The 141,034-nt window shown below is 43.6% G+C and overlaps 10 protein-coding genes, 1 long non-coding RNA gene and 1 pseudogene across 15 annotated transcripts; 4 read left to right on the forward strand and 8 right to left on the reverse strand.

Moving 5' to 3' along the window:
• Nucleotides 1-14,775: 14,775 nt before the first annotated feature.
• On the reverse strand, nt 14,776-25,712 carry cradd (CASP2 and RIPK1 domain containing adaptor with death domain). 2 transcript variants are annotated; one of them, XR_006007938.1, is made up of 3 exons: nt 25,301-25,712; nt 18,628-21,879; nt 14,776-18,483 (listed from the first exon to the last, which is right to left on the reverse strand). XR_006007938.1 is itself a non-coding variant. In XM_041964405.1 (2 exons), the coding sequence occupies exons 1-2, from the start codon at nt 25,596-25,598 to the stop codon at nt 21,584-21,586; spliced, it is 594 nt and encodes a 197-aa protein (XP_041820339.1). In that variant the 5' UTR covers nt 25,599-25,712; the 3' UTR covers nt 14,776-21,583. The 2 variants fall into 2 exon arrangements, 1 of the variants encoding a protein (XP_041820339.1); XM_041964405.1 differs by having other exon boundaries at nt 14,776-21,879.
• A 1,055-nt stretch (nt 25,713-26,767) lies between these two features.
• socs2 (suppressor of cytokine signaling 2) lies at nt 26,768-32,933 on the reverse strand. 2 transcript variants are annotated; one of them, XM_041964354.1, is made up of 4 exons: nt 32,549-32,933; nt 30,524-31,216; nt 30,115-30,336; nt 26,768-29,704 (listed from the first exon to the last, which is right to left on the reverse strand). In XM_041964354.1, exons 3-4 carry the CDS (start codon nt 30,239-30,241, stop codon nt 29,229-29,231), a joined length of 603 nt encoding a protein of 200 aa, XP_041820288.1. In that variant the 5' UTR covers nt 30,242-30,336; nt 30,524-31,216; nt 32,549-32,933; the 3' UTR covers nt 26,768-29,228. The 2 variants fall into 2 exon arrangements, with proteins under 2 accessions (XP_041820288.1, XP_041820287.1); XM_041964353.1 differs by lacking the exon at nt 30,524-31,216.
• A 1,286-nt stretch (nt 32,934-34,219) lies between these two features.
• On the forward strand, nt 34,220-41,110 carry ncaph2 (non-SMC condensin II complex, subunit H2). Its single transcript, XM_041963852.1, has 21 exons — nt 34,220-34,317; nt 35,455-35,589; nt 35,699-35,800; nt 35,884-35,945; nt 36,102-36,183; nt 36,420-36,473; nt 36,609-36,688; nt 36,996-37,144; nt 37,737-37,867; nt 38,065-38,148; nt 38,272-38,335; nt 38,415-38,516; nt 38,601-38,645; nt 38,799-38,869; nt 38,973-39,087; nt 39,446-39,538; nt 40,011-40,060; nt 40,365-40,466; nt 40,574-40,723; nt 40,811-40,921; nt 41,004-41,110. The coding sequence occupies exons 2-21, from the start codon at nt 35,482-35,484 to the stop codon at nt 41,019-41,021; spliced, it is 1,773 nt and encodes a 590-aa protein (XP_041819786.1). The 5' UTR covers nt 34,220-34,317; nt 35,455-35,481; the 3' UTR covers nt 41,022-41,110.
• A 72-nt stretch (nt 41,111-41,182) lies between these two features.
• Nucleotides 41,183-44,340, reverse strand: LOC121625663 (protein SCO2 homolog, mitochondrial). Of its 2 annotated transcripts, XM_041963854.1 has the most exons (3): nt 44,243-44,340; nt 42,230-42,976; nt 41,183-41,408 (listed from the first exon to the last, which is right to left on the reverse strand). In XM_041963854.1, the coding sequence occupies exons 2-3, from the start codon at nt 42,962-42,964 to the stop codon at nt 41,376-41,378; spliced, it is 768 nt and encodes a 255-aa protein (XP_041819788.1). In that variant the 5' UTR covers nt 42,965-42,976; nt 44,243-44,340; the 3' UTR covers nt 41,183-41,375. The 2 variants fall into 2 exon arrangements, with proteins under 2 accessions (XP_041819788.1, XP_041819787.1); XM_041963853.1 differs by lacking the exon at nt 41,183-41,408 and having other exon boundaries at nt 41,470-42,976.
• A 4,835-nt stretch (nt 44,341-49,175) lies between these two features.
• On the forward strand, nt 49,176-50,450 carry LOC121626001. The gene is made up of 3 exons (XR_006007934.1): nt 49,176-49,244; nt 50,186-50,227; nt 50,393-50,450. It is a non-coding gene; the product is annotated as an uncharacterized LOC121626001 (long non-coding RNA).
• Nucleotides 50,451-53,807: 3,357 nt separating this feature from the next.
• On the forward strand, nt 53,808-62,712 carry irf5 (interferon regulatory factor 5). Its single transcript, XM_041963558.1, has 9 exons — nt 53,808-53,991; nt 54,804-55,029; nt 57,543-57,729; nt 58,517-58,545; nt 58,632-58,659; nt 59,080-59,403; nt 61,040-61,429; nt 61,501-61,619; nt 61,892-62,712. The coding sequence occupies exons 2-9, from the start codon at nt 54,856-54,858 to the stop codon at nt 62,093-62,095; spliced, it is 1,455 nt and encodes a 484-aa protein (XP_041819492.1). The 5' UTR covers nt 53,808-53,991; nt 54,804-54,855; the 3' UTR covers nt 62,096-62,712.
• Nucleotides 62,713-63,041: 329 nt separating this feature from the next.
• Nucleotides 63,042-66,781, reverse strand: LOC121626105 (annotated as a pseudogene).
• Nucleotides 66,782-67,743: 962 nt separating this feature from the next.
• On the reverse strand, nt 67,744-85,326 carry tnpo3 (transportin 3). The gene is made up of 23 exons (XM_041964134.1): nt 85,090-85,326; nt 82,346-82,546; nt 80,509-80,582; nt 80,046-80,202; nt 77,759-77,902; nt 77,457-77,632; nt 77,229-77,367; nt 76,865-77,011; nt 76,598-76,705; nt 75,277-75,368; nt 74,986-75,125; nt 74,219-74,410; nt 73,836-73,927; nt 73,666-73,742; nt 73,509-73,569; nt 72,991-73,131; nt 72,518-72,634; nt 72,341-72,435; nt 72,060-72,216; nt 70,487-70,654; nt 70,286-70,398; nt 68,916-69,001; nt 67,744-68,365 (listed from the first exon to the last, which is right to left on the reverse strand). Exons 1-22 carry the CDS (start codon nt 85,207-85,209, stop codon nt 68,941-68,943), a joined length of 2,772 nt encoding a protein of 923 aa, XP_041820068.1. The 5' UTR covers nt 85,210-85,326; the 3' UTR covers nt 67,744-68,365; nt 68,916-68,940.
• A 4,875-nt stretch (nt 85,327-90,201) lies between these two features.
• On the forward strand, nt 90,202-95,764 carry opn1sw1 (opsin 1 (cone pigments), short-wave-sensitive 1). The gene is made up of 5 exons (XM_041964224.1): nt 90,202-90,541; nt 90,787-90,955; nt 92,982-93,147; nt 93,227-93,466; nt 95,663-95,764. Exons 1-5 carry the CDS (start codon nt 90,202-90,204, stop codon nt 95,762-95,764), a joined length of 1,017 nt encoding a protein of 338 aa, XP_041820158.1.
• Nucleotides 95,765-96,093: 329 nt separating this feature from the next.
• Nucleotides 96,094-104,159, reverse strand: calua (calumenin a). 2 transcript variants are annotated; one of them, XM_041964223.1, is made up of 7 exons: nt 104,025-104,136; nt 103,010-103,228; nt 102,235-102,428; nt 97,694-97,860; nt 97,556-97,616; nt 96,909-97,105; nt 96,094-96,824 (listed from the first exon to the last, which is right to left on the reverse strand). In XM_041964223.1, the coding sequence occupies exons 2-7, from the start codon at nt 103,225-103,227 to the stop codon at nt 96,720-96,722; spliced, it is 942 nt and encodes a 313-aa protein (XP_041820157.1). In that variant the 5' UTR covers nt 103,228; nt 104,025-104,136; the 3' UTR covers nt 96,094-96,719. The 2 variants fall into 2 exon arrangements, with proteins under 2 accessions (XP_041820157.1, XP_041820156.1); XM_041964222.1 differs by having other exon boundaries at nt 96,095-96,824; nt 104,029-104,159.
• A 3,428-nt stretch (nt 104,160-107,587) lies between these two features.
• Nucleotides 107,588-124,077, reverse strand: LOC121626106 (cadherin-related family member 5). Its single transcript, XM_041964466.1, has 15 exons — nt 123,973-124,077; nt 120,614-120,713; nt 119,652-119,860; nt 119,505-119,561; nt 119,333-119,425; nt 118,055-118,141; nt 117,845-117,955; nt 116,380-116,541; nt 115,615-115,705; nt 114,626-114,732; nt 114,323-114,523; nt 113,008-113,130; nt 110,844-110,922; nt 110,319-110,515; nt 107,588-107,995 (listed from the first exon to the last, which is right to left on the reverse strand). Exons 2-15 carry the CDS (start codon nt 120,678-120,680, stop codon nt 107,588-107,590), a joined length of 1,992 nt encoding a protein of 663 aa, XP_041820400.1. The 5' UTR covers nt 120,681-120,713; nt 123,973-124,077.
• A 10,441-nt stretch (nt 124,078-134,518) lies between these two features.
• On the reverse strand, nt 134,519-139,940 carry drd4-rs (dopamine receptor D4 related sequence). The gene is made up of 4 exons (XM_041964000.1): nt 139,713-139,940; nt 139,488-139,600; nt 136,678-137,354; nt 134,519-134,721 (listed from the first exon to the last, which is right to left on the reverse strand). Exons 1-4 carry the CDS (start codon nt 139,938-139,940, stop codon nt 134,519-134,521), a joined length of 1,221 nt encoding a protein of 406 aa, XP_041819934.1.
• Nucleotides 139,941-141,034: the final 1,094 nt, after the last annotated feature.

Here is a 141,034-nt window from a genome sequence, read left to right on the forward strand (position 1 = left end):
AGCAGAAAATAAAGGTGTGCTTTTAATGTGAAACATCAGCAGGAAGTCATCGTGAGTGATTATTTGAATAACATGGATCGTCAGTGAATGTGTCGGCGTTGTGTTTTACTACTGTCACTGAACGCGTCACATCAAACATGGAGGAGATCCAGCTGTTCGCTCTGTTCAGCAGCTGGAAACACTCACGTTGAACTCTCAGGGCTGAGTCTAATTACTGGACGTCTGCAGGACGTCACTCTTGTTTTAGTCTCTCAGCAGAAAACAGATGAGAGCGGCTCCAGAAGTGTTAAAGCTACCCGTCTGTCCAAAAAACAAATCAAATATAACCCTCCACATGATTGATTTCATATTTTCTGGTCACCACAATCAATAAAGCTCCGGCCGTCGTGGCTCCACTACGTGAGCTCTTCCTGACCGACTCTTATCTGCCGCTGTGGGATCAGCTGATTTCCTGTTGCTGAGGCAGGAGAGTCTGATGGTATCAGCTGGTGTTTCATTAAATGTGACGGCGGGACGGTCGCCTCCTCGCCGAGCGCCGTCTGTCTGACAGGATGCAGGTGAAAACACGACCGCGGCTCCTGATAGGAACTGTAATAATGTGTTTGTCCCCGAGCTGACGGAGACACGGAGGACGAGGGGGACGAAGCTGCTGTGGACTCAGATAACTCCAGATTTCACATGATTAAAATAAACTGCTCGAACCTTTTTACAGAGAGATCCTTCACTTCCTGTCAGTCAGCCAATCAATGACTTACTGCTGACGATGAGTTAATGGCTGAATCTCTCATTAAGCAACGAGATTGATTTTAAAATCAAAGATTCTTCACACCAACAAAACAAACATATTACCAATTACACCAGATTTAATATCAGAAAGTCTCGACGTCGTTCTAGAGCTGATGTTTGGACGAATATATCGCCGGTTGTCGGGCTGACAGCGGCCGGTTTGGAAATGTTAACAGACAGACCATCTTATAATTACAAGAAAATGTCTTTAATTACAAAAAATGGATGATATTTCTTTTGTGTCTTCATGTTTTTTAACCCCAAATTATGAAATATTTACTCCGTAACTGGAAGAAAACTGTCATAATTACAGGAAAACTATTTTTTCTTTTAAAAATCTTTACATCCTAATTACACAAGCTCAATGTCGTAATTAAGACATAATTATGAAGAGGAACCTGAATTTTAGCATAAAGCCCATGAAGAGGCCTTCACACAGGTCTGAGGGTCTGAAGGGTCGCAGCTTAGCCTGTGCTAAGCTAGGCTAAACAGGTCTGGATGTAACAACTTCAGTACATATCCAACAGCAGTTTTAGACAAACAAACCAAACTAAGAGTTGAGATCAACTCTTCTTCTACAGATAATCCATCAACTGAGATTCTGACCCACTTTCCTAATCTGAGATAGTGAAACAGTAAACATGTGCTGCACTGAGGCATGCTGGGAGTTCACCACCAGCGTCGTCAGGGATTTGAAATATTTCTGCTTCATCTGTCTGAGCTGGAAACAGAAGCTACAACGACACGTCATAACACGGGAGGCAGGATGGTGACTCACGCCGGTCTTCACGACGCCCTGATCTCTGTCGCTCGCCTTCATTACTGTGCGCCGGTATTTGGAGGGAACAGGTCCTGAGACGTAAAGTGAGACCAGAAGAGGAGAGGATGAGGAGGAAAACCTCTTCCTTCCTGACTCACAAGAAACAGATAACTGATAAACTGGTTTTATTAGTGGAGATGACACTGCTCTCAACCTCCCATTTACAGATGTGAGGTCCCTCAAGGCTCCATTCTGGGTCCTGTTCTGCTCTTTACTAACATGCTTCCCTTTGGTCACTGAATTAGTAGAAATAACAAATTATTATATGAATTATTTTTGTTGGCTAAAATCAAATCAGAAACTATCTGATGTAAACCTATAATGATAGCTTAGCATATTAGCATGCTAACTTTTGGTAATTAGCAATTTGAATATTATCATTTCTGCAGGCGTTTGGTCATAAACTGAAGTATTGGACACATTAACACGCTGACCTGCCGATGGCGCTAGACGAAAAGTCTTACAGTTCATCCTGAACAAAATTTACTCAAAGGTTCAGTCGCCTCCTGAACCAGCAGCTCACTGCGGTTCAGGAAGCGTCGGATGAGTTCACCTGTGTAGCACCGTCACAGTAAAACCAGGATAAAAGCCAACTTGTGCTCAGAGAAGCGAAGAACAGAAATATAAACACTCAGTCGCCGTCATCCTCAGGGGGTCGGCTCAGACGGAGGAACAAAAAAAAATCCATACCAATTCATTCAATTCATCTGCTCTGCTGTCGCCATGGCAACAGAGATGAAAGGAGACACACATTTGGGGTAGGAGGAGATGCTCATTATGTCTGTCTGATTCCAGGATTACCATGGACACGGTGGAGAGCAGAGAGCCTCCGGCAGCAGACGCTGGATGCTAATGTTAGCCTGTTTATTCACAGGTTTATAGGAGCTGCTCTGATGCAGACACAAAGGACGACTTTCACTGGAAGACACTTACAGGACAGAATGTCCAGAGACGTTACAGCAAACCACAGACACACAATCCTACATACGGTAACTTTCTACTAAATATCACCATTACTTCATTTTTTAAGTTGACTTGAAACTACTCGAAACAGAAATTCATCCAAACGTCCTAAATTCTCTAATTTATTTATCTTAAACTTTTATTCTCTATTTTCAGCCATTTTATTGATTTTAATATCATTTCTATTCCTCGTGTCCATTCCTCTCACTGGTTTGCATCATCTTATGATCAGCCGGTTTGATTGATCTGAGTCCGATCGATCGATCACATGGCTGCTGAAGTCCATGAGATGTGGCTGAAAGCTTCACAAACAGAATGTTTGCTGCTGTTTCTCAGATCAAGAGAAAGTGAACGTTTCCCACAGCTGGATTCAGGTTTCTGCTGCTTCCTGCTTCTGCTCCGCCTCTTTCCATGTTGTTTGATTGTTAAACATTAAAAAATACACAATACAGACGAGACACATGAGGAAAACTCATCTCTATGAAACATTTACAGGAAATGATCTGACCTGATCTATTTCACAGCCGCTGTGTCGCTGTGCTAACGACATGAAACTTGTAGCCTCACTTTACTCAATAAGACATTTAAAACAATATGACTCGAGTTTTCTTTAGTCAAACATCTGCTTACTTCTTTCACCACTGGTGCTTCCATGGCAACGGATGACTGAATGTGTTGCTAGGAGACGCAGAGTAAACTGTGGCGACGTCTCTCTGTCAGTCCTCTGAATGTTGATGAAAGATGTTTGAGGTACGACCTCTGACACTTTCCTCTGTTGTCTTTGATAAGATAAAACTTTATTTATCCCCAGCCACATGACAGCAGCATGTGATAGCAGTGGCAAGTTTGTTGTACATGATGACCTCAGGTAAATCCCAACCTGAGCAGTTCCAATCAGCAACACACCTGAGAACACCTGTTAGTGTCTGTGAGAGATTTAACCAATAACAATCCATCATATTTAATATGTTGATCATAATCCTCTGATTCCAGAGCAACTGACATGTTCAACCATCAATCAATCAGGATGTGATCACCTGCTGATCCTCTCTGACAGAAACTCACCTGGAAACAGCACAAAGTCAATGTATTTACTGTCTGAGCTCATCAGCTTCAGTGGTTTCTGTAAATATCTGCTGATTCTGGATCTGATGCAGCAACATGTTTCAAACACGTTGAGACAGGAGCAACTAAAGACTGGGAAAGATGTGGAACGCTCCAAAAACACCTGTTTGGATCATTCCACAGGTAAACAGGCTGATTGGTAACAGGTGAGAGCATCATGATTGAAAGGCTCAGTGGTTCACAGCGAGGATGGAGCGAGGGTCAACACTTTGTCAGCACGTGATTGGATAAAGAGATTAACACCTGGACTCAGGAACACTTCAGGAAACTGATTGATCATTAATGATTGATTCTGGTCTATCAATGTTTTTTCTTTGTAACGAAGTAACAGTTCAGCAAATGTAGTGACAGAACTGCACTGCACAGACACACACACACACACACACACACACACACACACACACACACACAGAACACAAACACACACACACACACACACACGCACACAGAACACACACAGAACACAAACACAGACACACACACACACACACACACACACAGAACACAAACACAGACACACACACACACACAGAACACACACACACACACACACACACACAGACACACACACACACACAGAACACAAACACAGACACACACACACACACACACAGAACACAAACACACACACACACACACACACACACACACACACACACACACACACACAGTGTGAATGAATGCAGTATCTGACCCTCTGAATGAGTGCAGATGGGGTGTGTGTGTGTGTGTGTGTGTGTGTGTGTGGGGGGGGGGGGGGGGGGGGGGGGGGGGGGGGGCGTCGCCCTCAGGCAGCTGCCAACATTATCATGCAAACCTCCAGGTTTTTGTCTTCTTGTTTGAGGGGGGACGAGGGGCCTCGGAGAGAGAACGGACCTTTGACAGATCCAGCTCAGAGAGGACGGGGACACCCACAGACCATTAGACTATGAATGAGAGCGAGCGGCTTCACACTGACGGGGAGGGCCCGCAGAGCGGCTCCGTCTTTAAACGAGGTTTGGTGAGAAGACTTCGCTTCATTCCAACATGCGACGGATGATTGACAGCTCTGGATGCACCCCCTTCTGGAAACCTTCAGCTGTTACTAAACACATCACCAGAATCCAGTCTGACCCGAAGCGGTTCAACTGCAGGTCCACGGAGCAGCTTCTTCCAGGCTGGCTGTGTGCTGCTCAAACTGGGACCAGCGCTCGGGTTTCCTCCCACCTGCTATTCAAACAGAACACCAGTCCATTTAGTGTCTGTGAGCAGCTTTCCCAAAGAAGACTACAAATGAGCCTTTTCCAAAGGCTCTCAGTCCTGCACGGAGGGCTGAATCTGGGCCATCTGGACTGGAAGACGTTCCGCCTGTCGTCCAGTGGAGTGACTGGTGCGGAGCCGTCCTCTCAGTCCTGTCTTCAGCCGAAGACCAGCAGAGCAACACTGGAGCAAAACCTTCACCTTCTCAAAGACGTCTGGTGATTTCACTGACATTTGTTGTCGCCTTTTTACTCTGAATGAAAACTACATGAAGACTTTTCACTGCTCACACAGGTAGAACCACGACAATATACCCAACAAGCTAAAGCTAACAGGCTAATGCTAGCTCCTAAAAACATTGAATTTTTTTTATTTTATTTTATTTACTTTACTAATCCCAAACTGGGAAATTATTCTCTGCTTTTAAGCCATCACTGATTCACTGAAACACACACACATGCACCATGCAACATGCACACACAGGCTGCATTCAAGCGCCCGGGGATCACCTGGGATCCAGTCAGTAATCAGGTAGCAGCCTGACGTCACATCTATCAGGAGAGAGTTAGTCAGTTGCATCTTGATCACATGAATAAATGAGATTACAGTGAAGACATGAATGATGAAGGATGATCTGAAGCTCGGGGGTTTCGTTCTGATGAAGGATAAACCTCCTCTTCCTCCCGCAGCGAGCTTCACGTTCAGCAGCTCCGAGTTTCTACCCGTCGAACCTGAACGGAAGCTTTAAAACTACAGATCAGATGATTTAACGATCGCTGCTGACAACAACTGCAGTTTACAGATTATCACGGTCAGGGTTAATCTCCATATGTGAGAGAGCAGCAATAATCTGAGCCGAGAATCATCCGACGAGTTTAATCAGAGACGATGAAGACGAAGAGGAAACACACTGAGTGGATGATGCTGTCTGCTTCTCACACACACACACACACACACACACACACACACACAAGACAGACAAATGTTGTTTATGTGTGTGTGTGTGTGTGTGTGTGTGTGTGTGTGTGTGTGTGTGTGTCTTTCCAAAAGAGCCACAACGAGTTTAGCCTAGCTTAGCACGAACACTGAAAGCAGTGGGAAACTGCTAGCCAGTGTAGTCAGTTTGATGGTAGCAATGCTACGCTAGCTGACTGTCGCTAAATGATGTTGTTGTAGCTTCAAACAGTTAAACTAAATTCAAATTCAACTTTATTTATTTTTCATTTCAAATATTCAGAAAAGAGGAAACAGCTGAAATCGAGCGCCGCTTCTTCAGGATCAGACAAACATTACATATGAAGTTGTTTTGTATGTAGCTAACCAGTATGTGTGGTGTTTTTAGCCTAGCTTAGCACAAAGGTATGAAGCTGTGGCGCTGCGTGATCTTCAGTTTCAGTTTCATTTCTTTTGAAGTGTTTGTGTTTCTGTATTGAATACTTCAGTATTTCTGTGTGATTGCAGGTGAGTCCAACACAAATGTGTTCAAATATATTTTATTCAACTTTATGTTACAGTAAAAATCAGCTTGTCAGTGTTCACTGGTTTCTAATTATCATTCACTGTTATTGATCAACTGATTTATGGTTAAACTATAATAATAATAAGGCTCTAATATTCATCTCAGCATTAATCAAGCTGCCCCCCAACCAACTGAACCATGAAGCTCTGAGTTCACTGCTTCCGTCTGTGAAGGACAGGAAACAAGCCGATTCTACAGTTCTCCGTCTTTTCTGACAAAACATGCTCCTCTTCATCACCAACCCGAGCACAAACACAGCTTTAATGAATGAAAACAGGGAGGTCATTAAAGAAGAGGCGCCTCCGTCCCTCCACCCTCATTTGGCGTTTAATCAAAGTAAACTCAGAGAATGAGCGGCGGCTCCATCCTTTCAAAGAGAAAACAAAAAGTCTTCAGCCGCCTGCCAACCGACTCAATGAGGACGACAACAATGGCTGCTCAGCAAAACGAGGACGCGAGAGTCCAGCGGAGAAACGACTGGGGACAGACAGGAAGCTGTGAGCTAATCAATAACGCCTCCTCCAAACTGATCGACAGCATTACTGATGTTCAAACACCGTGATCACTGTGAAACGGATCCTCAGCTGGTCAGGATGACGACTTTTTACATGGGACCTGTTAGCTTTAGCCTCGGTCATTAGCTCTGAGTTAGCGCTGAAAAGACTCCATCATCAACAGCTACAGCGTATCAGTAATCAGACCCCACAGACCTCGTCAGCCTGGTCTGATGAAGTTCTGGTCTGGACTGCGTGTGAAGCCTGTTAGAGCTTCTGCTTTCAGGAAGAGGAGGAAGCCGGTGAAGCTTTGTTTCCTCGCCCGTCCTTCGTCCATGAAGTGGCTGCAGCTTTCCTTCCTGACCTGTTTGTGCTCATTATGCTGCCTGGCATCACACCGAGGACTGCAGGTCTCCAACCGGGCAGAACACCAGAGCTGGCGGCTCTGAATGAAACCAGAAACTCAAGTCTCAGTCTTTGTTTTCAGCAGCATTAATGGAGCTCAAACGTACCTGAAATAACTTCCATCAGGGGACACAAACTGCTGCCCGGTTCGAATGGTTGTTTCTAGAATATCCACGACAATAAGATGATGCACGACGACGTGTTCTGACATGAGAACTACGGCGATGAATGATCCTCACTGCTCAGAGGCTCCACTGATGAGCACGAAGAAGAAGAAGAAGAAGAAGAGCAGTGAAACAGTGACAAATGCAGTTTCATCCTGAACCCGGTGGACCACCATCAGACCTGGTGGGCAACAGCTTTAATTTGGAAATGTTAAGCTACACCAAATTCTAGAAACAACCAATCAATCCACAGTCTGACATTAACATCTCGACGCTAACGGTGAAAACCATCACATCAACTGGCGTTCGAACGGGAAGAAAACCGTCGTCTGGACTCTGGAGTCCGGCAGAAGTGTTTCATTTCCTAACAATGTGAAACAGGTTGTCTATGAACAGTCTGCACCACGACTGAGTCCTCGCTAAACCCTGAAGGTCTCATGTCTCCTGTTAGCTCAGGTTGAAGCAGCTCCAACCAGCCGCTGGATTCCCAGCGTTAATTATCTCATTGTCAGTGTTAAAGGTTCGATCCCCGGGTGGTGGATGTGGTTTCAGTGTCTCACATGGAGATGAGTCTAACCCTCCAGCAGCATTAATGAGCTCACATGGTGCTAATAAGATCATTAACTCAGTAATCGCCGTGAACAGCGGCAGCAGCATCACAGATATGTCAAATACCAAATTCAAAACCTGAACCTGAACCTGACCCCGATTACAAACGGTCACGTAGTAATCTTTTTAGTCCGCTAACTAATGCGACACTAAGGCCGCATCAGAAACCGCCCAATCAGTCAGGACAAGAGGTACGTACGATTCTGCAAAAACCTCCAGCCTGCAACAGACCAGTCGACCTCACAAACTGCGTCCCACAATGCAAAGCGCTGGAGCGTTACAGCGAGCAGCCGGGAAGCAGTTTTTTCACCACTGAAGCCACTTGTGACGTGTCGGAGGTGAGCTGCACACTGACTGACAGCTAACGTTAACACACAGAACATAGAAACACATTCAGAACAGAATAAAACTAAACGTCGTGTTACTACTGCACAGATAAACTGATGCACTTTATGGTGGAGAGTGAGGAAGAGGAGTCTCACAGCCTGAAGAAAGAAGCTCAAGCTGCACTATTAGAATTATCATCATCTGAATATGACGAGCAGATCCAGATATGATCCAATAATCCGCTTCAACGACGAAGAAGAGAAGCAGAATAAGACAGAGAGGAAACGTGAAACCATCAGATAAAAGTAAACAGAGCACAGAGAACGTGAGCAGCGAGTGACAGACGCTCAGAGAAATGATATTGATCATGTGTTAGTGGCTCAGCTGATGAAGGACAGCAGAACTTCCTGTGACTCATCACATGACCTGCACAAGGTGCAGCATTGGCTGGCGTGACCGCCACCACCTGAGGAGACGCCGTCATATCAGAACTTACACCCGACTGATCGATGAGATGCTTCGGTCGCAGTTCAAAGGTTAGAAAATGTAGAAACTGACGTGTTGTTTTCACAGAAGCTTTGATTGACTGATTGATTCGTGGAGGATGGTTTTGACTCTCGCGTTCGGCTCAAAACGTTTTGACTCTCGTGCAGATTCGACACCTGAGACCAAAACGATTCCTTCAAACGTCACTTTGAGAATTAGAAACAGGTCCGAACTGAAACTATCACATCAAAGAACAAAGGACATGTTCCAGCTGCTGGAGACGTGTTGATCTCTGGAATCACTGGAGATCATTAATGATCATTGTAGATCGTCGTTGATCATGTAGCTGCTGTTGAATTATTAGATTTGTGCCCTCATGGAGGGAGGGTGTTCCCGGGACTGATGGATTTGGTAGATTCATTAATAATGAACACAATGTTGTGTGGCTCATGATTTGTCATCTTCTTAATTGTCCCACGACCCCTCAAATCTATCCTTTAGCCCCTTGGTGGGTCCCGACCCTCACGTTGGGAACCACTACACTTTAATACGACCAGTCTGCTTTCACTCACATGTTTTATCTTCACACACATTTGTCTGTATTTGGTAGAAATACCACACTGTGAAAATACTCTGTTACAATTTAAAGTCTGTGAGTATAAAGAGGAAAAAACCATCATCAATAGACGATCAATCGCTTTCTGTCAATCCACGGGCAGACTGATCAGTTGTTCTTGTTGTGACTGTTAGGTCGTTTGATTTCTAACAAACATCAGATTTCTCTTCAAATGTTTGTGTGTGAAACACTGAATCTGTTCAGTAACTAGAGGTGTCAGATTAATGTAATGGAGTGAAAAGTAGAACATCTCCTCTGAGATGAGGTGCAGTGGAAGAAAACAAAGTATGGAAATATTCAAGAAAAGTAAATGTACCTCAAATTTGTAGTTAAGTACAGTACTTGAGTAAACGTACTCCGTTACATTCCAGAACTGAAGAAAAGGCTCAAAAACAGAATCAGGTGAAGCTGCAGAGCCTCGAACCTGGACTCAGGTAGGCTACGTCACACCTGTGCAGGTGAATTAAACTGAACATCAGCTGCTGTTCAGACAGCAGGTTTATTCTGCTGTGTGTGTGTGTGTGTGTGTGTGTGTGTGTGTGTGTGTGTGATCCTCAGTGATGCTGACAGACTTGCAGGGAATCACTGAGGCTGCAGCCGACTGACCCACTTTCTTCGGGGCCAACGAGCTGCTGCTGCCTCACAAACCGACCTGCGGTGCCACAACGCGTCCGTCTGCGCGCTGCGCCACCAGCTCATCCGTCCGCACACACTTACACACCATCAGCCATCTCTTATATAAGTCCTGCATTAACCTGGATCCATGTTCGCTGCCTGTTTCTCCAACACAAAGCCGCACAGGCGGCTCCTGCCGCTCCACAACACATCCAGACAGGCGGCAGCAGCCGCGCCAAACACCGAGCATATGACCGAAAAAAGGCCTCCTTACCTGGGTAAAGCAGTGCAGATACACCGCCAGAAGAAGCGGTGAAAGCATGGTGCCTCTCTGTCAAACAGTCTCACTACAGTCCGGGTTTTTCCTCTCAGTCTGCTGCGCATCCAAACAATGGCGATTTTTCTGCTGCATCGGAGCGCGATGCTCCCGCTCCGCGTCGGATTCAATCTGCGGTTACTTTCCGCTCCGCCGCTCTAACTGCACATCATTATCATCATCTTCTTCTTCACTGTCGTTACTATCATCATCTTCAGTACGGACCGCCGCTCGAACCGGACCCGCTGTGACTGAGGAGAAACAGGCCGGGCTCCGGCGTCCATGCCGCGGCCTGGAGACGAGCAGGAGGTCGGTGTCGGTCAGCGGTGATGAGGCTGCTGCTGCTGCGCGGCGTCGCCCCGCCCTGCGCTCCGGAGGCTGCACGGAGACACACACGGGTCCTCCCCCTCCTCCTCCTCCCCCTTCTTCCTCCCCCTCCCCCTTCCTCCTCATCTTCATCTTCAGTATTACAACATGCATTTGCTGGGAAGCATCAAGCGTTATTAAGACTAAAGACATCCAGTCATGAAAAGTAACTAAGTACGTTTACTCAAGTACTGTACTGAAGTCCAAATGTCAGGTAGTTTGGTCAAGTACTTCCATTCCCTGCTCCTCAGAGTGAAGTACTCTTTATTACATTTAACTTCAGTTACTTTAAAGATTCTGATCAGTACAAAATCAATCAACAAATAACTGATGATGATGATGATGATGATGATGATGATGATTCACCTGTGAAATATTTCAGCACCAGGTGTGACTGTATCACAGGTGAGTAGAGTTTGACCTGTGATACTTTCACACACGGTGACGGCGATGATGAAGGTCAATGATTCAACTGATTCCACTCAAACATCAAACTGTCTAAAATCACCTGTTTCAGGGCATCACCTGTTTCACTGGGTCACCTGCATCACCTGTTTCACTGGGTCACCTGTTTCACTGGGTCACCTGCATCACCTGTTTCACTGGGTCACCTGCTTCACTGGGTCACCTGCTTCACCTGCTTCACTGCATCATATTAAAGGATTCGCTAAAGGCAGCGGTGAAACATCTGGACGTGAAACTGTCTGACGTCTCTTATTTCTTTATTCTTGATTTGTTTGGAGTTCCTCTGTGATGTCAGACGTTTGTCACATGATGAAAACTTTATGCTGACATTTCACACGTCAACATGTGAATGAATGAAGTTCATTTACTACTCAAGTACTACACTGAAGTACACGTTTAAAACTGATTAAAGTGATAAACACATGAATGCATCAATAATTATAATCCAATGATGTAATTTATGTTATTCTGACAGAAACCATTCTTTACAATGACTACTTTTACTTTGAGTACTTGAAGTACATTTTCCTGATTATACTCACAAACTTTTACTTCAGTAACATTTTCAATGCAGGACTTTCACTTGTAACAGTGTGGTATCAGTACTTGTACTGCAGTAATCCGAGTACTTCCTCCAGTGCTGCAGTCATCACTGTTTTGTTTATTTGATGTGTTGATTGGTACATCACTGACTCTGGATGTGAAGTCATGCGGAAGCTGCTGATTGGTTGGGTGGTTGTTTGGGGCATTCATGACGTCATTCTGCCCCCTGCTGGCCGCCACGGTGACAGTGCAGCAGAGACGTCCTTTAATCACTTTAATCTATCTATCTATCTAATCTAACTTTTGTTAATTGTCTTGTGTGTGTTGTACAGATGATTTCATGTCCTCCTGAGTCCCGGATCAGGACTGAAGGTGTCCTGGCTTCGACAGACCTGGACGTCCCAGCCTGAAGGGCTGAGGCTGCAGGATCAGCTTTTATTAATGCTGCCATCACTCTGATCTGCTTCATTCTTACTGACGTTGTCTTTTTCTTGTTCTTCCATCAAATCTCTGTGTTCTCTCATTTTATTCACGTCATTTGTTTCAGTCTTGAAATGTTTTCGTCCTGATTCGATCAAATAAACACTTTGAACAGAAGATAGTTGAGTTTATTTTAATTAATGGATGAAACTACACAAGAAAAACACGTCAGATCAATGACAATAAATGGAAAAATACACAAACGAGGAAGAGACTGTTGAGCTAATCTGGTTCCAGGGACAGTAGGAACAAGAACGTTTTAAAAACTGCACTTGTACTCTTTACTCAAGTATACTTTTGAAGCAGTAATCTACTTGTTACTTTGCCATTAATACCCTCGTTATGACCGCTCTGGTCTAAAGCCAACTTCAGCGTTAACAGTAACATTTATATGTTTTATTATTCATTATTCTTGCACTGAGCTGCACTCCCTAAAAATACTCAAATGGAAAGTAACTTGTACTTTGAGTAATTTAGTAATCAGGTACTTCTTACTTGAGTAGGTTTCTGAAATGATTGCTTTGGTCAATTTTAAAGTCTCCAGGAAATGAATGTAAGTCAACGTGATGTCCTCTGAAGGGATGGAACACGAGTGTGTGTGTGTGTGTGTGTGTGTGTGTGTGTGTGTGCGTGTGCGTGTGGCTGATCAGGATCACATGATGTTGGAGTAAACACATTCATGTTTACCAGATGGACACGTGTGAGGTCATGTGGGTCAGACAATGATGTCAACAGCTGCCAGCAGGAAGTTCCTTATATGGAGTTTGCCTAATCATGCGTGTGTGTTTGTCTCTTTATCGATATTGAAGCAGCTGAGAGGACGGACACGTTGGACGTGCTCACGGCGTCGTTATGGTGGAATAACTCAGACACTGTGTGAACTCTGAGCGTCACCGACTGATGTTCAGTGTGCCTTCAATTACAGACGCTTCATTCAGCCCTCAGCGTTGTCTGCAGGTATTGCTGAGGGGGACATGTCCTCCCTCCATCCTCCAACCCACAGGGACTAAACACACACACATACACACACACACGCACGCACACACATACACACCATGTAACGTTGCAGCAGAGATTTTACCAGGAAGTTACAGAGATTCTGGGAAATGAGGCTCAGACGGGATCAGAAAAAAATGTGCAGAAGAAGAAGGCTGCAGGACGAATTCGCTGACATCCTGACTGTAGGAAACAGAGTGTCGGTTATTTCTGGATGTTTCCCAGTCAAAGGAGCAGTAAAGCAGCTGCACAGTTATCAACGTGTCTTTGTGATACTGTCTCTGGTTGTCTTTACATGGTCTTCCAGCTCTAAAACTCTAAACCGGACTCTGCAGCTTCTGACTGAGGCAGCAACCAAAGCAAAGCGTGCGTGTGTGTGTGTGTGTGTGTGTGTGTGTGTGTGTGTGTGTGTGTGTGTGTCCACAGCAGCTGAGCTTGCTACGCTAGCTGTCCATCTTATCTAAAACAGTGGAAATAAAGTAAAAACACGGTGAAACGTCCTGCCGCCTCGTCTCTGACTGCTGAAGTCTGATTTCTGACACAGAAGTTTGATAGAAGCGAATGGAACATAAATAATTCATTAAATGATCAATATTTCACTGAAAATCAAAGACTAGATCAGATCAAATCGATCTGGTGATTCTTTGATTCTTTGAAGGGGCCTGACCCCCCAGGAAGCCCCGCTGGACTGAACTAGCCATCTGTATATGACGCAGTTGAAAGCAGCTCCAGCAGTAAATGCTGCTCTAACATCGATGCTTCAGTATCATCAAACTAATGATGTCACAGAATCAGAGGTCAGTCACAGGAGACATTTTACTGCACAGACAGTACTTTTACTGCAGAAGCTGAGAATACTACAGTATTTTTTATTACTGATACTTTAACTACATGAAGCTGATACTGCTTCTGTAGTTTTACTTGGCTGTGGTACTGCACTGGTACTTTCAGTGAGTATTTCAGGTATTACTGCAGAGCGGAATGTGACAGATGTTAAATGAAAAGACGAAGATGAAGACGAAGATAAAGCTGAACCAGAGGAGGAAACACAAAGCCTCACACACCACACAGACCACACACAGCCTCACACAGCCTCACACACACCACACACAGCCTGACACACATCACACACACCACACACAGCCTCACACAGCCTCACACACCACACACACCACACACACACCACACACAGACCACACACAGCCTCACACACACCACACACAGACCACACACAGCCTGACACACCACACACAGCCTCACACACACCACACACAGACCACACACAGCCTGACACACCACACACAGCCTCACACACCACACACAGCCTGACACACATCACACACACCACACACAGCCTCACACAGCCTCACACACCACACACACCACACACACACCACACACACACCACACACAGACCACACACAGCCTGACACACCACACACAGCCTCACACACACCACACACAGCCTCACACACACCACACACAGACCACACACAGCCTGACACACCACACACAGCCTGACACACCACACACAGCCTCACAATGTACACTTGTGGAATAGAATGAGTGTGGTTGGTTGGAGCTTCGGTGAGTTTTATTTTGAAGTTCCTGTTGCAACGAAACGAGAGTCAATTGCAAAATGTATTATCCAATGCATTGGTAACCGGCGCGCGTGGATAATACATTTTGCAATTGACTCTCATTTCGTTGCGGCATACTGCTAACGACTGACTGTTCACTCAATATGGAAATGCGCGATGCGGCGTCGGACATAGCCACCAGGACTGATGCGCGAACTGCTAGTAGACCCGGTAGTGTGACTAGCAGTGTTGAAACTCAGACTCAAAAACGAGTGGTGAAACTGACGGCTAAAGTGCTTGCCGAAAAACTGGACAGGATGCAAAATGGCAGAAAGGCCAAACTGAATAAAGCAACTACTCTGAGAAATGTAATTCAAAATTTAATGTCAAAAGGTGAAAACACCAAGGTTCAAAATGCTCTTGACGATTTGATTGAAATGTGTGAAGAAGCAAAATGCATGCATGATTCTCTGTTGGTTTTGTTGCCATGTGATGAAAGAGAAAAACATGAAATATGGTTCAAAGCCAAAACGCTTTCAAATGATGAGTGTATTGCCAATGTGAGAATGTGGGTTTCTTCTGTTGAGGGTAATGCACATGAAAATGTTGTCGATGATGACGTAAATCCAGATGACAGTGTTTCAAATGTTGGTAGCAAGCATTCAAGCCAACGGACTGGTTGTAGTGGAAAATCAAGTACCACGTCCTCTGCTAGGATTAAAGCTGAGGCAGAGAGAGCTTCACTCATTGCCCGCATTGCAGCTTTAAAACCGAAACATGCTCTGGAAGAGGAGGAACAGCAGCTGAGAAGAAGGAAAGAGCAGCTGAAGTTGGAAACTGAGCTGGCTGCCTCTGCTGCTAAGTTGGCAGTACTACAGGCCTCTAGCTTGAAAGGCACATCTCAAGCACCTTCAAACGGCATGAATTCTTATGTGGAAAGGGAACAAAGGAAAGGGGATTTCAGTATCTTAAACCCAAAGGCAAAGGAATTCAAGCCTGAAACCTGTAATTCAACACAACAAAATGACATGACAAAAGTGTTATTACTGCATGATAACACAATGGATGTGTGTTCAAAGGGAACAGTTCAATTGTTAAAAAACACTTCAAATCCTCAACATATTCCCAATCAACAGCAACAGGAACACAATCTCCTGGGAATGTCACAGCCTTTGCAGGATCAACGTGCAACTGCTCACATTGAGGATGAGGAAGTAAAATCTGCATATCTCCAACCATTCAATCAAAATCCATCTGGAGACCTTCTTTCCATCATGCAGAGGCAAAATGAAATAACAGCAGCTCTGGTACAACAGCAGCGGTCACTGTCTCTACCACCAAGAGATATCCCCATATTTGATGGTGATCCTCTCCAATACAGATCCTTCATTAAGGCCTTTGAGCAAGGAGTGGAGGGAAAGGCAGGACAAACGGATTGTCTGTACTACTTGGAGCAGTTCACTAGAGGACAACCACGGGAACTGGTGCGTAGCTGTCAACATATGGCTCCTGAGCGTGGCTATGCAGTGGCAAAGGGTCTGCTAAAGGAACATTTTGGTAACCAGTACAAGACTGCAACTGCGTATATGGAAAGGGCATTGGCCTGGCAATCAATAAAATCGGAGGACGTGAAAACACTCCAGGCCTATTCCTTATTCTTACGCGGCTGCTGCAATGTAATGGAGGAACTGGAGTACATGCAGGAGCTGGACATGCCGGTAAACATGAGAGCCATCATTTTGAAGTTGCCATACAAAATGAGAGAACAATGGAGAACCAAAGCTCACGACATCATGGAAACAGCAGGCCGCAGAGCTAGCTTTAGTGATTTAGTCACATTTATTGAGCGTTGTGTCAGCATTCTTTCTGACCCTCTGTTTGGCGACATACAAGATCAATCAATTAGTGCCACTGGGAACAAAGCTCTCACCAGATTCAAGTCACAGCCCAGAAACAAGGTTAAAGGAAGTGTTGTTGCCACCACAGTAACCTCTACCACCACCATGGAACCACCTGAAGAAGTTAAAGAGCCAACGTTTCATCCAAAGATGCCTCTGCTGCTCTCGGAATCACTCATTGGAGGAGTGTAAGCAGTTTAAGGGAAAGAAGCACAAGGAAAAACTTCTCTTTTTGAGGGAAAAGGCAGTTTGCTTTGCTTGCTTTGCTTGCTTATGCGTTGGTCACATGAGCCGGGATTGTGAGAGCCGCTTGACATGTCAAGTTTGTGGTCAAACTCATCCCACTGCGCTTCACATCAAAAGGCAAACTGCAGCACTGGAACAGGAAAGAGAACCATCCAAACATTCTGGTTCACTCACAACATGTGGACATACAGGGGCCGGTAAGGACCGGTGTGTGTTGTCCATCCTTCCTGTAAAGGTCAAAGCATCAAAGGGAAATCACATCATAAGTACTTACGCCTTCTTGGATCCTGGCAGCTCAGGCACATTTTGCTCCGAACATCTAATGCAGAAGTTGAATGTTACAGGAAAACGAAACAAACTTCCTGCTGCGTACCATGGGACAAACAAAGGTGACTCCAGCCCACTCATTATTTGGTGTAGAGGTATCTGGTCTTGAAAGCAATGACTTCTATCTTCTTCCAGAAATTATCACACAGCAGAAGATGCCAGTCACTACCGATGACATGATTACATCTGAGGACCTGTGTAAGTGGCCATACTTATCCAAGGTGCACATCCCCAGCATAAAGGCAAACGTTGACCTGTTGATAGGAACCAACGCACCCAAACTTTTGGAACCATGGGAGGTCATTAATAGCCAAGGGAGTGGCCCATATGCTGTTAAAACTGTGCTAGGATGGGTGGTTAACGGACCGCTGGATGGAGGCAGCGATATGGACAAGGAGCCTCACTCAGCTACAGTGAACCGAGTGTCTGTGTGTAAACTGGAAGAAATGCTGGCAAACCAATACAATCAAGAGTTCAACGAAAGAAATTTCGAGGAAAAGCAAATGTCCTTGAAATCATGGAAAATTCAGCAGTTCTTAAGGAGGGAAAGTACTGTTTGAAGTTGCCCTTTAGGAAACGAGAGGTTTCTCTGCCCAACAACTTTGCAGTGGTCAACCAGAGGATTCAAGGATTGAAGAAGAGGTTCCGTCACGGCAATCGCTTCCATCGGAATATGCAAGGTATATGCACGAGCTTATTAGCGAGGGCTGTGCAGAGCGAGTACCTCAGCAACAACTGTGTCGTGACAGTGGGAAGGTGTGGGACATTCCTCACCATGGTGTAACCATTCCCCGACTCGAGCTGACAGCAGCCGTCCTCGCTGTCAGAGTGAACTCAATGGTGAAGGCAGAGTTGAACATCCAGTTGGAGGATTCAGTATTTTGGACTGACAGCACTTCAGTGCTGAAATATCTGAACAATGAGGACAGGCGCTTTCACACATTCGTGGCCAACAGAATCTCAACAATTAGGGAACTCTCTGAACCATCACAGGGGAGACATGTCAGTACTAAAAACAATCCAGCTGACGATGCATCGAGAGGAATGAAGGTCGCTGATTTCTTGAAAGGCAACAGGTGGCAGAAGGGTCCAGCTTTCCTTTGGATGGAAGAAGAGGATTGGCCTAAGACTGTGTTGGATGTCACATTGGATGCCACAGACAAAGAAGTCAGAAAGGAGGCAACAGCCAATGCCATCAGGTTGTGTGATGTTTCTAGTCCCACAGACCAGCTCATTACCTACTTTTCTGACTGGAGGAGGCTCAAAACAGCAGTTGCCTGGATCCTTAGGTTAAAGGCTATGTTGTTGGAACAAAGTCTCCGAAGGAAGCAGTCAGAAGCTTCTGTGGTGGAGCTTTCTGAGTCTGCAAAGGGAGAGAGACAGCAGATCACATCTCAGCCTAGGAGCAACATCTTGACACTGAATGAGCTTGTGAATGCAGAAATTGCTATCATTCGCTTTTGCCAGCACCAGAGGTTCAGCGAAGAGGTCTCTGCTCTGTCATCAAAAAGAGCAACTGTGAATCGACATCGAGTCCCATATACAGGTTGGACCCAGTTTTGGAGGATGGACTTTTGAGAGTCGGAGGAAGATTGAGCAGGGGATCAATGCCAGAGGAAACTAAGCATCCACTCATTATCTCCAAAGAGCAGCATGTTTCTATGCTCATTCTCAAACATGTACATCAAAGTCTGGGCCATGGAGGGCGAAGTCACACTCTGTCTGCTGTGAGAAGGAAATTTTGGATCACCAATGCCAATTCAGCAGTTAGGAAGATTGTTGCTGAATGCGGCTTTTGTAGACGCTATAATGGAAGAGCAGTGGAACAAAAGATGGCAGATCTTCCTGAGGCAAGAATCCTTCCTGATTTACCACCATTTACCAACACAGGAGTGGATTACTTCGGACCAGTCGAAGTGAAGAGAGGAAGATCAACCTGCAAACGCTACGGTGTTTTATTTACCTGTATGGCGAGCAGGGCTGTTCATCTAGAGGTGGCACCTTCTCTGGAAACAGATGCCTGCATAAATGCTTTGCGTCGGTTTATCAGTAGAAGAGGACAAGTGGAACATCTGAGATCAGACAATGGTACCAACTTCATTGGGGCAGAAAGAGAGCTGAAGGAGGCTCTTGCTAATCTGAACCAGGACAGGATACAAGGAGCTTTGTCGCAGAGTGGAATCCGCTGGAGTTTTAACCCACCAGCAGGCTCGCACCATGGGGGTGTATGGGAACGGATGATCCGCTTGGTGCGAAGAGTTCTCAGCTCGGTACTGCGGCAGCAAAGGCTGGATGATGATGGGTTGCACACGTTGTTTTGTGAAGTGGAGGCCATTTTGAACGATCGGCCAATTACCAAACTCTCGGAGGATCCTAATGACCTGGAACCACTCACACCTAACCATCTGCTTCTCCTGAAGGGCAAACCGTCTTTTCCACCTGGAGTATTTGGACCCGATGATCAATATGTGAGGAGGCGATGGCGGCAAGTGCAATACCTCTCAGATCTTTTCTGGAAGAGATGGGTACGGGAGTACCTACCCTTGCTTCAAGAAAGACAAAAATGGAACCAGAAGAGGAGAAGCTTGAGTGCTGGAGACATTGTCGTGATCATGGATCCTTCAGCTCCTCGTGGTTCCTGGCCGCTTGGCAGAGTTCTGGAGGTGTTTCCAGATAGGCAGGGTTTTGTGCGTTCTGTGAGATTACAGACGAAATCAAGTGTCATTGAACGACCAGTGACAAAACTTTGTTTGGTGTATGGAGTGTATAAAATGTTGGTGCTTACTGTGAAATTTGACTCCTTTTTGTATCACTTTAATGAATTGTTATGTCTGGTGGCCATCACAATTAGGGGCCGGTGTGTAGGAGCCAAATATGTGTGTTTTCTGTTATAATGTTTCTGTGTGTCATTCACTGATGTGAACATGGGGTGTCGCTGTAATGCCAGCCTATTTGGGCTTACCTATAAAGGTAGAAGGAAGTATGTTGACGTCAGGTGTTCAACCCGGAAGGGCAAACGGTTTTTGACCGCTGTGGCGCGGAGGGATTACGGCAAAGTTGTATGTTTGGTCTTGGATATCTGTCACGAGCGGTGCATCAAAGCAATAAAGTATTGTCATGTTGAAACAAGCGCTGCCTGTGGATTATTAAAGAAGCAACTCAATCGCGGTATCTCAAAGCGAAGCGCGTCGACCAGGTCACACCGGGGGAAGACGTCTCAGGAGTTAGCATTGGGCTAACCCCTTCAGTGACATTAAATTTATGGACAAACTGGACCTGAACGAGTTGACGCAATGAAAGCGCCACGCGTCATGGTAACTGAGGCTGAACAGGTGATTTCATCACTGCTGGAAATAATTTACTGTGTTTTAATGCGAGTGTGTTTCAATCAGCCTGCAAACTTTAACTGTCTGAAGATGTTTTTTAAAGAGGATTAAACTGATTATCGCTGTGCATTGTTTCAGTAAACAACACAATAACTGTATAACATCTTCCTGACATGATTCTGATTTTATTTTTTTAAACTCACATTCCTGCTTTTCTCTAACAGCAAAGAGTTCGAGATGAATCACAAACTGAGATTTAAACTATGAGACATACCAACAGTTCAGTTTCACAGTGTCTGCATCTCGTCAGACCACCTTAAAAGGCCGGAGCGCAGCAGATCCTCAGCAGGAAGTGGAGTCTGCAGGCTTCTGAGGAATTAATGAAGTGCACTGAGGGCGGCCATTGTTACTGTGTGTGTAACTGTGTGTGTGTGTGCTACCAGCATAACTGTGTGTTTTACTGTGTGTGACAGTGTGTAACTGTGTGTGAGTATGTATTTATGTTTCTATGTGTTAGCATGTGTTAATGGTGTATTTCTCTGTGTGTGTGTGTGTGTGTGTGTGTGTGTGTTCTGTCCTCTGACAGAAACTGTGTGTTTGAAGGAAAATGTCTCAGAGAGTTTCTGGTCGTGTTGGTGTCACCTGATGAACATCAGTCCAGTTTTCTCTCTTTCAGCTCTGGTTTTGGTCTCCTCCAGCTCTCTGGCTGCTAAATGTTCAGCAGCTGGTCTCTGACGAGTCCGTCTGCCGGTTGCTGCTCAGCAGTTCATGAACTGTAGCTTCATCAGAGCTTCTTCTCTGACAGTCAACCTGAACAGGTGAGTTGTCTTCGGCAGGTAAACGCCGGGCTGATGTCATTAAACTACACAAAGTCACATCAGGACGTCCTCCAGAACTGACGGATGGACATCAGCAGCCTCCAGACTCCGCATGATTCTCTCCACTGTGGCCGTCTTCCCTTCGCGTTGTCTCCACTGGACCAGACCGGCCAGGACCGCTCCGTGAGTACTGAGCCGGTGATCGGACCGACACCGAAACAGAGCCTCCGCGGACAGACCCAGATCCATCAGGACCGACTCCCATTCTGCACCCAGCCGAGACGCCAGCCGGGACAAGTCCCGATCTGAAGGAACCTTCTTTAGAACCGAGTCCGGAAGCCGCCGGACGTCTGCGGAGACACAAACATTTAAACTCAAAATTACATTTTATTCCTCAGAAATATCACTTTTCCCCTAAAATGCGGGACTTTAAGAAGACAGAGACAAAGACGAGGATGAAGACAAAGACGAAGAAGAGGGCAGGCTCTCTGACACCAATGAGGCGATGCCTTAAGTTTACAGACAGAAGGCAAAAAGTGCTCCAGTGAATGTAGCTGCTGATTTCTAATCCAATCAATCAATCAATCAATCGTTTATGTCTCTGATCACTCTTAATGATTGTAACCATTTGAGAAGAGGACAGACGTCTTGAGAAGGCTCAGTCTGTCGTCCTCTGCTGTCTCTTTAATTCTCGGTAGTCCTGAACGAGTGGGCGGCCGAACCGTTCGCTGTCCACTCATTGGACGACAGCGTCAACAACAACCCAGAAAAAATACTATCAGTTGGTCTTCGGTCAACACGTGTCGCAACCAGAGTCTTCACATCAGGTCACACTGACACAGGAAGTGCTGCGGTCGCCAATCATAACCTCCATGTTTGTCCAACAAAGTCTGTCCTGCTGCTGCTGCACTGGACAGACAGACAGAGAAAGAAAGACAGACAGAGAGAGAGAGAGACAGAGAGACAGAGAGAGAGGGAGAGAGAGACAGACAGAGAGAGCCAGAAAGACAGACAGACAGACAGACAGACAGACAGAGAAAGAAAGACAGAGAGAGAGAGAGAGAGAGAGAGAGAGACAGACAGAGACAGACAGGCAGGCAGACAGACAGACAGGCAGGCAGACAGACAGACAGACAGACAGACAGACAGGCAGGCAGACAGACAGACAGACAGACAGGCAGGCAGACAGACAGACAGACAGACAGACAGGACTCTGTGCGTCCATGTGGCTCGTTTCTGTTTTCAGTCGTTGTTATTTGAGACTTTTAAAGTCTGATTTATTGACTCAGGTTAGATTTGTTGTTTGAGACATTTAAAGATGTCGTGGTCAGTATACAGCACAGGAGGAAGTACTCAGACCCTTTACTGCAATAAAAGTACTAATACACACTGTGGAAGTACTTCACTACAGGTAGCAGTCCTGCTTCCACATTAACTTCCAGTCAGAGTGTTGTTGTATCAGTAAAATGTTCCTGTCAGTGTTTCTCATCATCTCTGATGTTTGTGGATTAATATTCCTGCTGTAGATGTTTCAGGTTGAGCTCATCTGAACTACTTTATATCCTGTTGGCTGGTTTAATCTGCAGCGATGCTTCATATTCTATAAGATCATCACATGTTTGTCCTGTGAGAACCTCGTATCTCACAAAAACAGCCTGTTTTCAGCTCTGTGACGAAGCATTTTCAGCTGATCCAAGAGGCTTTTTAAACAGTTTATTTAGCTGAAGAAGACATGAAGGAAAACTTCATCCTTCAGGGGAGATACGAGCTTTTCGCTGGACAGGAAGGAGTATTCACCTCTGAGGTGAAGTGGAGGAGAAGTATAAAGTAGCATAACATTTAACTTTACTCTTGTAAAGTACAAGTACGCGGACCTTGTACTGAGCGCAGTACTGGAGTGTGTTTAGTTACAGCAGTCGGCTCGTCTGAAAACTGAACCAGGTGCAGCTGGACGTTATTATCAGACATCAGCAGCTTCGACACACAGACGCTGCTGCTGCCAAGATTCCTGGAAAGCAGGAGGAGGAGGAGGAGGAGGCGGAGGAGCAGAAGGAGGAGCAGGAGGAGGCTGGCCCGGGCTAAACAGCAGCCCTCCTCCTCATCTGTCAGGACTTCTTTAAAGGCACGTCAGGCCTCCACAGCCTGCAGGTGTCAGAGGTGTGACACACCTGCGGGGAGTCATGTGACTGGTGCTGCCCGGCCATCAGGTCTGATGAACCCGAGCTTCCTGCAGCAGCTCTCGTCTTCCACTGAACAAACCGACAGTCTTCCTGTTTCCAGGACGTGTTTCCAGGCTGTGATTATTGATCTGGCCTGAAGGTGCTGACACATGTTTCCTGGAAGCTTCTGGAAACTGAAGCTGTTCTGAGAACAGTCAGGATGGTCCTGCAGCCTGGTTAATCTCAGCACTTTAATCTCAACGTGTGATTTAAATCCCAAATCATTCATTTCTGATCTGAACATCATTTCACTTCTGATATTTCTGTTCACTCAAACGTTTCACTTCAATCTTAAAATTTGGACATTTATCAAAAACATGAATCTGAAATGTTTCTTAAATTTCATCTTTTATCTCAGAATTATGTCAAAATGTAATCTCAGTTTTCATTAGAAACTGTGGACTGATGATGACTTTTGTTCTTCAAATCTGAAACTTTTAAACATTTTACCTGAAACTCCTGACAAAGATCTCAGGGTTCTTAACTTTTTTCATTTTTTTTTATGAGTGGACAAAAAAAACACGTAAAAAAACTACTTTGATAAAACTGTACTCTTCTTCTTCTCTGTACTCTTCTTCCTCTTCTTTTCGTTCTCCTTCCCCTCCTCATCCTTCTCCTTCCTCTTCTCTTCTCCTTCTTCTCTCTTGTCTGCTCAGTGATGCTCTGACATGTTGGAAACTTTCTCACCTTTGAAAAGGTGAATGTTAACACGTCAGGTGTCTCTGATGAAGGATGAAGAGTGTTCCTCGGGTCTGTCTGATGATACAAACTGAATAAATCTACAGCTGCTGAAAGTTTTTGTCTCATTCTTCGCCTGAAGGCGGGTTTGACTGACAGCTGCTGATGGCGGATCAGTCTGAACTCTGAACTGGATTCATTCTTCTTCTCTTTTCTTCCTGCAGGATAAAACAGGACGTTCTTTATTCCTCCTTTGGTAATTTTCCTGTTCTGTGGATTTATTGATAATAATTGTAGAACGTCAGCAGATGGATTCTGTAACTTTGACCACCGTCTCAGAGCCTGTTAGTTAGTGTTTGTGATCATTTCCAGCATCTTTCTGCTTTCTTCTTGCTACTTTTATCCTGTTTGACCATGAAAAGCACTTTGTAAGTGCTGCGTACACACATTTACTCTCATTAAATGACTCATTTTAATACCACGTTTTGTTTTGGAAGCCACAGCCTAAAATGATCAGATCGTCATTTCAGTCATTTGAGAACAAAAAGAACTTTCCAGCTTCTTTAACGTGTGATCTGATGTTTTCCTTTGTCGACTTCTGGACCAAACAAAACCCGCAGGCGTCTCTTCCATCTGGCCCCAGAAAAAAGCTGTGAAATTCAACTAAAATACAACTAAAGCGTATAAAACTTGGGTTTTGATAAGCTTTAAGATCTCCAGGTTATTTTAGTCCAGGTTTAAGTCGAGCAGTGGTCTAGACTTGTGGTCTACGTGGAGAAGGGGCAGTGAAGCGGCTCTTTTCATCCAGGCCCAGCACAGCGCTGTCTAAGCCGGATGAGGCGCAGCTGGACCAACAGCTGCTGTCTGGACTCACCTGTAGAGCTGAGTCCAGGTCGGGTCTGCAGCTCCAGCAGCAGTTTGTCTCGGACCCAGCTGAACTCCTCCAGAGACCGCAGAAACGAGTCGAAGGCCCGGGGCCCGCGGCTCGGCAGGATGTCCAGCAGCTTCAGACTCTTCTGTCTGTTCGTCGGCTGAGACTCGATGTCCTCCACCTGATTCTCCGTTAAAATGTTCTCCTGGTACAGAAACGGAACGATAGTATCACTGACCAACAGCTGCCCGGACAGCTCCAGCCTGTGTGTCCGCAGCAGAGCTTTGTGTTCCGGGTCCATGTCGAGGGTCTGATGGCCGCTACGCCTTCTGTAGATAATAAAAGTTATCTCAGAATCAACTAACTTGATAAATTATCATGAAAACTAGCTGCGTGTTGGCTACGGACCCGGACAACTACAGTTTGCTCAATGTTATTGTGTCCGACTGGAAACATACTAGCGGAACCAAGGTGTTGTCCGTGCTAACCACTCAGTTTTTCACGTCTAGACATATTTTCATTTTTTACAACCCTTTAGTAATTGATCAACCAATTAGTGAATTATTAATGAACCAGTCCTCAACTCGGCATACACATAAAGCAGTCTCAGGTTTAATGAAATCAAAACATTTCACACCGGCTCCCTCGTTTCAAAGGCGGTGGCCAGTAGCCAGCAACAGCGTAACGTTAAGCTAATGCTAAGGCATGAAAATAATGCTACATGGCCGCTCGCGTATATTGCACTTTCCGTGATGTCCGTGAGCTAATTCTAAAATTTAGGCTATTAAAGGGCTACTTATTTTATAAAACATATGCCGAATTCACCCGAGGACCCAAAAGTTGCTATTAAAGTAAACACGTATGTTGTCCGAGAGTTTATAGTTACGAATGAACAAATAATCCTGGAGTTTATTGATGGAGTTCGCCTCAACGGTTTCCATACGGCAGACAACGTCACGTATTAAAGGAAAAAACTTATGCTAAATTTATGAAATAATAACTACTATTCTACTCTACTTCACTGAATACATCAGGTAACAATATTTAACACTGCAAGTAAAAGAACTGAAGGTTTTGTACTTAAATTAGGACAGTAATGTTAGCTGGCAGTGAGATCCAATGTGAAATTATGGTTTTTATGAAATATACCTCTTCCTCGGTCAAATATATTCCACTATGATTTAGTGGAATTCCTGAAAATTTCACAGGGATTCATGTTGTTCAGTCTTCTTGGTGTTTGTATTTCAGATCAACTTTTGACAGGAGCTCCTGTTTTAGTCCTCCAATCCAAGATTTATCATTTCCAAGCTGAACTGTCCATATAAAAATTGTATAGTATAGCAAAATTTACGATGTCATGATTTTAACCTTCTTTAAAACTGTTTTGTATTACTGAAGGTGAAAAGAAGAAGTTTTCTAAAACCTTTGAAGTAAAACAGATGCTGCAGAACCAGATCACCATGATGAAGCACCATACAAAAACTTTATTCATTTCAAAACCAGAGCTGATGAACATCACAGCACAGCTTCCTGTCAGCAGACAGATCGACGGCAGGGCAGCACACGCTTTCAGCCTGTGCAGCTTCTTTACAAACAAAAGGTACCAGAAAACACAGTGTGACACAATCAATAAATATTTTTTCAATCAAAACAGGCAGCGAGCCGCAGGCTTCCCTCCCCAAAGGAAATCTGTCCCGCGGCTGTGATATGTACAAAGATCTGCAGGTCTGGTCCTGCTCATTGTGTTTTCTGTTCAGTAAAATGGGTTTTTCATTCAGAGAGTCTGTGTTTGATGTGTAGAGAACATGCACTTTATCAGCGGTAAATCGTAGCTGAAGAAGAAAAACGGTGAGACTTCCCTTCGATGATTAGCCTCCATACAAAGAGAGAAGCAGAGGAACATTACGACAGACGCCAACAGAAACAGCACGCAGAGTCCACACAGTCGCATCCCATTTACCTGAGTGACCCGCTGGTACATGAGCTCATCGTGCATTAAAGTGCTCCTTCACACTGATCCTTAAAAACCTGGAAGAGTGACGGCAGCATGGAGGTCCGGCTGAAAGCGGCCAGCGACAGGCTCGATGTTCAGAGTCACTGAGAGGAGCTGAGTGTGAGGAGAAGCAGGTCAAATGTGTGCTGTCAGAACAAGCTCGTGAACAGGTGACTCATCGGCCGCGTGTTCCTTTCAACTGACGATGAGTCTGTGATGAAGGTTCACGCTGTGGCTCCACATGTAGTTAGTTTCCACAGTGGACGACAGCACAGGGCAGCAGCTCAGAGACATGAGCCAAATGAAATATGAATTATAGAAACGGATCAAACTGACTTAAAGAGCCGACATTTTAAAAACGGCTCATCTTTTATATTTCAGCAGGTGTTAATAATGACCAATCAACGAGGAATCCTAAAAATGTAAGGTTATTGAATGGAGTCTGGTTAAATGGTCCAAAGAAGAGGATCAAACGTCTGCTTTCTGTGCTCGTTTGGAAAACAAAATCCAGAATTCAGGTGAACTCAAACGAAACGTAAATCTGAAAGAAGTTTCACACAGTGGTGGAGGTTAGGTTCGGCCGTTCAGACCTGATGACGTCAGTGATGCAGACCAGCTGAGTGACGGATGAGCTGCGAGTGAAAACAACGTGAAACGTGTTTGTTGTCGGGATCAGAACTGAGCGAGCGCCTCTGAACCTGAACCCGATGGACGCGGTCCAGAACCTGAACCCGATGGACGCGGTCCAGAACCTGAACCCGATGGACGCGGTCCAGAAGACGGACAACCTTTTATTCTAACTGCCGACTCTGCAGGTGAAACCTCATCTGGATTTATCTGGACGTGAGACGCCTGAATGTGGCCTTGTCGGACCTCGGAGCAGCTTTAACGGGGCCTGTGTGACACTTTGTTTTTCTGTGATTTGATTGGCTCAGCTCCAGAGTACTACATCCAGCAGGACAAAGTCTACCAGAAGTCCAGAGAGGTCAAACTCTGCCGATCAACAACACGGAGAACGAGTGTTTGTTTCTACGCAGCTCATCGATCGGGAAACCTCGTCCTGCTGCCTCACAAACGTTTGAACTGAGCTGAACTTTGATGGCGGCCGGCCGTCCAGCAGCCAATCAGAGGTCTCCGTCTCCTGTGTTTCAAGGCAGGACCCGCAGAGTGGAGTGACTGGAGGAAGAGTTGATTCTGGCTGCTTGACTTCTGTTTCCGTCAGTTTTTACTGAATTTTATTTCCAGGAGATTGTTCTGGAAATCAAAATGCTCAACAGTCGACAAAACTCTGATTCATTGATTCGCCGATCAATAAAAAAACAAATCAGCAGTTCGTTTTCTATGATGAGGAACATCTTTCTGGTCGGATTAAACAGTAAAAACCAGGACTCAGCGACGCTGGAAATCAGGTTTGACATTCAGTCTGTCAGAGTTCACGGAGCTGAGCTTAGATAACTCTGGTTTGGGTCTGAAGCAGCGCTGCAACGATGAGTCCATTAATTAATTAAAAATCATCGTGCAGCTGTTTGATCCGTGAAAGTTTCTCAGTTTTTATATGGTAACGAGTGTTTTTTGCTGTTTTCTGGTATTTTAGTGACTCGTGGTTAAAGGACGGTGAAACTCGCGTAACGACCTGAACATGAACTGATCACCTGACGTTATGTTCCCAACAGACTCTTTGAGACGAGCTCGCCGTCGCTTCACTGCAGCTGGCTAACGTGTACTTAAACTCACGTCATGGTACTGACGGGCCTGACTACACGCAGTACAAGTACTGACTGCCGTGTACTGCGTACCTGACAGAACGGTACCAAACAAAGCTCCTCCAGCCGTCACACTCGCTGATCATTGTGTCCCTTTGACTTGCCGCGTCCTCGGAGGAGCGAGGCATGATGGGAGGTCAGCGGTCAGGTATGAGTCCACAGTCCTGCTCTGTCTCTACACGTTGTAGCTGTAGTCCTTCAGGTAGTCTTTCAGTCTGTTGGGCAGCGGCAGATCCCGGACCCGCCGCGTCGTTCGGTTGATGGCGACGCGACAGAGGTGCTGCAGCGACGGCGTGGCGGTGTACACGGGTTTGGTGAGCAGCAGCTGCACCGTGCCATTGGGCGCCGCCGCCGAGGGCCGAGAGTTCGACGGCGCCTTGTCGCCGCTCCTGGACAGCTGGACGTAGTGCTCCACCAGGTGGACCACGCCGTCGAACTGCTTCAGCTTCGGCTTCACCAGGACCACCGAGTCCAGCTTGAATTTACCGTGTTTGTACTCGATTCGCAGGTTGGTGGGACCCGCCGACGTCATGGCGGAGATGGTGAACAGGTAATCCCTCTGAGAGCTGTCCCGGACCAGGAAGGTACCCTCTGAGGCGTCCTGGAGGATCTCTTTGGCCTCGTTAGCAGTCAGACTGCCCCAGTACCAGCCTGACACCACAGAGAGACAGGAAACAGTGAAACACAGAGACGCTGACAGAAAACACAAACCAACAGCGAGTCTGCGCTGCGTTAACGAGTCTGCCGCCGGTCATGAGTTAGACACGGATGAATCGGCTGACTTCAGATCAGTACAGTGCCAGTACAGGGCAGAGAGAGGAGCCAGCTTGATTTACATGCTGTAAAATGTGTGATCAGTATCTGGATCACTGAGGACAAACAGATCTGCTGTCAGTCCAGCTTTTCATAAAGAAATAGAACTAATAAATTCATGAATATCTATATATATATATATATATAAAACCGACACGTCTGGTTTGCATTCAGCTGAGAAGAAGCAGCAGTGATGAAGATCCTCAGCTGGAGGAAGCTTCAGGTGTGGGGGTCTGTGTGCGGCCCACCTGTGTTCCTCAGGTCTTTCATGGCTAAGGCGATGCGGCTCTCGTCCGACTCCGCTGCCCCGGCGTTGTTGTTGGCTCGTCGGTCGCTCTCGATGGTTTCTGCGGACTCGGAGGACTGGCAGGTCATTGGACAGATCCAACCTTCAGCCTGGTTTTAGGCCCACAGCTCAGACATGGACGAGGTCTGCGGCGGCCAGACGAGGGGGGGGGGTCTGTGCTGTCCTGGAAACAAGTCAAATCCATCAGAACGGTCAGACTGCTTCAAGACTGCAGCTGCATGAAACTCAAGATTATCAGTGTTAGCATTAGTGTTCATCATCATCATCATCATCATCATCATCATCATCATCATTTCACTGGAGGTCTTCTGCTGGTAAAGAAAACTCTGTTCATACATAAAAATACAAACCTCACAGGAGGATGTGAGACGTTTTACACAGACATCACTCAGCAGCACAGAAACACAGGACCAGGTCCAGGTTCAGACCGGCTCCAGTGCTGGACTCCAGACTCCAGACCACAGACCACACGAGCAGCGGAGACTCCAAATAAATCACATCAAGAAACATGAGACTCCGGCTGCCTGCCGAGAGCTCGTCAGGGCGTTTCCACCTCTGACCGGGTTCCGGACTGACGAAGGAAGTCTTCAGCTGAGATCAGTCAGGACAATATATCTGACAGCTGACAGGACCTCTTTCAAAAACAGGCTACAGGGGGCCAGGGGGCCTCGGGGAGCACGGGGTGCATCGAGAACCAGCCGTCAGGGAGTAAAGGAAGATCACAACAGGCCAGCAGAAATTTAGACCAGAACGAATCCCAATCAAAACCAGGTCTCAGTTCTGGGACAGCTTCTCTCCAAAGAGAGTCTAAAGAAAGGTTCTTACAGGAAGACGAGTCCTGTGGGTAAATCTAAACCCGGAGACAAACCACTGGTCCTGATTTGAGGGATGGGCAGCCCGTCGTCAGATAAAAATACAAGCAGAGAGACGTGGCCGAGAGGTCATGACAGCTTTTCACATCCTGGAATGAAGATGTAAAAATCCTCCCAGTTGTGAACAGCTTTCTTCCTCAGAGGCCGACGAGGAGGAGGAGGAGGAGGAGGCTGATGATTAAAGTTAAAAGACGAAGTGAACAACCTGTTACAACTGTCCAATATCACTTCATACAAGTTCTGATGTTAAAACAGTTTGAACTTTAGTCTTGTTAGTGGAAAAGAATCAGGTTTAATACAGTTTATTATTGACACGGATCATTTAGATTTAAATTATTGTAAGTGAAGACTGAGGGAAGAACACACATTCACATTAACTACAGAATGTAATGTGTGACCTCTCTGTTGTTTCTGTGTCAAACATACATTTATCAGTCTTTAAATACTGCAGGGTTCGTTAATTATGCAAAACTGAACAGTGGACAGTAATTTACAGAAATGAATCGTTTCCATTTGAGCAGATTTGTGCACCAGCCGACGAACCAGGTGACTTTAAACTGGTGAAATTATGAACAGAGTTTGGCTTCATGTGTCGGCTTCTTAAACAAATTTAAGACCAGGCGACACAAACAGCCCTAACATTAACTACTAAACCACGCAATGTTATATTAATAAGAACTAATGTTGTATTTAAGTTGAATTAAGGATAAACAGCAGGACAATAATAGAAATGACAGAATTTCACAGAATTTGAATAGAATTTGGTGTAACGCGCCAGTTTCTCCAGTTTGTATGTAGAGAATCCATCTATCTGAACATGAACACTGCTGGGTGAGGTCTTTCTTGTGGGCTGTAAACAACATTTGTGTTGTAATTTTAAGACATATTCAGACACCACCCGCGACGGAAAACGGCACGAATTTTGGATAGAATTTGGCGTAACGTTAAAAGGGACAGATTTCAGGTAAGTGTACAGGTGCTTGACACCATCATCATCATCATCAAACACAGTCTGTGTAGTAAATACTGTCTCTGTGTGCAGATTCAGACCTGTCAAGATCATTTATTTTCTAGCAGGTTTACGCAGCTGGAAATCGAAGCGATGTTAAATTGGTAAAAAATTGAACGGGATTTGGCGTGGTGTTAGATCTTTCTCCAGATCATTTATTTATCTTATATCTGTCCATCTGTATTTATACGGTTGGTTGAATTTGTTGTAGCCTGCTGAAGAGAGGACTGGACTGTAAAAAAATAAGATAGTACTATATTTTTTTCCCAGCGGGTTTAAGCAGCCGCCGGCCGCAGACGCGTCGTTAAATTGCTAAAATAATTAATTGAATTTGGCGCAGTGTGACAGCTTCTTCGTTCCCCGCTCGAACAAAGTGAAGAGCAGCGCGTTACACCGACTCAACTGTTTCCAACCAGCAGCTAAACTGAACGTCACGTGTCTAATAAACCACCAAATATTAATTAATGTTGATTTATAAAGTCAAGCTGCCGTACCTGACAGGCTCCGTGTCACAGCTAGCTGCTAGCTCACTTAGCTAGCTCAGAAGCAGCCGGGGCAGTCTATCCTCCGTGCCGAGCAGCCGTCATGTCAGCGGACAGTAACGGTCCGAGTCCTCCGCTCATGTCCTTCGATTCTCCGTAACGTTCACTCACAAATGGCGGGTGACTGACGGAGGTCCGAGACAAGCCTCCGCTCTGTCAGTCAAAGCCGCGGCGCTTCAAGACCCCAAACACAACAACACCGACCTACACCCGAGTCCCAGACAGCCAGGGAAGCACCGTGCGTGTCCTCAACATGATGTCCGTCCGTCCGTCACCGAGCCGCGGCCAGAGCGAGTCCACCGAGCCGCCTAATAACCGACATCAGCATCAACACAAAAGGAGCATTTCCAGGAACTTTCCAGGAACACGGTCACGTGGTGCAGAGAGCAGCGATTTAAGGTGGACCGACACACACACACACACACACACACACACACACGCACTCATACACACTCGCACGCACACACACGCACTCATACACACTCGCACGCACACACACACGCGCACACACACTGCCTTCAGGTGATCTCGGAGATATTTAAATTCCAGGTTGAATTCGCAGAGATGTTTTGAGACTTCAGCTGGTACACCTCAGAGGTTTCTCATGGACACACACACACACACACACACACACACACACACACACACACACACACACACACACACAGGGTTACAGATTACAAACAAGGCCATATTCAAAGGAAGAAGTGGGTCTCTAAAGGTTTTAATAAGCGTTCATTAACTTTAAAGTCAAACTACATATTTTTAGCAGGTTTAATTTAATCAGCAGTGGATTTTCTGCTGCTTTGAAGCTGGACAGCCTGAAACAAGACAGAAACCTGAAGGAAGGACACATATTCATATTAACTACAAAAGTTATTGCATTGTTATTGTCTTGTTCTGTTATCACAGTGACTTTCTTATCAATTGTTAATTCATATTCTTGTGTTATTATATAACATATATTAATTTCTCTTAAAGCACTTCACGGTTAGTTTCTTATTGGAAGCAGAGTTGAAGAGTAGACAGTAATAAACAGAAAAAAAATAGATTTTATTTCCATTGGATTTGTACACCAGCAGACAATCCAAGCAACCTTAAATTTATAGAACATGTAAATGCATGTAAAAATGTGACATAAAAACTATTCATAGGCCCAAACAATAAAAATGAGTTTTGATAAGTGATTGAAAATATGAAAATAATGAGTTGGTGATCCCATACTTCAGGATAATATGTAATGTCTTACTGAATTCTACTTATGCATTAATGTGGTCATCATTTTAATGTTACAGCTGGTAAAGGTGGAGCTCATTTTAATTATTAAATGGGTAGCTGAATCTAAAATACTATGCTGTAATTTGTTGATTGTATTATATTTTTCAGCAAATACATTTACTCAAGTAAAGCATTTGAATGCAGGACTTTTACTTGTAACGGAGTAATTCTACACTGTTACTGAAGTAAAGGTCTGAGTACATGTTCGCCTCTGGTATCGTGAGGAAACACGTCTAATATCCAGATCATTAACGCTATATGAAACCATAACGTTACACCCTCCGGTCCAGCAGGTGGCGCCTTCACGCTGGTTTGTAGTCCGCTATTAAGCGAAGAAGAAGAATCTGACGCTCGAAGAAGAAGTAGTTCGCGCGGGTTGTTTGACTGTTTGCTAGCTGCTACAAAACATTTAGCAGGAGCTCTGTAACTGCTCTTTCCGCACGGTGAGTTTTTTCTGTCTGTTATCATAAAGAAAATGATAGTCGGACTGTTTCCATTCGGCTGAATGAAGATAAAAGCTCCGTCTGTCAGCAGACCTACGTTAGTTAAGATATTTAATGAATCTGCTGTTTATGCCGAGCTGTTAATGTGTTCTACGTTGTTCCGTCGTTGTAACTTTAGATTTAAATGTTGTTAATGTCACAAAGTCACACATTTAGACACTTTAAAAGTCAGCTGTAGGTAGTTAACCAAAGTCTTAAATGATGTTCAGCCACCGAAGATGACTTAATGTTATTTTAAAAGGAGTTTGGTTTAACCTGCTCTTCGTGAAACATCACGTTACACCTCAGCGTTACTTTTACCTGCGGTTTAACGTCGAAGAAATGAAAGTCATCGACCCGAGAGATAATAGCAACAACTCTGGTTTACCCCGTTTTTAACAGCTTATTGATTGACAGTAATATTGTCTCTCATTTTTTTAACGTCACTTTAAACATTTGGTGAATTCTTATGTGTTCTAATTCCAGCTGTGAGAGTAACTAAGCTAAGTACTCAGGTTCAAGAGTCTTTATTGTCATTGCACATGTCAATGAAATTTTCGTTGCAACCCCCATGTTAGATGGTAAGAAAGATAAGACTAGAAAGAGTGAATAAAATTAAGATAACTACAATAAAATAAAATAAACCAACATGCAATAAAAAAAAATATTCAGGTACAGTACTGAGGTACTTGTACATCTCATGTACTTCCAGCTCTTGTCTGCACTCTGCTGCGTCCAGAGGGAGCATCGGTACATAATTACTGCTCATGTTTTAACGAGTAAATGAATTGAGGTCAGAGTTAATGATGGTGTTGTCCTGGATCAGTTTTGATAATCTGACCTCAAGTCTGTAAACAGGGAGGATAAAACACTACAAACACCTGTCGGAATAATGTGGTCCAGTGTAAAAACGGATCATTATAAACTCCATGAGGGTAGAATTCATAGCGGAGCTGTTTGGATTGTATAGGTGTACCTAATAAAGTGGGACAGGGGTCACTCTGCATAATGAGTACTTTGATACTCTAATTACATTTTGCAGATGTAACTTTTGCTGTAGTGTTGAGTGTTTTCACACTGTGATATTGTTTTTTTCAGCGCTGCAGCAGTGACAGCGAGACGGTCATGGAGTCCACCGAGAGCAGATTCGCTCACCTGCTGCAGCCAATCAGAGAGCTCACCAAGAACTGGGACATCGACGTGGCCTCAGAGTTAAATGACTATTTAGAGGAGGTGAGCTCAGAAAATCAGCTGTGTGAGGCAAAAAGCAGACTCAGACGTTCTGAATGAAAAGAGTTTCTCAGGATGTCTCGACCTGTTCTGTGCGTCTGTGCGTTTGCAGTTGGATGAGATGTGCATCACGTTCGATGGAGGAAACACCAGACTGAACTTCGCAGAAGCAGCTCTGTTGATCCAGGGCTCAACCTGCATCTACAGCAAGAAGGTACCAGAAAACACAGCTGAGATAAAGCCAGTGTAAACAGGACACAACAGCTCACACTGAAGGTCGCTTTCTGACTGTTTCAGGTCGAGCTCCTGCACAGCCTGGTTTACCAAACTCTGGAGTACATCAACAACAAAAATAAGAAGTAAGTTATGGAAGTAATAAAAGGAAGTCATGAAAACTAATTGATAAACGGAGCTGATAAAAATGTGCGTGTGATGAAAAATAGAGGTGTAAAAGATGTGAAGAAATGTTCGGCTTTTTAATAGACGTTCGGATGATGAAGGTTTGTTCCTGACAGGCAAAACAAGCAGCTGGCAGCATCTCAGCAGAACGGTGCAGACGGCGCGGCGAGCGACCATGACGCTGATGATGTTGCCGGGGTAAGAAACAGAAACTGGATGCTGACGTTGAACCACAAAGCTGCTTAGAACTCACCAGGATTTTTTACCTCTGTCATTTTATTGCACTTTTTAGAATTGATATGAGCTTAATGTGACGCGTTTGATGTGCTTGTGATGAATCCATCATGTTGATGTTAACACCTCTCAGCTGTCAGAGAGCATTCTGGGTAATGTAGGAACTCACTGATCTGACAGTCGACTGTTGTCTCCTTCAGTTCACTCCACTGGACCTCAACGTCTCAGAGGACTTAAAGCCCGGTTCCCACCAGGTGAGTGTACACCTGTCTAACTCTGACCACAGACAGGTTAGACCTGTCTAACCCTCTGACCACAGACAGGTTAGACTTGTCTAACTCTGACCACAGACAGGTGCTGTGTTGACCTGTGCTCTGTTTGATGTTCAGACTGCCCATGTGACTCCTCTTCCTCCTGAGTCTCTGATTCCTCCTGAAACCACAGAGAAGCTCAAACTTCCTCTCATCAGGTCAGTTTGGAGAGAAACAGCCACTCAGTTTTTATTCAGAGCAGATTTTGAAGAATGTTCTTGATGGATAAAATCTTTCTAAAGTTTGTAGAAGTTCTTAATGTCTAAACTTCTGGTTAAACTTTTGACAGTGGTGTCCCGTCTGCAGCTGATGGAATAAACAGACCGATCTGAAGCTTTGCTTCTGTTTACTTCCTCATGTGTCAGACAGATTTCTTTCTTTATCTGTTAAAGTGAAATGATCCTGTCTGTCAGCTCAATGTGCTTTTAATCTGATCTGTTCAGTCTTTAACTTTGTGTCTCTCAGTCTGAAAGGTGAAATCTTGTGCAGTCTGAAGGACTTCAGGATCAACATCTTCTGTCCGGGAGACGACGATCTGATCGTCCTCTCGCTCGGATCGGCTGCTTCCAGGCTTCAGCTGGACGAACGTCCTGCAGAGTCTCTGCAGCAGCGAGGTGCAGCACACCCCCACAAACATGCCATCATCTGTCACTCACACAGAAACTGAACACAACACTGCGAGGCTGTGAGGAGACTGACTTCTGATAGTCTGAGAAAAGACTTCATCCAAATAAAATATTCATATTTTTCCATTAATATTTTTTCCAGATGGAAAAATGATGATGAATTATAACAAAAGTTCTAAAAAAAACAAACTAAAAAACCCAAACTGTCATCAGGATACAGGTGTATCTGATTTTCATCATGATTCATTCCTTTTTTAGAGTTTGACACTTTTCTCATTTATTCCTGAAACATTCAGACGTTATTCTGGTCAGTTTCCTGAAGGGTCAGAGTTTATTTAACTGTGTTTGACTGTCAGACCTCGTCACTGAGCGAGTCTGACAGGTGAGAGTGTTCACCTGTGACCATCCTCATAAGTAAGAGGTCGTCACGTTTTAAAGGGTCGTTCCAGCCATAATGGTAATAAATGTGTGAAACTGCTGAACGGTCAGATTCAGGATCTGAATCCAGACTGATCCTGAACCGAATGAGGGTCCCGTCTGTGCTGGATCTCGTGTTTTTACGTGTTTTCTCTTCGTCCAGACGTTGGCGCTCCGCCTGACGCTGATGACGGAGATAACCGAGATGATGCTGCAGATAACTTCCTTCCTTTCGAGGACAACGACATGGAGCTGGACCAGGACCCGGAGCAGCACGTGGACAGACAGGCCTCGGTACTGCTGCTTTATTTAGATTCAGACTTTCCCTCCTGAAACGAGGCTTTTAGGTGGTTTGTTAGTTTGTTGCTGTCAGAAAGGATCTGAACTGTGATGTGTGTGCAGGCGAGCTGCCGTCAGGACTCTGGATGATAATCTCAGATCTGCAGATCCTGTTTGAACTGCTGTGTTCGGGTCTTTGTCTTCTCCGTCAGGCTCCGAGTGAAGGCAGGATGATCCGAGAGAGACGGCAAGTGGAAGACGAGGGACTGAGGAAGACGGAGGAGACGCCGCCTGCTGTATGTTCACTCATCTTCACCGGAGGAACGCCGCGCTCGTTATATCTGACTGTATCTTCAGATATTCTGAACACGTCTGTCTCCGTCTTACTGAGATGAGTTTGTTTTTAAATGTTGCTTCAGGTGAACGTGTGGGCGCTCCACGACCCGTACGCCGTACTCGGGGAGGAAAAACCCTTCAGACCAGGTGAGCTGCAGGACTCGCTCTGTCAGGTGTTCAGGACCGGCCCGCTGTCTCGTTGCTGATCGAGTCGTTTCCTCTTCAGGAAAATGCTATAAAGTTCCTGACGGTCTGGACGATGGCGGAAAGAGGAAAAGAAAACGTCCCGCTTCACTTCAGGACTTCAGGAGCTGGTTCAGAGGAGCCTGTAAGAGCTTCAGTGTGTCCTGTCTGCTCTGCAGGATCTGACAGGTTTCATATGAACATGTTTTAATTAGTTTGTTTGTTGCAGTTGATCCTCCGGAGCACAAGTTAAGAAATGGACCCTCATTCACAGGTAACGTCCACCTTTGAGCTGTCATCATGAACTCTACAGCTGAAACAAACAGACCAGACTGTGACTCATTCATGTTTTCTAATGAAATGACTGCAGGGATTTTAAAATCACTCTAAATGAAGCCACACGATGAAACAACTTTTTATTTTTCAGACCTGAACTACGTTTACCTGAACACGATGAAAGACAAACTGAAGACCAGGAAGAGGATCTACAGGAAGGCGGTGAGTGTGAGTGTGTGGTCGTCAGTGAGTGTGAGTGTGTGGTCGTGTTGATGATGATGTGACTGAGGGTGTGGTTAGTGACGCGTTATGTGATGTCACTCAGGGGGTGGTGGTCTCTGATGAGGAACTGAGGCGGACCTTCCTGCAGCCGGAGGAGGCGGGGCTTCAGCAGCAGGGGGAGGAGCCTGTGGACGGATTCAGACACGCTGACCTGCTGGGTAAAACGGCTCTACGACATTCTCACCTCTGTCGTCAAGCACTTTGTAAACCTCGCTTCAACTGCTTTCACTGCTAACAACTTACACGTCACATGACTCCTGGTTTCAGTTTCTACGCGTCGACTGACACCGACTCAGATTCAGCTGATACTTCTGTCAAACTCTTTATGCTTCACGTCAACACTTCAACTCTTTTCAGCACTTTTGCTTCGACTTCACACGAGTTCTGATTTCACACTTCAGATACCCTGAAAGGAACGGCCGTGGTTGAAGTGAGGGAAAGAGATGAGGGGACAGGAAGTGGATCTGAGCTCAGTTTGTTTGTTCTGGTGATTTAACGTTAAAATATCTTCAAAAGGTGGAGATGACGACCATTCTGACAACGAACAGGAAGCGTTTCCTGACGATGTTCCAGCGGAGATTATTGGAGGACCAGACTTCATATCACCAGGTAAAAAACTCACCTGCAGGTCTGAGTCTGTGATTTAAACTTCATTCAATGCATCCACGTGCACCTACTCTGTTCATAAACACATAAACAATGAGGTCTACACATATCAATAAGTGTTATACGCCATCAGTATCAATATGACTGATCCTTAGGGGGAACTTCAGGAGCTGCCCAGCAGTATGTGAAGGATCATATAGGAAATCAATAGATCAATTAAAACGCTGCAGCATTAAAGTGATGAACACACGAATGCATCAATAATTACAGTCCAGTAATATAACACGTTATTCTGAAAGGGGCCGTCATGAAGAGAAGAACCAGCTGAAGAGCTCAGAGGCAGTTTGTGATGTTAGGTGGAGCAGATGAGCTCAGGTGGAGGTGAGGAGGAGCTCAGGTGGAGCTCAGGTGGAGCTGTGTGACTGACTTCACTCCTGCTGTTAGGTTTCACAGAAGGTTTGTTTTGTGTGTGCAGAGACTCAGAGAGATGAGCTGTGTTATGAAGATCTGGTGAAACTGTGCGTGGTAAGTGATCAACGATCCTTTCATTCCCTCGTAACAACACGACGGACGATCCTGGAAACACCTGCAGCCTGATGAGGCAGGCGATCGTCCGTCAGTGCTTCACTGCTGTATGCTGTGCTAATGAGCTGATCAATGATCGCTGTGTTTCGGCTGTGACGTCCTGTGTGACGGGACGGTCAGTCGGTCACATGTCTGATACAACAGGTTCATGTCAAACAGGATCAGTTGGTTTGTTGGTTCGATGTGATTCATGTTTGAAGGGATCTGGTCATTGTCTGAACTGTGTGTCATGTGACTCGTTCAGGAGCAGATGGTGATGAGCAGTCGAGGCTACACTCAGGAAACGGCTCTGTCTCGCAGAGTGAAAGACTGGGAGGACAAGATCCGACCTGAGCTGGTCCTGCAGGTACGGCAGCAGGTTTCTGTCCCCCCCCTGTTGGTCTCCACCTGAGAGCACAGCAGCAGATGATCTGTGCTTCATCGCCTCAGTGTCTGTTGTTGTGGTGTGTTCAGGAGGAGCGTCCGGTCTTTGATATCCACGATTACGGCGACAGGATAATGGTGGCGCTGGGCGGCGTCGGCCACCGCAGGTCTTTCTCCTCCGTCGTCGCTGGTTTGGACAACTTTGAAGCCTGCAAGTATCTGCTGGCCTCGCTGCAGCTGGTAAATAACCCTGAAACACTCACCTGAAGCACACCTGCTGACGTGTTGACACCTTTCTAAACGGGTCTGTCCGTCTCTCTGCGTCAGGCGAACGACTACACGGTGGAGCTGGACAGCGTTGAGGGTCTGGAGGACAGCGTGGACACTGTGTCTCTGACTCTGCTCAGCACTCACAGAGCGACGGACAGATTTAAAACCGTGAGTTTGTGTTTCCAGTAAATGAAACGTCCGACAGCTTCTTGACCTCTGACCTGAACACACGCTGTTTTTCTCATTTCAGCCTTTAACTGAATCATGATCTGATGGAGACGATGATGAGAATCATGTCCCACAACGAGTTCTTCAAGATGAATATTTGTAATAAAAACTGACCATTTATTGAAAAACCAAAGAACTGGTTGATTTTCAGTGTGTGAAATCTGTCTGCCCCCCCACCCCCCAGCATCGTTAGCCTTGTTAGCCTCACTGTCGGCCATGTTTGTTGCTGTGATGTTTTCTCATATTCAGAAACTGTCCCACATGTCTGAGTCTGAAAAGACTCATTTCCTGCAGCTCAGAACAAAGAGGGGCCGCACAATTCTGCAACCAACACTGTGACATCACAGCCACGTCAGGCTGTGATTGGCTGGCCGTCGTCTTCAGGTGTGGGCGTTCAGAACAGCGGCAGGCGCTCCATGGGTCTTACCTGGGGAGATAAACCTGGTCAATGAAAAACTCATAAGAACCACCACCAGAGATTTAGTGTCGTTTATGTTTTATGTGTCATCGATCAGTGAGACTGAAACATCAGAGCAGGACAGTCCAACACTGAGACTCCAGACGTCTGCAGACTCATCAGCTGTAAAACATCAGAGAACATGATGTCCCCTCAGTCCTCAGGGGTTCACAGCAGGTCAACGTGACTGTTAGAGACAGTTTGTCTGAACCACACACACAATCACTGTCTAACAGAGACGTCCTCAGATTAATGAGGCACAGCCGGCCGGTCCAATCGATCAATTCTGCTGAACTGAATGGTTTTGAATTGTTGAACAAGGTTGTGACATCTCAGGCAGCAGCTACCAGACATTCTCATCATTGATTCATCTTCATCATTTTTTCAAATAATCGATGGTTTTGATGAGAAAATGTCAACGAATGTCCACGAGGACGTTGATTTGTCTGACCGGCAGCTGAAAACAGATCCAGAGTCCTGAGGTGTCCAACAGAAGCAGCTTAGAATGACTTCAGGATGACTCGATCACTGACCTCAGACATGAGCCGACACCAGAGAGCGATGAGATCCACGTGACGCTCACAGCAGGTCGAGTCTTTCGTCCTGGTGGCGGATCATCAAATGTTCACTTTAAACATTTCAGGACTGAAAGCTGAGCGCTTCAGCTTCAGTTTCAGTTTTCCGGCTCAGAGTTTGACATAGTTGTTGATGTGGTTCCTGACGCTCTGGGCGATCTGCTCCTGGTCCTTCATCCTGTTGTAATAATCCAGAAAAAGCCCGTCAGGACTCACCAGGTAGATCAGGATGGTGTGATCCACGATGTAGTCTCCGTCCTCGTCTTTGGGTCCGGGGCTGGCGTACACTCTGTAGTCCCGCCCCGCGTGTTTCACCTCCTCCGGTGTTCCGGTCAGTCCGATCAGACGGGGGTGGAAGTCTTTGACGTAGCGGGCCAGCGCCTGCGTGTCGTCCCTCTGCGGGTCCACGGTGATGAAGAGGGGCTGGACGGGCGGCAGCGAGGCGTCCCGGTCCAGAGCCGACACCACGGCGCTCAGCTTGTCCAGCTCGTCGGGACAGATGTCCGGACAGTGCGTGAAGCCGAAGTACAGCAGCACCCAGCTGCCCAGGAAGTCCTTCTTGGTCCTGCGCCGGCCCGTGTGGTCCAGCAGGCTGAAGTTGCCGTGACCCACCGCCACCTGCTGCAGCTGCTCCATGCGCTGCTGCCGCAACTTCTGCTGCTTCTCAAAGTGAATGTACCACCAGACACCCAGCAGACCGCCGCCGAACAGCAGGGTCACCGCCAGACGAGTCCTCAGCTTCAGTTTCGCAGACCCGGTGGACGAGTCCTGACCCTGAGACAGGAAGCGCCTCTGAGTCAGCTGAGGAAGACGACGACCGTGAAGAAGGCTGGCCTGGTGGCTGTCTGAGGTCGGCGCTGAGGAGGCAAACGTCCTCTGGACTGGAGGAAGACGTCTCAGGAGTCTTCCTCCTCCACGCAGATCACCCACAATGCACCTGACCCCCAACATCTTAACGTCCTCCTGCAGCACAAACAACACAGCAGGACACTCTGAGATGCTTCACTCAAATACTCCGTCACTAGAACTAGCAAAATATCTTTAAATGCCAAATATCATCAGTGTCAAAAGTAAAAGCTCTCAGTGCAGAATAATATCGTACAAAGTGATCATTTTGTATGTGAAACCTTTATTTAAAAAGTAATTGTAGCTGTCAGATAAATGTAGTGCAGTAAGAACTACAATATTTCCCTCTAAAATGCAGTACTTTAAAATTGTACTTAAGAACTGTACTTGAGTAAATGTACTTGTTACAGTTCATTCCACCACTGGCTTTCTTTTATTAAACTTTTTTCTTCACTTTCATTTATTACAAATTTCCTCATCAATTAAAGTCTGAGATGATGAACTGACGCCTTTTAACAAACTACTGATGGTTTGTTTAATTTCCTTCAAATATAAGAGTCATCATGAATAAAAACATTTTCTGTATGAATACATTTACTTCAGATACTCTGAGTGCATTTTGGTCATACTTCTACAGTTGATACGATCAGTCAGTTAACTGTCGGTCGAGGAAATACAAATGCTAACTTTAAAAAAAACTGTTGCACTTAACTGACAGACTAACTGAAAAGGAATTGTTTCCTTGTTAGGTGAGGCATACACGCACTTCGTTCTGTACGGAACTAAATTTGTCAACGCCTTTGTTGCAGTACTTCTTCCCGCCACCAGCAGCGCTGCAGTCAGGCGCCATATTGGATGATAAACTGGTTGTATTGAATTGAATTGAATTCACCTGCACTTCACAGAAATAAGTTGTGTGTTAATTAGTTTAAACTCGCCTGAAATTGACACGAATCATTCTGAACTGTTGCTCACAAGTTCACCTGCTCTCATGTAGGTTTATATTCTTAACATTTTTACGTTAAATTAAGTTTATTAACACCGAATGACAGAAAGTGCTGCTTCGCCCGGCTAGCCGAACAGGACTGTAGTACGTAGGTTGGTCATTCTGTATCCGGCTAGTTATCGGCCGCAGCGCCATCTATTAGCGGACTGTACTGTTTCAAACTATATCATGAAAAATAAGTTTATATGTTTACAACTAACAGACAACTAAAAGTTAACCTAACAAGCTTTGGCACAGAAGCTAACGTACGGAAGTCACCTTAACCTGCTGCTGTGAAGCTAACGTCAAAAGACCGGGACAGTAGCATATCGCGTTAGCTGGGTTAGCCGTTAGCTTTGCTATCTTATCAGCTACGGTTAGATAGAAGAATAACATACCTGCAGCAGTTAGTGTCCCCTCAGCCAACCTCTGCGGTCAGACATGTAACCGGCAGCCTGAGCCGCTTCTCAACATCTACTCTGTGTCTGGTTGTTTTACAAAAACCTCAGTTCACTTCAGCTGATTCGACGAAACGGAGACAAGGCAGTTCGAGGAAAACCAATAATGTGAAAGCATCAGCTGAAGAGGAATAATGAATAATTATACGAAACTAAAGAAATATTGGTAACAATTCAAATAAATGTTCATTTACAGAAATGTTGTTGATATCAGCAGATTCGTGTCTGTCTTGAATTGCGCTGCATTGTTGAAACCATCCACCAGATGGCGCTCCCACATGAGCGGTAACTGACAGTAAACTGTTTATCATGTAGATTATAAACTCAACTTTTTAAAGCCTGGCAGGATACAAGAAGACTGGAAGGACTAGAGGGACAACTGTCCTCTCCCTCGCCAGTAAGGGGCGGCATAGACCTCTCCCGGTACCACAGATGGGGGCTTTGCGTTGTGGGACGATAAAGGGATTGTTAAGAAAATAATACTTTCATTTGATCATCTATGTAAGAAATTAAATATACCACGAAATGAGAACATAGTTTGTGTTGGAAGAAAGAAAGGCATTCTTCCTTCCAAGGGGCTTGGGTGTAGAGCACTTTCTGAATATGACAAAGGCAAACCTGCATTCATGGCCACTAATTGGAATAACGACCTGCTCCCCGTTCTTAGAATAGACTGGCGGCCATTGTACTGAAGGGTCTGGTGGATCACGGGTAGGACTACGTAACTGATTTGCTGTGGGGCTGCACAGACTAAAATATATATAAGTGTTGGTGATGCTGTAGTGCAGGGGTGTCCAAACTTTTTTCACAGAGGGCCACATACATAAAAATATTGGAGGGGCTGGGCCACTTTCTAGAGGTGAGGTATATAGCCTCGCCTTTAGTGTATTAAAGTTAGAAAAATCAATTCAAAGTTGGTCAAATATGCTATTTTGTTGAATATGATAACAGAAAAAACTGCCTTCATCACAGCTTTACATATAAACAATGCATGAACACATGCAAGTGAAATCAAATAAACAAGAAGCCAATATTGGCAATAAGAGGGGGCATTTGCAGCACAGAAGAACATAACAGTAGCATACCTAGTGATATTCCTTTACAATGTAATCAATTACAACAATTCAATCCACTTAATTAAACCCCCAGATATAGTGTAACACGGGTCCTTCTTTGTATAAAAGTGTCCATTTTCAGTTGCAGACTTGCCATCATTCGCTCCACTATGTAAACCTTTTTGAGTCCCAGCATCCACTGGGTTATAGTTGGAGGTTTTGCATTTTTCCAGTTCACCGTTATCATCGACACTCTCATCCAGGAAACACATTAAAAAGGTTTCTAATTCGGTTAAACACAACCTGGCAAACTTCAGACAAATAAGGAGCTCATTAACTAATACTGCTGCTCTGATGTTTTTACATTGCTTCACCTTCTCACACATTGACTATTGTTTCACTAGCTGGGCGCTGGCATGTTCAACAGCCCCCCAACCAATAGAATCCCTTTATAAAAAAGCTTTAAAGACACTGGACAGAAAACCTTACTCGTATCACATCTGTAATATCCTTAAAAAGTATAGTTTTCTAAGTTTTCATAGTTATATATACAAAAGTCTGAATGAATGTATAAAAAACAGGACTGTCAGGGGTTTGAACACCAGGGCCTGCGACAGAGGAGACGTAGAGATCCCTTCCAGATGCACCACAGAAATGTGTTGTCTGTCTTGGGGGGGGGCATCTGGAACAGTCTTCCCTACACAATAAGGGAAGGTCTTACATATTCCTCTTTTAAAGGAAAGTTTAAAGGCTGGTTAAAGGATGACCAGAAGTGAGTCCATTAAGTAGACTGAGACCACTGGATCTGGTTAAGTTGGACTGTACTCAAATGTGTGCTTGTGAATGTAATTTTGAAATGTGTATTTTGTAATTGTATTTTTAAGGACTACAGTTGAAAATGAGCTAATCAGCTATAAAGTGGTACATTTACAGCAATGTTCATCAATGTGCCCGTGCACATAAATAAATAAATAAATAAATAAATAAATAAATAAATAAATAAATAAATAAATAAATAAATAATCTTGGCAGTCAGTAAAAGTATCCTCAGTATATTTCTCTCATCTTTTTCTTTCGAGGTGTCTTGTTTGCCGGAGTTCTTCTGTCTAGTAGTTGTACTCACTTTGTGGGGGTGTTCTTTGTTGTGTTTTAGCGTACAGTTAAGCTCCAAGTCCCTCTTTTTGTTCATCTTTGAATATATTTTACAGAGTCAGTTCCACCTGCAAATTCTTGCTTTTTATTTGCTTTATTGTATTTTATTTTATTTCATTCATGGATTTTGTCACTGATTTGATTTCTCTTTCCACCGATCCGTTATCTATTGCTCTCATCTGATATGAACCTATCTCAGCTAATTTTGAGTGAGAGCTCACTTTCACACCTGCTTACCTTACCTGTATGTCTTTAGAGTGGGGGAGGAAACCAGAGCACCTGGAGAAAACCCACGCAGACATGGGGAGAACATACAGACTCCACACAGAAGGACCTGCCTCCTGTGAGGTGACAGTGCTAACCACTGCACCACCATACTGCCCTTACATTTATAAATATGAATTAGGAATGTATAGTAATCATGATTAAACAAAGATTCATAATTCATATTTACAAATTATCATTCATGATTTTTTTTTTTTAGGAAATTAGCTGAGATTTATGATTTAAATTGGAGTTGAAATGTGTCTTGTTTGCACCTTGTCCTGATTAGAAAGGTGGAGGTACTTCACGTTCAAAGTGACAGGAGGTCCAGAAGGCGGTGGGTGCAGTCCGACAGGCGGTTGAGCTGTGGCTTACAGTGGGGTGCCACGAGAAAGATGGGAAGAAGTATTCCGACAGCGATGATTCCAACCTTCACCGAACCTTTCAGACCTTTAGCACAGCGACGCCACAAGCTTCTGGTCCGAACCTCTGCAGCAGGAGTCACCAGGAGGCTCTCGTCTGCCTGGTCCTTGGTCTCCAGGGGGCTCTGCTCTGCCTGGTCCTCGGTCTCCAGGAGGCTCTGCTCTGCCTGGTCCTCGGTCTCCAGGAGGCTCTGCTCTGCCTGGTCCTCGGTCTCCAGGAGGCTCTCGTCTGCCTGGTCCTTGGTCTCCAGGAGGCTCTGCTCTGCCTGGTCCTCGGTCTGCAGGAGGCTCTCGTCTGCCTGCTCATTGGTCTGCAGGAGGCTCTGCTCTGCCTGCTCATTGGTCTCCAGGAGGCTCTGCTCTGCCTGCTCATTGGTCTGCAGGAGGCTCTGCTCTGCCTGCTCATTGGTCTCCAGGAGGCTCTGCTCTGCCTGCTCATTGGTCTCCAGGAGGCTCTGCTCTGCCTGCTCATTGGTCTGCAGGAGGCTCTCCAGGAGGCTCTCCTCTGCCTGCCCCTGAGGTAAGTCTGGCTGAGCTTTATTTTCAGGTAAAATCCCACATTCCTCTTGGAAAGTCATGACGCCAGCAGATATCGCCTCCTGCATCATCTCTAGCTGGTGTTCAAGATCATAGACTGATTGTCTTATGCTGGTTTTGTGTGCGTAAAGCTTGTCTAACAGTCGCTGCTTGCAAGCAGTTTCACAGGCTGACCACTTATTCTTCACCAGGTGGGACTCAAGTTCTTCCACAGCTCTCTTGAGGTTTTCATTCTCTTTGCTTTTTGCCACTATCTGAGACCCAAGATCACTCAAGTCAGTGGCCATCCTCTCATTGTGCCTCGTCAGAAAGTCTTCCTTTTCCTGAAGGTCACACAGTTCTTGCTTCAGCTTTTCAACCAGGTCATCCTTCCTCAGAGATTCAACCTCTTCCCACAGATTATGAACATCTGCCTGTAGACATTCATTCAGTGCGTGTTTTGAGTCTAATTTAGATTTGAGCGTGGCCACTTCAGCTCTATGGGCTTGCTGGGTGTGCTCAAGTTGATCCTCAAGCTCACACACTGTTGCCCTCAGCAGTTCAATCTCTTGTTGTTTTCTCTTCAGATTTGATTGAAGTACCTCCATGTCAGCAGTGAGGTTCTTGTTTTTTCTTTCCAGAATCTTCTCATTGTCCAGGAGGCTCTGTAGTGCTTCCTCCAGCTGTTCGACGTCCGTCTGTGTGTTTCCTCTGGGAGGTCTGCGTTTGGCCACTGCAACAGTGATATTTTCATTCCCATCACCGTGAAACAACTCTTCATCCTCTAGATATCTTATGAAAGTTTCCTGCATCCTGGTTTCCTCAGCCCCAATATTATTGAACTCAAACTGATGCACCCTCTGCTCTGATTGGTCAAGATGTAGAAGCTTATTAACCTCAGGTATTTGTTGCTCCTCTGTCATATGTAGTCTGTGCGATTCATCTTTTGCCTCTGAATCGCACAGAGGCGTGTTTACATTATGGTCAGACATGTTTAGTTCAGGAAAGAAGTTATTCGCAGCCAATGAATTAAAAGATTTATCAACCATTATATCCAGTTCAGATAAAACAAATAATGAAAGTATTTATTCGCTCTGTGTCTCTTCCACGTTAACAAAGTCCTTCTAATAGCAGTTTGTAGTTTCTGAAATGAATCCGCCTGAAATCATATCTTAGAGTCAAACTGTTTCAAAGCTTCATGTGACGTCACCCGTGCCTTTGATGTCTCGCAACTTTGATCAGTGATGACACTGGCGCATGCGCCGTAGAATGACATTTTAGCTGCAAAATTCAAAAGAAAGCTTCTGATAAATATACAGCCGTAACAGTTTTGATTTCATAACACGTACTTCACTGTGTTTTATTCAACGTCTTATCAACGATTTGATTTCCTTCAAATTATTTTTTTCTTCGTGTCCTGCAGGTCATATCTGTGGTTTGAGTCAAATGTGATATGCGCATGCGCATTGAAACTGCACCGCTCGACCACATCGTGTTATTTACATTGATGACATCTTCTAAAAAGAAACGCAAGTAAAGCAGATGCTGATAATTAAAGATTTTGTGTTTTGTGTCGTTAAAATAGCAAAGAATAGCCCAATTCAAGCTGACTAGCAAGCTATCGTTGGCGGTGGCTAGCGAGCTTAAATGGGACGATAGCCGGCATGAATTTAGCTGGCAGTAGCTGCTAGCTAGCTAACATTTACCGGTAACGTTATGCCCATGAATTAAGTTTATAGGGCGTTTTTACAAGTATCGGTAACGTAAGATGGCCAAAAGCCGTCGCTAGCCCAGTTGGGCTACATACAGGGCTAAACAAATATTGCTTAAAGGCAGTCTGGAGTTTTGTTCGTGGCAGTTTGTAAAGCAAACATTCAAACCGGGCCCGTCCTCTCGGGCTCGGCTGCGTAGCCTCCTGCCCCTTACAGCAGCAGTTGGCACCGCAAAGGAAAGGAAATACAGCCCACATGATGCACTGAAGCCGCGGGCCGATAACAGCGAGAGCCTCCAGTGCTTTGTGGTAATTTACCGAGCAGGAGAGCCGCTGTGAGCTGGGGAGCGGGTGTTAGCGGCGGACGCTAACCGCTAACGCTAGCCGCAGTTAGCATGGAGTTAGCATGGAGTTAGCGCTCCACAGCGGCTCTCAGACTTGTTGCCGCTCGAGGCTTCAGTTAGATACCGTCCGTCCGCGGCTCCAGCGCTTCACTCGGACTGTATTTGTTTTTCTCTGCGGTACTGTTGCTGAGAGAGAAAGACTTTAAAGTTATCCTGTCATCCAGCAGAAGGGGTTGTAGGTAGATTATTGGACATGTGGCTGTTTTATTACTGTATATTACCTTATTCTATGTACATATCAATTCTCATATTTAACTTGATATTTTACCCACATTTTGCAGTTACTGTATTATCTGCATTTCTGTGTGATGTGATCCTCAGAGAGTAGTAATCGTTTATTTTATTTTGTATTCTTTCAGAACCACAAGATCGCTCTCTGTAGCTTCATTCAACCTGAACAGGTAACATCGCCTTTTTAACTCTTCCTCAAATCACCCTGAATACTAGACCCTCACTCATCTCTACGTTTTCATAGCAGCAGATGGACGACTGGTTCTGTTGATTGAGCCAACACAGATCAGTGTATCGTCTGTAATAATTCACTATTATTTCCTTTGTTTTCACAGTTATCGGATGTGGAAATGCAAAGACTGCAGCCTGTCATTTGATGTTTTCTCATGCTGTTTGGTTCAGATGTTGCCAGATGTTAAATGTGTTGCATTTGGCTCATGTGTTCAAGATGAATAAATATATTTAGAGTAATCTGTTGGCCAAGTGTCTTTTTGTACCAGATCACCCCCCTCCTCCACAGAGTCCAGTGGGCAGCCCAGGACACAGCCGGCCCTCCTGACCAGCTCGTTCAGTCTCCTCCTGTCCCGCTCTGTGCTGCCCGGGGCCCAGCAGACGACAGCGTAGAGGATAGCAGAGGCTGCCACAGAGTCAGAAAAAAGTCCTGAGCAGGGGTCTGCACACACCGAAGGACCTCCGCCTCCTCAGGAGGTGCAGGCTGCTGCTGCTGCTACTACTTCTACTACTACTTTCACTACTGCGTACGACTACTACTACTGCTACTGCTCCTATTGTCAGTGATGGAAGAGGTAGTGAGACTATTTGATTAAGTAAAAGTACCAACGCAGTGTAGAAATGCTCTGTTAGAAGTAAAAGTCTTACATTCAAAATTTTACTTCAGTAAAAGTACAAAAGTATTAGCATCAAAATATACTCAAAGGAAAAAAAACAAAAGTGCAGTAAAGTAGGAAGTAACACAAAATTGTACTTAAGTAGTTAAGTAAATGGAATTTCTTCCAACCACTCGCTAAAACTACAAATTAAAATAATAATAATGATAATGCTAATAAGAGAACAGATGTTTTTGTTGTTCAACAACATTCAGCAACTGATCATTTCTTCTGTCCAGCTTCAAATGGCTCACAGATGTACTACAACTGCTTTACTGTGCAAGTACAGAAAACACAAGGCTCCATCTCAATATTAAACAGTTATTTAAAAGCATCCAATGGATAGAAATGACACAAAATAACAGAGTGGTTCTCGTCAATTCATGAAGTCTGTAAAAGTAATGCCATTTTTAGGCCTGGAAAGTTTAATAATACTAATAATAATGTGATCAAACAGTCCAGCGCTGTTCTTTACTTTTCTTGTCTTTTTTGCTGGGGACATGTCATTCTCCAGCCACACGTCGAGTGTTTTGTCCTCTCCAAACAAATGAAAAGCAACGTCCGCAAAATGCTCCATATTTTGCCTCTCAAATCAGCTGCCAATGTGTTTTTGAGCCTGGTACATTAAGGGATTGACCCTTCAGTCTCTGACTGGTAGGAGTTCCTGAGCAGCAGCTCTTCTATCCACAAATAAACACCGCTCCATTTGAGCCATTTACCATCACAATGGAGGATTTACGACTGAGGTCTTCTTAATATATATATGTATATATATATATTTTACTTGCGTAAATGTACTCAGTTATGATCAACCAATGCCGGCTGCTACTGTAAAGTTTCAGCGGCTTTAATGAACCTTGCCTGACAAGAATAAACCTCTGGCAGGAATCTGTGGGGGCTTTCTGGGGCTTTAACCCCCGTGTGGCGGTAACGTTATATTACATACAGAACGCTGCCTGAATTGTGAGCTAACGTTTGCTAAAGGACGCTAACGTTAGGTTCCGCCCTCATAACCGAACCTTCTTTCCAGCTCTGTCTGTCACACGGTTCACTATGGACCGTCACAAAAGTGAACACTTCAACGTACAACTCTACTTTTGTGTCTGAATGTTGTCTTTTGTTCAAAAAAATGCAACTTTCCAGCTGGCATGTCGGACTGCAGCAAACAGCTTGGGCGGAAGTGCGCCTTCTTCGTCTTGGGCGAAAACGGAGCGGGTTTGACTTGCTGCCCCCTACAGGCTGTATGCCATAGATAAGCAAATAGTATTGGAAATTGGTCAAAATTGGTGTGTTTTAATACATTTGAATCAAATCCACATGATTCACTTGAATGTCTTCATGCATTTCTTAAAGAAACAACAACTTAGGAGTCATTCAGAGGAATCACCTCCGTTGACTTCTCTTTTTTTCACACCTCGCCCACAACCTCTGAATTCTATCGACTCACTCAGTAGAAGTCTGTAAACTTTATGTGTCATTAACACACAGTGCTGATTGCACTGCATTGTTTGTAAAATATTCTGTTAATGGCCTCTCAGCATCAGAACTTGTCTTTCTTGATGTTATGCTGAACATCATTTTCTTTTTAAGTGTACTTGGCTGCACCGGTGCAGTGTTTTAGCTCAAGCTGTATGCATGTTGTGTACTTTCAGGTATTGCAGTGCATTCAGGTGCCACATGAGCTGGATTTGCTCTGTAGTATTACATCCAGTCTTTTTGAACACGTCAGTGGGGACTGGCCCTGTGAGTGCAAACAGATCTGGTGTATTATGACATGCATTATGGCAACCAGCTGCCATGCTAAGCTGACCCACAGGGAGTGTTATTTGTTGTCAAAGACAGCATCACAAGCTTTGAACTGCTTCGAGCTAAACTGCTCTCCAGCCACGTATGAAAAGTGACATCAGCTGAGTCCCCTTCGGCACGAGGACAAAATGTCCCCAGCGGAGCCGTGAGAAACACAGGACCTGGTTAACTAGTGTGTTGGATCAGAACCTGGGTTCGTGATGAACTGGAGCCCCATGTGAGCGTCTCAGTATGGACTAATACTGCCATCTTCTGGTTGAAGAGCAGATGTGAACAATGCTGGCAACAGACTGAAATTCAGGACATCAATCAGGACCATTTTTCACCCTAAATAAAATAATAAAAGTGTTTTTTTTGTGTGTGTGCGTGTGTGTGTGCGTGTGTGTGTGCGTGCGTGTGTGTGTGTGTGTACTCCTCATGGAGCAGTTTCGTCAAGGGTGAGAAAATAACCCTAATGATGTCATAGTGATGTCACCAGGGTTACATTGGACATTGGCACTGATACAACAAAATCCTATATTGCAAACTGGAGGCGAGGCGTTTGACAGACACTGGGAGGGAGGTATTAAGTAGAGATACCACTGTGTTGCATCATGGGAAAAGTAGGATGCAGTGTTTTTGGAGTCTGACTCATATTCAGGACTAAAAGTCAGGACATGTGGGCCCCTGCTGGTTTTACTCTCACTATTCCTTTACACTTTATGGAGGTAAAATACTATGTCGAGTGCCTTTTTAACGCACTCTTATACTTTAGCAAAAATAAAGTAAACGAACAGTGACGAGCAGGCTTGTAGTACCGGATATGTGAAGGTTTACTTCAGTGGTTTCTACTGCAACTCTCTGTATCTTTGTATCTATACTGTAATATTCACCATATTTAAACCTCATATTGTATTCACAGTCTCTGTATGTATGTGTGTTCACGTATTTTGTTGCTGATAAAATCACACTGAAATAAGACATTTAGTTTTTGCGACTGAAACTTTTATTTTGTCTCTCTGGCAGGAAGCAGTTGTTCTCACTGACTCACACTTAATCCTCATCTGAGTTCCCTCAAACTCAGTTTGTCACGGAAGTTTCTGGGGGGTTTCAATGTGTGTCGGCGGCGTTTTTCTGTTTGTTTGTTTGATTGATTATTGACGTCACCGTGACGCTGCAGACGTTTTAAATCTGAACGGACGCCTGTTTAACGACTCACGGAAGGCATTCACCGGCAGGACCAGGACCTGGACCAAAACCAGGTAAATCCATCATTAAAATCCCTGCACGCACACACACACACACACACACACACACACACACACGACGGAGCGTTCGTCAACACCTCACAGATGTCATGATCTCAGTTTCTCAGTTTCAAGTCGGCCCTGATCTGATCTGAGATCTGATCCACGAATGTGACTCACGTACTTAACAAAACTGTCAGGAACAAAACACATGTTGAAGTGAAAACACTGAGAACTGTTTCCAAACTGCAGATTGACTCAAACTTCACAGCTAGTTGACTAACTAACTAACTAACTAACTGATTAAATATCTTACTGACTAATTAACCGAGTCATGTTCAGACTGCTGAGTGACTTCTGACTTTGTGTTTCCTCTCTGTCCTTCTGTCTCTGTGAGGACCAGTTTACACCTCCAACACAGCAGCTTCCTATTTTTTAACTGTAGAATCACATTTCTATTATTCTTATTTTTATATTATGAAATACTTGACCCCTCTACACTGAATATCCCTCAGAAATACCCACCGTCCTGAACCCATTTATATTTCAGCACTTAATAATAGAAGTTTAATTGTTAAATCAAGTTCTAAAAGCTTTTAAATGAACATCTGTAGTCTGATGACATCACTGTGACATCGTCATGGTTACAGAGGACATCATACTGCACTGGTTTCACTGAGAGGACTAAGCAGTGCCTTGACAGACTGACGAGCTGATCTCAGATCAGTAGTAAACCTCATAATAAAACCACATCGCAATGATGGTTGTTGTGGGGGTTTCGAAAGAACAGTTCAGTCACCCTAATCCTGTTCTGCTGTTCCCCCCAGTCTCTTCCAGTATCCTCCCAGTCCTTCTCCCAGTGTTCCCATTGCCCCCACCATGAGTGTCCAGCCCCGGAGGATCCGCCTGAAGCCCTGGTTGTTGGCTCAGGTGAACAGCGGCAGGTACCCTGGTCTGCAGTGGCTCAGTCCAGACCACCGACTCTTCCAGATCCCCTGGAAACACGCTACACGCCACACATCGATGTCAGAAGAGGAAAACACCATCTTCAAGGTCAGATTAACCTTTAAACACCTCAAAACTGACCTGTGAATAGTAACCTGCGTCAGAATGTTTGTCTCGTGTTCCTTCCTGTGACGTTCGAAGGGAAACAGCATGAATCTCTGAAGGAGCTGTTGGTTCAACCCGTTCTTCATTCATGGCATCAACAAAACAAAACCCAGGTCTTCCTGTCATAGTGCTCCAGATTTAGTGGAGATATTCGCTGGGATACAGTTTTGTTTTTGCTTTTTTTCTTCAAGTCGAAGAGAATTTATATCATTAACAGAAACTACAGAAAGAGCTCGGTGGGGTGGGGTCAGTGTCAGACGGTTCTAACCGCCACAGAGTCCATTAATTATAGAGTTTGATATATTTAACGGAGTTTAAAACAATCCAAAACAGTTTAAATTAGTTTTCAAACTGTTTTCAACAGTTTTAACCTCTGTGCAAATTAAACTTCCTTCTGTTCATGTGACGTCAGTTCAGACGGTTTTTACAGAAATAGTTCAGGTCGACGACGTGATGCAACTGACTCGAGTGTGAAACATGTTAGATTAGCATGACTTTAACATAAAGAGTGGGGGTTCATGGTTTGAGGAGGTTAAACAGCTCTGAGTTCATCATCAAGTGAATTTAGAGAATAAATAGTGGTGAAGAAGAAGGAACTGCTGGACTTCTTCCACTTCCTGTTTGAGCCTCGGTTTCATTTCACTGTTTCTCTAAAACAACTCGAAACTTGCTGATTGGCTCCTCACTGAACTGCTGAAGATGTCACGTCCTCCTTCGCTGCTTCTGCTTTATTTCTGCTCGCCGTGCATGGACGGCGCCAGGATTTTTTTTCTACCGGTGCTAAGGGGGGGCTTAACCAATACGTGAGGGTGCTAAGAAAATAATCGATTTTCATGATTGGTAACTTTATAAAGAGGTTCTCGTTTTTTCAATAAAAGCAGCTATTTGATACACAGCACAAGCATACTCGAGTATTTTTTAACTGAATTTGGCCAAAGAATATTCAATAAAATAACTAAGCCTCATACAAGCGACCACAATAAAGCAATGGCTAAAATGTTTCACGTACAAAAGTGACAGACTCAGCACCGGACAGCGACCATGCGCCTGCCAATAACCAGACGATACCCAAAATGTGACAAATGTATTTATTCCATAGCACTTGATGAAAACAAACAACTATGCATTGACAATGTTGTCTTTGATCACAACATCATAAGAGATGAAGTAACAGTGAAATTAATAAGGCTGCAAAATGCACCAGCAACGAGAACAGCTTCATTTGGATCACAACATAGGCTACGGTCAAAAATAGAATTAATAGCCAGAAGAAACAACAAACACCCGATCCTGGTGTCCAACTTCTGTGGCCGGATAACGCCGGAGAAGAGGCCGCCTTGGTTCATCAACAGGTGACCGGCTTAGATCAGAGGGAGCGGTACCTGTGTCAGCAGCAGTGCAGGTAGGGCCTGTAGAGCAGCTTGCAGCGACGGACTGCTCTGGTGCTGCTTCATGTTCTGACTCAGCAGTTCCTCCCTCAGAACCATTTTTCGATTGATCTCCTCCTTCTTCATCTTCTTCTACCACTTTTTTTTTCTTTATAACGAAACGATCCATATTGCAGGCAGCGGACTAGCTAGCCAGTCTAGCCGAACGCACGTGTATCCATGGTGACAAAACACGCCCCCCTTTCCCCTCACACACACACACACACACACATAGGCTACGCTCTGGGCTACACTAATCAATGGGAAACAGGCCAGCGGGGATGGACTGGAACTCATGAATTTTTTAATGTTTTTTTTAACTTAAAAGAAATATTGAAATATACAATGAAATTATTGAAATTGTTTTTTTTTTTTACTTAATATACATGTATTATAATATGAAATAAAATTCTGGAGGGGCTTAACTGGGGCTAAACAGATTTTTGACGGGGCTATAGCACCCTCTAGCCCCAGTGTGGAGCCGTCCATGTCGCCGTGTTGAGACTTTACACGTGTGAAATAAAAGGACACATCCGTTTTATATGTTGAAAATGATCCATGCTGAACTGAGGAGGAACGTAGTAGTGCAATGTTCCTCTTCTCTGCCTCTCTGACAGTCAGACTGATGCTTTTATTTTGTCTCTTTGTTAAATATTAAACTACAGCTAGCCTGGCTCTCTCGAAAAATAACATGTACGTGTGTATTGCAACAGTGTAAAAACTGTACTTATTATCCATCCCGCAATATTTTTATAGTTCTTTGTGTAAAATGTACATATGTATAGTCAGCTTTTATTTTGTATTTCTCTATTCTGTTTTATTTCCTGCTGCCTGTAACACCTGAATGTCCCTGGCTGGGGATTAATAAAGTCTGATCTTATCTCTAAAGCTCACTGATTAACATGTTATATCAGTTGTTTTCGTGTAAAACCGTCACGTTTTATCGTCACAGGTTACATTACACAGCGTCATGTTACATTATGTTTTGGTAGGTTGTGTTTTAATACAGTCCTGCTGTGTGTCTTCCAGGCGTGGGCACTGGAGACAGGTAAATATCAGGAAGGTGTGGATGAACCCGACCCTGCAAAATGGAAAGCGAACCTTCGCTGTGCTCTGAACAAAAGCAGAGAGTTTCAGCTGAAATACGACGGCACCAAAGAGACTCCAGTCCAACCATACAAGATCTACGAGGTCTGTGAGCAGCCCGGGAACACAGGTGAGGGAGCTCACCTTTACCTGTGTCGTTATGTGTACAGGATGTAGGGGGCGCTCTGAACACGCTGAGGTTATGACCTCTGCAGTCTGATTTTATATTCAGACTGTCCTTGTGTCCATCGTAAAGCACTTCGCTTGATTATCCTGACGAAGAATATAAAGTTGTTCTAAGACGACAAACGTTTGACTGTTTCAGTTTCTACAGTTTGAACTATGATCCACATTTCATTCATCTCATCCCAGTTAAACATTCTGTATATATGTTTTTTTTCTGCTACTTGCCAGCAAAATAAATAAACCAATATGATCTGATAGGCTTGTTAGAGTCTGTGATCAATACTGATCAGTTTGACCCGTGTTTATTGATTTGCTGGCTTTGGTTGGACAGAACATCATGTTGCTACATTTCTAATTGTTCACAGACAAATTATCAAACAGGTGTTTATACCGTAAAACATGGAATATATCATTACTGTACCTTGTTGCCACATTCAACTGGCGCTAAATTCCTTCATATTCTCACGTTTTTCTTTTACACCCTTTAATCACTTCTTTCTCCGTATGCCGTTACCATCGTTACCGTGTCCATTTACTTTTTTCTGTTCGCTACGCGTGTTGGGACCTTTTGAAAAATAAAAGACTTCCTTTAACACAGGAAATGGCATCATACAACACAAGACGTACATTTCAAAATAAAACTGCATGTTTTAACTAGGATGAATTTGGGTCATTTACAGATCCTTTTTTCTGTTGAATCGTTGTTGACTGTGATTTTTTTTCTGTTTCAGATGCTGCTGATGATGAGGAGGAGGACGAGGTAAGAAATTCAAGTTGTAAAACTACGGACTGTTCATATTTTGATCGCCTGACTAACTCCACAACAAATATCTGTTTTATTCTCAGATGCCAAATCTGATGGAGCTCACGATCAGTAAGTAAAAGTTTAGTTCACTTTTTCTGGGGAGAATAATAAACAAACTGCTGCAGGAGCTTAATTACCCCAAACCCAAACCCAGAACCTGGAAGGTTTAGTGTCTTGGTTTTTCTTGGGTTTCTCCAAGTTTGATAAAGCAGAATGTTGAAAGGACCCTTTTCTGTTCCATTTGGTGGAGAGTTCAGTTGTAGGATAGTTAACAAAGCTGATTTACACATAACAACAGTGAAACATCACTAAATTCACTTTAGCAGCAGTTTCACTGAATAAATCCGAGTGAAGACCAGCTGAGTCAGCAGATTGCACAAGCAAAAGTAAAAAATGTTTTTCTCTGTTAAAATACAAACAAAACATTCACTTTACAGCGCAGCTCCTCACTGTTGTAATGAGTGACCCCCCCCCCCCCTTCATTTGCAGCTCATTCAGACGTGAATCAGTTCAGTTTGTCCAACGGGACGTTTGTACCTCCACATGTGATCCCGGTACCTGTCCTACCGGAAAGAGCGGTCCCCATGACCTCTGACCTCCAGACTCAAGGTCAGATGGTGGATCAGGGGAGCTTCGTACATCCTGCGGGACTCTCTAACAGACTCCAGGACTTGAATTCTCTCACCACCCCGGCTGCCTCTGCTCCTCCCGGGGCAGCACTAATGGATGCCAGCAGCATGGGGTGTGTCCAGACTCAGGGGGACCCTCAGAACCACCAGCCCTGCAAGTATGACCTGCTGAGCAGCGTCCCACGTGAGTACAACCTCTCATCTCTGAGATGAAACTGCAGGTTTCAAGTTGTTCTGATGTTACAGATGATTAGCTGAGATCTTCACAGATCCACAAGATCCAAAAAGATCTGTTGGGAACCTTAATTGCCAAGAGATGAGAATGAGAACAATTGGACCCAACCCAAAGAGACTTGAAGGATCGGTCCACAGTTTCAGTCCTGGTCGTGGATCTGTGGACCAGTTCTTCACCCTGCAGGGATCCTGGAGGGGTTTGAGAGTTTATCCATCCAGTCAGTATGTGTATGTATGTGTCACCTGCTGTATCCTGTAGGGGGTTACTGTGATTTATGGGTTACTGCATGCAGTTCTTGTAGCACATTGCTAGCCTTGTATATGTAAGGGATAATTTATAGTGAGCAGGTTCCTGTGGAGAAATAAACCCCGACACGATGACATAGAAGAAGCAGAGGGCTTCTATTCATCCCGGAGGCGTTTGTTATTTGTTATGAGCTTGGTACATTAACGGATTGCCCCTTTAGCCAATGACAGTTAGGAATTCCTGATCAGGCGGTCGTCTGTCCAGAAATAAACGCTGCTGAATTTTGGCGATTGACCAATCAGAATTGAGTATTTTAGAGTGCCCTGTTCTAAAATGCAGTACACAATAGAACCCACCTGGTAAACATTGCATGAATTGCTGAAATTAGTTGCTATTCTGAAACCGTAAAATCTCGCAGCAAACTTCTTTCACTCTTGTGATGTAGAGGAATCAAAGGGCTCTGCAGGTTTTTTGGTAAAAGCCAGAAATTCTGCATGGTTGCACCTGGATGCGCTCCACAGTCACTCCTCCTCTAACGCGATGTGGTGTTTGGTTCTTGTTTTGACAATAAAGATGACTGTGGCTCAGCATTCAAGGCTGGCTTCTTGACAGCATGCCAGGTATTCTTAGCCTAGCTTAGCACAAAGCCTGGAAGCAGGGGAAACTGCTAGCCTCGAGCCCTCAGGCAAGCTAGCCTACCATAACTGGTTACTAACCTGGATCAAGGTTCTAGTCAGGACTTGGACATGATGTGTGTCAGCTGGTCCAGTTTATCATCTGTTAATTGTGGGGTTGGTGGTTTGATTCCTGGCTCCTCGCCCAGGTGCCCCTGAATGAGACACTGAATCCCACACTGCTCCTGGTCTCGGGAGTGATACGAGCACAATTTATCTTTTGCATTCTGCGACCTTAACCCTAACGAGGCTGACCTCTGAGATGCTGTCTCGTGAATATTTCTGTTATTTGAACGTGATAAACTTCAGACTGCAGCTTTACTCCGAGTCCGTCTGATAGCTGCATCATGTTAACACGAGGATAAAATGTTTTATTTATCCTTGTCTGTTATGTTGCTTCACCTGGACGTCACACCTACCTATTGGCTCACAGTGGCGGAGGTGTGGTGGATGGTGTAACAGGTTCTGTGGTTACACATGGCTCAAATACATTTTTCATCACAGCAGAAACTTCAGAAACTTTGCTGCCACTATTGTGGATCAATGAACTAACATTCAGTCTTGTTGATTTAAACTGTAGCAACATTTTTTTTGGTTATTTTAATGCACCCGGTCCTGTTTGCATAGTGTCAGATAGAATAACTGCCCTCTCTGTGTTACCATAGTTACAGATCTGGACCTGAAGTTCCAGTACCGGGGCCGGATGATGGGTTCTCTGATCGTCAGTAACCCTCAAGGCTGCCGATTGTACTATGGACATCTAGAGCCAACCCCGGAGCAGGTGGACCTGTTTGGACCTGTCACCCTGCAGCAAGTCCTGTTCCCAGGGACGTCCGAGATCCAGAACCAAAAGCAGCGGTTCTACACCGAGGCTCTGCTAGACGTGATGGACCGTGGTTTGATCCTGGAGATCTGGGAGCAGGACATCTATGCCGTCCGCCTCTGTCAGTGTAAGGTTTTCTGGTCTGGACCAGGCATGCCCGAGCAGGGTCCGCCAAACCCCATGGAGAGGGAGAAGAAGATCAGAGTGTTCAGTCTCAATGACTTCCTGCAAGGTGACAAAACTCTCTAAAGGCATCGTTTCGACGGAGTCGAGCCACGTGTTAAAACTTTCTTTTGTCCGTAGGTCTGATCTTGTTCCAGAAAGGTGAAGCTCAGAACCCTCCACCCTTTGACATCTGCTTCTGTTTTGGGGAAGACTGGCCCGACAACAAACCCAAAGAGAAAAAGCTCATTATCGTCCAGGTCTGTCTGTTAACGTGGCATCAGGTGAAACCTCCCAGTTATAGATGAACACAAGACGTTAAAGATTCTGCTGTTTGACATTAAGGAAATGAAATGTGTCATTTCATCAAAATTTAACTGGGAAGTGACAGCAGAACATTTTTAGGTTTTAAAACGTAACGGAAATGGTTTTTGTGATTCTCGTCATCTGGCAGTTAAGCAGTTCTTGTTGTGACCAGGCTCTCATCGTTGCTATGATTGTTCAGTTCATACTTGGTTCTCGATGTTCTCAGGTGGTTCCTGTCGTGGCACGGATCCTGACTGAGATGTTCTCTGGAGAACTCAGCTGGTCCACAGACAGCATTCGCCTGCAGATCTCAAACCCTGATGTGAAGGACCAGACGGTGGAGCAGTTCAAGGAGCTGCAGAGGCTCCTGCAGAGCCAACACATCCAGGGGCCCTGGACACCTAATATCTCGTCCACACCTGGAGTCTGACAGGGCGTTGGTTTGATGGCTGAGCCCCCTCCTCCACCTCTGCCTCCGCCTCCTCCCCCTCCTCCCGTACAGTCCACATGTTTGTATTAAAGACTGAACTTGTCCTTCAGTGAGCCCTCTGCAGTTTCGATGAGTCCTGCTCTGATTGTAGTAGTTTATGTACATAATCTCTCGTTCCATGAACCAGCAGATAACGAACAGGGTGAGGACACCCCAATGATGAGTGTAACACGTGTATAAATATATATACAGTGATCTATTCAGAACCCTACCACACTGTAAAAGATCTCTTAATATGATGAAGCTTCAACAGAGCGAGTAGCACTCATCATTGGGGTGTCCTCACCCTGGTCGTTATCTTCAGTCAGTTTTTCTGTTTTATCCGGACTACGAGGGACTTTCATGCTGAACAGACGTCCACCTGATTGGTCTAACTCAGACTGCCGAAGCCTCAGATTAGCTTCTTGGATTAAGACAGATTTAAAACAACAAATCTGTCCTTTAACTTGTTCAATGAAAGCAAACATCACTGTGTTTTTAAACTTTTAGAGCTCATTTCAGTCATTTTTCCTCTCAGTGAATGAATTGTGGATTTCAATAAACACCGCTGCAGTATTCTTTCAAACATTTGCTGTTTTTTATTTTTATTTACAGAGAAATTTACCATAAGGCTGCGTAGAACCTGATCCTAAGGAGTGTGTGGTGGTGTCTATCCAGAGATCCTGCCCCCCGCCTGTATTTTCATGTTGCTGGTAGTGGGTGTTTACCCCCTGTCAATAACCCCGCAGGGTGCAGCTACCAGGGTCGTTAGCTCACATCCAAGAGGAGGCACTGAGGCACTCATTCTGCCTTTAAACCCACACAGATGACCTCCACTGATAATACAACTACAGACATTTAACTGATCCGTGCTTTCAAATTTATGATCCAAGAGGTGAAAACCTGACTACTGCTCCAGCGCCCCCATCAGGACAAATTCTCCTCTACACAGAAATGACAGAGAACGATTAGTCACTTAATATTTTAGCTGAATGACACTAAATTAATCTGGTGACTATTTGAGCAAAGCATTGAAAAATGATCTGGTTCCACTCTCTCAAATCTGAATATTTTCTACTCTCCACTGTTTTATGTATCACAGGACCTGAATGTCTTTGGGTTTTAGTTCTGTCAGACAAAACATTTGAATGCCACGTTGGACTCTGACAAACTGAGACCGTCACTGTGTCATGAATTGACTGTGATTATGAAAATATTTCTACTCTTAAGAGGATGAACCTTGTACACTTTAATGATCTTTCCTGTAGCGCCCCCTAAGGGTAAACTGTACATTTTAACTCGCCTGCTGGTAAGTCATCAGGATGTTTGTTCTGAAATGTTCTGCAATGCCTGGGACTCCCCACTCGTCAGTAAGAACTGAACAAGCCTCCTGGATAAGAGGCGAAACACCAGTCCAGTTGCTTTTAAAGCACTTTGAAGTTCTGCAATAAATATTAATCTTTTAAACGTTGAAACTTTTTCCCCCAGCATTCATCAGTCAATCCATCCTATCTGTTTGGATCACTAATTAGGTTTTTATATGTTTTCTCTGTTACTCTGTCCTCACTGGATCAAGGACTGGTGAAACCAGCGTTTCTGCTTTGGTTCAGGTTTCGTAGCGTGGTCTGGACTCAGGTTTAGGTCAAGCATCACGTGCGAATTAACAGAAGCCAGTTTGACCAGAAATCCCAGCAGACGGGGTCTCCACCAGGTAAGTGTAAACACAAAGGATGGAGCTGTGATGATGACATCACATTGTCACCTGTATAAGGTTACTGAGTGTTGAGAACACACATGAAGCAGAATTAACCAGTTTCCTGCTTAGATTTGATTGGTTCAACATTTCCTGACTTCCTTCTGACAGCAAAGTGACTCCCCGTGGACCCACTGTATGCCTGTCCAGAAATCAAACATCATGGTTTGTGGTTGCACCGATGGTTGGTTCCTGGTTTGTGACCGACAGTCGTAATCTACTCTAAATAAATAAATATTCATTTGCCAGGGAAAACCATCCGAGTATTTCTGTACCTGCTTCTCATTTGGTGAAAATATGAAGGTCCATTAGAAAAACTATGTAAAGCCATCCAAACATCTGCCAGTTTAACTGCTAACAGGTTGTGTGTAGTCTACAATTTAAAATGAAGACACTGAGGATTATTCTACACCAATCATGAAAATTGATTCATTGTTTCAGCCAAGAAAAAACACCATCCATACTCTGGTATCAGTCCCTCCAGTGTGTCAGATTGAATGTTTTTTTTGTTTTTTCACAGTAAACTGAATCTCTTTAGATTTAGATGGACAAAGTAAGACATCTGATGCCATCGCCTTGGACTCTGAGAAACTGAGATGGGTCTTCCACACTGTTTTATGATGTAACAGACAGAATAATTTACCAACAAAGTAATTATCAGAATTTGGATAGACCTTCTGGTGCTATTTGGACAGGTCATCAGTGAAGTCCCGGGGTCATAGGGTGTGCTCCAGGTGCCCCTATTCTGGCACAGCTTGCACTAGGGAGTGTCTACCAAGCCCCAGATGTGCAGGTTGGCTGGGCTTAGGAGGACGTCGTAAACTGACTGGACGAGGAACTTGATGCGTGATGGTTCTGCTTTCCAGAGCTCCGCCCAAGTGATTTTACAGGAATCTGCTCCCACCTGGTCCATGCTCCTTGTTTGGACATGCCTGCCATCTTGCTGCAGCGCTGTTCTTCCTCCTCTGCTCAAATCTCATCCTGGATCAGACGGTGCTTCTCCCTCCCGCAGGCCAGATCGTACCAAGGCTTAGGAAAGCAATCCAGACCTGCTCTTCCCATTGCCACAGAGCCCACCAGTATTTTATGCCTCAGTCGCGCCTCAGCTTGAGTGATGGCTTCTTGCGCCTGCCACTTCCTCCCAGTCTTCACAAGTATTCGTGCTGTTGCGACTGCTGTGTCTGCGAAGTCCCTGTACATCAACATCTTTCTGGACCGGGTGACTTTAAACTCCTCTGTTAGTCCACTGAAAGGAAGGTGCAGCTTGGTGGAGTGGCCGTACAGGGCGATGCCGCTCAAGGACCGCGGGAGTCTCCTCAGAAACTGACTGATGGACAACAACTACCGTTGCTGGTACATCGTAGATGCCAGGGAGCATCCTGGGAGCCCAGATCTGTCAATTGCTGACAGCCAGGTGGTCAAGTCTCTTTTGGTCTGTTGTATGGCAGCCGAGTCCTTCGGGGAGCTGTCAAAGATCTTCCACGCCCAGGCTCTTGACAGGTCTCTCTCGGTTACTGATGGAATGATGGACTCACCCAAGGTAAAGCGAACTGGTCGGACACTTTACCCTTTTTCAGGACCAGAGACCTGGACTTAGGTGGCTCGAAGCTCATCCTTGCCCAGGATATGAGCCGTTGCCCCTGAAGGAGCCACCTGCACCCTGGGACAGATGATCATCACTGTTAAGTCATCCATAAAGGCTCTTATGGGGGGCTGCTGAGTCCCAGATCTTGACATGGGCCCTCTGCGTTCCACTTTGGCAGTCTTAACAATCATGTTCATGGCCAGAGAAAAGAGGGTTACAGAGATTGTACAGCCGGTAATTATCCCCTTCTCAAGGCGGTGCCAAGCTGATGTTACTTGGCCTGAGGAGACTCGCGCACTGAAGTTGTTGTAATAGCCCATAATGAGGTTGTGGATCTTGTCTGGAATGTGGTGCCTCGCCAGTGTGATTTCAACAAGATTGTGAGGAACAGATCCGTAGGCGTTGGCTAAGTCGAGCCAGAGAACTGCCAGGTCTCCTTTGCTCTCTCTCTCTCTTGCCTCCTGGATCAGCTGCGTCACCACACCTGTGTGCTCCAGACATTCAGGCACTCCTGGAACTCCTCCCTTCGGGACTGAGGATCAGATCCCTACAAGGTCCGAGCTCACAGTCTCTCCGTGTGTTGCTGAAGGTGGCGTGGAGATGATGGTCAATCTTCTCTACCAGGCAAGAGAGATGGCCGCTACTCATCTGGCCCAGTAGGTTCTTGGTGAAGCCGAAAGGATTACCAATAAAAGGACTACATTTCCAAGACTTTTCCCTGCCTTTCCTTCAGTGCCATTCCACCCTCCTCAACGAGATTAATTTATTCTTATTATGTTTGTGAGTTCTGTCAGTCTATTTGTCTTCCTTGGCCATCTTAAACTGACGTTTCAGGAATTTCAGCTCTTGTCTCAGCTGACTAATCATGGCCTCTCGCCGGTTGAGCTTTGCCGGCTTGCTTGCTCCTTGTTTTTCTTCAACCCCAAACCGATCTGCTCCTGTGTTTATTGTGATGGTATACATGGTCAGGAGTTTCCGGTCTACACTGTCCTTTGAGATAGATTCTGGGCATTTGTCTACATCCTCGTCCAGCTTTGGCCGCTCCTTGCTGTTGGCAGCAGGCCACTTCCGGATTCCTGCCAAGTGGGATTTGTGATTCCGGACGTGGCTCCTCTTCCGTCTCACTAGGTTCTGTAGCCGGCGCAACAGGACCTGTTGAGCCAGCTGCCATTCCTGAGCATTGCTTCACTAAGTCCCTCCTAAGAGAGGCCATCCTTGCCTGGTGGATCTTCAGGCCCTTCAGGTTTTTGCAGAGCTTGCCGCAGATGCATACTGCGCTTGTGTTCCATTGTCCGTTTGCCTGATTCATTACCGATAGTTCGGTCAAATTGTTATGCTCATCCCCCTCCCTCTCGGGCATCCCTGGGGGTATGTTTCTGTGGGGTTCTTCCTGGCAGGATTGGGTGCTCCCTCTTGGGAGCTGCAGGTCGGGGAGCTAGCCCTCCCTGCCCCGATGGCCGTCACTCCGAGCTATCTGCTGTCTCTCTTTAGCTATCAGAATGGACAGTAATGAAGATCATTGTTAGCTGCAGTCTAAATAGACAGCATACAGAGAACTCAAACTACATGAATAACAGCAGAAGCATTTACACATTAATGGTTGCAGAGTCCACACAAACCCACAGAGATGTTGTGTTGATTAGAGTGAAGCCACAGCTGAGAACTCAATAGTTCATCTGATTTCAATTAGACTTCAAAACGAGGTCGGAGGTCAGCTGAAGGAAGAACTGTTCCACACTGTCTCCTCCACCGTGTTCGAGTCATACTGATAAGAGAAAATCCTCATTACAGAAGTTTTATCTCAAACTGAAACAAACTGTTTGAAAACACTTGTGTTAAAGCAGATATCTCACCTTTGTGTCACTTGTCCACATCAGTGTTTTTGTGCAGCATCTTTGTCTCAGTGTGGTGCACCAAATCTGATTGGATTCATGACTGTAATTTGTGGCAGTTCAGGGGGAACTACAGCTGGTGTGTTTTTCTTCATCCACCACAGAGGGGCAGCAAGAACCTGTTCCTCACTTAAAAGTGAACTGGACAACGAAGGTGATTGGTTTTAGATGACATAAGACTTCAGTGATGAGGGCTGGCTGCTTGGTTTGATAAATGTTTGGTTGACTTTCACACCTGCGGATAAATGTGCGAATGATTAACTTTTCCACCTTGTGATGAACATCAGCAGCTTCAGTGAAGTCTACAATGAGACACTACGGATCAGGTGGTGTCAAACAGGACATTAAAAACTAAACTGGACATTGTTGTTGTTTCAGTTGTTTTTTTATTGTTTACAACAAGGCTACATCACCGATGATGTCATGGTGTCAGTCAGTCTCTGTCTCATTATCCAGAGTTCACTCTGTCTCACTTTGTGGAAAAACAACTAAAATTCAACCAAAGATAAAAAGGTCAAAGGTGACGCCAAATCCTCCAGCATTAAGCCTCCACAGGGAGCCGCTCAGCCAAGAGCATCATGGGAAATCTTTTGGCTCTTTGTATGGCATGGACAAAAAACATCACGACCAAAGTCCCAAAAATAAATCTTCTGTTAAAAACTGTTGACCAGGCACGTCCTACGATTGATTACTGATGAAGATCCAACAGGACTAATCAGCATCAGTTCAGTTCGTGAACTCCTCCCACTCCTGACCTGCCCACCTGCTGGACCCGATCCCACCCACCTGACACCTGCTGCAGGTGAGGTCAGGTGAGGTCGGGGGTCGGGGTGAGGACTCAGTCAGTTCAGTCTTCACTCTGTCCTTCCTTCAGAGTGATTTGTCCTGTTTCACATTCAGTCCCTCCATCTTCATCATCTTCATCTCGTCCCTTTGGATCCCCGTCTGCAGTCGCAGCTTTTTGCCGTCACCTCTGAATGTTGGTCAACAAAAGATTTAACCTGAAGAAGAAAAAATGTACTCAGTGTTAACTTCATATGGATGTCTTCAGATTTCAGCCTCTTATGGCCATCATCGCTGAAAGTAAGAATAAAATTAAAAAGGATTCAGAGATTTTATCATTTTCAGATTAAGTGTTACCATCACACACCTGGAAGAAATGAAATAATGTGAAAGAAAAGCTGGACATCCAACAGACTGAGTTTATTAGAGACACGCTGTTTTGGTGATGAGCGTTCGTCAGTCTTCAAATTCACAACGTCAAACAACAAACTACAGGTTTCCACACACGTGTCATCTTTGGTTCAGGGAATGAAGAAATCTGGATTAATACTTACCTGAGCGAACAGTTATCTGGAGGTGTGACAATACTTCGCTGTTTTTGTGAATAGTTACCTGGTGTTGTGTGAATAGTTACCCGGTGTTGTGTAAATAGTTACCCGGTGTTGTGTAAATAGTTACCTGGTGTTGTGTAAATAGTTACCTGTTGTGTTGTGTGAATAGTTACCCGGTGTTGTGTGAATAGTTACCCGGTGTTGTGTGAATAGTTACCTGTTGCGTTGTGTGAAGGTTGCAGCTATCGGAACAGTCTGGTGAACTCTCTGATGGCCCAACACACCTGTTTACACTCCTCGGCACTAATGAGAAGAAGAAACACAAAAATGGATAAAAACAAGTTGTTACTATGGTTACAGAAAGTCCTCTCTGTGGTGTTCACTCTTCAGTTCTGTCACATTTGTCTTTTTTACTTTACTTTTTTAAAAAGCAGCAGCTCAAACATTAAACCGGTTTGTTTTCCGCAGTAAAAACAACTTCAGCAAGATCTTTTCTATCTGTCCAGGTTGAATCAGGACTATTGTATCAGCAACAGTTGTTTTTACTATAAAGCTGTCAGATTTAAAGTACAACTTTTCCCCTGCGATAGTTTACTGTGTTGAGGTGAGTTCAGGTGTCCTGTGATTCCAGGACAAGTTTGAACTCGCTGTGAGCAGTCCAGTTTCACACGTTCCACATTTAGATTGACGAGTCTCAACAAAAACCCGTCAGACGCCTCAGGCTGCTGATGTGACCGACAAACACATCCCATCCTGTTCGACGTGTCCCTGAACATCTCACGTCCCTGAACGCCTCACTGTCTGCTTCTCCCGTTCCTGAACGCCTCAGAGATCCAAATTTTTAAGGTGACTCACTGCTGAATCATTACTGGAGCTTTTTATTGATCTTCTTACTCTAAACTGCCTTCAGCCGTTTTCCCTGAGTTAATTTTCTTTATTACAGCCTGTGTGAAGCAGAAACTTCAGACATTCATGGTTCATTCAGTGATTAAACCGGGGGGAAAATTCTGCTCTATCATTAAAAGTTATGGTTCCCAAAACGCTGATTTCGTTCTTTGCCATAATCCTTGCTGTTGAATATCCACCAGTGCCAGAAAACCTCTCAATGTTTCACATGATAATTGAAGACAATATGAATGTAATGTGGTGAGAGACAAGACTTAATCATTGTTAATATGGAGGTGTCTTCAGTTTATTATCCGTAAGCAACAATCTATCGTGACATGTCGGCCAATCAGAACACTCATTAACATCTGTCGAAAGGTAACAACAGGTTCTCAAAGGCTGTTTCAGATTCAGCACGTGAAATATTTGTCTGACGTTTGATAATAATGTGAAGTAAATACGAGTCCTGTTTAATAGAAGCTTTAACACCTGGCTGATTAAATACCTGAACGTAACTTGGAATCAATTTTCTGGTCAAACATTATCAGTTAATCTTTTCAGAGAAATGAAAAGAAGGAAATAAAGTTTGGTTTGGGACACCAAACGGACACCAATCCGTCAGTGTCACATGTGAGTTGCTGGTTGCTCACGTCACGCGTGTTGCTCATATATCTCCTGTTGCAGGTGATGCTGGTATCTTACCTGGTGACCTGTTTGTGGAAGTCAGTCAGCTGTTTGTGAGTGACAGTCACGGCACCTCCTGACGTCTCCTTCGGTAAACCTTTCAGAGCGTTTTCTAACCAGCGACAGAACGTCTACGACAAAAAAGCAGAATTTAAACATCAGTACCTGAGGAAGGAAGGACAGGTGACGCACCTGACCAGGTGTGTCGTTTATACTCACAGGTCTGTCGAACACCATGACCTCCCACAGCACCTCTGCGACATCCGGCAGCGTGTACGGTGGCAGGCAGAAACAACACGAGTGCATCAGCTGAGTGACGAGCTGCTGACCGTGCTGCTCCATGGCCTGACCAATCAGCTGCTTCCGCACCTCGAAGTCCTCTTCGTGCTGCAGACAGAGGACAGACATGTTTAGCATGTTGGTGATGCAGAGGGAGAGGATAAATGTTGTTATCATGCTGTAGCAGCAGGTGAATCTGTCCCTCGCTTCAGTGCAGACAACCGTCAAAGGTCTCTTCATGAGTTTCACCTGGAAAGGTGTGGGGGCACCAGCTGTCATCTCTCAGCGTGTCGAGTTAGTCGAGTTAGTTACCTCATGTAACCTTGCTGTCACTCAAATGTCAAACACAAATGAATAATTACTTTTAGTTTAATAGATTAAATTAATGACACTAATTAAATCACATTATCTTAAAATCAGAAACCACCATTCTAACTATTATTAAAAACTCACTTTGGTTGCCAGGAGGCGTTCACAGGTACTGCAGCAGGTACACCGCGCTCACCTTTCCCACGAGGGACCATTCGCTTGTGCTCAGCTCCATTCTAGACAGTTGACAGCAGACACGGCTGCTTGCTGCTGCAACTCCCGGCAGGTCATGACGCATTTTTTATTCTATAATCAGCCGGCCCCTCTTTTGTTCCAAAAGTTTTTTTTCTTGGGGGGTCGGTCAGTGGCAGATTTGTTAGATTTTAGCAGCGCTGAGCTGAGCCCTGTACGCACAAACACGGTGATGATGTGTGCCGTACGTGTTTAATTCACTGTTTCAAGATGTCACTGCTCTGCATTAACACAACTGATACCATTGTCTTTCTTTTTTTTTAAACTTTGGTTTTTATTAGCTCATTGTCTTTCTACTGGAAATCACAGATTCCCTTTTCATGCTGTAGACGTCCAAGATGTCTTGAATACATTCACCTACATTCTACTGTGTGGCTTTCCCTGAGCTCTTCTGTTTAGAGTACACAGTCCAACTGTCTGAAACACAGTGATTCAGTAATTATTTAATCTGAGGTGCTGCTGTGATCCTTTAGCTGCAGATACAGCACCTCTGTTCCTGATGCCCACCCTATCAACTGTACTGATCGGCCTCGTGTCCTTGCAGATGAATGAAGCGTGTGGTCAAAGCTCTTCAGCCCCACGTCAACGTGCCTTCACATATTTCAGTCAGTCACCGTGCCCCCCCTGTATAAACCGGTTCAAGATGCTGTTGTTGTGGAATTATCAGCTGCACCAACCAATGGTTGGACGGTCGGATGTGCAGAGAGTCACTTCACAATGACGGCCCCCGACCTCACTCAGATGAAATGCCCGGCAATGCAAACACTTTTTTGTTTTGTTTTCTAGCTTCCACCCTCAGCGTCCCTGCTGTAGAGAGACAAGGCACGCTTGTTCTCTGCAGCGTCACGTGGTTCTTAAATTCTGTTCTGTGACATGTTTCATTCAGCTCTTCTGGGTTGAACCATCTGAACCTTCGGTGCAGTTTCAGTCTGTTTATTTGTGGTTGACTCACATCATTGGCGACTCCGGTGTGAATCAGGTCTCGGACAAACTTCATGACACTGCAGTTGGCATCTCGGTGGTCCAGTGAGGTGGCGGCGATGGCGCACTGGATGATGTGAATGATGATGCTGCTGCTGAGTAAAGTCACGGGACTCCTCTGGACAAACCTGAACAGACAGAGAGGCCGGTGGATATCAGGTGGATATCAGGTGGATATCAGGTGGATATCAGGGGGCGGTCCTGAATTAAACCTCAGGAGATAAATCTGTTCAGGTGATCCTGCTGGCTTACCTGGTAGCCAGTCTGAACAGGTCATCCACAGTGTCAGGATGATTTCTAAGCCCATTCTGCTGCTCCAACAGCTGGAAGGTTGGCATACATAGAGCCTGAATAAAGGAGGAGGGGGGTTAACATGTGTGTGCCTTGTGAACAGGTGTGTGTTTACCTGGTGGGAAGGTGTGTGTTTACCTGTAACATGTCGAGCAGTCCTTGCCTGCAGCCCTCCTCCATGCCGTACTCGTCAACCAGGATGCTGCCCAGGTACAGGAAGCAGGAGTGTGGATACACCTGGTACACACTCACCATCTGATGACAACAAGTATCCAACGAACAGCCGTGTTAAACTAAATAACCAGAAGATGAAAGACTGCACTTTTAAATGTTTTGTTGGTGTTGCTGCTGGATGTGTTTTTGTGTTTTTATCACCAGAACCAGCAGAGTAAATGATCAATAAGTCAATAACTGATTGTGAAATCCAATCGCCCCCCCTCAGTCCTGCTCCTGACACTTCAGGAACATTAACTAACTATGTTGGAACAATAAAAACAAACCTTTAATCCTCACAAACACACTGAAGACTAACAGTGCGGTAAGAATGTACAAATATTACACCGACCAGGTGTGCATGACAGGTCAGGAGTGTCAGTCCAGGTGTGTCTCACCTGAGTGACGAGTGGCTGCAGGAGGGAGGCTGAGCCTTTCCCAACACATCGTACAGCAAACCTGAGACACCGACAGCATCGCTCCACAATCCTGTTATCAGCCTGATGAGTGTTCAGAGTCTCTGACAGCACCGGCCAGATCTACAAGTGAGTCACATGACACAGGTAAGATATACTTCAAATTAGATGCACAGGTGGAATCAGGTAAGATACGTTAATAAAATATATTATCTAATCTACAGGCAGATCACATGACCAGTCATGTGACATGGGTAAGATATAGAAAATACAACAAGTGAGATCACACAGGTAAGATATGGTTCTAACTCAGCTCTACCTGTGAGTCACATGACACAGGTAAACCTTATTAATAGCATATCTGATACAATCTATGGCACATGATGAAGGTTATTCATGAGTAAAATATGAATACGTTTTATATGTAAATATTCAAATTACTCTTCCAGGTAAACCTCTGGTGAAATGAGGTGAGTTCATGTGAGTTCAGGTATTTTTACCTCCTGGATGACTTTCTGACAGGGGTGAGTCTGTCCGTTCTCAACAATGGGGTTCGTGTGTCTGCAGGAAAAACAAAGCGTTCACTGTCGGCTGCTTCGTAAACGAAATCAAATTTGAATAATATTTCACTACAGGTAAAACAACAGGTACACTCACCTGAAGATAACCGCCAGTCTGTCGAGCCAAACTGTGGGATCAGCTGATTTACCGTTTGTAGATTCTTCAGCCAGAAGCTGAATGAAAAATCAAACCGGTTTTACAGACGGAGTTTCTACAAACACTGATAATTCTGATTTAAACATTCAGAGTGAAAAACACAGACTGACCTTTTTCAGAGCCATGACCTGAACAGCACAGAGATCACTCAGACACTCCGCGATCTTCTCCAAAGGAAGACGAGCCAGGACCAGAGCTGTGCCTGCACGAGGAAATGAAAATAAACTACTGGGGGGGCTGCTGTCAGCCCCGGAGCTCTGAAGAGTGAGACGGCTGAAGAGTGAGACGGCTAAAAAATTAGGCAGCTGAAGGAAGAGACAGCTGAAGAGTGAGACAGCTGTTCTTTTTCTTTCAGGACAGGGCTGCTAACAAGCTGAATGAAACGCTCATACATGAAGCCTTTGCTGTTTCAGAGGGGCCCCTCAGGTGTCTCCTCAGTGCTGCCTGCAGGCTGTACTGACCTGACGATGTCACTACAGGTGTGGTAACGTACCTTTGAGCAGTCCTACAGCAGCCTCCGTCGACAGGGCGAAGGAGTCGAGGGAGCGGGCGATGTCCAGCAGACCCTGGAAGTGTTGAGCCATGTGATCTCTGCACACTGAACAGATGTTGTGGATTGCCTTCGCCGCCGCCGACGCTAAAGGTTTCTCTCTGAGACCTTTCATCAAGTAGTTCAACACTGGGTCTGACCAGAGGAGGAGAAACAGCCAGTCAGGGATTACAAAATAAAAGTTCAATGTCAAAGAGTCAAGACAGTATGGACAAGTGTCCAATCGATTGGGGTGAGGGGAGCAGCAGGAAACAAGTTCCAACAATGTCCTGACAGCTTATATTTCAAAATAAAAGAACCTTCAGCAAAATGACAGTTTACTCATACTTCCTTCTCCTCTGACAAACTCATCCTGGTGTGACGTTTGAGACGTCCGTCCTTCCATACTTATCCTCAAAGCATGCCAGCTACTGGACACGTGTCAGATGTGTTACATTAATACAGCAATGATCTGCAGACGGCTGCAGTGGAGGCTGGAGTTGGGCAATATGTGGGCCCCCCAGGTTTCAGCTGGGAGATGTGCACGAGCATGAAGTCAAATGAATAAAATTTACTCACAAAATGTCAAGAAAGGAAATATTCTCGCATCTATTTTCCTGATTAAAAAGTACACGTTGAAAGTATTCAGAGTGTGAAAATATTCTGGCTCTACGCTCCATTGTCCCTGCCGTCTCTTTCTGCTGTTGTTGGCCTCTTTGTGCTGCTCGTACCGAGAAATCTTGGGTTTCTGTCCACGACCTCACTCATCTCTCCGACCAGCTCGATGCTCGTATAACGAACCGCCATGTGGACGCTTTCAGGAAGTAAAACCACCTGCTGCAACACCTCTGACAGCGTCGGGTTGTTCTCTCTGAAAGATAAAAACAAATCGAGACAGCTGAATCATTTTCAAAGGAGATGATCAGGTCAGAGTGATTTTACAGAAAGAACAGGACTGACAGTCACAGAGAACTTTAACACAGGAAGCGGCTGCTCGATGATAAACTGACTCAGATACTCACGGATCAACGCTTTTTGCAATCGCAGCCATGATGAAGAGGACGGCCTCCGTCACCTCCCAGGAAGGGTTCCCTTCTTTTAACGTGGAATATAACTGAGAACAAACAAGGTATTTTCATGCAGAACAAAGCTGAGAACAAACAGAACGTCGTCTCAAACAGTAAAGACCTCAGTTTGCCGGACGGCAGCCCGTAACTCCGGGATCGTTAGCCGGCAGCCTGCAGACCACAACTGCCCCACAGAATATATTCTAACTCAGAAAATGTGCATATCTAACGTTACTCACCAGCGGCAGAGGCCCAGAGGATCTATCAGATCTAATATCTAATCTATTGGACACATGAGGATTTATTCATTGGTAGGTAAACTGTGAAGGGACCACTGTGGGCCTCCTTAGTCGACGTTTTAAGGAGATTTTCTCGTGAAGTATCTGGTTATCATTAGAAGTCTGTCCACAGTCACATGGGCTCATAAAAATAACATTAATTTTGAAAGTGAAAGTATTCAATTATAAAAGGCTAATTAAACCTAAATACATTAATTGAATAGTTCAGAATATAACAGAACAAAGAGAGAACATCTTTTAGACTCCTGTTTCTGTCCTCTGCGGAGTAAAGGCTGATGTTCTGAGCTGTAGTTACACTGACACTGAAAGACTTTAAGGCCTAAAGACAACGTTTCTTTTTATTAATATTAACTTCTTAGTTTTGGGTTGAATTCATTAACAATATGAATGTTGTCTAACCCTAACCCGTCTTTTTGTGGTTGGCAATTTGTGCATTAAAACTGAAGTTATATTTTTTGGAACTGCCCAAAAATACAGACATTTTGGAAAAACATCAAAGAAGAACTGAAGAAGATTTTGGAAATGGACTTCCCCCTGGACCCACTTATATTTTTATTGGATGTATTCCCTCACCACCTTTTCACTATCGAACGATGTTACATAATGCATATTTTGTTGATGATTGGATTGGATGAAAGCAAGCTCTCCCATGATTTCACATGGTTACAAACAGTAAGGCATGTCTACATGATGGAGTCTATGACTGCTCAGTCAGTTAAAAATGCCTGGGCACCAGTCATTGACTATCTTGGTTAGGACACCCATACCAATATTTAGTTTTTTGTCATTTATTTTTTTTGTACCATTTTTGTAATACTGTAGATATGTACTGAAATAAGTAAATGTGTGCTCTTCTTGTATTGTTATTTTTATATGACAAATGAAGCCCAATCTCAAGATGAATTTTGTTTTCATGATGTTAATTGCCTGATTTTTGCATTAAGGCAATAAAGTTAAGAAAAAAAAACTGAAGTTACCTGAGAGAAACACTCCATGGATCCAACAAGGAAAATTACGTCTTTAACGAGGTCAGAGACCCTCATCCTGAACTCCCCAAAATCATCTGTTTCTTCTGGGATTCCCTCCTGTCGAGGAAAAACAACTTTATACTGAAGGTCAGGTTGATGATGTGCTTTTTAACGACTAACAGTTTCCTTAAGATCGAAGTGTGTGGCTGATACCTGACTGACTAACAAAGTTCATCAACTAGAGGTGGTCTGTAGAGACGGACTCAGAGAACTCACGTGGTCTGGATCGAGCTGACAGTGTCTGGCCAAACAGTGCAGAAGCCTCTGGATATACGGCCTGAAGATGGTGTGAAGAGCTGCATCATTGATTTTATACAGATGTTCTCCCAGACGGTACCAGAAGTTAAAGGAGATCTCCACAACCTTAAGAAGAACGCAGAGCAGGACACAAACACCAGGATTACATGCTGTTTAAGATCAGATCAGAGTACGTTACAGATCACAGGGTCAACAGAGACAGAAACACAGAGAGCAGAAGTATAAGCAGGAGGTTCAAGGACTTCTCCACAACCTGGATCACAGAGACCAGAAGAACCTGCAGTGCAGCATGTTCTGTGGTTACTTTCACCGCAGGCCATACCTCGTACTGAGGGTGTCCTGCACAGATCAGCAGCAGCTCCAGTGTCCTCAGGTCTCCCATCCCCTGGCCTGGACTCCTGACGGTCGTCTCTAAAAACGTCTCACACAGTTCGGTGAAGATCCTGCAGTAGTTCAGCACTCTGAGGACAAAAGAGAAACACAGATGTAACTGATGGCACCCGCACCACGCAGGGAATGACATCACGATGGGTTTCCTGTGCGTCCTCACTTGTCGAGGTCTTCTCGGGCCACAGCCATGTGATAGGCCGTCTCCAGCGTCAGAACACCCTGGAAGAGCTGCAGAGCTAACGGCATATTGGTGTCGACGTTTTCTATGGCGTAGAGAGCCGAGCAGACGCAGTCCGATGCCGCCTCGTGGAGGTTGGTTGAGGTTTCATCCCTCTGCTGAAGAGGCAGAAGAACATGATGGGGAACATCAGCATCCTGTAACTACTGATAGCTCTCATCTGTAAGCAAACAGAAAGCCTGAGTCCCTGCAAAGCTGTCAAAGAGTGTGAGTGTGAATCTCACCAGGACTTGGAAGAGGACTATGAGCAGCTGGTTACTGGCCATGAAGTTGCTGTCGAGGACTCCCAGGTTGAACCAGCTGCCCAAACAGCGAAACACCTTAATGAACATCTTCTCATCATTCCCAGTCTTCTCCACACACGTCGTCTGAAATAAAACAACACAAGCAGCGTGATGGCACATGGCATAGAGAAACTAAAAGAGGAAAGGAAACAGGATGATGACTGTGTTTCAGTCTGACATGAGCTCAGCTCTTACATTTGTTTTGTTGGTTTATTGAAATCATTCTACAATACTGTAAATCCAACATATCAGACCATGAGAGAACCGCTTCCATCATTGTCTGGTGTTTGCACGATAAACCAGCCTTTATCAAGACAAAGACACTCACTGTCTGACAGCAGAACAACTGCAGGCAGAAAGTGGAAGAAGGAGATGATTAATAAGAATTTTTCAGAAGGTCGGGCGGGGCGATGAAATGCTTTTGATACAGGATTGATAATTAATGTTGATAATGATGATAAACGTTGGACATGTTTACTTGATATGGACATCTATCAGCCTATCACACAGCAGCAAAGTACGTGCCCATTTCTTCTGCACAGCATTGTTTGAGCTGAAGTAACTGGATGTGAACATGGAAAAGAGGAAAAACAACGGCTGAACTGAGGGCCAATGAGGCGACACCTGCCTCCCTCCCCAGCGTGACTGCAGGCCTGAGCTCCTCCACGCAGACGCTGGACAGCAGCAACGTCAGAGCAGAGCGGCAGGAAAGGAACGAAACACTTTATATTTTCCTGCAGTCGACAACGACATCCAGAAGTGCAACAAAAGGGAGGGGGTATGATTTATCATACACCTGCTGAGCATGTGATGTCCTCAGCCCCTCTGCCCACAGCAGCTGGGGCACCTCTTCATCCACATCCTGTTTGTTTAACACAACAACTTTCATGCTAAAGTTCTGAAAGTAAACTTCCTTCAAAGCTGAGGAAAGTGGTGACAAACAGGCCACATGACATCAGCTATGTGGAATGCTTCAGATATCTCCAAAGAGATGATGAAGCTAATACGATCTGCAAACTGTGCCGTCAGTCGCTGCGGGAGACACAACAAACCTTCAGCATCACCGGAAAAGGCTCCATGCAGTGACCACACAGTGATTCTAATAAGCTACAAGGCAAGGTAAATGTTTGTTAAAGCAGACAAAGCCTGTTCATAAAGCTAAATGTTTGCATTTAGACGTTAAATATAATTTTTATTAACAATCAATGTGGAAAAATGATCGTGATTATATTTTTTGCCATTCTACTGAAGCCTCAACCTCTTGAGTCAGAGCTTAATATTCTCAAAATGCTTAATTCTTCAATATTTTTCATTGGTAATATATTTTTATTGCCCTTTGTATAAAATGGACTTATGTATGGTCAACTTCTATTTCAACCTTTTATTTCTCTTGCCTGCTGCCTGTAACACCCTAATTTCCCAGCTAGGGATTAATAAAGTTTATCTTATCTTAAAATAGGCAGAAAAAGATAAAATGATCAAAGTCTTGCTGCATCAAACTAAAAAATAGCTCCTTTCACTTTGTGTCTGCATGTCACTGATATTTGAGCTGTGGGCAGTAAACTGAGACGCAGTTTCTAATAATAAAGGAGCCACAGACAGACCCGAAACTAGAACAACCCAACACAAATGCTGAAAGTCACGAGTCCAGACTGAGGATCACAACAGGAAGCAAGGAGAATGAAGCAAGAAGGACAACAGAGGGTAAAGAGAGTGACGCCTGCAGAGTGACAACAGTGAAATCAGCAGGTTTATAGATTCATACAACCCTGATCCAAAGGTGGTGGGCTGCTCTGTAAAGCATCATACAACACATTGTGATAATTAGCTCATGACATATATTCAACTGAAAACAGCACTAAGAAAATATATTTCTGTAAATATCTGCTTCACACGCTTCAAACACGTTGAGACAGGAGCAGCTAAAGACTGGAAAGATGTGGAACGCTCCAGAAACACCTGTTTGGATCATTCCACAGGTGAACAGGCTGATTGGTAACAGGTGAGAGCATCATGATTGAAAGGCTCAGTGGTTCACAGCGAGGATGGAGCGACGTGATTGGATAAAGAGATTAACACCTGGACTCAGGAACACTTCAGGAAACTGTTGGAAAAATTGCGTTCTGTATTCATGTTTTACACAGTCTGAACTTTTGGGGAATCGGGCTCATATATTAGGAGGCTGATAAGAACATCGGTCAGAAAACAGACATTAAATATCTCTCACCAACAGTGTGACGACAGTGCTGGAATAATAAGCCAGATCCTCTATGATTTCTGTCCTACGATTGGCTCCAATCCGTAGAGATCGACTGTGAACTTCCTCCGGCAGCACAGTGAGAATCTCTATGAGGAAGGGCATCGAGCTGATGTCATTGTTGTACCTGGAAGAAGGCGTGTACAGGTGAATCAGAATGTCAGAGGGGAAGACTTCAGAAAAGATAAATCTCTGGTTTCACATACAGAAACTGAGTTTTCACAGGCACCATAACTGGAAATGTACTAAAGTGTCCTGTAGGTGGTTTATCAAACCTCACTGTGTGTTTAACACACCTCTGCCATTCTGTCTGTCTACGTCAATTTCAATGTTCAAGAGCTTTTAGAGCCAAACATACTGTGCCACATGTGTAGTTCCTGTCTACAGTCAACACATCCTGAGTGTGAAAAGGTTTGGTTGTGTGAATTCCTACTTTTCTATGAGCGTGTGAACACATCCTTTCCACGAGGCCATCTGAAGAGCGAGATCTGCGATGGCTAAAGCCAGCTAAGACAGAAAAGAGACAACAGAGCATTAAAACAAAGCCAACATGGTGAAGAAAGTTCTTACAGGTCAGATCAAGCCTTTAAATAATTACAAAATAATGAAGCCTTCCATTAATGAACACTAGATAAATTATGTTGAACAAAGCGCTCCAGGCTGCGACCATTCAGACACATTTTGCCACCATTTTTGAAGACTGTCCATGTTATAACCAGGAGCCTCTCTTCAAACACCTGTAGCCCCTCGTGTTTCAGTTTTTTATTTAAACCGTCACAGTGAAACAGCAGCAGCAGTGTTTCCGCTGGGAACGGGCCAATCATGTGATCCACTTTCTCAATACACTACAGACTCGGTCGTTGTTGCAGCACAGCGGGTTTCTTACTCTTCCTGCGTTGCTCTTCTGATCTTTAATGAAGGAATATAAACCTAAATAAAATAAATAGAAATTTCAATGAACCTAACGCTAACCCCTAAACCCCAACCCCCAACCCCTAAAGCTAACCCCTAACCCCTAACCCCCAACCCCTAAACCCTAACCTCCAACCCCTAACCCCCAACCTCTAACCCCTAACCCCCAACCCCCAACCCCTAAACCCCAACCTCTAACCCCTAACCCCTAACTGAATGAAGACTTTAATGAAATGACAATAATCTTGAAGAACCCAATGAAACTTTGATAAACCTGATACATATTTCAATGAACTGATATAAACATTAATGAACCAATATTTAAACATTAATAAACCTAAATAACCCTCAACAACCCAACACAATTTTTCCTGAATTGTACTGAACCTTAAAGAGCCGATATAAAACTTAATGAGCCAACACAATCTTTAATGAAACAACTCAAGAAAGAAAATCTAAAGAAAAGTTCTCCTGGGCTCGTTAAAGGTCTGATTTCCCTTAAAAGAGGGCAGCTGAAGCAATGAGTGTGTCAAACATGTTAGAAAATATTTTCCACAACTTTCATCCTCTTGAAAAGAACATTTTTATATCATGATTTAAAGTTTACATCCTTCTGTCTGTGACACTAAATGAAGTGAAATGAGCAGATGGTGATTACTTTAAGGTAAAGATGAAACAATGAGAGCAGCAGATAACTGACTGCATGTCAGCATGTTGTCATGTTGAGGTGTCGACACTCTTCAGGCTGAGCAACATGAAGCTGATGTCACAACACAGACACAGAGACTGTTGACACTGCAGGAAGCAAACTTCAACATGACATTAATGCAACGTTAACGGGACCTTAGTACGACAAGATTAAACGTTTATGTGCCATTCATTTCATGTTTGTGCACCTTTAATTCCACGTTAATGTAAAGCAGGGGTGGGGAAACTACAGCCCCGACTGTGTACGGCTCGCTAACTCAGAAATACTAATTCAATTCTTTACACAGCAATAAAGAAGACAAAAGACTAACACATCCTTCCCGTGGTCCCTGAACACCACACGCACGCTTGATGTCACGTTCACGTGCATCATGTTGACTGTAAGAAAACAAAACACTAAAAGTAGAGAGCAGAGCAGCCAAACGTGTTTGTGTTTGTGTGTGTGTGTTCACTGTGTGCGTGTGTGTGTCTGTGTGCGTGTGTGTTCACTGCGTGCGTGCGTGCGTGCGTGCGTGCGTGCGTGCGTTCTGTCCTGTTTTGTCTGTGTGTAAGGTTGTTGGGATTCTGCTGCATTGAAGGATTTATCTGTGACTCTGCTGAAGTATTCATACACACTTCCTGTAGCAGAGCAGGTACTCAGGACATGTTACCTGTGTGACGATGATGGGTGACAGGTCTTTGAGGTTCTGGATGTGGGTCAGCAGTGAGTCTCGCAGTGCATTGTGGGTCTCAGGTGGAAGCTCGTAGAATGATGTTTGGATCTTCATCTTCATCGTCTGAGCAGCAAAGTAACAGGACTCCACATCCTGTTTGAGCTGCAGCAGCTGGTCCGAGATCTCCCACGCATACATCTGTGAAACAGGGCGGGTAATGATGTCATCACACCTGTCGACACCTGAGCAGCTCGCAGTGAATGAAGACGAATAATCAGAGACAAAAGTATGAACCGTTCTGTGATATTTCAGCAGCGACATCGAGCTGAGCTACTTTTCATTGATGTCCACTGCATGGAAACAGTTATGTGCCCACATGAAGCAGGGAAATAAAGGAAAATCATCCTGCCTGCCTCACTGATGGATGCCACAGAGTCCCAGAGCTTCTTCAAATGTCAAACTAAATGAAATCAGAAGTCACTCAGCCTGCTGACTGGTCGGCTGTTTCTGATGCTGATATGTTTTCTGCTGTCCAGTCAAACTTTTTTCAAAACTCTGGTTAGTTTTCACCGTCCACTGAACAAACTTATCCATATGTTTTATTTTTTCTCCTCAGTTACTCAAAGCTCAGTGTCGGCTGTGAGAAAAGGTGTCAGAGGACTTAGACTTAATGAGACTGGACAGGAAACGTCTGCAGCATCTTTCAATCCTTAATAAACAGTCATTTATCAGACAGCTTTCAGTCAGACTTGTTTGACTTCATCTCTTGTTTTTTGAGTTTATAAAATGAAACAAACATTCAGCTGAAATCTGTTTTTCTTCTTTCAGTCAAACCTCTCAGATTAGTTTTATGAGCCATGTAGGGTTCCTGTCCCAGTCCGAGGGACACTGATCTGTGGGACGGGACACGTTAAAGGACTTCTGTGGTCTCATGTTGTTATCTGAGAGCAGAATAGGGTTACCTCAGACCTGGACCCCATCACACCACCAATGTTCCCAAATATGAAGCTCAGTCTCTAGAGCAGAACCTGTTGTTTCTGCTCTGTTTCTGCCCTGAAGATCAACAAACCTCCAAAAGTAACGTCGGTATTTCTTCAACACAGCAGACCTGACCAACAGGATCTAAACGAGCAGAGCCAGATCACAGCAGAGATCTGGACTTTCAGGACCGGATTCAGCACAGAGGGTGGACACCGAGCCGAGTCCACACAGAACACGATGTTTGGGCTGGGTTTGCTCACAAACTGTCAATGACAGGAGTCAAATTGTATTATTTACTGCTGGTGACACTGTGTGTGTGTGTGTGTGTGTGTCTACAATGCCTTTATGGTCATTGACAAAGTTCCCACACATGTATGAGCGGAGTAAACATGCAAACTGTGATAACAACCGTATGACAGCTGACATTCACGCATCGCGCTCAGGTCAGGCTCAGCTCCTGCTCTCACCGACTCTGTTCAGTGTCAGAAATATGCACGCTAATTCATGATACTGGTCTGCAGAGATCCACATCACACTGATCAACAAATGATCTGTTAGCAGCACTGGTCTCATTAAAAACAAGAAGAAAAAAATCCACCCAAACTCAACCAAATCCAGGAACCAGATCACAACAAACCAGAAGAGTCCATGAGTGTTTTTATAAAAAGGAACTAAAGCTGCTGCACGTGTGGGTCAAAGCTCAGCTCCAGCAGCGTGCTGACGGTTACCTGTGCAGGTACAAACAGTCTGTCACACAGTCAGGAGACAGATCTGTAATCTCCAGTCACAGCGTCAGAGTATAGAGTCACACTGGGACGAAAATCTGTTGATTCAGATCCATTAAACTGACACTGATAACACCAGCAACCACAGCAGCAAATACGTCAGCAGTCAACCGTGTGAGCCTTCATTCAGTCAACAGACCTGATTAATCGAGTCTGGAGATAAAACCTCTGAACAGAAACCTGAACGCCAGCCCTGGTCTGAGTTTGAACCAAGGCCGGAAATAAACTGCTCCGTTAAGTTTGACTCACTTCCAAAAACACGAAGTAATGTCAGCACCAACCTCAACACACCTGTCTGACAATTATTCTTCATTCCCAACACAATGCTGTACCTGTCTGAGCCACTTATCGTTCAAACTGACCCTATCTCAGTGAAATGGACTCTCTTTGATAGTCTATAACTTTGGGAAAATGCATCATTTGTCAACATAGATTTAGTTCAGGGCTATCCTGCCCGTTAACGTGAAAGACACGAGTCAGCAGTCACGATCTTTAAATGTTTGACGAGTTACATGAAGTCAGAGACTCAGCTTTACTGTACCAGTTATCTTACCCATGCTAACAGAGCTAGCAGTGTGCAGCAAACCGGGCCTGCTGAAATCCTCTGAGACTAAAACACTGAATCTCCGTCAACCATCAGAACATTTTGTACTTTAAACGGAAAAATAACCGTTTAAAAACAGAGCGTTTGTATTTCATTTCCTGACTGACCACATTCAGTTAACGAATCTAAAGATACAGCTAACAGTTTGTGTTTTCATCCATTCATTTAACTAGCTAGCTTAGCTTAGCTATGATGCTATCGGTAACCTGCAGTCCTTCCGAGACTGCGCAGTTCAGTCCATCTGCCCTTTATTAAACCAGTAAAATGTTACAGCCTAGTCCAGACAGACCACATTAAAACACATCAGACCCCTCACACCCCCACACCACCGGTCCCCAGCTCCAGTCTCCCTGCCTCTCCCATTTTCTTACCGATCTCTGGAGCTCCCCGAGCCACACCGAGGCTCGCTCCTTCCCTGCTGGGTCCGGGTCATGGTACAGGGCCTGGACCGCCTGGTAGACCAGGGCCAGGCTCGGTTTCCCCCCCTCCATAGCTCGGGTCAGAGGCAGGAATACGATAAGGCAGAAAGTTAACCAACACGGCGGATCTGAAAGACTCCTAAACTGTCTGTGTGTCGACCGCCATCTCGTACAGGATTCCCGCGTGCCACCACGATCCTCTCCCGGCAAGAAACACAGGCAGGAACATAGTTCCGCTCCGTCATAATGGGACGGCTTCCCACAGAACTGCGTTCAAAATTTTACAGTTTATCCAACGGTTTTTGGACAAATAGACGGAATTTCGTTTAAAATATGTTAAATTTAATCTGACCGTGTTCATAGAATGTGACAGAACTCCATTAGAAATATCTTTAAATTGTAGCTGGCCTAGTTTATGAACAGAAACACATAATTCCTGTAAAACATCTTAAATTTAGTTAATGTTTGTGGAAGAATATACAGAACAGTATTTCTTAAAAAAATTGAGTTTTTATCAGTTTATCGACAAATTTATATACAACTTCCCTTGAAATGTCTTAAATTTAATCAGATCATGTTTATGACAAAGATGGAAATGACTGAGCAGTATTCATAATCTGAGTCTAATTTGTGTTTATGTAGGAACTACAACAAACTCACTGTATCCCACTTCAGTGTTTTTATTGATGCAGCTGGCTGTGTGGTGTTTTGGATTTAACTGTAAATGACTCAACAGTTTTCTGTCAGATTTTAATGAGCGGCTGCATTAAATGAATGAAATGAACACTTCAAATGTGTGAAAGAGGTGTGGCAGAATATTTCAGGCTGGAAGGATACTGACTAAAATCTGAAACTACAGGGTAGAGGACAAACATATGGACAGCAAACAATCAGTGTCATAACACAGTTTCTAATGATGACCACATTAAAATAGAAGCTTGTCAATATTTTATATAAAATCAAATTAGAAACAAAGTTTGGATCAAAAGACGTTCTTTGTCTGTACAGTTTCTATGTTTCTTGTGGTTTGTTTAGCATTGGTAAACAGACAAACACTTCTCATCTTCTGGCGCTGCCTCTCTGATATGACAGCTGCATTCTGGTCCACCTGGAAACCCTGAGGTGTCCGTAACTCTGCCTGAAACAGAACAAGCAAATAAAAAAAGAAAAAGTAAATGAAGACATGACACAATACTCAGAAAAACAACTGAAATCAAATCAGAGTTGCATGTAAATATAATATATATAATATCAAAAAGACACAAAAAGTGATTTATATCCTCAAAGAAAAGAGAGCATGGGGGCTTTTAATTTGAAAAACCATCGCAATCAGCAGTCATAAAAGTGAGTATTTTAGTTTGCTGTGTTGGGGTCAGTTGTGTTTCAGGCCGCAGTGAATCACCTCCAAACTGAGGTCGTATCATACCCATGCTTCATAACACTCACAGCCTGGTTATGATACAGCCCCAGCTATGAAGATAAATTATTATTAAGGCTAAATTATTAGAACTTTTATATCACAACTTCATGCAGCTGCTTTAAAGCATCATCACCGTCTCCTCATCGATCAGACCGACAACATCAAACAACAACGTGAAGGAAAGTTAGCCTGAAAAGTAACTCACATCGAACATCGATAGATAAATTCTACATTTATACCACAAAAATACGAATGAAATGATATTAACATGATGTTCCTAAACGTACCTTTGTATTTGTTGATTTGATTTATTCCCTCAGCTTCTGTCCTCTGAAGATCTGATGATGAAGTGAGGAACTGGATTTTTAAATAAGAGCACCTTTATATGTGCAGGCTTCCACTACCTCCAAACTGTGAAGATAAAGTGATGAAGCGAAGGACAAGTGGAGGGTTTTTAAGAAAGAGGCAGAGATTTACATCTTTATCCTCGTTCATCCTCAGATTAACCCTTCGTCATTTCAGACCAGTTCAGACCAGTTTAGTGGGAGTTGTGTGAGTCTTTTTGTGTCTAATCTGATTTTGTGACGATGTTTTGAGGATTTGGAGGATTGAGGAGGATGACCTGCTCAGGTAAATCTTAAACATCCGGATTAGAAGTCACACAGATTGAAAAATAAAGGTTCTTATATCTACAGACCACATGCTGCTCTCAACGCAGGACCCGACTACACCATCACTGTGGCCTGTACTTCATTTTAAAGTTAAGAACTGCAATTTGTACTTCACTACACAGTTAAACGCCGCAGTTTGTACTTGATACTGCAGTTTGTACTTCATTATACAATAGGATACTGCAGTTTGTACTTCATTATACAATAGGATACTGCAGTTTGTACTTCATTATACAATAGGATACTGCAGTTTGTACTTCATTATAGAATTACACACTGCAGTTTGTACTTCAATTTACAGTTAGATACTGCAGTTTATACTTCATTCAGTTCATCATGTACTAAATTTTAACCCATCGGCCACAGTCTGAAGATGATTTAGCCTTCGTGTTGCCACACAGTGGCTGGTGTGTTCTCACAGCATTTAGACTCCACACAGACTGTTTACCTGCACCAACCACAGCCTGTTCAAATGCTGCTCAGATTACAAACAGAAACAGGTTTGTTCTTACAGAGATTATCATGTGTAAAATCTGGTTTTATGTAATCAATGGCACATTCTGCTCCTTAATGTAACGTTAGAAACAGCATGTGCTCGTTTCTTCTTCAAAACATCAGATGCTGTTCTAAACTGGGCTCAAGTGCATTATGGGAACTGTTCCGTTAAGGTTACAGATTATTTACTGGATTAAATTAGTTCTTTTTCATCACCTGTTCCCAAAATTTATTTCATGACAAATAGAGACAAGCTGTTTAAAACTGATCAGAAATACTTTAAACAAAACTGGAGCCCCTCCAAGTTTATTACCACCAGAACTTCACCTTCCACATCTGGTCCAGTTGTTCCCCTGAATGCAACGAGCATGGCAAGCCAGTGTTTGTAAGTGAACTAATGAAAAACACATTCTGCTGAGCTGGATGAGCTGAAGGGAGACATGTTCCTGGATGAAGTATGTGCTCTTCAGTGAAGTTTACTGCAGAGCGAGCTAACAAGAAGCTGAAACCTCCTTCAGAAGGAGGATTTGTGAAGCAGAGCCTCATTGCTGCTGCGCAGCTTTGGGCATCAGACAAAGTCAAACTGTTCCCATGTCAGTTTGTCTGGAAGAATTCATAGAGATGAAGGAAAACCTGACTTGGAAACTGTAAGAGTCTGTGATGTGACCTTCATGGTGGACATGGACCTCTCAGAGCTGAACCTGGAGCTCCAGCAGCTCCTCAGCTCTCTGCTGTCACAGGTGACATCATGTGAAGTGAAATAAAGGCTGTGGCCACTGGAAAGCTGTCGCACTGTGCACGTTCCTGCTGTGCAGTAACATCTGGCTTCTGTGCTCGACAACTGAAAAGGCTCAGCTCTGCTTACTGCCGACTGACTGCGAGTAACATCATCAGCATCATCACTATGACTACCATCAGAGACCAGACGCCTCACCAAGGGAAGCTGTTGGCCGCTGCAAAACTTAGTGTGTTCAGTAGTTAAGTATGGCCAGGGGCACAACCAAGGGGGGCCACAGGGGGCCTGGATCTTGGATTGTGGCTCACTTATGAGTTTCTTGTCTATAAGTAATGGTTATGAACAAGGAAATTTAATTAAAATGCTATATATATTCTAAAAGTAATATATGAAATAGAAAAAGATTATCTTTGTATAACTTTAAAGTCTGTGTTATCTGACTCAAGGGTCTGAGGACAGAAGATGTTGGATACTGCGCTGATAAACCCCCTGAGGCAAATATGTAATCCTGGCCATATAAATAAAACTGACTTGACTTGACATGACATGTTCTAACTGGATTCATTATTCATTTCTGAGTGGATTATATGAATGCTAATTGATTATCTGCTCCTCTGTGGCTCTGTGTTGAGTTTAAAATGTGTAAGTAATTACAAGAAGGCTGTTTCATTTTCATTTAAACGAATGTTAGTTAAATGCTAACAAATGATCTATTTTAAAGTCAAGCTGTTTAACACAAGAGTAACCGCCAGGGTTAATCATGTGAAAGGGTTAATGCTTTGATAGTTTAACTCAGTTATTGTGAATGGTTTAACTCTAATCTGAAGACTGTATTTACTGACTGATTCAACCAGAAGAGCTTCAGTGGATCAAAAAATGTTTATTATTCAACCATTATTGGGTTCAGCTCACAAAAGAATTTCCTCCTTTAACTTAACATCAAGATTAAACTACAAGTTTATTTAAACTAAAAGGAAAATCCAGTAAATTGATTTTCTGCACAACAATGACAACAAATCAGAAGTGAACCTGGAAAACAGTGTTTTCACACACACCTGATTCAGAGCTTCATCCTTCACGCAGTGACCGTCGGGTACATTTTATTGTGTTGGTGATGTTGTGGAGCTCTCTGCTGTCTGACATGAGCAGCGACGCATGTAATGACACACAAAAGAATAATAACTGTACATACAAGTATTCATTTGTCTTGTACGATGAAGATTTTCTCATTGACACACATTTATTGAATAAAGTCAACAGCTTTATTCATTTGAATTATTCCACTCATAGTTTCTTCACAGATACATCCCATCATCATGATGTTTATGACAGTATGTGTTTGTCTTATGAATGACAGCTGTAATACTTGAAGTATTTAGTTAAGTTGTTTTGGTCTTGGTTTTACTTTTACTCACTTTCTCAGTTTCAGCCAACTCAGTCTGATGTTTTTTCCAGCTATCAGACCAAATTACAACAATTATTTTCTTAAATGGAAACTATCTGATCTCTGTGACACACTCAGTTTGCTATGAGTCTATTTTGACCTCAAGCAGCGTAAGCAGATTAAAGGGTCGTGCAGAAAACATCTTCAGACAGAAGGTAAATGTGACAATCTTAATCCTAAAATGTGACTTTAGGAAGAGCAAAGCAGCTCGTTAGAGTAAATCTTCAGTGTAAGTGGTTTATGGGTCATATATAAAGAGGCTGAAGTCTTGAGCTGTGGTACGAAGCTCAGAGGCACGATGGGGAAACATTTCCACCTGTATGAGAACATTTCCAAAGTGAGCCCCTTCGAGGGGCCACAGTATTACCTGGCCCCTCAGTGGGTGTTTTACCTGCAGACTGCCTTCATGGGCTTCGTCTTGTTTGCAGGAACACCTTTAAACTTTATTGTCCTCCTCGTGACACTCAAGTACAAGAAGCTGCGAGTCCCTCTCAACTACATCCTGGTCAACATCTCCTTTGCAGGATTCATCTTCGTTGTCTTCTCCGTCAGTCAGGTGTTTGTCTCCACCATGAGGGGCTACTTCTTCCTGGGTCACACCATGTGTGCCTTGGAGTCTGCCATGGGATCTATTGCAGGTAGATGATATCAGCTGTTTTGTCTCATGTCAGCAGGTTCATAACATGAACTGTTTTATCTGTATATACAGTATCACATATGAGTTCACCAGCAGGTCCACAAAATCTGCCGTGTTTTATCTTTTGATTTCAGTAGTGCAGAAAATCGTGTGAGCTTTATTTCCTGATCTGCAGGTTATTGTTAGTAAAACTACCGACTTTAATGATTTTTATCGCCACATGTTAATCCCTCGTGTTGTCTTCAGGACTTGTGACGGCCTGGTCTTTGGCTGTCTTGTCTTTTGAGAGATACCTGGTGATCTGCAAACCATTCGGAGCCTTTAAGTTCGGCAGTAACCACGCTCTGGCAGCTGTTGCCTTTACCTGGTTCATGGGGATCAGCTGTGCCATCCCACCTTTCTTTGGCTGGAGCAGGTAGGTACTGTGAGCAGAGATGAGTAAAATTATATCAACATCTACGAGTCAGATGTAGAGACTTTATTTGAGTGTAATGTGTGGTGTCTTTGGGGGGGGTGAGAGTCTTTGTCAGTGGGGGTCTCTTGGCCTGCTCTTAAGGCTTGAAGTTTGGTTTTGTACCGCAGCCTCCTGCCAGATCTGAGTGTGTCAAAAAGTTTCTGGTGTGAGAGGGGCTTGCTAGAATCCTGCTGGCTGTGGGGCCCTGGAGGCATAAAGGTCCTGGAGGAGTACAGGTCCTACAGAAGTACAGGTCCTGGAGGAGTACAGGTCCTACAGAAGTACAGGTTTGGAGGAGTACAGGTCCTACAGAAGTACAGGTCCTGGAGGAGTACAGGTCCTACAGAAGTACAGGTCCTGGAGGAGTACAGGTCCTACAGAAGTACAGGTCCTACAGAAGTACAGGTCCTGGAGGAGTACAGGTCCTACAGAAGTACAGGTCCTACAGAAGTACAGGTCCTGGAGGAGTACAGGTCCTACAGAAGTACAGGTCCTACAGAAGTACAGGTCCTGGAGGAGTACAGGTCCTACAGAAGTACAGGTCCTACAGAAGTACGGGTCCTGGAGATTGCAGCCAATCACCTTCTTGGCAGAGTGAAGCACTTGTCCTTGGCAGTGGCAGCAGTGTACCAGATAGTGGTAGTGAGGTGAGTTGTTGTGCTTGCACCGGGTCACCAGATGGTCAATCTCCCAGTGTTGTTCCCAGATCCAGGAAGTGGTGCTAATGGTCCAGGAGTCAGAGACATGTGTCCCCATCTTTACATGCTGCGTCCTGTCAAAGAGGACCTCTGTGATCCACCTGCAGGTGGAGTCAGGCAAACTCAGCTGGAAGAGACTGAGACCAGGATGAGAGTGTTAAAAGCAGAACTGAAGTCCACAAAAGGATCCGAGCACAGGCTCCCGAAGAGTCCAGGTGCTGGAGGATGAAGTAGATTGAATTGAACAACAGGGCATCCAGGGGTGGGTTAGTGATGGCTTTGAGGTGGGATTGCACAGATGACTGAATTACCACAGAGGTCAGGGTGGCAGGTCTGTAGTTATTAAGTCCTGGAAGCCTTGTTTTTTTATGTGGACGGTTTGATGGTGGAGGTCTTGAAGCAGACTGAAACTTGGCATGTCTCCGGTGAGGTGTTAAAGATACCATTGTGAAAAAGCTTTTCTCTTTCAAAAGTCTCTGAAAGCTCTTTTTAGCTACATTAGTTTATAATTTTAACTAATATGTTAAAATTATGAAAGGGACAAATGCAGGGTTTTATTTTAAATTAAATTTAGGGGGCCAACATATGATTGAGTGCTGCTCAGGACTCACAGGTCACAGGATTTGATCTCACGATTAGTTTAACATTAAATAATTAGAGCAGCAAATACACATGTTTACAGATGAAGCTTATCTGTCCCACAAAGTAAGGGTTGATCAAAACACACAGTGTTTTTTTCATGGTGGTTTTTCCCATTTCAGTTCCACATTAAAACTAAGTTGTCCACTGAAATACAGAACTGGATGACAAAACATAATTCCCAAGCTGGAACCTCCAGGGCTGAAAAATGAAAAATGAATGAAATAGATAGATAGATAGATAGATAGATAGATAGATAGATAGATAGATAGATAGACTTTATTTATCCTATCCTGGGAAATTGCAGTGCAGCAGCAGCATAATGGCCAACTTTACTGCAGAAATAAACATGTTTACGGCCTGGCACGTTTTGGCCTCTATAGCTAATTTCACCATTCATCACTTGTTTAAATTATGTTGAGACTTGACGTTATACATTATTGTGGGCATGGGTGCTTTGAGTGACAGCTAGCTAGTGAAAATCATTTAAACTGACCACAGATGATTAAAATTGAATGCGTGCATTTCACGTCATATTTAGGGGATGGACAAAATGGTTTTAATCCTGCCCATTGGGGAGTCCATCAGACTCTGCTGTCTTCTACAGGTAATCTGCTGTTACAGTTAGCTTATCATGTATTTGTCTTTAGATACATCCCAGAGGGTTTGGGCTGCTCCTGTGGACCTGACTGGTACACTCACAATGAGGAATTTCACTGCAGCAGCTACACAAACTTCCTGATGGTGACGTGCTTCATCGCTCCACTCGGCATCATCATCTTCTCCTACTCTCAGCTACTGGGTGCCCTTAGAGCTGTGAGTTTAAAACCCTTGATGTCCTGGTTTAAGGTTCTGGTTTGAAGTTGTCTCACTTGTTCTTGTGTTTTGCATCCAGGTAGCAGCCCAGCAGACGGAGTCGGCCTCCACCCAGAAGGCAGAGAAGGAAGTTTCCAGGATGATCATTGTCATGGTGGGATCCTTCATCACCTGTTATGGTCCATATGCCCTCGCAGCCCTTTACTTCGCCTACTCATCGGACGAAAACAAAGATTATCGACTCGTCACCATCCCGGCATTCTTCTCCAAGAGCTCATGTGTCTACAACCCACTCATCTATGTCTTCATGAACAAACAGGTGAGCTGATAGCCAGCAGGTGGACGGGGTTAACCCTTACCTTAACAGGTGACAACAGACAGGTGAGCAGAGTTTTAAAAAAAGGAAAGCTAATCTAACTTTAATAGGTGATGTGGGTGCAATGCTTAAACTACATGCGGTTGTCTATGTCTAATGTTGCTATAATTGCTAGTTGCTATCAGAAGGATAGAGTTCAGGATTAAAGCCAACAGTCAAACATGTGAAGAAGCATCATCCCTCTTTTAGCTTCTCTTCTCAAGCTAAACCCAGACAGCGAAGAGTGTGTCAGCACATCAGCTTCTGAATGATTAGCTGCTCTGCAGTGGAGCGAACCGTTAGCCATGCTAATGCTAATGCTAGGTGAGCAGGAACAACATAGAGAGGGCAGTTCAGAGTTTATAGATAGATAGATAGATAGACAGACTTTATTTATCCCAAGCTGGGAAATTGCAGTGCAGCAGCAGCATTACACACAGTGAAATACGTGAAAATAAGACTATAAAGAACAAACTATACATAATAAAAATATAAAAATAGCGAGCAGTAAAAAGATTATAGACATAACAATAATAATAAAATAGCCAAATAGTAAACAGTAGTAAAAGTATTGCACAAAAGGAATATCAAATGCAAATGGCAGTGAAAATAAAGTGTACCGTGACTGTAAGAGCAAACTATATATAATAAAATATCGAAATAACGAGCAGTAAAAAATTATATACATAATAATAAAATATCAAAAGCAAACAGTCGTGGTAAGAAGTATTGTATTATTATTATTATCTTCAGCTGTTATTGTACAGTGTCATGGCAGGACAGATTTCCTGTATCTGTCCCTTCGACAGCGGAGCTGTAGCAGCCTGTGGGAGAAGGTGCTCCGCTGTCTGTCCACTGTGTGATGGAGAGGGTGCTGATCGTTGTCCATGATGGATAGCAGTTTATTCAGCGTCCTCCTCTCCACCACAGTCTGAAAGACTCAAGTCTGAGTCCAAGTACAGAGCCGGCCTTCTTGATGATCTTATCAAGTCTGTTGGTGTCGCTGGCTCTGATGCTGCTGCCCCAACAAACAACAGCAAAGATAATAACTGGATTTAGAGTCAGTCCTTTGTATCACTGCATACTCACATGGACACTGTGTGTCAAAGCAAACAGAGGCTTTTCCACTAACCTTGCCATACACTGTAACCATGGTAACCGCACACAACAACGATGCCAATAGCTGAAGTCCAGACAGAAGACATAAAAATAAAAATGCATGACCAAATGAATGACAATTTCACTGATAAAGATGTCTGACAAAAACTAACACACAGTTTTTAAGACTAAAACTAATTCAAAATCAGATGCCACCAACCAAGGGGGTACCACAGGGTTCTGCATTTGGCCCATTAAGTATTTATTATTTATCTACATAAACTGTAATATCACTCCAACACAGACTTATATATCCAGTTTTATGCAGTGACACCCTTCAGTTATCTCTGCATAATATCAACCTTGTGTTTAATGCTGACGGGACAAAATGGGTTTTATTCTCAATAACCCATATTTCCAGTCCACAGCTCCCTGTCTTCCAGACACTGAATTGTACTAAATCAGCCCAATCTTATCAATGCCTGAGAGTTTAGTCTGACTTTTTAAAAAGCATTTGGAACAACTGACACAAACTAAGATAAAACTGGTTTCTTTTGTTAGAATAAAGTTTGAGTCTTGAAGAAAATGATGCTCCACCTTAAAGCATCATGATGCAGTTTGTCATTGTGCATTGTTTCACGACATGACTGAAGTATTGTCCTCGTCACTGTGTGTTAAATGAAACGGCGGGCAGTTCGTCACTAGCAACCAGAAGAAACATACATTTAGTTTTATTGAGAAGGGTCTCCACAGAAGCTGCCTCGGGATATCACTGCTCACATTTAAAACCCTCTCCAGTCTGTTTAACTCAGTTACCGCTCCGATAAATGCACATGCCTCTGACTACTTACAATTGATGTAACGAATCACAGAGGACACTTGAATGTCTCCTTGAATTGATGAATTGAATCTTTTAACTCTGAACATGTTTAGCGACGTGTGTGAATGTTTCTGCTTGTATGGATCTGGCTGTGTCTTTTTTCTTCTGCTGTACTCAGGACAGACCTGAACAAACAGAGGGGTAATAATATTTGACATGATTATTGTCCTTTTTCTCTCCAGTTTAACGCCTGCATTATGGAGATGGTCTTTGGAAAGAAAATGGATGAATCATCTGAAGTTTCTTCAAAAACAGAGACGTCTTCAGTGTCTACAGCTTCGTAATGATTGGAACGAAACAACTGAAGACAGACGGACATTTAACCGTTTCTGAATGGACTTTTACAGGCCAGAGTTTGGAGGGAATATATTCTCTGTCGACTCCGTAGATGTGATAATACATTAAGAATTTATAACAAAACATGTAAATACAAAAAAACCTGACATTCATTTGATGTAGGAGACCTTTGTTTAGATTAGAGGCAACAAAAAAAGTGTAATAAAACATTATAGTTTAGCCTCAGGTTAGCCTGTTTCCGTGTGGTTATTACGCTCTTATCTACACTGAGGAAAGTTTCAACATTAACGGTGAAGCCTTAAAGGTTCAGTTCACTCAAAACAAACAAAAGCATTTTATATTTTTATTGATACAGAGGATATGAAAGTCAAAGTCCAGCATCAAGTCCAAATGAATCACTGACTTTCTGTCTTCAAATTCAAGACAAACTGGTGCAAATTAGTTTCACAGTGATAGAAAATTTAACAGTAACATTCATCACTTCATGACATTTCCAGCTCCTCTGATTTTATTCTATCATTAACATTTTCCTGTTCTGAACTGTCCTAAAGTTTATGCTTTCCAAAAAACACAAGTGTTGTGATCAGAAATCAGCATCAACAGAAATGACAAACAAATATGAAAGCAGAAAGTTTACAGATAAAAATGATGAGGCACGAAGAGGGCAGAGGTCAGCACACTGACCAGAAAAATAAAAACACTTCAATCAGTTTGTATCATCAACCAGGACAAAGGAAAAACCAAAAAGGATGGAATATAAAGAAATAAAAGGAGTGAACTATGATTAAAAGGTCAAACTGACCACTAAAAAACCATCGTCTAAACAGTCCAAATACAAACACACAAACTTTATAAAAACTTTTCTCTTCTGTAGTTTGACCAAATAAATAATTTTTAAAAACAAGAATCAAATCACGCTTTTATCTAAAATCTACGAAGTCTCTAGAATTCGTCATGTCGTAGTAAAGCCTCACCGAAGTCTGTCACCTGACTTCCAACAAACATGTCGTATTTGTCAAGGATTTCCTTTTTGGTGAGTATTCCATCCTGAAGACATAAAAACAGGCGTTAACAGGTAAACAGTTCCAGACTGAACGGGTCGATATGAAGCAGTGAGGTTAAAGTAAAAACCTGGTTGGCGTCGGACTCATGCAGTAGATGTTTGGCTTCAGCTTCAGCGTGGTCATAATCTGATGGAAGAATCCAGTCAAGAGTTTCCTCTTTGTCCATCTTTCCATCATTGTTTTTGTCTCTGAACTCAGAAAACTGCTGACGTTCAGTGGCCACCCACTCTGGTTCTTCATTATCCTCTGAGGTGTACATGTCACCTACAGACGAGAAAAAGTCAGTAAAGATTTAACATTAACATAATAACACTGTGTGATCTTTTTAAACACACCTGTGAATACTTACCAACAGTGGAGGAACAAGTACTCAGATATATATTATATATAATTTCCCTGCACTCTGCCTGGAGACACAGTGTGAGAGCACCGGTACAGTTTGTAGTGTGATAACGGGCTAAATATGGTGAAGAAACTACATTTCCAACAAACACGACCAACTCCTCTTGCCTCACAGACCTCTCCATAACCAGACCTCCTCCCTCCTCCTTCTCCAGACTCCTTCAACTCCTGTCTCTCTCCTAAACTGTCCAAACACATCTGGAACATCTGTCTGTAACTCCACACTCACCTTCTAAAAATGGATTTTTAAAAAAGAAGAGGAGAACTTACTAATAGGAGTAGTTGAGTAAATGTGTGTGCAGTACTCCTTACCGATGTACTCCTGCAGGTCGATGAAACCGTCTCCGTTCTTGTCAATGTCTTCTATTGTTTCCTGTGACAGTGAGCGAGCACGTGACATCAGTGACTTCACAGGACGTCAGTGACACTAAGTCATGATGTCAAACTCACCTGCACCACAATGTCCTTCATGTGTTCATGATCTTCAGGATGAAGAAAAGCTGTGAACTCTTGTTTGTCAGCGATCAGGTCTCCATTTCTGTCTGCGACTCTGAAACGTCTCTCGTCCCTCGACATCATGTGACTGTAGTTATACTCTGAGTCCATCTGAGGACTCTCTGTAAAAGATGGTAAATCGATATATCAATCAGTGTGACTCATTAAAAACAGACTGTTGGATGTGACTCATTAAAAACAGACTGTTGGATGTGACTCATTAATAACAGACTGTTGGATGTGACTCATTAATAACAGACTGTTGGATGTGACTCATTAAAAACAGACTGTTGGATGTGACTCATTAAATACAGACTGTTGGGTGTGACTCATTAAAAACAGACTGTTGGATGTGACTCATTAATAACAGACTGTTGGATGTGACTCATTAAATACAGACTGTTGGGTGTGACTCATTAAAAACAGACTGTTGGATGTGACTCATTAAATACAGACTGTTGGATGTGACTCATTAATAACAGACTGTTGGATGTGACTCATTAATAACAGACTGTTGGATGTGACTCATTAATAACAGACTGTTGGATGTGACTCATTAATAACAGACTGTTGGATGTGACTCATTAAATACAGACTGTTGGATGTGACTCATTAATAACAGACTGTTGGATGTGACTCATTAAAAACAGACTGTTGGATGTGACTCATTAATAACAGACTGTTGGATGTGACTCATTAATAACAGACTGTTGGATGTGACTCATTAAATACAGACTGTTGGATGTGACTCATTAATAACCGACTGTTGGATGTGACTCATTAAAAACAGACTGTTGGATGTGACTCATTAATAACAGACTGTTGGATGTGACTCATTAATAACAGACTGTTGGATGTGACTCATTAAAAACAGACTGTTGGATGTGACTCATTAATAACAGACTGTTGGATGTGACTCATTAATAACAGACTGTTGGATGTGACTCATTAAATACAGACTGTTGGGTGTGACTCATTAAAAACAGACTGTTGGATGTGACTCATTAATAACAGACTGTTGGATGTGACTCATTAAATACAGACTGTTGGGTGTGACTCATTAAAAACAGACTGTTGGATGTGACTCATTAATAACAGACTGTTGGATGTGACTCATTAATAACAGACTGTTGGATGTGACTCATTAAATACAGACTGTTGGGTGTGACTCATTAAAAACAGACTGTTGGATGTGACTCATTAATAACAGACTGTTGGATGTGACTCATTAATAACAGACTGTTGGATGTGACTCATTAAAAACAGACTGTTGGATGTGACTCATTAATAACAGACTGTTGGATGTGACTCATTAAAAACAGACTGTTGGATGTGACTCATTAATAACAGACTGTTGGATGTGACTCATTAATAACAGACTGTTGGATGTGACTCATTAATAACAGACTGTTGGATGTGACTCATTAAATACAGACTGTTGGATGTGACTCATTAATAACAGACTGTTGGATGTGACTCATTAAAAACAGACTGTTGGATGTGACTCATTACATACAGACTGTTGGATGTGACTCATTAAAAACAGACTGTTGGATGTGACTCATTACATACAGACTGTTGGATGTGACTCATTAATAACAGACTGTTGGATGTGAATCATTGAATACAGACTGTTGGATGTGACTCATTAATAACAGACTGTTGGATGTGACTCATTAAATACAGACTGTTGGGTGTGACTCATTAAAAACAGACTGTTGGATGTGACTCATTACATACAGACTGTTGGATGTGACTCATTAAAAACAGACTGTTGGATGTGACTCATTACATACAGACTGTTGGATGTGACTCATTAAAAACAGACTGTTGGATGTGAATCATTGAATACAGACTGTTGGATGTGACTCATTAATAACAGACTGTTGGATGTGACTCATTAAATACAGACTGTTGGGTGTGACTCATTAAAAACAGACTGTTGGATGTGACTCACAGACTGTTGGATGTGACTCATTAATAACAGACTGTTGGATGTGACTCATTAAATACAGACTGTTGGGTGTGACTCATTAATAACAGACTGTTGGATGTGACTCATTAATAACAGACTGTTGGATGTGACTCATTAAATACAGACTGTTGGGTGTGACTCATTAATAACAGACTGTTGGATGTGACTCATTAAAAACAGACTGTTGGATGTGACTCATTAAATACAGACTGTTGGGTGTGACTCATTAAAAACAGACTGTTGGATGTGACTCATTAAATACAGACTGTTGGGTGTGACTCATTAAAAACAGACTGTTGGATGTGACTCATTAATAACAGACTGTTGGATGTGACTCATTAAAAACAGACTGTTAGATGTGACTCATTAAAAACAGACTGTTGGATGTGACTCATTAATAACGGACTGTTGGGTGTGACTCATTAATAACGGACTGTTGGATGTGACTCATTAATAACGGACTGTTGGATGTGAATCATTGAATACAGACTGTTGGATGTGACTCATTAAAAACAGACTGTTGGATGTGACTCATTAATAACAGACTGTTGGATGTGACTCATTAATAACGGACTGTTGGGTGTGACTCATTAATAACGGACTGTTGGATGTGACTCATTAATAACAGACTGTTGGATGTGACTCATTAAATACAGACTGTTGGGTGTGACTCATTAAATACAGACTGTTGGATGTGAATCATTAAAAACAGACTGTTGGGTGTGACTCATTAATAACAGACTGTTGGGTGTGACTCATTAATAACGGACTGTTGGATGTGACTCATTAAAAACAGACTGTTGGATGTGACTCATTAATAACAGACTGTTGGATGTGACTCATTAATAACAGACTGTTGGATGTGACTCATTAAATACAGACTGTTGGATGTGACTCATTAATAACAGACTGTTGGATGTGACTCATTAAAAACAGACTGTTGGATGTGACTCATTACATACAGACTGTTGGATGTGACTCATTAAAAACAGACTGTTGGATGTGACTCATTACATACAGACTGTTGGATGTGACTCATTAATAACAGACTGTTGGATGTGACTCATTAAATACAGACTGTTGGATGTGACTCATTAAAAACAGACTGTTGGATGTGACTCATTACATACAGACTGTTGGATGTGACTCATTAATAACAGACTGTTGGATGTGACTCATTAAATACAGACTGTTGGATGTGACTCATTAAAAACAGACTGTTGGATGTGACTCATTACATACAGACTGTTGGATGTGACTCATTAATAACAGACTGTTGGATGTGACTCATTACATACAGACTGTTGGATGTGACTCATTAATAACAGACTGTTGGATGTGACTCATTAAATACAGACTGTTGGATGTGACTCATTAAAAACAGACTGTTGGATGTGACTCATTACATACAGACTGTTGGATGTGACTCATTAAAAACAGACTGTTGGATGTGACTCATTACATACAGACTGTTGGATGTGACTCATTAATAACAGACTGTTGGATGTGACTCATTAAATACAGACTGTTGGATGTGACTCATTAATAACAGACTGTTGGGTGTGACTCATTAATAACGGACTGTTGGATGTGACTCATTAAAAACAGACTGTTGGGTGTGACTCATTAATAACAGACTGTTGGATGTGACTCATTAAAAACAGACTGTTGGATGTGACTCATTAATAACAGACTGTTGGATGTGACTCATTAAAAACAGACTGTTAGATGTGACTCATTAAAAACAGACTGTTGGATGTGACTCATTAATAACGGACTGTTGGGTGTGACTCATTAATAACGGACTGTTGGATGTGACTCATTAATAACGGACTGTTGGATGTGAATCATTGAATACAGACTGTTGGATGTGACTCATTAAAAACAGACTGTTGGATGTGACTCATTAATAACAGACTGTTGGATGTGACTCATTAATAACGGACTGTTGGGTGTGACTCATTAATAACGGACTGTTGGATGTGACTCATTAATAACAGACTGTTGGATGTGACTCATTAAATACAGACTGTTGGGTGTGACTCATTAAATACAGACTGTTGGATGTGAATCATTAAAAACAGACTGTTGGGTGTGACTCATTAATAACAGACTGTTGGGTGTGACTCATTAATAACGGACTGTTGGATGTGACTCATTAAAAACAGACTGTTGGATGTGACTCATTAATAACAGACTGTTGGATGTGACTCATTAATAACAGACTGTTGGATGTGACTCATTAAATACAGACTGTTGGATGTGACTCATTAATAACAGACTGTTGGATGTGACTCATTAAAAACAGACTGTTGGATGTGACTCATTACATACAGACTGTTGGATGTGACTCATTAAAAACAGACTGTTGGATGTGACTCATTACATACAGACTGTTGGATGTGACTCATTAATAACAGACTGTTGGATGTGACTCATTAAATACAGACTGTTGGATGTGACTCATTAATAACAGACTGTTGGATGTGACTCATTAAATACAGACTGTTTCCTTCTTTACCCAGATAAGTCCCGTATGTGACGTTCTTGTACTCTTCCCAGCTGATGAGGCCATCACTGTTCAGATCGAAGTCTTTCCACTGATGCTCGACGCTGTTGTAAATGTGTTTCTTCTGAGCGTTCTTGATCCAAACCTTCAGCTCGTCCTCAGAGATAAAACCATCTTTGTTACTATCGATTCTGTCCACGATGATGCTGCAGAGAGACACATAGTGTTGTTGTGAAAGGTTTAATTACGACTAATCAAGTCAAACACCCAGAAGTTTGGAAAATGTCCAACTGAGGAAATAGTGTGCTGATTAAACTTAACTTCAGTGCCTGACATTAATGTTTTTAAACTAGATTTCCAAACTACATAATTTTTCAGCAAAATATGCCAAAACTTCAATCCGTCTGTTGGCTCAGACTCGTTTCAGGTGTCTTTGTGTCGGTGAATAAAACAAACTGAATCATTAAATAAACTTGGTGCTCTGTGTAAACTAACAAAAAAAACAAACCAAAACAAAATAACTGCTGAACTTGTTGAACCAGTTTTGGATGTTTCCATTGAGAACCAGGAAACTTCCAGTTTGCCACAACTGAACACACTTACAAGAAGACACCTGCAGCGCAGGTACACAGGTGTAACTCAAAGCTACACAGGTGATGCTAGAAAATGTTTTATACCTCTTTATTTAAAACAACAAGCAAAAAAAAAACCACTGTCTTGTTGTCCTCAGTAATATCAAACATGATTTGTCTCCACGGAACTGAAGGATGCTTTCTTCTGAACTCACCCGAGCCTCCGTTTGCTCTCTCCTGGTGGGAGGTGATCGAAGGTTTTCGCCTCATCTTGACCCAGAAAAGCTTCGTGGTCATACTCATAGTTTTTGTTGTCGTCGTGTTCAAGGTGGCTGAGAGGTTCTTCGTTATGAACTCGACCCTTCCTCTCTGTCGGTTTACTGCTGCCATAGACGACGCAGAGGATGAAACACATCAGCAAAGGACGGATCATCCTGCCAGAGACACGAAGACACATTAACTCAGACGTCTGGAAGAAAACTGAACACTTTGATTTGATTTTTTTTTTCTGACCTCCACAGGTCCGGTCTGAGCCGGAGACAAAGACAGATTAATTTATTTAACATACTAGATTACTCAAAGGGGTGTACGGCATTAAAACTGCTCTGTGTTTAATTGTAAACTTTTCTAATCTGAGACTCTCACATGAAAGACCTGAAAAGAACCAGAGACTGAAGCCCTCAGAACCACAATTATCTCATTTACAATACAACACTGGAGTGCTTTTACCCAAGTACTGCACAAATTAGAGCTATTTGTACCTTTCTTCAGTATTCTATGCTACTTTCCTTAGTGTTTTCATGTACTGCACTACACTTCAGAGGGAAATTTTGCACTTTTCATTGCACAATATTTACTGGACAGCTGTAGTTTCTTTTCATAATGAAATACATGATCAGTTTATAAAATACAACACAATAGATTAAAACATGCAGTGGTGTGTACACTTTACATATTAATACATCAGATGTGTACATATTAATACTTATCACATTATCTTAATAATGTATTTTTTCTGCCATAATAACACCGTTAAATAAAATTCCCAACAATAACTAGAAATAAATGACAACACGAGAGACGTAATTCTGACCAACTGTGTTAAAAACATCATCCTCATCCTCATCCTCATCCTCAGGAATGTAAAGATGAATAAAGTATCTCTCTATCTAAAGTACATTCAGAAATCTTCATCAATCCCACCACAGATTTTGCGATTTTACATCGTACCTACTTGTAAGTTGTTCGTGCACCTGGACGCTTCACCTGGAATCAACCTTTTACCGTCTGTCGGCGTCGCTCTCTCTCCTCTTCGTCCACATTCACACACTCTGGACCCGCACGACGGTTTCCGTCCTGCCGCGGCCAATCTGGTGACGACCGGAACACTTCTCCTGATCCGATTGGTCCACTTCAGCTCGAACGCGTGTCCAGTTAATGACGCCTGACGTCCTCGCCTCATGCACGCTCCTCATTGGCTGGTGATTAGGGGCGGAGCAATGGTGTGGCAGGATGGAGTCCGCGAGGAGAAAAGTGTCAGCTTCGTCCTGCCACGTCCTCAGATTTGAAAAAAATACATGACGAGTTGTTTTAAATGGAGAAAGTCTATATATTTCTGGAAGAGTTAAAGATAAATATCGATAATGTTCACCTCTGTCTGACAGTGAATTTGTTCATCTGAAACGTTTCATTTGTGGGATTAAACTGAACTGAAATGAGTAAACTGCTGGATTTGTTGATCAGACCAAACCCTGATCGGTGACATCAGTTATTAACCACATTCAAATGTTTTGCCACCTGAGCCTGAAGAGGAGTATGGACAGTTATCATCCATGTTACAGGTTTTGAGAGATGATTAGAATAACAGAATTAAAATTTAAGACATGAGGTTTTAAACGGATTTTTGAATTAATAATTGCTTTTTTATTTCAAGAGCAACAATTAAAAGTTCTGAGCATCTGTGACAGTAAAAACAAAAGTCAAGAAATGTGATAAACCCGTCTGTGTGTTCACCTGTCTGTCCATGATGGACCATTGAAACATGAGGAGTCAGTCCAAAACACACGATGGACTTTTTACGAAACTTTAGACTCAAGAAAGGAAATATTTTTTTGGAAAAGCAGGACCGCTCCTAAGATTTTTCACCTAGAGCTCAAAGGTTAGGCTGCAATCAAAAACGTTCTTTTGGATAATTAAACTCGAGTTTTGTCCAGAACATGTAAAAAGCATTTGTGTTTTTTACTGCTGAGCTTGTTTCAGCTGAATTTTAATTAAATTATTTTACATTACATTTTCTGTGCTGTGTTTGTGTGAGAGTGTGTCATCTGTTCCTGTGAAGATCTTTGAGTGTCAACCTATGAGTGTCTCCTTCAGACTAACTGGATTCATCGGTTTGGCCCCCCAGTGGCGGCTGAATCTTTCAGTGGAGTACAGACCAAACCAAACTGAAATTTATCGAACACCCTGTGCTGTTCCACTGTTTGAACATGTTGGGTTTAGAGTTGGGCCTGTAGTCCTCTGGCAGGGAGGTGTTCAGGTTTGGTTTCTTCAACAAAGGTTGAATGACGGCCTGCATGAAACACCTTCAGACAGATCAAGTTAAAGCCAAACAGACACAAACAGAGCGGTCGGTGGTTGGTAGGACATCTCGTTGTTCGAGTACTGTGACATCATCTGTGGACACGGGACAGGACTGAAGAGGTCAATATCTACGTGCCCACCTGTGTGTAAACCAGCTACGTGTTGCCTGAAGCTGAACGAGTCAGTCAAATTTAGAGGCAATATTCCATGTAGTATGATCAATATGGAGATTAAAATCTCCAACCACACAGAGCTTGTCCGTCCTTGTAATAGATAACAAATCTAAAAAATCGGATTAAAAGGAGCTGATCGGGCCTGGTCAGCAGTAAATTTAATAGATAGGATTAAAGTGACTGGCTAAGGCTCGGTGCTTACAATCTGGTTTCTAAAATCTACAGTATGTCTGCCGCTGCAGCCTGTCAGCTGGGGTGTACTGGAGAAGAATAGTCTGCAGGACAGAGCTTGATCAAATGAGAATAATAAATAATCTGCTGCCATGTTCAGTCAAGAACATGAAGTCCAAACTTTCACCACAACAGAGGTCATTCAGGATCAGTTGTTTCCAATAGACCATGAATATGAATCAGGGCCAAACTGCAGCAAAGCCAGCTGAGACGAGAGGCAGCCAGCGCACACAACGCCTGTAGACAGGCTGTGTGTCTGTAATAATGATCTGTTAATGCGGGAAAGTGTCCAGTGAGGGTGTTAATGGCAGACGAGGACAGAGATGGAGGGTGGTCACAAGGAGAGGACGGCACAGGACTGCTAGCATCCTGCTAACCAGCTTGTTGTCCATCAGTCTACCAAGTGTGACCAGTAACTTCACTTTATTCATCAGTAGTTTAAACTAAATCACTAAAACAACAAACTACAATTCATTAAACTGGAGAAGAACGTGAATCTGACAGGATGTGTTTCTTCTGCAAAGTAAAATATACGTCAGACAGAATATTAAAAAGTTCAGAGAGGCGATGACACGAGAGGAACAGAAGACTAACTGCAGCTGTGGGCTGGAAACAACCACACACATTAATGTTAACGTGATTTGCAGGATCAATAAACATGAGAGATGGGATTTATGGCTCTCTGAGGGGAGCCGGATCAGTGAGCCGTTCCTTTCAAAGAGCCGTTCAAAAAACTGGCTCATTTGGCTCATTTTTATATTTATTCAGTTTTAAGAAGGCAGTCTGGCCTGAACTCGTTTTATCTTGGAAATAACCACTGGGAGGAATGAATTCAGATATCCCACCAAAATTAGTTTAAATTATTCTGAAATATTGATTATAACGTTATTTGACATGTGTGGATTAGATTTTAAAGTCTGATCTGGTTTAATTGTAAATATTCCACAGGGTGGCGCCACATCACTCTGCTTTGACAGTGCTTTGCTTTTTTTTGTTACTGGCGCACTCACGTGAAGGCAGCGTGCACAAGGTGGCGTGATGCTATTTGCATATCTAATAAGCAGCGCGCAGCTGGGCAGCGCCCCTCCCCATGAAAAAAAGAACGGTTCCCATCTGCGACTCGGTTCCCATCGTTCATGTTAACGAGCCGTTCAAAAGAACCAGTTCGTTCATGAACGTCACAACACCAATAAACATGTTCAGACATGTCATAGACAGATTTAATGTGACTTTATTACTACAGATTATAAACTGCAGATTTTAATATGTTGTAGAGCCGAGTATCATGTTTCATTACTATAAGTGTGTGTTTGCATGTGTGTGTGTGAGAAAAACAATTTATTTATTTGAAAAACAATGATAGTGTTACTTCTTCTTCACCAATTTATATTATATATACTATATGACCAAAAGAAAACCCCCCCTCCTACGTCTGCCACACCTGCTTCAGTCCTCTGCCATCGCTCCTCCACTCTCCAGCAGAGGAGAGGACAGGTGGAGAAGTATTTGGGAAAAACACCTTTCATAATTAAAAAGCAGCCAACGAGTGTTCAGCATATCTGAAAAAGACCGTTGGAAAATCATTCATGAAGCTGCTGTGAAGAACCCAGACTGTTTGACTGTCAGCTGCCGGTTTGAATCAGATGTTTTCATTTATAAAATGGTTTCTACATTTGTTCAAAGTTGTTGGTTTGGTTGTTTAAGAGAATAGAAACTGGTTCAGATTTACTTCAGCTGCTTCAGAGAAGTTTCCTCTGAGCTGGACTCGTCTTCAGACGCCGTCGACCTGAACGGGTCCTCTGACTCCTGTTACGTCTCCTCCCATCCGTTTGTTTTCGTGTCGTTGTCTCCCGGAAGAGTCTCTGCGTCCGCTGCTGTGATGTCATCATCGTGAACGCCTGTGGACACACCTGTGGCCGACCCCTCCCTGACATCAGACACTCTGAGGGTTTCAGCGCTCTCCGTCGCCTCAGGTCGCCACTCTGGTTTTTCTACGACAGGAAACAGATCAGAGCGAAGTCTGGATCTTCCTCCAGGATCACTGACGATAACGTTCGGTGGTGATGAAGGAGGAGGAAGCAGAGAGTGTCTCCTGGTGTAGACTCCCTGTCTGCCATGCAGACTGTCTGACTGTGACGAAGACTCATATTCATGCCTGAAAGCTTTGCTGTCGTATAGAGACTCCTCCAGAGAGAACACTGGCCGACTGGAGCTCACCTGTCAGCCAGAAAGAGAGAGTTTGATTTCAGGTTCAGTTCGTTCAGTTTTCTTTCATCACGTCCCACAGAGACGAGCTCATATTCTGGTTCAAGGCAGTTGGACAGTCATGAGATCACGCGGCGTGAGAATCCATCTTTTCTGGATTTTTATTCATTTGGCGTCGAACCGCAGTCTTTCAGACCAGCCGGCTTCCAATGAGGAACTACTGGCAGCTACAGGTGTGGTTATCACCTTAATGGCTGTTCCTCCAACTATGTCGAGTCCAGATTGAGTTTCTTCTAACTGGCTGTTCGGACCATGAATGGACTAAATTGATGTTTGAATGAGGTTTAGATTAAACACAGAATCAGAAAAGCTCAGTCGGTGTCTCAGTGTCCCACTTTACCAACAAACACTCAACCAGAAAGTTCAGCTTCAGTTCAGCAGGAAGTTTATCTTAAAATAATTTCTACACTTTAGTTTCACTTTCAATATGTTGACGAGGAACTATTTAAATATTTAAAACATCACCTTAGTTGGACAAACTGGTAGAATCTGTAACCCAGTCCAGACCTCTGATCCAGGACTACAGAAAGCCTCCACCAACACACAGTGAGAGTAATTCCCAGCAGCTGTGGTTTCTGTATTCATGAAGCTCACTTTACTGATCTGGGTGGGTTAACTTGATGATGCTAAATGTTACCAGTGTTTCATATTAGCTCACAGAGTATTCATTGTGTGGTCAGGCTTGCAGTAAGATTGCTTTTATGTTTTATTCTGGATTTATAAATGCAGAGCAGCTCAGTCTCTGCCTGCTTTAACGTTGTGTGAAGTGCTTTATTTAAATAAATGAGTAGTCAGGAAAGTTATAGATGTATTCCTGAAATGTACCAGCTGTCTGTGAATAGAGCGCACAGCGAGGACACCCCACTGATGTCGGCTATAAACAGAAGCACGTCACAGGAAGTCCACACTGACTATCACCACATCACAGCACTGAAGAGCAGCTTTAAACTCACCATCCGAAACCACAGTAAACTCTACAGAGGAGGAGGCAACATGGAAAATATCAGTGCAGAGAATCAGGAGGTTAAACTTTCATCTGAATACACAGGACAGACTTCCTCATGTTGTTCAGATGAAGACTGAAATGACTTTTTAGAACTGACTGATGTTTTCAGTGCTAAACACAACCATCATATATCATATGTTGAATCATCCAGCATGTCCGTGTCACCTGATCAATGTCAGTCCAGTGTTTGTTCTCTTTTAGCTGCTAGATGCTCGCCTATATTCCCCAGCTAGCCTCAAAGTGTCTGCTGTTCAGCAGGTAGCCTCAGTGGCTTTTTACAGCTTGTTGTCTGTAAGCAGCACCAATGAAACAGATCAACCACGAGCTGAAACTCAGCATGAAGCTCCACAAGAGAGGAGCTGCACATTCAGCTCGCCCTGCCTCCTGGAAGTTGGATTTATAGAGAACTAATTAGCAGCAAATAGCAAAAATGTTGATACTGTTGAACATTTGTTTTCTGCCAACATACACAATCTTGCATTTACTGTCCACTCTTACTGAGTACAGCACAATCAGACTTTTTATGCTTATAGGCACTGACAGCACTTGTTTAATGCTGAGGAAAGATCACGATACATTTTAATACATAATAAATCAGCAGCATTCGGGATCTGTCCCTGACCCAAAATGATTTGTTGCCTAAACGTCACCACAGTCTGGACCATAGCCTACATCAAACATGGGCTGAGTCTCCGTGACATCAGCCACAGGTTTCTGAAGAGCCGTGAAGCTCAGCGAGCGCGGCTCCAGCCATCACCATCTCAGTAGCGGAGCCTGTGTGGAGCTGAGCGGCCGACTGAAGCATGTAGAGGCCAGCTGTCACTCAGCAGCAGTGGCAGGGTTTTCTATAGCATTAAGCCTTAAAGGGGTGAGTTATATAAACATTCACAGCTACACAGTCATGAAGGGGAAATTAGTTATAGAGCACAAAACTGTTTTTTGTACCAGGATGTAAACATGTTTATTTCTGCTATAAAGTTAGCCATTTTAATATGGCGCTCTCTGGTGATTGGTTCACAGCACAACCTAATTATGAATGCAAATGAGTCATAAATGAAGGTCATGACTAAGAGACAGGCTGGATTCAGCTGATGATCACTACCAGAGACACCCAACACATCGTCACTGTTTTCACATCTCTATTATATTTATTACAGATTGTTGAAGCTTATAGAGAAAAACTGCATTTTTCAAAGCAAATGTTTGAGGTGTTTGAATGATTCAAACAACTCGTCAGTCGTATTAACATGTCAGTGATTCAGTCCGTACCACGTTGGGATGTTTTCCGAGGTCAACGGCTGCGTGTTCATCGGCATTTCTGGGTCCTCGTCTTCTCCTCATAGTTCGAAGCAGCAGAAACAGAACGGACGACAGAAACAACACCATGATCATTGCTGCGATTCCTCCTGCTAGTCTGCTGTCCACGTCTCCAAACAACTGCTGCTCAGTGAACGCACCACGAGGTACTGAAAACAGAAGAACGCCAAAATCAGCACGTGTGTGTGTGTGTGTCTGTGTGTGTGTGTGTGTGTCTGTGTGTGTGTGTGTGTCTGTGTGTGTCTGTGTGTGTGTGTGTCTGTGTGTGTGTGTGTCTGTGTGTGTCTGTGTGTGTGTGTGTGTCTGTGTGTGTGTGTGTGTGTGCCTGTGTGTGTGTGTGTCTGTGTGTGTGTTTGTGTGTGTGTGTGTGCCTGTGTGTGTGTGTGTCTGTGTGTGTGTTTGTGTGTGTGTGTGCGTGTTCTTGTGTGTGTACAGTTACATTTGTAACTCCAGGTTCTTTCCTGGAGGTGTTCTCACCTGTTTGTCCTCTCTGCAGGACTTCAACGTCCACTGAAGCTGAAACTTCTTCTCCTGATTCTTCATCTCTGGCTACGACCTGCAGAGCGTCACACAGCCAAAAACAAATTGATCTTCATCTGTTACTGTGTTCAGGTTCACCACCAACACTCTTCATCTCTGGTAACAAACAGCAGGAGGATCACACGATCATCGGGATCAAAATGTGTCCATCACAGAGCATCCAGTCAGAAATATTTCCTGACGGACAGGAAACACCTGCTCAGATGTATTTATTGTACCTGCTCAGATCTGATGGTGTTGAAGTGGAGTCACACTGAGAAGCTTTTAGTTTTAATCTTCACTCTGGTCCTCCTGCTGATTGAGTGCTTCAAAGAGACCAAACACACCTGAGGACCCGACAGTCTGTGTTTGTGTTCTCAGTCTGAAGAAACTCGTGTTTCTCAGCATGGTTTTTATGATGATGATGATAATAATTAACTGTGGTGATGATGACTGTGATGAACATCTGTGGTAGGAATATATAAGACAATATGTTGAAATTACATTTCAAAAGGGAATGGTCATGATATGTTCAAGGACAAGACGACTGCATGTTCTTTATTTGTTGTAGTAGATTCACTCATCATTAAAAGTGTTTACTTAGTGTGGAAGCAAACACTGCAGAAACAGCCCCCGACGGGTCATGTGTTGGCAACCTGTTCTCACTCCCAACTCGTCACAAACGGATGCTTGGTTAGGACCCTTTGGTGCCACTTTTTGAGACATGCAGGGCGGTCCTGTAGACTTCTATAGACAGAATATAAAGAGTGAGAAAGGCTCACCTATGGAGGAGACCGGGTTCATGTCCTGTGCTAAAGCAAATTTACCACAGAGGTTAAAAAACAATGCTAAAGGAGGACACTTAAAAAGTGACACCAGGGGGCCTGACCAATGTTCATATGGGACAAGTTGGAAGTGAGAATACGTTGATGTTGGGATATTCTGTGAATGGAAACATTCCTGGAGGCTGGATTTTATCAGCCGTTTCCCAATTTCTAGTCTTCATGCTGAGCCAAGATAACCAGCTGCATAAAGACATGACAGTGGTCTACGAGGAGGGAAAAGGGTTTCAGTAAATGTTGAACTGTTCCTTAAGGCAGCTAGTAAATGTGAAGACTGACATTTGTTGAATAGAGTTAGTTTCCTGAACCATAGAGCTTCAGCTACAGTCAATACTCACTGGTGATGCTTCACGCAACCCTGAACAAGGATGTCATGCATCAATCTATGAGCTCCCACCCTGATTGGTTTGGTGGAATTAATTATTATTAAGACTAAAGAATGCCATTAGAATGGACATAATATAAACTCGGCATGCAGCTTGAACTTTAGTGTAGCTGTGAGGAAGAGGAAATGCCAACAAACACCTCATCCCTGTGTTTTTCAGACCCGGCCAAACACTAAGACACTGAAAGGCCCCCCCACCCAGACACAAGACAAGCAATCCTACCGTCTGCAGTCCAATGCAGCGAGGGACGGACAGACTTCTATATCAGGAAAGTAAACCAGCATTAAACAAATGCATGGCTCAACACAGGACGGACGCTCATCAAGACACTGATCAGGACACTGACCGGGACACTGACCAGGACACTGACCGGGACACTGACCGGGACACTGACCAGGACACTGACCGGGACACTGACCGGGACACTGACCAGGACACTGACCAGAACACTGACCGGGACACTGACCGGGACACTGACCGGGACACTGATCAGGACACTGACCAGGACACTGACCGGGACACTGACCGGGACACTGATCAGGACACTGACCAGGACACTGACCGGGACACTGACCAGGACACTGACCAGGACAGTCATCAGGACGCTCATTAGAGGACAATAACAACATAAATTTCTGGGACTCCCCATTTGTCAGTCAGAACTGAAGAAGCCTCTTGGATGAGGATTGTCTCCAACCATGTCCAGCTGCCCTTGATTCAATTCAATTCACTTTTATTCACATAGCAACAAATCACAACCCTCATTGGAACGAGGTTACCTGGGGGACTGAGAATCTTCAGATACTGCATTGTTGTACTATACTGCGATAAAGACAGTATTACTTGAATGATACTGCCTTAGTGTAATACAGCAGTACATTAAAGGTGACTCACCTGAAGTATGTGTCTGTCAAAGGCCTGCAGTTTGTCCGTCCTGGCTATCAGAACCCCCCCCTGGGTCACTTGGTACAGTCCAGATGGAGGATGGAGGGAGTAGTGGATGTGTGGATTCAGGCCCTGTGATTGGACAGCTTTGTGAGCAGAAAGCTCGTAAGTCAACAACACCTGACCGACCAAATGCAGACGTCGGACATGCATCTTTCCTCGGGGGGAGGGAGAGGATCTAACCAAGGACAACAAACTGCAAAGTATTCATGAAACTACAAGGAGGCTACAGTGCTGGTCACCAGTGTCCTTACAGAACTGGTCAAGCATTCGAGACCCCCACCTCCAGGTGAACAATGCTATGATGATGATTGACAGATGTCACTTTTTACTCTACTAATTCAAACGATGAGCCCTTTAAATCTCCCAAACAAAGGCTTCGTACCTGTGCAGGTGAACATCTGAATAATCTGCTGCTGGTCAGTTTCATCCAGCGATCTGTGACTCGTTTACATTCATTCATGTTTTTTCTTTAAAACATTTTCATGTCTTTCTGTTGGAACTTCGTTGTTCATTAGTTCAGTTTTTGCTCTTTTCTTGTGTCACGTGTGATAGAAAGTTCAGTCGAAGGGTTCAGTCCTCGCTCACTGACACATATGTGGGAGAAAGGTTCGTGAGATGACCTTCAGACATTATTCATGTTCAGAAACACACCTGGATGATACCTTTGATGGCTCCGAGCTGGCTGTCGATGGATGTGTGTGTATAGAAGAGATGAAGACAAATATGTTGGAGTTGCATTTTATGTACGGGAGCACAGTCCAGTGGTCTATGAGCGCTGACACTGAACTGATGAGGCTTCAGATTCACCCTCCGTACAGATCACAGGCCACCAGTTCTGATGTGAACTTCTGGATAGAATATGTGAAACTGAAAAAAGTGCTATTGCACAGAATATTTTCCATCTTGCAGAACTATCCTGACTGACCGTGGAGCTAAATTAACATCAAGTCTTTTGGTTATTCATGCAAACTAATAAAAAAAATAACGTCCCAACTTTCTCTGTGAAAAACTTGGATAAACCATTTTTATGTCACGAGTACGAGACATGACGAGTGAGTTCAGGTGAGCCGGCCACATTCTTCGGTGTCTTTCTATTCATTTTTTGGCGTCATGAGTTTTTGAATGTGTTGGCTTCTGTTTCAGCCGTGGGTCACTGTTGTTGGTTTCTCCATGTGTAAACTTATTTAACGGATTGAATAAAGTGACGACTCAGCAGGTATCATACAGGTTACAATACAGACAGACCAGCAGGTGTTCTTACATCAGAGAAGTCGCGGTCTGACACCAGGACCTGTAACACCTGGTTCCCATAGGTGGAGACAATGGAGGCGGGGCTAGAGCTCTGGATGATGAAACCTTTAAAAACGGTTCTGTTGAAGATCGGAGGGAACATGTTCTCACTGAGAACTCTAATCAGAACAGACGCCACGCTGTACTTCAGTCGGTCGTTCACCTGGCAGACCTGCAGGGAGGGGGGTGGCGGTGGATTCAAGAACAGGTAGATTAGTCTCCTTGATCTCTGACGATTCTTTTCAAAAGTGTAAATAGGAAGTGGCGTCGTTACCATGACGTTGAGTGTGAAGTTTGTTGTCAGTCGCTGGCTGATCACAGGTCTGGTTAACTGGATCTCACCAGTCCTGTTGTTGATCACAAATCTGCCCTGATCACCACCTGCTAACACACAAACACACCTGTACACACCTGGAGACACAGACTGAATGTCTGCTAACATCAAGAGGAGACATTATTTACTCTTAACAAACATGAGAGTCCCGTGTCTACATCATTGATCAGCTGTTTTAGATTTCGCTGAGTCAGGCTCTAGTCTTGTTGTAGATGCTACAGAGTTGAGTCGATGCCCACGTCGAAGGCTCGCTCTGTGACAGTGTGTCCTCTCATAAGTACAGCTCGCTCTGTCATTGAACACCTACAGCTCCCAGGAGTGTTTTGGGTGCATGAAGCAGTTGTGTATTGGGGGGCTGTAGAGGTTACATCACAGGAAGGACAGCTGCTGAGGATGCTGCAGGACCTCCAGGTGGCTGACGGGATTTATTTCCATTGTGTTACCCCAAACCCCTCGTCGTCTGTCACCCACAGCAGATTTTGTTGTAAATTATTGTGAGCAGCAAAAGCTTCCAAACGGTTTCCAACCTTATTCTGTATAAAGAGATGAGGCAAAGCTAGAAAGGTGGTTCTAGAAGCAAGAACACACAAAGTTCCAAATTAGACCAAAGTCACTTTATGAATCACTGCGGTCCAAAACGTCCCCCCAGTGGACCCTGAACTCCTCGGGTCCTTCGCCACTTATTCCTCCAGTCCTGGATGTAACTGCTGGGATCTGATGGGATTCCTTTCTGGGCAGTTATATTGATTAAACTGTGCTGTAACACACAAAGCATTCAACAGCAAAATCCACCAGCCTCAGTGTATTTACATTAAAGTGAATTAACTGTAATAACAAGTCCATGACCGACCACGTGTAACACATGACCACCTGTAATGTCGTGGTAAAACACGGCCGTCTCCACGGTGATAATGACGTTCAGCTCTTACCTGACAGGATGCTGTAGATCAGAGGAGTGTTGATTCCTCTGTCTCCGTCCTCCGCCCTGATCGGACCAGGAGAAAACACCAGAACTTCATCCTGAAACAGAAAACAAATATATGAAAGAAAGAAAAGAAGCAGGCCGATACGCACATATACATGTAACAGTACTAAATAATCAACAAAGATCAATCCTGAGATCGTCTCAACAGTTTGATTTACCAGAAATGTCAAATGTCTCTCTGTCCTCCAACCTGAAAATGAGCACATGTATCAGCCTCTTTCAAAGGCTGAAATGAGATATGCCATTGGAAAATTAGAACTAACTGAATTATTGAACTGACTTTCCTGACACTTTTCAACCGATCCTGCACCCCAACATTCCTCGTGCTCTGAACAGCTTTCCTGGTGATGTCTGACTGCTGCACAGAGGTCAAAGTGTTGAAACAGAGGGAACATTGTGGAGAACAAAGTGACGCCACTAACAAAGCAGGAACACAGGAAACGAGACTTTTGCTATTTCTATAAATCTGTTGCTACGCTGCATGCAATCACATGATCAGCATTCAGCCAATCATATGAAGGCTGACCATGGTTTCAACTCTCTACTCATTTCGCCTTTATTTCAAAATAAGAGCACCCTTTCACTGCTGTGAAAAAACCAAATGAGCTGGATGAGAGTAAACAGAATAGGACGGGTTAACCGATGACGTGACAACATTTTGATGTGAATTAGTTCACATTTGAAGAACTTCTGTGTGACGCTTGTTCACCTGCTGTTTGTGTGTGATGTTGGCAGTGTAGGTCGGGTTCGTGCAGACAGGAACACCTGGAGAGACAGGTGTGCAGGGCAGGAAGTGAGGATATTGGTCGTCCCCGTCCTCGATGTTCACGGACAGAACAGCAGATGTGTTGAATTTCTCCACAGTATTTTCCTGTTCCACACATCATACAGAGCGAAGCATCAGTAAATACAGATACTAATACCAGTACTGAGTACCAGCCGGATACTGTGCACATGTACTTGTATCAGACTTTTTAGCAGGATTCTCCTGTGTTTGACTCTTCTCTCCAGATGTCCTTCCATTGAAATATGTTGCCATTAATCTCCCTAATTTTAGGGGACATATGTCCATCTAAGTGAATGTAGAAATCTTTAGATCCCCTTCCCTTCACGTTGAGACGCTCTGCATGCTCTCAGCTACAGACTTCATTTAAACTTTACACTTAAAATTCAACCAAACGCCGTCTGTCTGTCTGTCTGTCTGTCCGTCTGTCTGTCTGTCTGTCTGTCCGTCTGTCTGTCCGTCTGTCCGTCTGTCTCTCTCTGTCTCTCTCTCTCTGTTGCTCTCTCTCTCTCTCTCTGTCTGTCTGTCTGTCCGTCTCTGAAATATTAAGATGTTTGCAAAATTTCTCTTTCACTCTCTTTCTCAACTACTGCTACTTCTGATACTACTACTACCTCTACTACCTCTACTACCTCTACTACCTCTACCTCTGCAGGCTGTAATGCTACCCCTATTGCTAACTATAGTACTGCACCTACTACTATAGCCTATAAAACTATTGGTACCCTTCTGTTAGGAGTAGTAGTAGTTTTAATCAGTTGTGGAAAGTAAGTAAATACATTTTGATGAAGTTTTGTGTTTAAGAACAGCTTCGAGGTACTTGTACCTTTCTTGAGTATTTCTGTTTTCTGCTACTTTAAAAGGAAGTAGGAAAATATTGTAGACTACTGCAGCAAGCAAGCGGTGACTGTACGCTGTAAACCAACCACATCACACAGTAGAAAAACTAGTAATGCAGTATTTTTGGTGACTGTAGTTTTCAGATTATTTCCCAGAAGTTTCCTAGAGATAACTCTCTTATTTGGTACTAATAAGAAACAGACAGTGAGATTTCAGTCATCTAATTCAGACTAATTGCTGGTGGTTTTATTGGTCCAGCATTTTATTTTCGTTGTTTCAAACAAATGTGACGACATTTTTCTACAAAGTCTCTTTTAGATCTCTTCTTCGTTGGATCTGTTGAACTCCTGGTTTATTGTTGCTCCGTGTTTCTTTGTGTTTAATTCAGACGTCGACTTTAACTTTATCATATTTTAGTCTGTTTTCTCATTGAGTTAACTTGTTTTAAATAACTTTCATGTTAAACTCAGCTGTTTCTCTTTGAACCAAAGATCAGCAGATGTCATGTGAGTCCCGGCTCGTGTTCATCTAACAGGTGACTGAGCGTTACCTGGGCCCAGACGATCACCTGCAGGTGAGTTCTGGTCTCATAGTCCAGAGGTTTGTTCAGAACTATGTTTCCGCTGTTCGGTAGATCGATCCTGAAGAACCATGCGTCACGCTACAGGGAACAGGTCACAGGTAATGTGAAACAGGTGACAGGTGACACATATAAAAGATGTGAACAGAAGCACGTGGACAGGTCTCTGCTCCACCTTACCGATGACTGATCGATGATGTAACTGATCATGTCTCCATCTGCATCGACTGCCTTCACAGTGAGAACCACGCTGTCCACTGCTGTCAGCTGCAGACACAAAACAAACACACACACATACATGGACGTAAAAACATATCAATAGATTTGAAGATGCCACTTTCAAAGTGTTCAAATGCTTATAAAGAAGTTACAGAGTTATAGAGGTTCTGTTGATACTGAGACAGCTAGAACGGCGGTTTCAGCCAGAACTGCAAGAAAAACTAGTCGGGCCGAAAAGAAAACCCCACAAACGACTTGAGCTGGGTGCAGACAGCTCTGTGAGAAAGGGGTGAAGCTGCCTGAAGATGCACAATAAGAAGGAAGTTAAAGTGAAATGAGCTGCAGGGTCAACAGAAGAAGACGTTCCTGCACCAACAGCACAAAACAGCCTGCTTACAACACGTGAACCAGCTTCTGGAACGACGTCATTTAGAGTGATGAGACCGAATCAAACATAAACTCTGTGTTTGGACTCAACGGGGCCTCTGGTGAGAAGGCCACCATCCCGACGGTGCAGCCTGGGGGTGGAGGTGGACCTCCAGCAGCACAGGGGCTTCAGTCAGAGCTGATGGTTGTCAGAAAATACAGAAAATCATCAGCCTGGAAGCTGCACATGGGACACGCTTTGACTTTCCAACAGGACAAAGATCCAGAACACAAGGCCAAGTGGATCCAAGTGGATCCTTCGGACCATCACCATCGGACCATCACCATCGGACCAGCACAGTCTGCTGGGCTCAGGATCACTGAGCTGCTTTGAGGAGATCTCAGCCATTCAGTTCAGTGAGAGCTCATCCACAACACTCACTGAAGACTGCAAACCATCGCTAAAGCTAAAGGGGTCAACACACAGTACGGTGAGAGTTTCATGTCCCAAATCATACACACCAACGTGCTGAGTGTCCTCGTTGGCTGCTTTGTATCATTATTTCAATATTTTGTCACTGTTTCCACGTGTTTGGTAGGAACTGTCGACCCTGTCATGTCACTTCTCATGATGTAGAATAGTGTTCATACTGCTGCAGCTGATGAGCAACACATGAGTGACTGAGGAGTTGAGGATGTGGTCTGACTCTGGATCAGTGCTGTTACAGAAGCTGAGTGAAATGGTTGACGGGGTGAGAGCAGTCTGTCGTTGCCGTGCTGAATGGTGTTAATCTGAGCTTCTGTTGCTTTTCACTTTATTTTCTATCACTCTGTCATGTCTGCTATAAACCAGCTCCAGTCCTCCAGACGTACCTCACTGATGGTGAACGGGTGAATCGTCTCCTCCAGGAAGTTCGGTTTGTTGTCATTTTCATTCAGGATCTCCACCAGGATCCTGTACTGACTCTGAGGAGACGAACAGCTCATTTACTGTTGGCGACACATTTTTTTGTCCACTGTTGTTAATATCAGACAGGTAACCTACCTGTATGACATCATCCTCATAACAGGTCAGCTCTGCTATCAGCACTGATCCCTGAACCTGGGAGACAAACACACGTCCAGATCATCCAGGTGACAGGTGATCAAACTGCAGGTGCAGGTGAGGCATGTTTCAAAGATCCAGGCGTACCTCTCGGTCGAGGACTCTGGACACGGAGGCGTTCAGTCGGATGGTGCGACCCTCTAAGTAGAACCAGTCGGCATTGTCTCCAGTCAGACACAGTCGAACAGCGTTAGCTCCTGGTTCTCCGCTGATGCTGAGGTTAGAGATGAACTGACCCATCGGACTGTTCTCTCTGACAGATGCAAAGATGTCTGACCCCCCCAGACACAGGCTAGCTGAGGACCAAACACAGTTGATGAACCAGGGCTTAGGTTAGCTAACACGGACCGAAATGTGCCTGAAACAGCAAGCGTCAGGAGTGACGGTGAACATTTTCTCTGATCGGATAGTTACAGTCCCTGAAGGAAGGCGGAGAAAAGGTTTGACTTAGTTATCTCTAATAAAGCTCCAGGATCTTTATGAGTCTTTCTGTCTTTTGATTGGTAACACACAGCGGAGAGGTGCAGGAGTTATTGGAAAAATTAAGACAAAAACTGGCAGCTAGAGCTGAAACAGTTAACTGATTAATCAATTAGTCAGCTGATAGAATATTTAATGGAGCATGAGTCTGATAATCACACCTTTGGTCATCACAGTAAACCAAACTTCTGTGGGTTTAGACTGTTGGTCAGACAAGACTGACAAACACACAGAAACATGTTTCACCGTTGTAGGATGTTTTATAGATCAAATGGGAAATTTACTGTCGGTTGCAGCTTTACTTGTATCGTACAGCAGATGTGGTTTGATTGGGGGTCATTGAGCTCTAACCAATCAGCGGTTTCTCATGTTCAGTGGTCGCAGAGGTTGACTGCAGCAGTTAACATTTGCCTTGTCCATTTAAGAGTAATTATTTTAGTAAGTAGAGTTAAAACAGCCTGACTGAAGAATCGTGACATGACCTGAACAGAAACATGGGAAAATTACATTTAAGTACATCGTAGATGATTTGCTGCTCCTTGTCAATAATTCCCTGTATTTCATCTTACCTGTAACAGCATGATGGAATAAGGTGAGAGCCACCTGCCAGAGGAGCAGCCTCCAGGGCAACAGCATCTTCCTCCCCCTCCTCCACTTTCACACCTCCACCTGAAGAACAGTTGAATCAGTGTCGTAACATCATCGGTGAAGCGGCACCAACAGTCTTCAACCACAGCACCCCCCTGAGTTTGACCTGAGGGTGGTGCCAGAGGTCATGTGACTGCTCTCACCTTGGATCAGGCTGACTTCCTGCTGTCTTTTCACACCATCTGGAAACCTGTCTGAGGATGTGTGTCATTTCAACACAGCTGATCCCACCCCAGGTCAGATTTATCCAGCTGGAGAGATCTGTGATATTCAACATGTGGCTTGTTGATGAGCAGCAGAGACTGCTGTCTCAATACAATAATATAATAATCAATCATTAAGTTTGTCCTGCATCTGTGACGTATTGTTTTGACGTGGACAAGCAATAGTCCATCAGCCCAACAGGTCCCACTGAGGAGACAGGAAGCGTTAGCACTGCATGGCACTGGCACAGCTTGTAGCACAGTGTGCCCGACCTCTGACCTGCTGTTCTGTCCTCTGATTGTTTTCATCCTAAAACCTAAAAGCAGACCTTTTCTCTTCATGACTAATTAAAGCTCTGAGCTGTTCCTGTTTCCAGCTGAACATGGGTCGGTCTCTCATCCTTACCTCATTCATATTCAGACAGTGTAAGTGTCCTCTAGCACTGACTGAAGCTGTGAAATCCACGTTCATTTCTGGAATCTGAGCTTTTCCTTTATTTATTATCTCTATTATATTTGGAGTCGGAGCAGCTTCTATCACTATGAGCTACACTACCATTATTATTATCCACAGTGCTGTATTATGCTTATACATCTGCTATTAATGTGTAAATACATCACATACATAAATATATCACATATACTATGGTATATATACTTCATACAGCTACAATCTGTCAGAGCTGTCAGTACAGTGATCGTAATTCTGTCCATCCCGACCTCTCTGTCTCTCTCATGAGGGAACTGTTGGTGTCTGTAGATGAAGAGTTTGGTCTGTACCTGCTCTAAATGTAAAGTGTCCTGAGACAACTAATTTACATAAATAAAATAAAACTGAATTGAAGTGAAACTGAGACATTTAATAAACTGAACATTTACATGAGAAGTCAGCACCTGCACTTCTCGTTGCCCTCCAGTAGAAACATGGAGAGGTCACAGAGAACTGACCTCAGAGCAGTTAACGAACAAACAGTGAGTCACCATGTGTTCGTGACGACGTGATCAAACTGAGCTCATTTAATAATGTGGAAGAATTAATGAACACAAGACTTTTGAGTTTTGATTTTCAGTTGCATACATTAAATTTACTTTCACACACTTTACTAATCGAACATTTAAAAATGTCGTGAAGGCAGATTTCTTTTGTTTCCACATCAAAACATGAACCCCAGTAACACCCACAGACTACAGCATCATCAGCAGTCTGGCAGTAATTTCTAATATCGTGGTTCTGTCAGAGTTTGTATCAGAGCAGCTGATTAAACTCTGTCTCCTCTGTGAAGACGTACACTTTGTGATACTGTTCCTATTATTGTGTCCACAAGACGATCATAGAGACATTTTGATCTAGAAGGCAGCGGGTGAAATGAACAGAAACTGTGGCAGGATTTAATGCAGGATTACAGCAGGACTGTTGGGGTTGCATTTGATTGGTCAGGTGTTTGTATTATTGTGTCTACCTCCGGTGTTCACGCAGTCAATCAGCTGATTCTGAAGATTAGTCTACTTCCCTTATTCTCTGCATGGATGGAAACAAAGCAAAATAGATTTTATTTCGCTTCCGCACACATTTACACAGTGTGAGAATTACTTTGGCTCTCAGGGGGGTTATGTGGTCTAAGGGAGGGGGTCAAAGGTGCCTCAATCACAACCTGGGAGAGTTCCTGGAAACCTCAAAATTAAATATTTGGGTGTATGTTCTCTACTGAAGTTCATCAGGATGTCGCAGGGTCAGAGGTAAAGTTAAGGTTTGATCAGAGTTAAAGTTAAGGTTTGATCAGAGTTAAAGTTAAGGTTTGATCAGAGGTAAAGTTAAGGTAAAGTTAAGGTTTGATCAGAGGTAAAGTTAAGGTAAAGTTAAGGTTTGATCAGAGGTAAAGTTAAGGTTTGATCAGAGGTAAAGTTAAGGTTTGATCAGAGTTAAAGTTAAGGTTTGATCAGAGGTAAAGTTAAGGTAAAGTTAAGGTTTGATCAGAGGTAAAGTTAAGGTTTGATCAGAGTTAAAGTTAAGGTTAAAGTTTGATCAGAGTTAAAGTTAAGGTGTGATCAGAGGTAAAGTTAAGGTTTGATCAGAGGTAAAGTTAAGGTGTGATCAGAGGTAAAGTTAAGGTAAAGTTAAGGTTTGATCAGAGGTAAAGTTAAGGTAAAGTTAAGGTTTGATCAGAGGTAAAGTTAAGGTTTGATCAGAGGTAAAGTTAAGGTAAAGTTAAGGTTTGATCAGAGGTAAAGTTAAGGTGTGATCAGAGGTAAAGTTAAGGTGTGATCAGAGGTAAAGTTAAGGTTTGATCAGAGGTAAAGTTAAGGTGTGATCAGAGGTAAAGTTAAGGTTTGATCAGAGGTAAAGTTAAGGTAAAGTTAAGGTTTGATCAGAGGTAAAGTTAAGGTTTGATCAGAGGTAAAGTTAAGGTGTGATCAGAGGTAAAGTTAAGGTGTGATCAGAGGTAAAGTTAAGGTTTGATCAGAGGTAAAGTTAAGGTAAAGTTAAGGTTTGATCAGAGGTAAAGTTAAGGTTTGATCAGAGGTAAAGTTAAGGTTTGATCAGAGGTAAAGTTAAGGTTTGATCAGAGGTAAAGTTAAGGTGTGATCAGAGGTAAAGTTAAGGTTTGATCAGAGGTAAAGTTAAGGTAAAGTTAAGGTTTGATCAGAGGTAAAGTTAAGGTTTGATCAGAGGTAAAGTTAAGGTTTGATCAGAGGTAAAGTTAAGGTTTGATCAGAGGTAAAGTTAAGGTAAAGTTAAGGTTTGATCAGAGGTAAAGTTAAGGTTTGATCAGAGGTAAAGTTAAGGTTTGATCAGAGGTAAAGTTAAGGTAAAGTTAAGGTTTGATCAGAGGTAAAGTTAAGGTTTGATCAGAGGTAAAGTTAAGGTAAAGTTAAGGTTTGATCAGAGGTAAAGTTAAGGTTTGATCAGAGGTAAAGTTCAGGTGTGGTCAGGTTAAGTTAAGGGTTAGGGTTAAACCTACAACATTTAAAGCCTGTTTGTTGTGATATTTTCCTCCAGTCAAACTCATGATAATTCACTTGTTAGATGACATGAAGATAAAGACAAACATGTATATAATAGTAAATGAACCACTCACTCTCTCTCTCTCTGCTGTTGGTCTACAGACAGTCAGTGTCTCTCGCCCGCGGTCCGTTCAGGCCTCCTCCTCTCTGCCTCATGTTGTCATATTTTCATGTTTTCAGAGTCTCGGTTTATTGTTCAGCTTTTTCCCTCCGAGGGAACAGAGACCGGCCTGTCGCTGTGTGACTGTGACACTGTGTGTGTGTATGTGTGTGTGTGTGTGTGTGTTGAGCATTAGCAGGGGCTTACAGAGTATTAATGAGCAGGATAAGTAGGCCAGCATGCTGCAAGACTTTAAACCAACAGGAGGCCTGTTAGTTCAACCTGCTGCTTACACGCTGTGGTTATCATCAGGCAGAGGAAGTATTTACTGAAGCCATAGTACTAATACTCCACTGGGAAATACTCGACTGCATAATGATATGTCTTAGTAATGATAATAGTCTGGATGAGTTTCATTGTTAAATCTCTTTAGCATCGCTGAGCGAGGTAGCACAATGATAATTGAGCCACTGTTGAAAGTACGCAGTATTTATGTAGTGATAGTGAGCTGTGAATGCCACTATCTTTAATCAAAAATGTGTCTTTTCTTTGTTTTTGGACAGCAGATCAGTTTGAAATGTTGCAGGGAGTAACAGAAGCAGCCGCAGTGAGACCAAAGCTCCTCACCACAGTTATAAAACACTAAATGTGATGAGTCAGGATGAATTCTGGGAACTCTGGGACTGAACGATATGGCAGTCGTATTACCTGGGTCCAGTTTCTAACTTGCTGTAATGGGAACCTATCATGAAATGTCCTCATGTCCCCTTTATAACACTACCAATACCCCAGAACTGTTTATTATTCAAAGTAATGAGCATAAGACGACTGTGCCGAGGTGAACAGTAAAAATTGTGATTATTGAAGCTCCAAGAGGACAAATCAGGCTTTCACTTATTACTTTGACTTGGTCTTTGACAAACGAACACGACAGCAAGTCCACCTGACACCACGAACCAGGAGCTCATTTTCAACCCTTCAGACTGCGATCTGTTTGAAGATCACCACACTCCTGAAGTCCTCTCCATCCCCTAAATCCACCTCCGACAGCGCACACGGTTCGCCCAGCAAACCATATCTCCTGACGCTCCCGGCTTTCCCGCGCCTACCAGAAGCTCCAGAGTAACATCCCATCTTTGGCTCCGAACGACCCGCTCGAGGTGCGGTGTCTTGAGCAACAGGTGAAACAACCGTGATATGCATTCGCCACACTCATCCCTCCTTCCATTTCTCCAAAGAGAAAACCAAACCTTTCAAACCGCTCAAGGAGCAAAACACGAGCACGTGACGCATCCCAAAGCCGAAGGAGCCCAGCCCTTCCCATCAGCACCCTCTGAGAGCTATTCAATCCTCTCATCCCTCACCCTTCTTCCTCCACGTCCATATTCTTACTAAACACCATTTCAAAGTTTAGATTTCTGCGAATCACTTGATGCAAACCACTTCAGAGTTACAATCAAAACATTGAACAGCAGACAAAGCACCGTGTTTAAAACTGACGCAAATTCAAGCAACTTACCGATTATACCGCTCAGCGATCCACAGATCGATAACGCTCTGACAAACGGTCTGGTAACATCCGCAAAGGTCGAGACAATCCACCGCAGTGAAGATACCTTGATCAGAAGTCCTTGTGAGTCCTTGTTCTGTGTAATAACTCGTCCGGTGAGAGTCCAGCAGAAATTCAATGCCATTAACTGATATTTCTAAAGAGTTTTGCCCGAAGAGAAAGGCCAGTCTTAGTGTATTAAGTTAGCCTCTTTGCTAGCATGCAGAGGAAAACTGCCATCCATTGTTAAGAGCATTTATTCTGTTTTTTATTGGGGGAGCCAAGCCGGGTGAATGCACACACATGCGGCTTACTGTTCTGTATTTCTGTTATTGCCACAGAGCTGCATTAATTTTAAGACCAGAGACCCAGCGCTGCCTACTGTCCCCTTATTCTTCACCAGAACACAATGCAGACACACAGGGGGGGTTACACTGGCAACCAGAAAAGCCAATAACAGTTGGAGTTGAACCAAGGTCCTCCTTCTCTTCCCACATATGAAGGTCCAGCTACCACAACCGAGGTCAGGATGACTGGCTTCAGATATATATATACCAATACCAATATGCCGCTTCGCATGTTATTTACAGCTCTGACACCTCAAATTAAGGATTTCAGGGATAATAGAAATATCACATTCATTAATAAGTGAACATCATGTACACATGCAAGAATAACATATAATATAGGTTCTTATCCTTGATCAAGCAGAATCTATACATACATTACCTTTCATTCCAAGCAGCTGGACGTCAAGAACTTACTGGGAGAAACTAGATCGTGAGCTCAATTGTCATGTCTGCTGCCGACACACCTGGACTCATTTTAAAGGAAACGTGCACCTTTAACACTATTTGGTTTAACTGCAGTATATATTTAATTTCACTTGTTGATAAAGACAGACACTTTATTAATTTCATTTCATGGTTTTGGTGCAGAACTAGAAAAGTACAGTTCTCCTTTAAATGTTCATGTTCCACTTAAATTTGTCTTTAGTGCTTAATTTTGATTTTGGGGAAAACATATACAGGTTGTTTTTACAAAAAAAAAAAAAAATTAGAACATTGTTAAACCAGAATATAAATCTGGCTCAGTTTATATGAAGGGTGACGATGTGCAGAACATTAAAAAATAACTGTTTTCAGACACAATAAAAACCTCCGTTTTCTGGATGGAGTTCTGAACACACATGTTGATGGCTTGTTGTGGCGAGAGGATGTATGGGCTCCTTGTTACTGTGGTAACCCCGTGTGGTTTCCATGGCTGTTTGAGCAAAGGTGGGGGGTGGCAGGGTTGTCCTCTCCATACTCCCCTCTCCTCTTCCTCTGCTCAGTGACAGAGGAGATTAAAACATCGGAGACACTTGTGCAAGCAGGGTAGGGGGAACCAAGAGGACCCACATGCAGACTATGGAGGTGTAGCTGGAGCTGGTGCAGTTCAAATGATGGCAGGCAAGCGTAAAAACCAGAGAAAGCAGTTCAGACTGAAACAAATCCAGCGGGAAACAGAGAGTCAAAAGTTTAAAAAAAAAAACAGGCAAGGTGGAGAAAAAACAAAGCAAAGACCCCAAAACACACAGAAAACACAAGGAAAGGGCATCAGAGCGTGGCACAAAATCACACAGGCGGGACATAAACCAAGGCAGGAAGTGAAATGAGCTACAATGAGAAGAGAGGTAAGTAACACAAACATTAAAAACTGTGACAACTGAATGAATGAAATAACCTCACATTACTGGATCCTCCACCAGGAGGAATCCCCGACCTGACCTGTCTGTGTTGACCTGTCGGTGTTTTCCTATTAAATATAAGCGGGAAATGACGCACAGGACTTTTTATGTCTTTGAGAAACAAGCAGTCCAAGTTGTTTGCGCTCTGATTTGCAGCCAGGTTGGTGTTGATTTGTTAATTGATTTGTTGTGTGCTCTCATTTTACTCACCTTTGAAATCTCATACCTGCATCTTCCACAGTTGACAGTAGGAGCTGTTACACTGACACAACCGGTCCACAGACAGACAGAAACACCTGGCTAATACAAGCGCTCAGGCGCAAGGTTCTGGACTCAAATGCACGACTCAGACGGGGGGGGTTCCAGGCTGGTTTTAATAACAAAAAGATCTCTCAATACAAAACAGTAACTCAGGGTGTTCAAAGACTGCTAAATACAAACAAAAGCTGCTAAGGACACTGAGGACAGGTAGGCAAGACAAAAACGCTGGACTGACATGGATCACTGGGGAAGACGAGGGAAATGCAGGCTATATATACACGAGGTAACAAGGAACAGGTGGAGACAATCAGGGCGGGGCAGACAATCAGACAGGTGGACACCGAAAAAGATCTATGCAGCTGAGGCTGTATTTAAGCAAAATATGACCCCTTCAAATTTGACCAATCTGACTAGACTAAAATATGAACTTAATTCCATTTTGACTCAGAAGGCTGAGTTTTCCCTCTTCAGAGCAAGGCAAAAACATTTTGAAGAAGGCGACAAAGCAGGAAGACTATTGGCAAGATACATTAAACAGAGAGAGGCTCAGAGCACAATAGCAGCAATTAAGACAGAAGGCGGGGCCCTCACGCGTGATCCCACTGAGATAAGTAAGACATTTAGAGAGTTTTATGCAACACTTTACTCGTCAGAAGCACAAGTTGACCAACAGGAGACACAAGCATTTTTGACCTCTCTTGCTCTCCCCACCTTATCAACGGACCAGGTAAACTTACTTGATGCGCCAATCACAATTCAGGAGATAGCTGATGTTATTAGAGGCCTTCCATCTGGCAAGGCGCCAGGCCCAGATGGCTTCACAGCAGAATTTTTCAAGGCGTATGCTGAAGAGCTGTCTCCTTTACTTTTGCAGATGTATAGTGAGGCTCTGGATAAGGGCAGTCTGCCCCCCACACTTTCTGAGGCATTAATCTCTCTCATTTTAAAAAAAGATAAGGATCCGTTAGACTGTAGAAATTACAGGCCAATCAGTCTGATTAGTTGTGACAGTAAAATTCTTGCTAAGATTCTAGCTGTAAGGCTGGATAAGGTGATCACAAAACTGATCCACCCCGATCAAGTTGGCTTTATTCGCACTCGAAGCCCTGCTGATAATATCAGACGTTTAATTGACATCATGTGGACCTCTCAAAACGTGACCTCTCCTGCTGTAGCCCTCTCATTGGATGCCGAAAAGGCATTCGACAGGGTGGAGTGGCATTTCTTATTCTCCACCCTTGAGGCCTTTGGTTTTGGTAGGATATTTATCAGCTGGGTCAAACTTTTATACACCAATCCCAGGGCTTCAGTGACGACAAATAGCATAATCTCGCAGTCATTTGAGCTCCGGAGAGGTACTAGGCAGGGATGCCCTTTGAGCCCATTACTTTTTGCATTGGCGCTGGAACCTTTAGCAGCAGCTATCCGTAGGGACCCTGACTTTCCAGGTATCCAAGCAGACAGTAGTAGTCATAAACTTATGCTTTATGCGGATGATGCCCTGGTCCTGGTAACAGAGCCAGAACGCTCTCTCCCTGCTTTGTTTAAAATTATTAAATCATTCTCCAAATTATCAGGATACAAAGTGAACTGGGCCAAATCAGAGGCACTTCCTCTGACATCCTACTGTCCTAAGACCTTATTCCAACCTGGGGATTTCTCCTGGCCCCAGTCAGGTATTAAATATTTAGGTATCCTCTTTCCTCCGTCGCTGAATGATTTGGTCCAGGTTAATTTTGAGCCCCTTTTAAACAAATTTAAGATTGATATAGAACGGTGGTCTCCACTGTTGCTTTCCCTCTGGGGCAAGGTTAATGTAATAAAAATGAATTGCACCCCCAAATTCAGTTACCTTTTACAAGCACTCCCAGTGAAGATCCCCCCAAAATATTTTAAGCAGTTCGACAGGTTATGCAACAAATTCCTATGGAACAATAAAAGACCAAGATTAAACTTGAAAAAATTACAGAGGCCAGTAGATCAAGGTGGATTGGGTGTCCCAAATTTACTTTTTTATCATTATGCATTCAGCCTTAGGCACCTGATGCACTGGACGCTTCCTCCTGAGAGAGCACCTCCATGGTTTGGTCTAGAGAGTGGTCTGTGTAACCCACTTCCTCCTATACAGTTCACCACCATTAAGCTTTCTTTAGAGGCACGGACTCACCCTGTTATTTCACATTTGCAGTGGGTGTGGAAAAGATTGGCCTTCCTGTTCGATTTTAATGCAAACCTCCACATAGCAGCCTCCTTATGGAATAACCGTAAACTCTGCATAGGGAAATCCCCCTTTCTCTGGAAGTCATGGGCCAACAATGGAGTCCTGGTCCTTGGAGATCTGTATAATGGGAATACTCTCAAGTCTTTTTCTGATATTAAAACACAATTTCACCTGCCCCAGAATCAGTTTTGGAAGTATTTACAACTCAGACACCTGCTGCTTCACACATTCGGGTCTCTCTCAACACCTCCCCCCACCGCAACTTTTCTTACACAAATAATGAAAATTTTCGGTAGAGGTCATGAAGCTTCAGTGTTCTACTCTATGATTTTAAAACACTCAGACAAAGGTGTGTCTGGCCTTAAATCGATTTGGGAGGGAGATCTGATGGTTACTTTCACAGATGGGGAATGGAGCAGGATCTTACAAAACATGAAAAAGATGTCCAGAGAACTCAGAACCAGGCTTATTCAATTCAAGCTTCTGAACAGAGTCTATTGGACCCCCTCCAGGTTATACAGAGTCAAGTTAAAGCAAGACCCAAACTGCTGGAGATGCCAGAACGGGGAAGGTACCTTAACTCACATGCTTTGGAGCTGTCAGAAAATACAAAACTTTTGGTTTGAAGTTCACAGTAATGTAACAAAGATTATAGGACGTGACATCCCCTTCTCCCAGAGTCTGTACATTCTGGGGGACCCGTCCCTACTCGATGACCTCCCACCCCATGTCGCAGAGTGGGTTCAGGCAGCACTGATGCTGGGGCTCAAGCTTATTATTTCAGAATGGAAGGCATCTTCACCCCCCCCAGTCAGCCTCTGGCATACTCACTTAGCCCAATTAGCTGCTTTGGAGGGCCTATCATATAGACTAATAGATAGAGTGGAATACTTCAATCTGAAATGGGAACGATACCTACTGTCGCTGAGCACGTAATCATGTGAGCTGTTGGTATTTTTTGCCCCCCCCCCCCCCCCCCCTTTTTTTATTTTTTCTTTTATTTTCTTTTATCTTTTTCTTTTATTTTTTTATTATTATTATTATTTTTATTTTTATTTTATTTTATTATATATATATATTTATTATTATTATTATTATTATTATTATTATTATTATTATTATTATTATTATTATTATTATTTATTTTTTTTCTCTCTCTCTGATTGTCCTTGTGCTGTTTTGTCCTGTTTCTTGTTGGGTTGCTTTTGTCTTATTGTTGCTTTTTTTTGTTATATACTAGAGCACAAACACTGTACAGTATTTGCTTACTTTTTATATCCAATTCTCAACATTGCTGTATTGTCGCCATTTACAACATGTATACATGTATACCTGTTTTGTGTGAAAAACCAATAAATTGTGAAACATAAAAAAAAAAAAAAAAAGACAGGTGGACACCACCAGGAAGTCAAGGGCCTGAAACGAAAGGAGACTTAGATTTCACAATAAGACAGGAAGTGCATGACAAAGACCAGACACCAGTAAACAACACCTCAGAGACATAACGCTGGCATGATTCAAGATTCTTTATTGTCATTGAGCATCACATGTCAATGAAATTTGCATTGCAGCCCCCGTGTTAGAAACAAGATAAGAAGATAAAGATTCTAAAATAAAATTAAGATACTGAAAAGCAAAGTACTCAACCTACTTCTGTGGTTGTCCCCTCAGCAGTCAGTGTCTCCAGGACCACATTTTTAAATGCCAGCAAGACAAAGGAGATGGTGATAAGATAAAATAAGATAAGAGTTTATTAATTAATTTATTTAAAAAAAAGAATTAAATTCGAGTGTTACAGGCAGCAGGTGAGTAGAAGTAGTAATCTGTATGCAGACAGTCTCAGGTGAAGCAGATGACTGTTGTGTCACTCCGTTCCAGCTGCTCTTTCAACCCTTGGTACTTCTCAGTTTTCTCGTGTTCCTTCTTCCTGATGTTGGCGTCAGCTGGGATCGCCACATCTATTACCACCACCCTCTTCTGCTCTTTGTCCGCCACCACTATGTCCGGTTGGTTAGCCAGGAGCTGAAGTCCCACAGGATCTGGGCCCTGTTGTTCTCAGCCACTCTCTGTGGTATGGTCCATTGGGATTTGGGTACTTCTATTCCATACTGGTTGCAGATGTTTCTGTATACTATCCCAGCCACTTGGTTGTGCCTCTCCATGTATGCTGATCCAGCTAGCATCTTACATCCTGCGGCTATGTGCTGGACTGTCGCAGGGGCTTCTTTGCACAGTCTGCATCTTGGGTCTGACCTACTCTGGTAGGTCCTGGCCTCCATGGCTCTTGTGCTTCTGGCTTGTTCTTGTGCTGCCATGATTAGTGCCTCTGTGCTGTCTGTCAGTCCTGCATTTTCCAGCCACTGGTCGGATTTCTTGATGTCAGCCACTTCCTCTATCTGACGGTGGTACATGCCATGTAGGGGCTTGTCCCCCCAGGTCGTCTGCTCCTCCTCCTCTACACTCTTATCAGGGTTCTGCTGCCTGAGACGTTCACTTAGCAGTTCATCCTTCGGGGCCATTTCTTCAATGTATTCTCGAATTTTCGATGTTTCATCCTGGACTGTGGTCTTGACGCTCACTAGCCCTCGGCCTCCTTCTTTCCGCTTAGTGCATAGCCTCAGGGTGCTGGACTTGGGGTGGTACCCTCCGTGCATGGTGAGGAGCTTTCTAGTCTTGATATCTGTGGCTTCTATCTCCTCCTTTGGCCAGCTTATGATACCAGCAGGGTATCTGATGACTGGGATTGGCTCGGACCTTGTTCTTACCTTTCAGCTGACTTTTCAGGACCTGCCTTACTCTCTGGAGGTATTTGGCTGTGGTTGACTTCCTTGTGGCCTCTTCATGGTTTCCATTAGCCTGTGGGATGCCAAGGTACTTGTAGCTGCCTGGGATATCACCTATGTTGCCCTCTGGTAGGTCATCCCCTCAGTCCTGATCATCTTGCCTCTCTTTGATACCATCTGGCCACACTTGTCCAATCCGAATGACATCCCTATGTCATCGCTGTCGATCCTGGTGGTGTGGATCAGTGAGTCTATTTCTGCTCGCTCCTGGCGTACAGCTTGATGTCATCCATGTAGAGCAGGTGGCTGATTGTTGCCCCACTACGGAATCGGAATAGCCGCTCTTTGGGACGATCTGACTGAGGGGGTTCAGGCCAATGCAGAACAGCAGTGGTGATGGTGCATCTTCTTGGTATATGCCGCATTTGATGTTGACTTGGGCAATCGGCTTTGAATTGGCCTCTAGGGTTGTCTTCCACATTTCCATAAAGTTCTGGATATATATATATATACTCTCAACTCTAAAAGTCAATGGAGCGTCTTCAATCTCTTTTATTATTGGCACATTCATCCAGAATTTTCCCGTCTGGTTGATTTTTTGGCTTGCAAGCAAAGGATGACGGGAGTCTGTCTTGTTGACTGCTATGATTGCACCCTCCGCTGTTTCCACAAGGGAAGATAATCAATAACCATGTCACAGCACACAGTGTCACAGTCCTACGGCGGCATGGAGCCATATTTTTAACGCAATATCGCAAGAATTTCTATATTTTCACGTCCCTACTATGTATATATAGAATTTTATTTGCATTGAGACACAGTTGCAAACTCATAAATGTAGTATTTAAATATGTAGTATTTGTACTGCCATAGAATACGGTATACCATTTGCCTCTGACTTCTGTCCTAAAATGGTAATGCAAAAGTAAAAGAAGCTGTTTGTGTTTATACAGAAGTACTTATTCAGTGTATTTAGTTACTACTCCTTAAACAAACCTTATTTGTTAAATATCTTTATTTTTGTGTTAAATAAAGTTTGATGTTCATCACATTCACCTTCACTTCACAGATAAAAATACAAACAAGTTTTTCCTCTTTAATAAACATCACAATATTTCTCTCTGTCTTCAACATAAATTCCCATGGCAACACTTCCATGTGTAGGTCGACTATCTTCTGGCCTTCTGTTTCATATTTTACACTTTTCTGTAAACTAAATGAAAATGAGTCAAGGCTAATATCTAAACCCTACACCTTTAAAAACAACATTCAAATTAAAATACAACATATCAAACAAAGTTCACATGTTTTCTTCCTCCAGGCTGCAGAGAGGACAGTAATCTAACTACTGCTCAGCTTTAATAATGACTCACACATGATAAAAACCTTCAAAGTAAGAGACTGGCGCATAAAAAAAATCTAAATTAAAGATGCAACTGAGACCTGAAGGCTTTGGTCAGACGTCTTTTTCCCATTACAGACAGTTTAGAGCTGGCTTGTCAATCTGATTCCATGAAGGTCCGAGTGGCTGCAGGTTTTCGCTCCAACCAAGGAGGAGCTATAACCAAGGTTATCAGCTGATCTCAGTCTTCAGCTGATAACTGATGATCCCTCGATGTTGATTGGTCGGCCTGGTGTGCTCCTCCTTGGTTGGAACGAAAACCTGCAGCCACACAGACCTTTATGGACTCAACATGTCTGGTTTTGAGGATGAGTCTTTGAATGATTGGACGGCTTTTCAAGAACATTCAAGTCTGGAGACAAGATTAAGAAGTCCTGGACCTGGAGACTCAGTTTGAAGAAATCTGACGATAGGTTAAGGACATCTGAGACTCAGCTTGAGGACATCTGAGACTCAGCTTGAGGACATCTGAGACTCAGCTTGAGGACATCTGAGACTCAGCTTGAGGACATCTGACGAGAGTCTGAGATGGTCAGAGGACAGTTGGAGGATGTCTGAGGTCCACAGCTTTAGTTTCATGTGCGACAGCACAGCAACTTGTGAAAGACGTTCCTGAACTCGGCATTGAAGGCTGTGTAGATGATGGGGTTGATGGCGCTGTTGACATAGCCAAGCCACGTTACCACAGAGATGAGGGTGGGGCCAATGTCACATGACTGACACAAAACCTTAGTGACATGGATGACGAAGAAAGGTGTCCAACAGGCCAGAAACACACCTGGAGACACAAAGGACAGACGGTGAGAGGGACAGATTCAACAATATTTACCCTCGTATTCTGATGTTGATTCTGATTATTATGCCTGCTGAGAAACGATTGCAAAGTTATTAAAGATGACTTCTCATAGGCTACGAGTTTGGCGATATCTGAAAAAACTTGAATGCACACGACAATAAGGACACGGCTTGATTTATATATAAAACATCTGCATGACGTGTATATGTTGGAGTAATAATATTCAGGTTAGATAACAAACATTTTAAGTACTGCATGAATATACAAACCCAGATGAAAACAGATTATCCAATGAGAGGGCTCAAACTATGAGGTCAGATGTTGACGAAATGCACAAACCATCCAGGTAATCAAGTCAAAAGGTGTCTCATCATCATCATCATCATCAAGAAGTTTAGAAATAAGCAAACATTAGATCATTAAAGCTGTGGGATGGACCTACAACTTCTGACCTTTAACCCTTGACCTTGACTGATACTGATCCATCGATGAAGCAATAAGTTGACTGAGAAAATGAATCATGAACTATTTCGATAATCAACAAATTGTTTCAGTCATTCAACAAAACGTTACAGGGTAGCATCATCAGTCAAACAATGAGCTGAGCGGATCATCCACCGATCACAGGGAAGGGAACTGAACCGCAGCGTGTTTCTGATGTTCGGTCAGCACCCTGAGTGTACGGCTTTATATCAGAGAACATATTTTTATTACACCTCTCGTACAGGCAGTTTTCCTTCAGTGTGAGATGGGAGTGTTTAAATGTGGCTCTGGTGTGAAGCTGCTCGCTGAGACAGTCATGTGGTTTCCACGGTGATGTGTACAAGAAGTGTCTATTTTTACTCAGAAGATCACAGATTCTCTCTGCGATACAGTAAAACATGACACACAGTTGGTGTAGAGAACAAACTTCCAGCTGAGGGAGAATCTAGTTCACAGGAATAAACTCTGCAGAGTTTGGATTCACTGGAGAGTCACATCTATCATATTCATTCATTTTCATTAACTCTGAGACGCTGAGAGACAGCAGACATCAGACAGCAGCAGGTTTCTGTAATAAAACAGTGAAATTAATGATAAAATGTATGTAAGAGCCAAATAATGGGGAATTTATAAATAATAGTTTAGTTAAAAAATGTATAAATAGGCTTAATTTAATTTTAAGAAATTCATGATGTGTATTATATTTCATAGGAATACATAGCTTAGTTAATTTAAAAGGAAACTTTTACTGTGAAATGTAATTCTGGCTTTCATTACGTAATGCGTCACACGTCTTTTTAATATTGCATGAATGTCAAGGCAGATTGCAGCTGGACGCAAAGGAAGCAACACAGTTTTTTGACCGTACTGAAACTACTGAAACGATTTGTAACCCTTTTATTCTGTAAATGTGTATCTACGTTCTTTAAGTAAAAAGCATGAAAGGAAGACTTGGTTTCAGTCGAGTGATTCAAATACTGGTTGTAGACAAGCTGCAAAGGTGACACACGAACTTTGAAGACACAGAGTGCCACTACAATGTATAAAGGTTAATCCATCAGTGATCAGCCTCTGAAAGAACAGAAAACTCTGTACAACACAGACTCTGAACATGACAACATGATGCACAAACCTCTCTGGTTTGGACACCTGAGGCAGGTTGGGGTTGGGATGCTGACGCCTCGTCTCCAGAAATATGAATTTAAAGTTGTATCACCTGATTTCCTCGGCAGATTTTGCATTTGACTGTTCCTCAGCCAGCGGTGTTTATAGAAGGTTTTATCCCACATCTTTTCTCTTTTCCTTTTTTTGCAGCTTTCTAAGTTTTATGTTTGTTGGATTCTTGCCTTTATTGTTCACATGTGAAACAGAGTGAAGCGCTCTCATTGGACAGCACTGAATGAATGAATGAAGCCTTCTCACTGGACAGCACTGAATGAATGAATGAATACTCACCAACGACGACAGGCAGGACCTTCATGGCTTTCCGTTCCCTCCCGCTGACTCTGCTGCTCTTACTGTTTCTTCTTCTTCTGTTTCTTACGATGTTCGTCTTCATTAGGCCGTTCTCTCTCCCGCTGCCTCCCCGCCTCCTGTCTGTGGGCTCGCCGTCCGACACGCTGTCCATTTGTGTCGTCATTGGGTCGCTCTCCGCTGCGACCGCCGCCCCGTCCAACTTCTCCTCGGGGGGCGTTGTCATGGAGACAGCGGATGGGGAGGTGGGACTTAGGCTGGCCGGCATAGCATAGATGACTTTCCCTTGACTCCCGGTTGTTCTGGCTTTAGCTCGTCGCAAAGCCGAGCTGAGACGTAAAGAGAGGCCGCGACGATCGGTTTGACCCGCCTGAGATCGACCCCGACCGCTCCATCGCCGCAGGCCTCGAAAAATCCAGTAGTACAAGAGGAGCATGACGGGGCAAGGCACAAAGAAGGAGCAGATGGATGAGTACACTACAAACCGGTCGTTCTCCAGTTTGCATACATTTGGATCGCGACCCGGCACCTGGTTCAGACCAAAGAGGATCGGGCTCGCCACCCCCAGAGACAGCACCCAGGTAGCCGTGATGAGAGCCAGCTGACGGACACTGAACTGGTTCCTGTTGTACTTCAGAGGGACCACCACCGCAATATACCTGATATACGACACAGTCACATGAGACAATGTCAAAGAGGACCTGAGACAGATGACTTCATATTCAATTCTTAATTTGAGGAAGAGGAAGATTAAAACGCTTCAGACGGATGAAACTTCATACGAGTTTATGCTTACACTCAAATTTTAATAGCAATCAGAGGTTCAGTATCCATGCCATCGTGTAAACTCTCCCCACAGTTCAGTGCAGGTCTGCTACACTTTCTATTTAACTTTACACTGAATGTTTTCCAGGCTGAATCTTCAAGTGAAAACTGAGTTCCTGAGTCAGCAAATGATTGCAGAAGGCTAAATATTTTGGCAAATGTCAGAAACCGTTCTGTTAAAATCATATTCTTTAAAACATATTAGTCATTTAGAGCTCCAGAGACAAAGAAAAGGCTGCAGGAAGTTCCTAACAGCCAGAAATCAAGAACCAAATGTTCTCATTGCATGACAGCTGCTATGACCAAACCAACCAATAAGAACATGAGAACAAACCAGCCAGTCAACCAATCACAACATGTCTACAAATGAACCAAAAAGAAGAGTACAAGAGTACAAACTGCAGTTAGCATGTGTTGCAGATGAGTGTTGATCTTGATTTTCTGCACTTCATTCATGAATAAATAATAATAATGACTCAACTGTCCAGCAGTCGATCAGAAATGAAGACACCTTTTACTTTTTACTGTTTTTATGTGTCAGGCGGGAAAAATTCTTCAGACCTCTGGTTTCTGTTATGAACCAGTTCTCAAAAAGTGTTCCCATAGACTGCAGAAATATGAAATGAAACCAAACCGGAAGTGCCTTAAACCTGTATTCTTTATTAGGCCAGCATGGGGGGGCTCCAGTGGCTGCAAAAAGAAGTCAGATTGTATTTAAGCTTATGAGAAAATGAATCTACGTCTTACTGGATGTGTTGCCTCAACAAACCGTTTCTGGAAGAGTTTCTGGTCTTAGTTGCTAGTTGTTTAGTTGTTTCAAATCTTTTTCAATACAGCATGAGGTTCTTTTAGTAAATTATGGTCTAATTTATAGTCGAACAGACAATAAAGCAGGATACCATGGCAACCTGTCAGTCAGGATAGAGGTAGGTAGCAGTGCCTGTCCATGTTAGCTATGGTGAGTCACTATTGAACTTCACTACATCTACTAGATTTTAATTTGTGTGACATTAATTCCTGCAAGACCAAACGCTGTATGTCATCAACAGTGAGAAATAACCCCCCCGCCCCCCGTGATTCAGATCCCCTCCAAAATTTAATGGGTTCTCTGTGGGTCCAGAAAGTTTCAGCCAGCTTGTTTTTCTACTCCTGGTGACGGCAGAGGTAATGATGGTGATATTTCTTTAAATCAGCTTTCAGAGTTATGCTTGAATGCCAGACATTATCAGTCTTTGTTCTCGTGGTCATTTAAATATTTTTCTTTCAGAGAAGAAACAAATTTGCTCGACAGGAAACTGAAACATGCTAGTCCACACGCTACGCTACACAGCAAGACATCAACAAATCGTAAGTGAAAAGTTGGAGATGATGTAGTATAAATACACGTTAGTGCTGAATTTTCACTGTGTTTAGTTTCACGTGGTATTTCTCCAGCGCTGTGACACATTTACACATTTACATTACAGGATGGACACCTAATGCTCGTGTGCGAGGTTACCAGCCATGACTTGTGCCATAATGGTGATCATGGATCTCTTTTACAAGGGAGACCTGGACCTGGTCAGGTCTGGCTCCAAAAAACAAGACATGGCCAGAATACCTTTAGCTTTAAATTGGTGATGTCACGGTAGCTTTGTTCACTTCCTTTATAACACATATGGGTATTTACTCAACACGTTAAAGGCCGTCAGTCTGGTCTCTTGGTGGGTGTCATTTATAAAAATATAATCTGGATATAATCATTTGTTGTCTCACAAGGTGCTAAAATGGCTTCACCTTCATGAATATGATTAAAGTGTTTTCTCTTCATGAAGGACACAGTGACCTTCAGAGTTTCAGCAGATCTCAGTTACAGTTAGCCACGATGCTGAAAGAACGTTAAAGAAAGTAGAGAGTGTTCATTAAGATTAATTAAATCATCTTTGATAATCTCATTCATCTCACAGAGGCAGATGTGCTACGCTCACCTGTCCACGCTGATGGCGCACAGGTTGAGGATGGACGAGGTGCACAGCATCACATCCATGGTCATCAGAGCGTCGCAAATGTAGGTGCTCAATGTCCAGATGCCTCCCAGAAACTAAACACAACACAACCAAGCACACAGAGCGAACTGAATGATGAATTTGTGTAAATAAACGTATGTAGGCATGAACTCATCGGCCCTCACAAACACAGATGTCCTCACCGACCTCAGAGTAGACGAAGAGCGGCAGCACCAGCACTGCCAGCAGCAGGTCGGCCACCGCCAGGCTGATGATGAAGTAGTTCGTGGCAGTTTTCAGGGAGCGCTCGGTGAGCACACTCAGACACACCAGGATGTTCCCCAGGATGATGACCAGGACAAGGGGGACACCGAGGACCAGGGCCAGGTAGTTGTACGTCTCACCTGGAGGGCTGCTAGGTGTCACATTGTCCATGATGGGGGCCCTGAACACAGCTGCTGGGCTGCACTCAACATCTGGACACGAAGCGTTCAGTGTCAGGATATTCACGGTGTGTCATAGAGTTTATTTCTAATGTGTGCAGGGCTCACCTCGCTGTTACCTGCCCCAGGTGTTGGCTCGCTGCTCTGTGTGTTTCAGTCTCATCAGTTTGACAGCAGATTGAGTTTGTATTCTTCAGATTTGTGTGTTCCCTCGTCATGATGGAGTCTGGTCGTTGTTTGTCTTGTTCCTGTAAATTACAAACAGGGAAATGTGGTTTATTTGAACTCGGCCCCACATAAGACACAGCAGAGCACCACATGTGGATTAAAATCCTTGAAAAAACTTTATTTAACAGCCTGCTGTTCGTGTCTTTTGAACGCTGACATCACTGTAAAGACTGAACTGTGCTGATTGTAACACGATGTGTTGAGAGGAGGGGGTGAGGGACACCGGCTGCATGTGATGGTGAGCGTTCGTATCTGTTCAAAGCACATTTACTCTGATTCTAAATAATGTATTTGTATTCTCACACAGTAACAGATGATCTATTCCAGTGAAGTGTGATCTCCACAGGCAGCTGTTTGTTTGATCCAGAGGGTGTGATGGAGGATGAAATCTGAGAGGTTATAACATCTTAGATATTAAGAAACCTGAAAAAAATCTCTAAATATGGCTGAAACGTTTTAATGCTTGTCTTGGTTAGAAAACAAAGTGAGAAGGAAACAGACTGCAGAGTGGTGAAAAAAACAGAAAACTTCAGATATGTGTGGACTGATGAGGAGACTGTAACCTTCCTCACACTGATTCAGGCTTTCCATCATTCAACCTTTGACTGAAGCTCTTTTAAAGACATCATAATGGTAATAATAACAGTATCAGTATATAAGTTGGGGCTCTTGTGTTAAAGAACATGCTAATCCTTGTAGATCCACCTGATGACGCTGCCATTTGTGAGATATACAATCTTTTATTTAATCACTTCTAATCAGATGCAGCAGCACGTTGGGACAACAGAAACTAAAGACTGGGAAAGTTTTATAAAAACACCTGTTTGGATCCTTCCACAGATAAACTGATTTATTGGC

Source organism: Chelmon rostratus, chromosome 22 (genome assembly GCF_017976325.1).
Source record: "Chelmon rostratus isolate fCheRos1 chromosome 22, fCheRos1.pri, whole genome shotgun sequence".
Taxonomy (NCBI): domain Eukaryota; kingdom Metazoa; phylum Chordata; class Actinopteri; order Chaetodontiformes; family Chaetodontidae; genus Chelmon; species Chelmon rostratus.

Excerpts from the sequence above, each read along its gene's own strand:
- cradd (XM_041964405.1), bottom strand. The coding sequence starts at position 25,598 with ATGGACCCGGAACACAAAGCTCTGCTGCGGACACACAGGCTGGAGCTG. Across the intron at positions 21,880-25,300 it reads ACCTGGACTCAGCTCTACAG|ACGTCCGGCGGCTTCCGGAC; the intron begins GTGAGTCCAGAC and ends GTGTCTCCGCAG.
- socs2 (XM_041964353.1), bottom strand. The coding sequence starts at position 30,241 with ATGACCTGCCAGTCCTCCGAGTCCGCAGAAACCATCGAGAGCGACCGA. Across the intron at positions 29,705-30,114 it reads GAAAGACCTGAGGAACACAG|GCTGGTACTGGGGCAGTCTG; the intron begins GTGGGCCGCACA and ends CTGTGGTGTCAG.
- ncaph2 (XM_041963852.1), top strand. The coding sequence starts at position 35,482 with ATGGAGTCCACCGAGAGCAGATTCGCTCACCTGCTGCAGCCAATCAGA. Across the intron at positions 36,474-36,608 it reads TAAAGCCCGGTTCCCACCAG|ACTGCCCATGTGACTCCTCT; the intron begins GTGAGTGTACAC and ends TTTGATGTTCAG. Across the intron at positions 40,724-40,810 it reads TGCTGGCCTCGCTGCAGCTG|GCGAACGACTACACGGTGGA; the intron begins GTAAATAACCCT and ends TCTCTGCGTCAG.
- LOC121625663 (XM_041963853.1), bottom strand. The coding sequence starts at position 42,964 with ATGTTGGGGGTCAGGTGCATTGTGGGTGATCTGCGTGGAGGAGGAAGA.
- irf5 (XM_041963558.1), top strand. The coding sequence starts at position 54,856 with ATGAGTGTCCAGCCCCGGAGGATCCGCCTGAAGCCCTGGTTGTTGGCT. Across the intron at positions 57,730-58,516 it reads TGAGCAGCCCGGGAACACAG|ATGCTGCTGATGATGAGGAG; the intron begins GTGAGGGAGCTC and ends TTTCTGTTTCAG. Across the intron at positions 61,430-61,500 it reads TCTCAATGACTTCCTGCAAG|GTCTGATCTTGTTCCAGAAA; the intron begins GTGACAAAACTC and ends TTTTGTCCGTAG.
- tnpo3 (XM_041964134.1), bottom strand. The coding sequence starts at position 85,209 with ATGGAGGGGGGGAAACCGAGCCTGGCCCTGGTCTACCAGGCGGTCCAG. Across the intron at positions 80,203-80,508 it reads GTTCACACGCTCATAGAAAA|GTACAACAATGACATCAGCT; the intron begins GTAGGAATTCAC and ends GCCTTCTTCCAG. Across the intron at positions 77,012-77,228 it reads CAGGACACCCTCAGTACGAG|GTTGTGGAGATCTCCTTTAA; the intron begins GTATGGCCTGCG and ends GTTCTTCTTAAG.
- opn1sw1 (XM_041964224.1), top strand. The coding sequence starts at position 90,202 with ATGGGGAAACATTTCCACCTGTATGAGAACATTTCCAAAGTGAGCCCC. Across the intron at positions 90,956-92,981 it reads CCTTTCTTTGGCTGGAGCAG|ATACATCCCAGAGGGTTTGG; the intron begins GTAGGTACTGTG and ends ATTTGTCTTTAG. Across the intron at positions 93,467-95,662 it reads ATGTCTTCATGAACAAACAG|TTTAACGCCTGCATTATGGA; the intron begins GTGAGCTGATAG and ends TTTTCTCTCCAG.
- calua (XM_041964223.1), bottom strand. The coding sequence starts at position 103,227 with ATGATCCGTCCTTTGCTGATGTGTTTCATCCTCTGCGTCGTCTATGGC. Across the intron at positions 97,861-102,234 it reads CACATACGGGACTTATCTGG|AGAGTCCTCAGATGGACTCA; the intron begins GTAAAGAAGGAA and ends CATCTTTTACAG. Across the intron at positions 96,825-96,908 it reads ATGAGTCCGACGCCAACCAG|GATGGAATACTCACCAAAAA; the intron begins GTTTTTACTTTA and ends TTATGTCTTCAG.
- LOC121626106 (XM_041964466.1), bottom strand. The coding sequence starts at position 120,680 with ATGCTGTTGCCCTGGAGGCTGCTCCTCTGGCAGGTGGCTCTCACCTTA. Across the intron at positions 114,524-114,625 it reads ACTTCACACTCAACGTCATG|GTCTGCCAGGTGAACGACCG; the intron begins GTAACGACGCCA and ends CCCTCCCTGCAG. Across the intron at positions 107,996-110,318 it reads TCGGAAAACATCCCAACGTG|GTGAGCTCCAGTCGGCCAGT; the intron begins GTACGGACTGAA and ends TCTGGCTGACAG.
- drd4-rs (XM_041964000.1), bottom strand. The coding sequence starts at position 139,940 with ATGGACAATGTGACACCTAGCAGCCCTCCAGGTGAGACGTACAACTAC. Across the intron at positions 139,601-139,712 it reads CGCTCTTCGTCTACTCTGAG|TTTCTGGGAGGCATCTGGAC; the intron begins GTCGGTGAGGAC and ends TGTTGTGTTTAG. Across the intron at positions 137,355-139,487 it reads TGCGCCATCAGCGTGGACAG|GTATATTGCGGTGGTGGTCC; the intron begins GTGAGCGTAGCA and ends GTCGTATATCAG.